General features: G+C 42.9%; 1 protein-coding gene across 1 annotated transcript; it reads right to left on the bottom strand.

The window, feature by feature from the left end:
- Positions 1-40,486: 40,486 nt before the first annotated feature.
- LOC124795307 (sodium-coupled monocarboxylate transporter 2-like) lies at positions 40,487-135,748 on the bottom strand. The gene is made up of 13 exons (XM_047259276.1): positions 135,628-135,748; positions 122,463-122,831; positions 117,596-117,755; positions 103,363-103,480; positions 97,975-98,042; positions 88,543-88,697; positions 81,661-81,801; positions 79,514-79,622; positions 74,303-74,412; positions 63,604-63,787; positions 53,327-53,413; positions 45,421-45,587; positions 40,487-40,992 (listed from the first exon to the last, which is right to left on the bottom strand). Exons 2-13 carry the CDS (start codon positions 122,672-122,674, stop codon positions 40,692-40,694), a joined length of 1,812 nt encoding a protein of 603 aa, XP_047115232.1. The 5' UTR covers positions 122,675-122,831; positions 135,628-135,748; the 3' UTR covers positions 40,487-40,691.
- Positions 135,749-144,179: the final 8,431 nt, after the last annotated feature.

Raw genomic sequence — 144,179 nt, 5'->3', positions numbered from 1 at the left:
CACTGGCGACAACATCGATGTACTGTGGAGACCTCACGCCCCACGTGTTGAGCAATTCGGCGGTACGTCCACCCGGCCTCCCGCATGCCCACTATACGCCCTCGCTCAAAGTCCGTCAACTGCACATACGGTTCACGTCCACGCTGTCGCGGCATGCTACCAGTGTTAAAGACTGCGATGGAGCTCCGTATGCCACGGCAAACTGGCTGACACTGACGGCGGCGGTGCACAAATGCTGCGCAGCTAGCGCCATTCGACGGCCAACACCGCGGTTCCTGGTGTGTCCGCTGTGCCGTGCGTGTGATCATTGCTTGTACAGCCCTCTCGCAGTGTCCGGAGCAAGTATGGTGGGTCTGACACACCGGTGTCAATGTGTTCTTTTTTCCATTTCCAGGAGTGTATGTAATTTTTTTTGTGACATTAGAAAAGGTTCTTGGAATGATGTAGCATGATGAAAGATAACAATACTACTCTCCCACAGTAACGCAAGAGATCCCAGGAACATTTTCCCTACTGTACCAAATGTGTGCGGCAAGAAACTCCCACAGTGCTATTTTCCCATTATTGTTGAGACTCGCCGGCCGGGGTTTGCCTAGTGGTTCTAGGCGCTACAGTCTGGAACCGCGCGACCGCTACGGTCGCTGGTTCGAATCCTGCCTCGGGCGTGGATGTGTGTGATGTCCTTAGATTAGTTAGGTTTAAGTAGTTCTAAGTTCTAGGGGACTGATGACCTCAGAAGTTAAGTCCCATAGTGGTCCGAGCCATTTGAAACATTTTTTGTTGAGACTCATCGCCAAATATTTACGTTCGAGAGAACTCTGTAAGCCGATGGCTGTTTGCGTTGTAGAAATGTCTGAAAACTGAAAACTGAACCTCACTCACCAAGTATGTGAGGCTAACACTTTAACCATTGTCAGGCGTTCGTTAGATGACTCCAGAAAAAAGAAAAGGAAAACAACTGTTATGACACAATATTTGTTCTAAATTAACGGTGCACACGTAAGTCTAATTTTTAACACACATGTTGGGATATGAGAGTACCTTGTGTGGATGTTTATTACAGGAGAGTAACAGATAGCAGTTCGAGATTTATGTGTATTAGCAAGTATTGTACGTACAATTTTGGTAATGCAAGACTGACAGTTTCCGATATGACCACTTCCGTTTTCTAACAGAAACGAGACAATCGATAAAATCTTGAAATCATGCAAATCACCAAGTGTAGATTTATTTAAGTCTGAAGCCATTTATTGGCTTCGACAATTAATTGCTGAAGGAATACTCATACAAGAAAATGTACAAATGTGTGTGACATCTTATGGGACTTAACTGCTAAGGTCATCAGTCCCCAAGGTTACACACTACTTAACCTAAATTATCCTAAGGACGAACATACACACCCATGCCCGAGGGAGGACTCGTACCTCCGCCGGGGCCAGCCGCACAGTCCTGACTGCAGCGCCCTAGACCGCTCGGCTAATCCCGCGCGGAAATACTCATACAGAGCAGATGTTAATTTTATAATGGTAATTTCAGAATTTGAAGGTTCAGGGCACCTTTGGTTGCCTTCAGAAGTGGGGTTATTATATTGAATATTATGTTGGGCAGGCGGGCTGTCAGTGACACTATTGTATTAGATATGTCATTTTGTGACAAAAAAAGATTACTGCTACGAAACTGGTAACTATAACTTAAAAATTATGTTGTACTGAACCAATCGTAGCACAAAAGTTGTAATGTCTAGAACACTAAATTTCAGCTGGAATATTTTGTTCCATAGGCTTGCTTCTTACGATGGCCACTGTGAAGCTCTATATAAGAGTAATGCGTCACGGTATTAATACATTGTGGTACTGAGTAACTTCCGAAATATTTTCGGAGAACAGCTTGGTATTTCATTTTCCATATCAGTGACAGAATAAGCTGTGCTGTGTTTTATTGTATTTTACAAACCGCATTCATATCTAGCACTAATATTATCGAGTATAGTGCGCTTATCAAGAGCTTTCGACAATTCGGGCCTCAATTTTATGAACCTGTTGAATACAATGGTGCAAAATCTGTCGAGCAGTGGAGTTCGTGCAAGCGGCTAAGTTAGAGGACTACATGATCGCACGTACTGCATTCGAGTCACGCCACTTCCATTTTTTCCTAGACTTCTATAAAATAATCCTATTGCGGGCAACGAATTATAAAAATAACGTTATCGAAACAATAATAATAACAAAATGGAATTATATGGTTCCAGAGATCTTTCCAATTATCAAATGTCTATGACGTACACACGCCGACTAAAAAAAACTCCTACCGCATTGGCCATGAAGGCCCAAACGTACCGACTGGCCACCGTGTCATCCTCAGCCCACAGGCGTCACTGGATACGGATATTGAGGGTCATGTGGTCAGCATACCGCACTCCCGGTCGTATGTCAGTTTCCGAGAAACGCAGCCGCTACTTCTCAATGAAATAGCTCCTCAGCTTGCCTCACAAGGGTTGAGTGCACGCAGCTTGCCAACAGCGCTCGGCAGACCGGATGGTCACCCATCCAAGTGCTAGTCAGCCCGACAGCGCTTAACTTCGGTGATCTGACAGGAACCGGTGTTTCCACTGCGGCGAGGCCTTTGGAATGCCGACTAAAGCCACGAATGAAAATTCATCCAAGGCCTGGATTCGAACCTGGGTCTTCTACTCACAGGCATGTGCACTAACAACTACGCCCCTTGTCTATCGAGGAGGTGACCAGAGTTCTAAAACCGGCCTTGGTACTAATTTTCATTCGCCGCTGATACGTGGTACTTACTGGAGTTACGGAAAACGTGGAAGGACCCACCAATATGACTCTTTTCTCATAACCTGTTTATTTGACAATATATAAACTGTGTTTTACAGATAATCGAAGCAGTTGATCATAAAACTTTCTTTAACAAAATGAATAAAATTGCAAAACTCTTTTGACCTTAAACCTTAAGCTGAATAAGCTTTCAATCTTTGCAAAAGGAAGATGAAGTGCTGTATTGCAAAATATGACAATGATTACAAGACGGTCGGATCTGCAGCCCGCCCGTTATCGTGTGAAACAGCGGTGTTTACGACCGCGCTGGACACAGTCTGTCTTATTAAATGCCCTTCTGCAACACATGAAAACTATATAGGCACCATTGAGGACAAGAGTAATTCAATTATTTAAAACAGATGACGTAACTTTTAATTTGAAAGCTGTATCTCGAAAGGTTCGGGTTTCAGATGCGCCCCTGTGCTTAAAGGCTAAACAGATTAGTAAACAATATGGCTTACTTAAAAGCAACCAACCTCTTATTTTCAATCGGCAACCCAGATGCGACTGGATCTCAAACCCTCCCTTCTGACAGTTGCCTAGAGCCCTGGTGACAGTTGGCTGTTAATATTTTCAAAGTTAAGCTGACTGTCAATTATTAAGACCGCTCTGAAGGAACGTCTTAAAATATTACTTGTGAACAGTTATTACAAGAGAACCCACTGGGCGGAACCACGAGATTCAGCTAAAACACACCAATAATGACCCAGTCTTCCAAACACAGCTTAGCACAAGAAGTTGTCACATTATAACTAATAACTGAGAAATGCAATTATAATCAGAGAATTGAACCGGTTAATAGCTAAATGTAACCACAAAGTCCCTCCTTTGTTTAATGGCAACCTGTGCCTGAGTACAATAATTTTTCTGGCTGTATTTACGACAAAGAGATGATTATTTAGAACATAATGATCGAATACAAACCAGACACGAAAGGAAATATAACAGTGGGAGAAATTTCCAAACGACAACTAGTGTCTTAGTGCAATACTTCTGCTTATATTTACGACCAAAGAGCCGACCGAGTAAAAATCTGAGGGTCGGGTACAAACCAGAAAATAATGAGGGCAGGTAGACAATGAAACAAATCACCACGAGTATTTCAGAATGTTACTCCCCTTTGCCACCATTCAGTTCCATGGAGCCACGGTGCGTCACAGCGGTTACCTAGTGGTGCTGATGAAAGCCAGGTAGAAGAGGGCAGCGAGGCCATGGGCGGTCGTCCGACACAAATGTTGCCAACCAGCCGACGGGATGTCGGCCTGCTGCTTATAGTCGACGCTGAACCGAGTGAAGTACTCCGTTGTCTTCGCTCCGCGCAGACCCTCATTGCGCAGCTTGTGGCTTAGGCCCCTCGGACCTCGTGAGCACCTCTTGTCGCGACCTACCGCCGATCCCCAAACTTCGTGCCCGAGAGGGTCTTTTTTTTTTTTTTTTACTTTATAGTGATTTCGTTCCCCTGCCCCATATGGGCAGGCGGGCTGTCAGTGGCAAAATCCGCCGCTCTTCAGCCGAGTGACATGACAACTAATACAAGAATAAAATGTCACATATAAGGTGAAAAAAGGGGGACATAAATCAGGGTAAGGGGAGATAATGGAGGTAAAAATACACTGATACTGAGACGTTCGTGGGAGGACAGTTAAAAAAGTCTACATAAAGTTAAAACACACAGCTGGCGATTCTTAAAACACAACGAAGACACTGAAGGTGCACGTACAGGTTAAAAGTCAGCCACAGTATTAAAAACACTCTATAACGACAGACTTTGAACCCATGATGAAGAATAAAATTACCGGGTCCCAAGAGGGCCAGCGAACCCCGTATATGTATCGGCAAGCAAAGATCTTCTAAGGACACAGCCCACAGATACCAACTCTTCCCCATAGATACTGGCAATTGGGGCACAAGAGGGATACTCGATACTACACCTGAGCAAGTGGCGCCAGACGAAACAGTCTACTAATTCAATGGCAGCACGGCACAGTCGCTTCATTCTGTATAGCCCAGTAATAATAGTAATAATGATAATTATTTACATATTAACAATAAACTCACGATCTGCTCGTATAGACTAACACGCAGCAGGCTGTTTTGCGATACAGGGAAGTATACCAGACACAGACCGTATCAGAATGGTGGATTGTCGTCGACTGTGGGCTGGTACATTGGCTAGCCAGAGAGTAGGCGAATGCTGGGTTTGGCCACAAATTCCGTGCTTGGCAAAATGACGCTATCCAAAACCAGCACTAATGCAAGTGTGGTGCACAACGGTCCATAGTTGAGAGGGGTGAATAACGGGTGCGGAGACCTGTACTGGCGAATAGACGTACAACTGTTGCGCAACTACTGACTGTGCGGAGACTCACGGGGCTACCAATAATGTCTTCTCAACTACCGTTCAGCGAATGTTGCTGCGTATTTGTCGCTGCAGCAAGCACAGGGTTCATGAACCTGTGCTCACTGCTGTTCATTGGCGATGAAGGCTGGAATTTGCACACCAGTGACGCAACTGGACGTCCACTGGGTGGCCTTACATGAATCACGTTTTTTGCTCCATCAGACACACGGCCATTGGCTTAAATGGCGCCGACCCTCTTAGAGGAAGCAAACAGGTAGTGTTATGGTCTGGGGAATGTTTTAGTTGCATTTCCTTGGTGATACCGTTTTTTTTTTTTTTTTTTTTTTTTGAAGTTGCAATGGATCAACACAGATACGCAGCTATCCTTGGCAGCCATGCACATCCCTACAAGCAGTTTGTTTTTCCTCGTCATACGGCATCTACCAGTAGGAAAAAGCAATGTGTCAAACAGCTCGCAGAGTACTTGGGTAGCCCCAGCAGCGTGAGAGCGAATTTGCCGTCCTCCCCCGGCTACCAAACTCCCCCATTTCAAACCATTCGGGAATCTACGGGACAACATCAATCGGACTGCTCACGCCATGGGTCCTCAATCATGAAGCCTGGGGCATCTGGCCATAGCGCTGGAGTCGGAGCGGTTCCACATCGCTATCGGTACCTTGCAGAACATCACTGACTCTCTTCCTAAACGTTTCGCAGCTGTCCGCGTTGCAAAAGTTGATTATTCAGTCGTTTGACAGGTGATCACATTAATATGAGAGAACAGTATTTTACCGCTGACATATGGAAAACCAAAAAAAAAAAAAAAACAAGATGAAATGACGTCTGCCGCATTTAGCCAGTGGCACTAATACCGATCGTCGACGGTTGGCACTCTCATTAACAGGCTCTTAAATCTTTGAATCTCTGTTTTTTGAAAATGCTGGAGAACAAGCATTTGTCACATTTAAGTGTGAACTACAGCCGTGTGAAAGATAAGCGAAATCGTGGATTCTTGTCTGCCGCCGCTGCAGTGCTGTTTGCTCTTTGTTCTTTTCGGACCCTGTTAATGGATGTCATCACAAAGCATGTTGCACAAAGCTGCTTCTGAATTCTTCTATCGAATGAACATAGGAAATTCAGCTTAGAAGTAATTTTATTTCTAACGAGAAAAAAATTAGTAATTTTCTTTGAGACCGAAGTACGTAGTCACTAGGAGTTATTTGCAATTTCTTCATCTTCAGAGTGTAAAAATTAGTCAAAATAGCCCTCAAAACGCGTCTGGTGACCCTTGTACACACAGTCTAAATTATGTATCATATGACTCACTTCTGCAACGGCAGTTTTAAGTTCAAGACAGTGCGAGCCGTGGCACAGGCGATAGCCGCAATCAAATGCTTTTCCTCACCTGGTATCCAGAGGAAAGTGACTTAATATCATTTACTTCGTTTGACTCATAAATTCGTTGATAGTAGTCGTATTGTTGTACAAATTGTACGATTAACAGGAATTAACGGTCGAAAAGTAATTTTCCACGGTAGTTATCCGAAGTCGCCAGACACATGAAGGTAGCGGCGTTTTAAGATCGGGTAAGACGCTGGCAACCAGAAACTAGCCATGTGAGTTTCTTAGTCCCTTCAGTCCCTTTTACACTTCACATGAACTAGTGAACGATCTGTTACAAGGCATGTTTATTGCATACCTGACACGTAAACTGTCTAATGAACGTTATACGTCCTTGAAAATCTGCTGAATGAACCAAAATTCCATCGACAAAGCTTCGGAATTAGTTCATTGTTGTTTTTTTTTTAATTTTGGTTAATGTAACCCTTTGTCAGGGTAGGCTCATTAGAGAGTAATTTCGTAAATGTGAGTTACTTGGTTTATTAACGGAACCACGTTACTACGTAAATACTCCACACTAGTGAAAAAACCGTTCTTATGCAATCACCATAGTGTACAACGCAAGACGCAGAGTTGCGCAACAACCCTCAGCTGCAAAAGTGCTGTGATGTGACTGCCGACGCTGCATGAACATTTCAAAAAATGGTTCAAATGGCTCTGAGCACTATGGGACTTAACATCTGTGTTCATCAGTCACTTAGAACTTAGAACTACTTAAACCTAACTAACCTAAGGATATCACACACCATCCATGCCAATGGCAGGATTCGAACCTGCGACCGTAGCGGTCGCGCGGTTCCAGACTGAAGCGCCTAGAACCGCTCGGTCACACCGGTCGGCTAACATTTCAACGTGGCTTCGTACTGCCGCCTTACAGGTGCATATAATAAAACCATACACGAAGTGCACATCGTCCAAGTGTCCATCAGTAAACGTACCATACTGAATTGTGTGAGTGTTAAGGTAACACAGATTGGTTGCTTCGTTGGTCTGAAGCAGGGGACCAAATAGAGAGATCATCGATCCCATCTGATTAGCGAAGGATGGGGAAGGAAGTCGGCCGTGCCCTTTCAAAGGAACCAGCCCGGCATTTACCTGAAGCGATTTAGGGAAATCACTGTGAACCTAAATCAGGATGGCCGGACACGGATCTGAACCGCAGTCCTCCAGAATTCGAGCCCAGTGTGCTAACCGCTGCGCCACCTCGCTCGGTTGGGTAATACCGACACACCTAGAATAACAAACCTGAAACAGGAACGTAAAGTATGCAACATTGATGATGAAGAGTGAACGGGCCATTACTGTTGTCAAAAACCATGATGGTTTGTAACAAATTTCTTTCCAAACAAGACATACACGAAGATTAACGTGGACTGTTGCCCTGCTGAGGGGAAATTTCCGGTGTAATACGGATGCATAGCTAAATGGGGTAAAAATCAAACTAAATCCTACTTGTCCGTAACGGACGACCAGATGACCGCCTCCTTTAATCTAAATTATCTGAAACCATCCCCCAAAAACCTCAGAAATATTGACGCCGAACTTGATTTTCACCCTCTATATAGTATCAGTTACTTTCTAGCATCCTCGCATCCCAGCTTCTGTCATTTTAACTGTATAAAAATCGTATCTAAGCTGTCTTTCCTGTATGGCCTCGCCATTCCCTGCTCTCCAGTTGTTTGTAATCCTTCTACGTCTTTTCTGCCCCCATGACTGTCTCCATGCTCCATATTCACATTATTTGAGGTTTTCTGTGACCATCCTTAGGTGTCAAACGCTCATAGTATTTTAAACATTTTCTTCAGGCAATTGTCAACAGCGCAAATATGTTTCACGAAATTCATAATATAAAATTATATTTCTTTGTTTTATTGTACTACCGGTCTCGGTTACAAAACATCATCTGGTACGTGCGTCATTGTAAATGAGATTGTAAATGAGGCATATGTAACTGCAATCACTTAAAAAATTCGAGCCGGCCGCGGTGGTCTTGCGGTTCTAGGCGCTTCAGTACGGAACCGTGCGCCTGCTACGACATATGTAACTGCAATCACTTAAAAAATTCGAGCCGGCCGCGGTGGTCTTGAGGTTCTAGGCGCTTCAGTACGGAACCGTGCGCCTGCTACGATCGCAGGTTCGAATCCTGCCTCGGGCATGGATGTGTGTGACGTCCTTCGGTTAGTAAGGTTTAAGTAGTTCTAAGTTCTATGGGCCTGATGGCCTTAGATATTAAGTCCCATAGTGCTCAGAGCCATTTGAACCATTTGAACCATTTAAAAAATTCGAGTCACAAATGTAAATGCAGTCACAAATATAAAATGTAAATGACAAGAGCATTATATTGCAATACTTAAGAAACTAGTGAAAGGTCTCTGTTGGATTCCTTTCATGTTAATTTCTTAAATCTGTTGTCATTTACGGCATAAATTCCCCTTCTAAATTTACTGTGGCGTTTCTGACTATCTGAGAGGAGACTGAGTAGTGGAACGTGTTACTTTTACACATAAAGAACAACGATCTGTCACACTACTACACTTTAAAACACAGTTTATATGTAATTCATGTCACACAGTCTCATACGGAATCTACATCCGCTTTCTTTTGTATGCTGTATGTGATAAGATACTGTCACCCCCCATCCCTCCTGTGTGAGAGGATGAATGAGCAAATGTATTTCTAGTTGCATGCTAGATGGTAGCAGACAAGCCTGTCTGCAAGAGAACAGTAGGACCAACGTCAGAACAGGTAGCTACGCTTTCTAAAAGCAAAGAGGTTTCTATCCTTATTATGGTCCTGTCCGTCCCTTGTCATGTTGTCATGTTGGTATAGGAAGTTGCCTCTCTGGTCACTTCCGTTTGTATTTGTGAGGCACCCCTCAGGAAGGGACCAGGTCAGTCTGTCCGCGGCGAGCGTCTGAAGTGGTAAGATCTCCGGCTAAGCGCGTGTCTGCTAAGTCTGTAGGACAATGGATTTCTTAAGATCAGCCTAACTGAAAATTTAATCACCTTTATTTCAGGTTTAGCTCTAAAATATCTAATGTTATCTTAAACTGCAACGCAGTGTAATTCGAGTGTGAAGTTCAGAATATATTCCGGTAGTTGCTTTGTCACTACTTTGTGAGTAAAGTGGAACCACGTGTTGATCAGTAACTCTAACTAAGATCATCAATCTTAAATGCGAATGTGCGTGAGAGTATAACGTCTCGTCTTGACAATATTTTTCAATATAGCAACTTTTCTTTATGTTCAACCCACATGGGGTGTACTTTGTGAGACCAGTACCACGTGCTTATACAATTGTTTGACCCATCAGGTTAAGAGTAAGACGATAGTAACCAGTTCAAGGTTTATCTTTTGTAAATTGCGTTTCGATGTAATTTATTTTAATTATCAAAATTATTGTGGAGTTACACTCCTTGTGTAAACCAAGTTGACCACGTGAAGCATGTGGTGTAAGCATCAAAGTAGCCCTCAGCTATTCTTCTCGGGAAGATTTCACAGAGAGTTAGTATGAGTTTAGTATACGAGTGTGTGGTAATTTCATGATGGACAGGATTGCGCTACGAACGTAACTTCTTTGGGTGAAAATTGAATCGGTTGGTTGTGGTTAATTTCCTCTTGCATATGTTTCAACGTTCTTCGTGTGTTATTTTAAGAATGCAGTGTTGTATGCAGTCTCCCAATCTTGGCTCCATATTTGATGTGTTCTGTAAGATTACAAACTCACATTTTCACAGTCCTAAATAAGGCACCAGCTTAGTTATGACTCACGTTTAATATGCTGAAATTTCAATGATCAATGTTAAAATAAATTTCCAAATAATAACTGATTTATTTCTTTTTATTTAAACTCTCTTATATATATAATCACCGGTTGTCGTATGACTACTACAAGATTATAATTAATGTTAGTCTGGTTGGGAATTTGGTAAGCTAGACTGGATACCTGGTGAAACAGTTGCTCAGTAATGCAAGGTTAACTTCCCCAGACAGCTCACAGCTTTTAATCCGCTTTTATTGTCCATCAGCACCGCTTTCATAGCAAATTAAAGCAACAACATTACACTAGAACAAAAACACCTTACATGTTACGAAAATGGAAATACAGAGACGCAGCTATTGACACATTCATTGACAAATATTCGTCATCTAGGATCAGATTGAGAAATACACTACAGGCTACTAAAATTGCTACACCAAGAAGAAATGCAGTATATAAACGGATATTCATTGGACAAATATATTATACTAGAATTGACATGTAATAACATTTTCACGCAATTTGGGTGCGTAGACCCCGAGAAATCAGTACCCAGAACAACCACCTCTGGCCGTAATAACGGTCTTGTTACACGTGGGCATTGAGTCAAACAGAGCTTGGATGGAGTGTACAGGTACAGCTGCCCAGGCAGCTTCAACACGATACTACAGTTCATCAAGAGTAGTGACTAGCGTATTGTGACGAGCCACTTGCTCGGCCACCATTGTCCAGACGTTTTCAGTTGGTGAGAGATCTGGAGAATGTGTTGGCCAGGGCAGCAGTCGAACACTTTCTGTATCCAGAAAGGCCCTACAGGACCTGCAACATGCGGTCGTGCATTATCCTGCTGAAATGTAGGGTTTCGCAGGAATCGAATGAAGGGTAGCGCCACGTGTCGTAATACATTTGAAATGTAACGTCCACTGTTCAAAGTGCCGTCAGTGCGAACAAGACGTGACCGAGACGTGTAACCTATGGCACCCCATACCATCGCGACTCGTGATACGCCAGTATGGCGATGAGGAATACACGCTTTCAGTGTGCGTTCACCGTGATGTCGCCAAACACGGATGCGACCATCATGATGCTGTAAACTGAACCTGGATTCATCCGAAAAAATTACGTTTTGCCATTCGTGCACCCAAGTTCGTCGTTGAGTACACCATCGCAGGCGCTCCTGTCCGTGATGCAGCGTCAAGGGTAACCGCCGCCATGGTCTTCGAGCTGATAGTCCATGCTGCTGCAAACGTCGTCGAACTGTGTGTGCAGATAGTTGTTGTCTTGCAGACGTCCGCATCTGTTGACTCTGGGATCGAGACGTGGCAGCACGATCCGTTATAGCCATGCGGATAAGACGCCTGTTATCTTGGCTGCTAGTGATACGAGGCTGTTGGGATCCATCACGGCGTTCCGTATTACCCTCCTGAACCCACCGATTCCATATTCTGCTAACAGTCGTTGGATATCGACCAACACCAGCAGCAATGTCGCGATACAATAAACCGTAACAGCTATAGGCTACAATCCTGCCTTTATCAAAGTCGGAAACGTGATGGTACGCATTTCTCCTCCTTACACGGGGCATCACAACAACGTTTCACGAGGCAACGCCCGTCAACTGTTTGTCTATGAGAAATCGGTTGGAAACGTTCCTCAGGTATGCACGTTGTAGGTGTTGCCGCCGGCGCCAACCTTGTGTGAATGCTCTGAAAAGCTAATCGTTTGCATATCACAGCATCTTCTTCGTGTCAGTTAAATTTCGCGTCTATAGCACGCCATCTTTGTGGTCTAGCAGTTTTAATGGCCAGTAGTGTAACTTTACGGGATATTATAAACTGACATACTTACAGGTGATGTATGAACAGGTCAACTGTATAGTAGAGTGAGCAAAGCCCACGTTATTCGAATATCCATAGCTTTAAGAGCTGTATCCAGGGCAGATAAGTTAATTCACAATTAGAACATGTGGTGTCACCGTCAGACACCACACTTGCTAGGTGGTAGCTTAAATCGGCCGCGGTCCATTTAGTACATGTCGGACCCGCGTGTCGCCACTGTGTGATCGCAGACCTAGCGCCACCACAAGGCAGGTCTCGAGATACGGACGAGCACTCGCCCCAGTTGTACGACAACATTGCTAGCTACAATACGGACGAAGCCTTCCTCTCATTTGCCGAGAGACAGAATAGCCTTCTGCTAAGTCCATGGCTACGACCTAGCAAGGCGCCATTAGCCTTACCTAGTTTGAGAGTTATAGTATAAATGTCTCCAGAAGAACGCTGTATTCATCAACGAATAAAAGTTAAGTATAAAGCAGCTACGTACTTTTCTTGCTACCATTCAATAGTTATCCTGTTCCAGACTTCACGCCAGTCGGCGTGTATGTACGCGTGCCTTTCTTTCGGCTCACCTCGCAATGTGGCGTAACTAGCTTGTTACGCCACAACAGAACAATGTATTAATATGGCAGCACGTACCTATACAATACCAACATCATTAGGGAGCTGCCAAAAAGTCTTCTTAGGTAAATCATGAAGAGAAATAATAGCCATAGAGGCATAGAGGCAACTGCAAACTGTTTTTTTTTATATATAAATACACAACTAGGTTTAAAAAATTCTACACTTTAAATTTCCATTTTTACTTAGTTTGGCTTTCACCGTTATGGTGGAGCTGCTTTCTACTGTACTCTTACTCAGATGTCTTGTTAGTATCGATCTCTGGACTGTGCGGCTCGCCCCGACGGAAGTTGGAGTCCTCCCTCGGGCATGGGTGTATGTGTTTGTCCTTAGGATAATTTAGGTGAAGTAGTGTGTAAGCTTAGGGACTGATGACCTTAGCAGTTAAGTCCCATAAGATTTCATACACATTTGAACATTTATCTCTACATTACACTGATTGCTCTTTGTATTCCATGTGCTTTGCTAAGACTTCCTCATAATTTACTTGTTTATACGTCACCTACACGTATGGAGTTATTCATGTCGGTTTCTAATATGCTGTAGAGTTATTTTTAAACCTGAACTTAATTGACGCTTATTTGTCAATGAATTTACAGCAGCAGCATTCCTTTGTTTCCATTTTCGTAATATGTAAGGTGTTTTTGTTGTAGTTACGTAAATACTACAGTGCTGCTGTTGTCGTTCACCTTTTATTTTTGACTCGTTCTCCAATTGCGATGATAAGGTTCCGGATGATGGTTTGAACCGAAATCGGTAGTACGATAAAAGGACCAAATACAGCTCTGTGTTATCAGTTGTGTGAAACACAATATTTTATTTGCCGTCTTTCTATCCACTGACCGACCATTCGTTTCATTTCCAGCTTAGACAAAAACTGTTGCAAGTTGACTTTCCTTTGTTCGTACGGTGTATATCGAGTACTTTAAGAGTAAGCAAACATCCTGACCAAACTCAGGATGCTTTTCGGAAGCCACATTCCCCTGTGTAAGGTAAGTAAATGAAGGGGAAATATTTGTGAATTGTTGTCAAATACAACCGTATTAAAAACTCTGCTAGGTTCCCAGTGCCTGAAAGATATTCGGTGAAACAACATAGGATACTCCGCAGAAAAATCACAAACTTGGGGCGGATTAGCGACGTCTGGCTGAGTACGCAAATCTACCGGAGGTACGCCTGGCAAACAAACAGCTGTTGACGCAGCGCCGAAGTTACCGCGGCTGCAGCCCTCTGTGGGCGCCCTCTGTATGTACACAGTGGCCGTCAGAGAGAGAGAGAGAGAGAGAGAGAGAGTGTGAGAGTGAGAGGGGTAGGGATGGGGATTAGACCGGTCGCGCGCCGCTGGCTCCGGATAGAGCGCAGCTAGCGCTGGTTGTGTTCGACGCGCTCCACAGCGGAGCCCGGAATCAGCTGCGGGAAGCGGACACCGTTCCCTATGCCAATGGCTGCCGCTGCGGCCACTGCAGGTGATGCACGGCTTTGTTCGCGCCCTCCTGCACACGACCCCACAGCGTGTCACACACGGACTGCGTGCAGCATTGCCGCCGTCCGTGGCACAAGTCATGACCATGTTATTTTTAGTTCCCCAACACACAGGGCGATTCTTGTTAACGTTTAAAAAACCCCGTTGCGACCTAGACGCTGAGACGAGTAATGTAATGAAAAGCCCCACGGTGCCACAAATGTCGATAAATGCCACAAAAGTGGATAGCAAATGTTGAAGATGTGACGCCACATTCAAAATACGGAAACTGTTTTCGAGTCCGTGCGTGAAGGGATGTTTCAGCGAAGCAATACTTGGGGTGAAAATTTCGAATACCTTTTGTAAATTTAATCTGCCGTAAATGTTGAAGTTGGAAAATTATGGTCCTCGCTGTAACCAACCATTAGCTGTTCTTATTTCGTGTTTCTTTCCTTTTCTCCTTTTTTTCCTTTTTTTCAGGCATTATTCACCAGAGAAAACGTAGGTCATTGATTGGCAATGCCGCGCGGGATTAGCCGAGCGGTATAAGGTGCTGCAATCATGGACTGTGCGGCTGTTCCCAGCGGAGGTTCAAGTCCTCCCTCGGGCATGGGTGTGTGTGTTTGTCCTTAGGATAGTTTAGGTTAAGTAGTGAGTAAGCTTAGGGACAGATGACCTTAGCAGTTAAGTCCCATAAGATTTCACACACATTTGATTTTTTTTATTGGCAATGAAGCAATTCGGAAGGTTATACTCATTTATTTGTGACACAACACAACAGTTTTTTGTTGCAAAAACCATCGGAGACTGCGAGACCGGTAAATAAATTAATATGTCAATGTAAACAGATAGTTGTCTCACGTACCGGGTTTCCGGGTTCGATTCCCGGCGGGGTCAGGAATTTTCTCTGCCTCGTGATGACTGGGTGTTGTGTGCTGTCCTTAGGTTCGTTAGGTTTAAGTAGTTCTGAGTTCTAGGGGACTGATGACCATAGATGTTAAGTCCCATAGTGCTCAGAGCCATTCGTCTCATGCAGTGAAAACAGTACTGCCTGCTACACCCGTGACACGAACCCTGTACCGTACGCGCTCAAGCCTCACACGTAGAGGCGAAGCCATACGGACGGGAATCCTTGGCTTTGGTTGGGATGATCAGGTGAGATAGACAGATAGGCTTAATCGCTGCATGTGCGGCAAGGTACGTCATCTGGTGACGTCACATGTTCAACGTTTGTCATCAACTTTTGAAATATTTCCCGACACATGCGGCCCCATGTACCTGACAGTAAGTTATTTGTCTCTTCGGACGTTTTTAAAAGTTAATAAGGTTCATCCTGTATATGATTTTTTTAGAACATGACTCCTCCAAAATTTCCGTTATCCACACAGTCATCTTCGATTAAAAAAGAAATTTTTATTTAGTCCATGCTGGATCTTTCTGAACTCTGTTGCTGTTACTCAGTTAAGTATTGCTGATGGGCGACACAGACGGCCACAAATACTATTAAAAATTTATGTCGCAGACGTGGCCGCTTTCGCTTTCTCATGCTCACCTTGAAGTGGCTACACTAGTTTTTGTGCGCTATTACATTTATAAGTAGCATGTCATATGTTCCTGTACTGTCTAAAGATAAGAGAGTATCTATGCTGTGTTCATTACTTGAGTAATACAGAAAGAAATTACTGATGAGAGCGCTGCTTTATATTTCATTCAAGTGTTCGACGCCGTGTATAAAGTACTGTAAATTACACACATGTTTCTTATACATTGCAGGACTGGAGGACATGTAAAAAATTTAATCTCTGTTACTACAAGAAGACAACTAGTTGTTAAAAGTTGTCACCAAAAGTCTCGAAAAGTACTTCACCAATTTTCTTCAAACTTTTACACTATGTTCTAGTAAGTATTCCGAGAGGCCGTATATGTTTATACCAATGGACCGATTTCTCAGATAATGCAATTGCAGAGCGAAATTTTCTAGATATACAGCGGTTCAAATACGTCTGAAATTTGTTAAATTCCAAGACGCTACTCCAAGCGGGTGTAAAAATGAATGTGCGCAATGGAAAATACTGAACACGAAAATGAAGGTTTGGCCCTGTCTGACTGCCGCCTGAAGCAGATCTTACTCTCCCTTAATGGTGATATTATTTCCTCCTTCATACTCTTTAATACTCGTATATAAATTACAACTTAAGATAGAAATCAATGATTAGTATGCTGTTGGCCGTCATTCATAAAAGTGGTGGCACAAACTGTTTTTCTTTCTTGTGGATCTGGCAGTTGTTAATTCTTACGTTATGTGGAAGCTACAGAAGACAGAAGCAGACCAGCGAACATTTAGATTGCACATAGCAAGGCAGCTTATATCTGGGTTCTCAAGTCGTAAGAGAAGAGGAAGGCCTGTTCATTTTCAAACACCAAAAAGGGGGGTGTCTGGAGTACCAGATGAAGTTTGTCTGGAGAAAGTTGGAACTCATTTCCCTACAAAAGGTACAACAAACAGAAGATGCCGCCAATGTAGCGCCAAGAACAAAGGAATGAGAACAAAATTAATGTGTAGCAACTGTCGTGTACCTTTGTGTGTAGCACCATACTTCTCTAAGTTCCATAGTACATCACCTTAGTGAACTCAAAGGACAGTATGAACTAATACAAATATAAATGTAATGTTTAACATGTTTTTGTACTAAAAAATAAAAGAAATACTTTTTTAAATTAGCGAGTGAAGTTACTCCAGAGTTCGGTGGGAACAATAGTTCCCACTAATTTTTTTTATACTCGTAGTCTAAACTCTCAAGATTTAAACTATGATTTTATGAACGGTTTCTTAGCCCAATAAAGTGTTCATAAAAAGTATACAACTTCCGGAAATAATTTGGTCACTAAAGGGTTAAGAAGGACCAATGCACCTGTGGCAGCTTTTCCACCCAGGGCCTGAGTTACGCCTGCCGTTTCGTTTCCACTGGAGTTGCAACCTCTGCTAGTATATGCAATCATTCATTACGCCGGTTTGATAATAAAGAAAATCCATCCCCTTTCATGCAATAAGCGCTAACAGCTATTTACAAGCTGTATGTGACAATATATACGATGTACAACCTATGAAATGATGCCTAATTCCGATTGTAGATCATGGCGAAGTATGTAGATGGCTCCTTCTAAGGTGCGAAATTATAGCCACCTTACAAAATATATCTAACATTGGTGTACATGTGCGAAGGCCTAAGTAAAAAGCTCATCCTAAACCCATGGGAAGAGGAAAGAGAGAGGAAAGAAGAGGACATGGGCAGAGATAATGGAAGAAAGAGACAGTCAGCGACAGAGGGAGGAGAAGATGAACAGAGGGGGAGGAGGAAATGGACACATAAAGGAAAGAGAACGAGGGACTGAGAAAACAGAAGAGAAGAAGATGCATAGATGAAGGAAAGTAGAGAAGAAAAACAGGGAAGGAGATGGCAAGAGAGAAAGTTGAGAGTTATAGTCCGAGTGGGGGAGGAGGAGAGGGGCAGACAGGAGGGAGAGGAGGAAATGGAATTAGACAGGGGAGGAGGACAGAAGGAGAAGGAGCAATTGCACAGAGGGGAAGAGCAGGTTCACAGAAAAGGGGTGAAGGAAGAGATGGAATATAAAAAGAAGTAAAGTTGTTTGCAAAAATCTCGAGAAGTTCTTGACCGACTTACTTCAAATTTTACACGATACTCTGATAAATGTTCATAAATAGGCCAAGTATTTTTTACATTTAATTGTTGTCTGAATGTTTACTAGAGTATAGTGTAAAAAGCTGAAGTAAATCGATAGCGAGCTTTTCGGTATTTTTACTAACTTCGTGCAGGCAAGAAAATGCTGTGCTGGGCAGTGAAACTGTGCGGTTTCGTTTTCTTTCTCACAGTCAGTTTCATCTACGATAGCAGGGTATGTAAACTGTTAGACGTACTGTTTCTCCCATATATTATTTCTCCATTTATATAATTTTGAGCATAGGTATACAGGGTGTTTCAAAATGAACATACCGGTGTTAAGGCGTTGTAGCATTTATTACGTTCAACTTACAATTGGAAATAATACACCAAATAGAAGAGCAACTCAAACAGTTTTATTTGTATACCTGTGCGCAATGGGAACTGTATGGAATGAACGAGAGTTACCTAAGAACGTGCTGAACGAGTGCGAGTCTTTCACGTTTAGCCCCAAGAAATATGACCGCGGAAAGTTTATCGGGCTTTCTTACAACTGTGACCGGAGCCTCAATGAGAAGAAGGTGAACAATACATCTTTATTAATGTATATGATGATGGTATCTGTTGTTTCGGACATGTCCGGCGATACAGTAGCTCAGCGTGTCCGGTCAGAGGGTTAGCTGCCCTCCGTAAAAAAAAAAAAAAAAAAAAAAACTGAGTTAACCGATTAACGACGAACTTAAACGGGTGTCTTATGACGTCCGCCCCTAACAGTTGAAACAAATGAAAGCGAACAAAATGAGATTTTAAAAAAAGTGATGGATAGAGCGTCTGCTATGTAAGCAGGAGATCCCGAGTTCGATTCCCGATCGGGGGACACATTTTCAACTGTCCTCGTTAACTTATATCAACCCCTGTATGCAGCTAAGGGTATTCATTTCCGTGTAATTACGTCTGTATTTGGTAGCAAGGTGGTGCGCCACCTCACTGGCGTAAGTCAGTATACGACTTAAAAGTACCAGTAAGTTTTGACTCTCATTATTTTCTCGTGGTGCAGTTTCGTGATCTGAGAGCCTGTCCGTACGTAACAGTAACTCTGTTCTACTGTTTCATAGTTGTTATTGTGCAATACATAGACCTCTCTGGCGGTCAGAGCTTGAAATTGTTTTTCGCGCGCTGCTGTGAAAACAGAAGATTGTATGTGCTTGTTTCCATGGTGTTGCCTGAATTTGTGCGCAATTTATTGAAACTTCCGTTGAGTTTTCCATTGTACGTACTTACCTTCTTTGTTTTTTATAACAGTTTGAAGCATTACGTTACAAGTGAATGAGATAAAGTGGAAAATATAAGACGGACTTATTAGTACCGTCAGGTCGTGCGAACACTTTATTGTAGCAACAACGCGTTACCTCTCACTAGTTGTTCTGTCCGCTTTTTCTCACACGGAAATCCGTAAATACATTTGCCTGTGGAACAATTAGGAAAAACAGGAAAGGTTTGCCAGGGAATTTACCTGAAGAAAAATGTCTAAATCAAATCACAGAGTGTCATCTTTAGACCTAACAGTATTTCAATGGAAGGAAAATAAAGTAGTGTATTTTGCGTCAAACTTCCATAGCACCGAACAGAGCGTAGTGACAAGAAAACAGAAAGATGCAACTAGTATGACTATACCATGTCCAGTTATTGTATGTGATTACAATAAAAACATGGGTGGTGTGGATCATGCAGACAGATTACATTCAACTTATGGTTTTGACAAGCGATCAAAGAAATGGTGGCACCGTCTTCTGGGGAGCAATAGAAGTTGTTTTTGTCAATGCTTACGTCATTTTCAGTGATCTACATGGGGCACTGCCACTGCTGGAATTCAGGCGTGCTGTGGCACTAGGGCTAATGAATGAACAGCAGGTACCAAATCTCAAAAAGAGAAACTCTGGTAAAGATGAAATAACTCTCCCAAAGAGAAGGAAGGATAACTTTTCTGTTCCGAAGGATGCACGTCTTGGGAACCGAGGAAACCATTTTGTAGTGTTCAGTTGTAAAAGAGGACGATGCGAAATGTGTGCAAAAAATAAAATTCAGTCGAGACCACATTCACAATGTAGTACATGTAAAGTGTATTTGTGCTGCAATGAGAAAAAGAACTGTTTCCTACAATTTCATGAGGTATCACTAAATATGTGATATGTGTATACTGTCAAAAATGTATAGCCAAGTTACTATGTATTGTGAAGTTGCTCTAGAATAAATTTATGCGAAATTTTAAAAAAAATTCAGAAATATCATATTTCTGTTACTTTTCTAATGTAAAAATATTTAATATTTATGTGGAATAAAGTACAAGTTATAAAAATTGGAGCATTTTTCTGCGCATGTTGTCATTCTGTCCATGGAGTCTGAGTACCAGGAGAGAAAAAAGTTGCAAAAAATAAAATAAAATTTTACAAAAAATCCTACCGTCATTTGTGGCCACAATAGCATGAATTCTGCAAAGAAAATGTTAAAAAGTAAAAATTTTCTTATGTCAGGAAACAAAGGGTTAAACGACGTTGTATCCGACCGGAGGACTGGGCACAAGGGGCCGGTTAACACAACATTCTATGCATGACCTCCACTTTCACACACGATCTGACGCGATCACGTGGAGGTGCCTCCGATACCAGCTGATCTGTCCGACTTTAGAAACAGTGTTATTGCAACAGTTACTCCTGACACATTGATCAAGGTTTCGGAACAACTCGCCTATCGGTTAGATGTGTGAGCGATGTTTACACCGCATAATTGTAATAATAACTGTTTGTGTTTCCCTTTCATTGGGAAAGCCTCAAAACCCGTAAATTCATTTTGAAACACCTTGTATATAAAGAAAACCAGAAGAATTGTGTTTATGCCTTATCTGGTTACGAATAGAATACTACAGATTCTGAATCGTCTTAAACTTCATAATCGCACCAATTCACAGATTTATACTATACAGAGTAATATCAAGCTGTTAGCCTCACAGATCCAACAACTGCAGAAATCTCTCTCGTACCCTGTATATAATTGGTCCAAACTGATTTACCCATTCGCTTTAAGTGACTGCATTTCCCAGTCAAGGTTTCGTTTCCAATAACATTGTTTTACAAGTTTAAATGTGAACCTAGTACATGAAAACTACTTTATGTGCAGTCCTTTCATTCGTCCTGTTTGTTGCAAATATGTAAGTTCAGATGTTGAGACCATTGGTACATTTATGTGTAGCCACTTAGGGTGCTAGTTATTTTTTCTCCGTGCCTAACAGTCTTTCTGCAAACAAGTCACATAATTTGCTGTCTGGTGTTTTTTGTACAGTCGTAACAGCACCTCTAAGAGTACTACCCATATCGGTACAGACCAACTGCTTGGAATCAACTCATCCACGTTTCAACATCTGACATACTACCCTGGGTAAAGTAAACGTTAACTGCTTGCTCTTGTCATATGTACATGCAAGTACTAACCAACCGAAAAACGTACTACTCTTAATACTTATAACTGTTGGTCTGCAAATGAAGTAAATACTGCGTAATATTGCTCAGTACACTGTCCTGAGTCGCCAATAAAAATATCTGAACTTATATCACTAAGACACTGTATGTAGTCACTGAGGATATTTCTACTCTTTGATGGAGAGACTGGCAGAGGAGATGAAAATTAGGAAAGTCTCATAAAAATCAGGACTCCTTTTGTTATTAAATTAGTGTTTGGAGCGAGAGGAAAACGATTGTTTTTATGTCAGAGTACGCGCCTAAATCTCTTTAACATATTCCTGTTATCCCTCCACAACATATACGATGGAGGTAAATACCGGCTCTTGAAATGTAGCCAACAGTCGCCTTTGTTCCATGCACTCTCATCAGATTACCAATAACGTTTCTATTACAATTTCTAATGATTTATTCCGACCCGTTTTAGTTTGAGGAGTGTATATTGATGTTTCGGTGTCTTTTATTATGCTTAATTAACAGTGACTCCTAATGCTGTCACAGTGCTAAAGATTAATCTATCCTCTTGTATCCCATTTCCTTTGCAGAGGGGACACACTTTCCTTCAAAATGGTTCAAATGGCTGTGAGCACTATGGGACTTAACTTCTGTGGTCATCAGTCCCCTAGAACTTAGAACTACTTAAACCTTACTAACGTGAGGACATCACACACATCCATGCCCGAGGCAGGATTCGAACCTGCGACCGTAGCAGTCGCGCGGTTCCGGACTGAGCGCCTTAACCGCGAGACCACCGCGGCCGGCACACTTTCCTTCAATCCTCTCCTTGAAAATAACTGTAAATCTTCCAATCGCATAGCTCGCTGCCTGTATTACGTGACCATCCCATTTCACTCCACATCATAAAATTTTAGAGATACGTGGGGCCCTGCTTCGAAATAGTGGATTGTATCACAAATTTTGTCCACTATTCCATTGATTTAGGTAGGGTTTATCAGACTGGTATCAGTATGACAAACCTTACCTGAATCAGTGGGCTAGTGGACAAAATTCCCTATACAAAGGAACTTATTTTATTACCATTAGCTGCAGCTGTGAGAAGTTGCTCTAGTACACTACCAACGATAGTCCACAGTGTGTAACAGCCGATAAAAAATGCTATTTCTATGATTTTGAAAATGTAATGGAAGAATCTATAAAATGACTTGCTGAGAAACCCTACATTGGCAAATAAAAAAAAAAAGTTCAAACGTGTGTGAAATCTTATGGGACTTAACTGCTAAGGTCATCAGTCCCTAAGCTTACACACTACTTAACCTAAATTATCCTAATGACAAACACACACACCCATGCTCGAGGGAGGACTCGAACCTCCGCTGGGATCAGCCGCACAGTCCACCTACATTGGCCTGGTATTTGTTAATAGCTTTTCCCGAGACTTCATATGTGAGGAATTTATTTGTGCATTACAAAGCCTTTTTGTGTATAACGTTTGCAGTAATAGGGTACATGGACAAAGAGTTTGTTCAGCCACGATGTGCTGGCCATGGGAGAAGCTACTGACAGTCAAGGCTATACCCACAACGTGCAGCGTCTGTCCTTGTACTTCATTTATGGTCATGGAATAACATACGCTCACCAGGAGTAGTACACGTTGAAATCGAAATGGGAAATTGTTAAGTATATGTGGGATTCAGTGTATAAAAACTCGCTCGCTTCTCCCAGTTTCAAAAAGTGTTTTGATTATGAATGAACACCGTTCAGTGGAAAGTTTAATATTTCAGGGGTAGTCTGAAAAAAATCAGTATGCACTTTTCCTCTCGAACAACTCATTCCAGCAGTTCCTTTTTGCCAATCCAGAGCCTCATTGAACATATTGTTTGCGACCATTCAACTATTTGAAGCAAGTGTGGCACAATCATTCGTAGAATAATTTGTAAATGCGCTTTTCCCTTTATCTTTACAAGGAAGTGCGGGATGTCCTGCAAGTATTTAAGATTTTTATGAGTTTTCAGTCAAAACTGAAATTCTATTTAGCGGGTGTCGGAGTTGATCAGCTTCTGCGCAAGCTTGGTCTTGTTCTTCTATTTATAGCTACCGTATTGAATCTGTTATTTCCCTTCCGCTCCTTGTAAAACTCTCAGTCTTGACGAGTGCACTTACAACAATTCCTAGCTAACTCTGAACGCCGCGGGTGTGGATCGTCGGTTTCAAGAAGTCTATCAATATTGTGACGCTCTCGATAATTACGTAAGCGCTGTGTGCACGTTACTGGGGTGCAAGATAATGAGAAGTACTTACGATCAGAATTACGTGGCGCCAGCCGTTGGTCACTGTTTTCCAGAGACCGTGGTGCAGCTGTGCGAATACGCTGAGACCTAAGGAGGGATTCTCTGCCGGTGAAAGTCGTCCGGGCACAAGACAATGCATTGCACTCGGTATCAGCGTTCAGTTGCACCTCTCTTCCGGTAAATGTTCCAGAGGACCGAGATAGCGTGTGGCTCTGACGATGAGTGCTCATTCGCACATCATGGTTTTTGCTGCTTTCAGGAGACTGACAGAGATTGTTGCGAACATGCTGAAAGCTTCAGTGGCTTATTACTTCAGTGAAGGTTTCTGAAGAGCGATGCAATGGATGACGCTCTTGATCAGACTTCCAATGGTGTTTCCAAGAGCGAGCTAAAGCCTAATGTCCTCGAGCCAAAGCACGTCTTGCCTCACTATGTCCCTGGATTATTGACATGCCGTAGACCTCAGTGTTTCGACTGTCGTAGAGTACTGAAGAAAGACTCAACCGATTTCTAGGCATATTCGTAAACAAAGTGTAATCAAAATGTAATAAGCAGGTAAAAAGTTCCATGGCAAACCCAATAAATTTTTCCAAGCCAAGAAGTCATTTATAAATAAAATTTGTTGAAATAAGAAAAGCAATTTCGTTAAGTTTTAATAGACAAAACGAAATCAGTAGTTTTATGTGTCATACCCACGTGAAATCATTGTTAGTTTGTGTTCATGAAGATAAGATTGTAGTACTTAACTGCGTCACTGACGTAACCTGCCGAAAATATTTCTGTCACTGAGGTAAAAAAACTAACAGTTCCTTGATATACTATGAAACTAACAGCGCCACCTATTGGTCTTTGCTGTACTATGCCGTGATGATCGTGTCGCTGAGGCAAACATCTGAATTACTAATCTGAGAAGACTTCTGAAACTTCAAATCAATTTACGATTTTTATGAAATACAGTCCATACGTTGGCACAAGCTATGCTCAGGTTAATTAGTGAAACCTGCACGAGAAATTGACCAGCAATTTTGGAGATTAGCGTGTTCAGAGAGGCAGACAAAGTTCTTGAAAATACTCTTACTATATTCTGTTACATTTTCAAGAACGGACATCACGGTCTTACAGTTTTGTTATTAGTATAGATATAGACACAGATTACAGCTTGTATTAGTCACATATATTAGTATGCTTTCTTATGGAAGCCAAGGGTTCCGATTTTAAAGTCTTTATAATTCATGGAAATTAGGAAGATGTATCCGCACCTTAAACATTGTATCAAATTCCTTGAAAATTAACACGAGGACTGGCCACATGAATCCACGATGAACATTTTGCCCCGCATTATGAGGTATACTTTCTTGTCTGATGTCTTGTCAAGCACACCAAGGCTAAAATTCTTCGCAAGTGGTGCTAGACAAGGAGCCGCGATACCTGGACACAGAGCTGAGAGTCAACGTAATGAAATGTAGTAGGAATTATATACCGAAACTTCAGTGCAAAACAGAGCCGGCTTGTCCTAGAGAGCATTCAGAAGAACCATGGTTGTATATAAAAAGACTTTTGCGTTTTTTTTGTTTTTTTTTTGCATCTTCCGCCAGTGCAACTGACAGAAAAAATAATACAACCTTCGAAGGAGTTGTAGCTTATCATTTGCATGCTTAACGGTTACTGAAGGAAGATGTTTTTGTTTTCAACAACTGTACAACCAAAAACAGTAGTTCATTACTATATTGTTTTACAGGGTCTGAATCGTACTTCGCGTAAGTATGTAATGTTTTGACCGTATATGGGAACCGAAAATGGTAATTTATCAGTACCACTGACACGATAAGTAAACGAGGTAATACAATCAAGGGTAACAATCACAAAATAAATGTTTTAAAGAAGGGAGAGTACTTTATGTAGCCCATTAAATAAACGAGGAAGTAATTAATGAAGAGCTTTATGTGGAATATACCCCTTTATATGTTAAAATGTGGATTTTGCGACGGAGAGAGACAAAAGGATTAGCAGCTTTCTTAACTGGAGTTTGGTGGAGAACGAAAGGTGAAACGAACAAAGTATCGAATGGCACTGTATTCCACAGGGTTAATAAGGAAAAACAAATGCTGAAGCAGTTACCAGGTGTATAATGAGAAAACTAGAACACTGGATGAGAAGAGATTGCATAACAAAGGATACACTAAAGTGAAAGAGAATAGGAAGTTACCAGGTAATTGACACCAGTAAGATCTGCGTCTCTTACGGAGCTACAAAAAGAATGGCAGATAACGACGAGAGGTTGGAGAATACTGAACTTGCAGTGACGGATCCGATTTAAGACAGAACTCTGCTTCATAGTCATCATCTTCATGATAACAGTAATACTCCTTTTGATAGTGAGTGAGCGTACAACACCACCACATTGCAGTAGATCAGTTACTCTCTATAGTAATCAGGCAGTTTTCATTTAAAACTACTCTTGAAACAGTGGTGATAATAAGTTCTGAAGGATATTATTTTGTCGAAATTTGGAACGCACTGTGCGTTCTTCCTGGTGTACTAAACTTTTGCTGTGTACATCTGCAGTATCATATGCAAATCTCTGTCATTTTTACCACAATATTGGGCAGAAATTTTAACATATCGTAAGTCGTGTTTACACTGAGACGTTAGGATAGTGACACGGCTGTAGAAGTACGTGAGGAATTTTTGTATGGAGACAGTTTAATAAGAAGTAGTTCATACAAGTGCCCACGTGTAAAGCTTTGTGTTCAGACCACTTCAATTTGAGCTTTCGAAGACAATCACAACTTCTTCGTTGCCTAGCGTTCAGGCATATCTTTGGTCAGGTAATGTCGCTTGGAGCTAAACCATTTTATTCAACCTATTTCTCTAGTTTAAGCTGTAGCTAGCTGCTTCACGCAGTAAATATAAAAATGTCGATACACGTTTCAACGGCTTCGTAACAAACACGAATACTTTGCTTCGCACTTCCATATTGACTGTAATTTTATCAAATAACGAGAAAGAGAAATGCTTTTTACTAGAGTACCATCAGTTAAATTAATAATAGCGAGATGTATTGCACTCCGAAGTTTAGATGATTTTATGTGAATAGGATTATATCAACTACTTTGAAAATTGCATACTGTGTAACATATTCAGTGTGATTTAAAGCGGCGAAGGTGCTCCTCAGCCGGCCGGGGTGGCCGATCGGTACTAGGCGCTACCGTCTGGAACAGCACTACCGCTACGGTCGCAGGTTCGAATCCTGCCTCGGGCATGGATGTGTGTGATGTCCTTAGGTTAGTCAGGTTTAAGTAGTTCTACGTTCTAGGGGACTGATGACCACAGATGTTAAGTCCCGTAATGCTCAGAGCCATTTGAACCATTATATTACTGGAAATAGGAGTACACATGCCTATGTAGGCTCCAAAGACAGTTTATTTCTTTGTATTTCATTATGTACAATGCACCTGTAAAAGGAAGTAATTATTTTGAAATTACATATCTATTGTAACACACATGTGATGGCCATAAAAGAATATTAGATGTTACGTAATGTAATAATCAATAACGAGATATTTACGTAGAACGGGTTGTAATAATTGATAAGTGGGTAGATTGTAATTTCAACTAGGAAATTTTAAGAAAATAGTTGTTATGGCATATACTGCTGAAATACATTTTTACTTTCAATGTATAGTGTAAAAGAACAAGATATATATTTAAAAAAAGTAAATAAGTAATAAAAAATATAAGATTAATTAATTATAGATGATGTTGTATAATATGACAATGATACGTAGTACCACTTGTATCTTCATTCCTTTCACGGAATTTATTAAAGAAATCGTTTTTGTTGATGTTATGCAGTGATCATAAAATACAAATACTCTTTTAATGAAAAAATAGTGCTGTTGAGTCTGTTGTGGGTATTCAGTAGTTAAATTAGGTGCGGTGTTAGTAACTATGAAAGGCTGACAGACAATTTAATCAGTAGTCATTATACGACTGCTGTGCCTTAAGGAGCTTTATGGGGACCTGGCAGTGAACAAAACCTTGGTGAGTCTTTGGGTCAGGCGTCTGTCATCGTCTCAACACGGTCGCTCAGATCTGTTCGATTTACCATGTGCCAACCGGCTTCACACAGCTGTGACTCCTGCAATGTTGAAACGTGTAGACTCTCTCATTCGAGGTGCTTGACGGATCACAATCCAACACCTCGCAGCGCATTTGGACGTCTCTGATGCTAGGGCTGCCACACTTGTGTCAAAGCCGCGTGGCCACTGGGTTTCTCGCTGCTTAGTGGATGTCCATAAAGAGTAACGAAGGATCATCTATGCGGAATTGCTTGCGTGTTACGAGGCTGACCGTGACAATATTTTGATGAACGTCGTCACAGGCGATGAAACATGGGTTGATCACGTCGAACTGAAAACAAAGCGACAACCCATGGAGTGGTGTCACGCCACCACTCCTCCGAAGAAAAAGTTCAAAGTCGCACCTTCAACCGGTAAAGTTATGGTGACGGTCTTCTGAGACAATGAGTGGGCTATTTTGTTTGATGTCATCCGTCGTGGTGCAACGATCAGCTCGGAAGCGAATTGTGCTACCCTCAGGAAATAGAAGAAACGACTTCAGCGTGTTCGTCATCATAATGCTGCAACAGTCCTTCTCCTTCTCCCGGACAACGCAAAGCCTCATCCAAATCTGTGCAACCGAGAGGAGCTTACAAAACTTCACTGGACTATTCTTCCTCACCCACTCAACAGCCCATATCTCGCACCTTCTGATTTCCACTTGTCAGGCCCAATGAAGGATGCACTGCGCCAGAAACAGTATGTGGATCCTGGAGAGGTTATTGACGCAGTAAGACGTTGGCTCCGACGTCGATTATTAGAGTGGTAATGGTACCATGTGGACATACTGGCTCTCCTAGTAAGGTAGCGTCAAGCGTCGCATTGACTCTACTGAAATATGGGGTTTTAAAGCTAGAAGAGTGGGGAATCATAAGGTATATTGAAATCCTGAATAAAACCAACCTACTTTCAGAAAAGAAATGTTGCATCATTTACTAAATGCCCTTCGTACCTAAAACGTAATATTCGGATCGAGAGCGCAAAGCTTGGAGCCAGAAACAATCATTCTAGTCGATTAGCATTGGCTTGGTAGAAAGTCAAGTGCATCACCCTTCGGTCAAATTTTTCCTAATTGGCTGACATATTTATTTATAAGCTCATGTTGTAGGAGGCAGACGGAAACGCACTCAGTGTTAAGCCAGGGCCAGGTTCTACCATTTACTCTTTACTTTTCCGCCGTGTAGCAGGTACACCATTGTCTTCTCATCGGGTTACGTTTACCGGGCCTTTACCTTCCGCCTAAAGGCGTATCCAATTTGTCTTTTCTCGTATCGGTTCTTTTCGAATATGTCCACGAGGTAAGAGCTCTGTTCCTATTTCTTCGTGAAATACTGCTCGGGCCTTGTAGAACAGTGTACAGAGCAAACCGTCAGGCTGTGAGGAATTATGGCAGCCAGAAGTATGCAGACATAAATCAGTGAGGCTGAATTTCCTGTACATGCGTGTCCCATACGAACGTGCTCTTCGTGTTTGGGCTGAACGTCCAAAAAAGAGTGAGCCGTTCTCTCCTTCTGCCTGGTAAATTTCATGCTAGGATGCAAGAGAGTTCAGATGTTGCAGGAACTACTGAACGGTGTTATACCTGGGTGGCCACGAAACAAAAGTGAACTTAACTGACGCATACGGGATTCAGTGCACCTTTTTCCAGACCTTTCTCTTCGAAAGTCTTCCAGAAGAAGTCATCAGACGTAACACAGTGTACCTCATTGCGACGCCTTTCGTTTACCATAGTAGACGGTAGAATCGAAGAGAGATTCAAAGAGGTTCGTAATTATGGCGGTGAACTTCTCCCTGATAGCTTGAGGAAATCTGAAAGTAGCGCCATGTTAAAGTACACAATAAAGCCCTAGTCGTTGCTGAGGTGCGTATTTATATCTTGCCAACTCATCTGTAAGGTATATACATTTCTGACGTTATACAAATATTCCAAAAGTGACACTACATCTTTATGTCTTTCCTTCAGTCGGCAATTGTAAAATTTACTGTTTTCCGTTGCTTAAAACTCGTATGCTGCTTGCAGTAACGGAGCTGGTAAATGATAAATTTAAATGCTGTTACAGACATTACAACTTGCCTTCTACGTTTGTTTATTTTACAATATCCCTTACTTTTTTTTAAGATATTCGGTACTTATAAACTAACGGCGCAATGTAGAGCTTAGAAGCAAAAAAGGTCAAATACAGAAATCCGATGAGCATAATTATATAGTCGTATTAGAGAACAGCATCAAGCTACTAAATTCCATCACAGTTTTCAAATTGTTTTTCTACACTGCTGGCCATTAAAATTGCTACACCAAGAAGAAATGCAGATGATAAACGGGTATTCATTGGACAAATTTATTATACCACAACTGAAAGATTACATTTTCACGCAATTTGGGTGCATAGATCCTGAGAAATCAGTACCCAGAACAACCACCTCTGGCCGTAATAACGGCCTTGATACGCCTGGGTATTGAGTCAGACAGAGCTTGGATGGCGTTTACAGGTACAGCTGCCCATGCAGCTTCAACACGATACCACAGTTCATCAAGAGTAGTGACTAGCGTATTGTGACGAGCCAGTTGCTCGGGCACCATTACCAGACGTTTTCGGTTGGTGAGAGATCTGGAGAATGTGCTGGCCAGGGCAGCAGTCGAACATTTTCTGTATCCAGAAAGGGCCGTACAGGACCTGCAAAATGCGGTCGTGCATTATCCTGCTGGAATGTACGGTTTCGCAGGGATCGAATGAAGGGTAGAACCACGGGTCGTAATACATCTGAAATGTAACGTCCACTGTTCAAAGTACCGTCAATGAGAACAAGAGGTGACCGAGACGTGTAACCAATGGCATCCCATACCATCACGCCGGGTGATACGCCAGTATGGCGATGACGAATACACGCTTCCAATGTCCATTCACCACTATGTCGCCAAACACGGATGCGAGCATCATGATGCTGTAAACAGAACCTGGATTCATCCGAAAAAATGAGATTTTGCCATTCGTGCACACAGGTTCGTCGTTGAGTACACCATCGCTGACGCTCCCGTCTGTGATGCAGCGTCAAGGGTAACCGCAGCCATAGTATCCCAGCTGAGAGTCCATGCTGCTGCAAACGGCGTTGAACTGTTCATGCAGATAGTTGTCGTCTTGCAAACGTCCCCATCTGTTGACTCAGGTATCGAGACGTGGCTGCACGATCCGTCACAGCCATGAAGATAAGATGGCTGTCATCTCTACTGCTAGTGATACGAGGCCGTTGGAATCCAGCACGGCGCTCCGTATTACCCTCGTGAACCCACCGATTCCACATTCTGCTAACAGTCATTGGATCGCGACCAACGGGAGCAGCAATGTCGCGATACGATAAACCGCAATCGCGATAGGCTACAATCTGACCTTTATCATAGTCGGAAACGTGATGATACGAATTTCTCCTCCTTGCACGAGGCATCACAACAACGTTTCACCAGGCAACGCCGGTCAACTGCTGTTTGTGTATGAGAAATCGGTAGGAATCTTTCGTCATGTCAGCACGTTGTAGGGGTCGCCACCGGCGCCAACCTTGTGTGAATGCTCTGAAAAGCTAATCATTTGCATATCACAGCATCTTCTTCCTGTCGGTTAAATTTCGCATCTGTAGCACGTCATCTTCGTGGTGTAGCAATTTTAGTGGCCAGTAGTGTATATTTTTATGTGATGCTGCATACAAGTATAGTTTTTTTCCGACGTTCTAGAACAGCGAAACATATTGTACTTTTCGGGAAGGCTTCTCGGTACAGCGCATTTCGCTGAATTTTGTAACTAGGAGGCAATAAATGCTGCAACACCCTGTCAACTGTAAAATCTGAAAGGACGAAACTAGACTGCTAGACTCCCAGTATTTCAGAATATTTCCACTTACGGTGGTAAGAGAACGTTGAATAGCAGAAGTAACAATGGTCTGAAAATAAGCTTTCAACCGTCGTCGGCTTACAGACACAGTAAACGGAACGTGAGATAACGGCCTGATGCTATCTCGGTGTCAGTAATTTATGGTCCCCTGGCTTGCTTATGTGCGGGATTCTTTAAACGTACCAGCTAGTTTCTGTTTACCGAAACTGAAAAGTGCTCGTAAAGCACGCGGTGAAACAATGGAAGCGGTGCTGATGACGACGACGTACATTAGTTACGAAAACGCCTTTTCCGCCTAAATGAAGGGCAAACCTGAATTCATTTTTCATTGCACGGACACAGCATCTCATTTGAAAGTTTCTATACAGTCGAGTATAGTATACAGGTTTAGACCTTTTATACACACATCAAGAAAAGTTTTGCATCACCTCGGTTCCGAGAGTTCCGCAACCTGTACAGAAAATCGGAATTGAGATCAACATAAACATCATTTCCACCCATTTTATTGCTCATGAAAACCACACATTACATGATGTACCAACATACAGCAAGACCTTCAGAGGTGGTGGTCTAGACTGCTGTACACATCGGTATCTCTGAAACTCAGTAGCACGTCCTCTTGCATTGATGCATGCCTGGCCGGCCGGAGTGGCCGAGCGGTTAAAGGCGCTACAGTCTGGAACCGCACGACCGCAACGGTCGCAGGTTCGAATCCTGCCTCGGGAATGGATGTGTGTGATGTCCTTAGGTTAGTTAGGTTTAAGTAGTTCTAAGTTCTAGGGGACTTATGACCACAGCAGTTGAGTCCCATAGTGCTCAGAGCCATTTGAACCATTTTTTGATGCATGCCTGTATTTGTCGTGGCATACCGTTCACAAGTTCATCAAGGCACTGTTGGTCCACATTGTCCCACTCCGCAACGGCGATTCGGCGTAGATCATTCAGAGTAGTTGGTTTGTCACGTCGTCCATAAACAGCCCTTTTCGATCTACTCCAGGCTTGTTCGATAGGGTTCATGTCTGCAGAACATTCTAGCCACTCTAGTCGAGCGATGTCGTTATCCTGAAGGAAGTCATTCACAAGATGTGCGCGATGTGGGCGCGAATTAGCGTCCATGAAGACGAATGCCTCGCCAATACGCTGCCGATATGGTTGCACTATCGGTCGGAGGATGGCATTCACGTATCGTACAGCCCTTTACGGTGCCTTCCATAACCACCAGTGGCGTACGTCAGCCCCACATAATGCCACCCCAAAACAGCTGGGAACCTCCACCTTGCTGCACTCGCTGACAGTGTGTCTAAGGCGTTCAGCCTGCAGGGTTGCCTCCAAACACGTCTCCGACGGTATTCTGGTTGAAGCATTCGCGACACTCATCGGCGAAGAGAAGGTGATGCCAATCCTGAGTGGTCCATTCGGTATGTTGAGCCCATCTGTACCTCGCTGCGTGGTGTCGTGGTTGCAAAGATGGACCTCGCTATGGACGTCGGGAGTGAAGCTGCTCATTATGCAGCGTATTGCGCACAGTTTGAGTCGTAGCACGACGTCCTGTTGTTGAACGAAAAGCATTATTCAAAATGGTGGCGTTGCTGTCAGGGTTCCTCCTAGCCATAATCCGTACGTAGCGGTCATCCACTGCAGTAGTTGCCCTTGGGCGGCCTGAGGCATGTCATCGACAGCTCCTGTCTCTCTGTATCTCCTCCATGTCCGAACAACATCGCTTTGGTTCACTCCGAGACGCCTGGACACTTCCCTTATTGAGAAACCTTCCTGACACAAAGTAACAATGCCGACGCGATTGAACCGCGGTATTGACCGTCTAGACATGATTGAACTACAGACAACACGAGCCTTGTACCTCCTTCCTGGTGGAATGACTGGAACTGATCGGCTGTCGGACCCCCTCCGTTAATAGGCGCTGCTCATGCATGGTTGTTTACGTCTTTGGGCGGGTTTAGTAACGTCTCTGAACAGTCAAATGGACACAATATCAACAGTCAACGTCTGTCCTCGGGAGTTCTGAAACCGGGGTGATGCAAAACTTTTTTTGATGTGTGTGTTATAGTTAGTAGCAAAAAAGTAGGGCAGTTTGGTACTGTTCCGAGGGTGATAGATCGATTGCGATCCTCTCTGCACATCACTGGCCCAACAGGCGCTGCAGTATCCGCCTAGAAGCCGTGGCGGTAGCGCGGCGAAGACGTCATGATTCCGTGCCGCCGCCGGCTACGCGGCTCTTCGCAGTCTCCGCCGGCAGTCAGTGACTTAAGACCGATATTCTGAGTGTCATCGTCTGCTTAATGGTGGTGTGTTAAAATGTCATGTCTGAGAGTTGCGCAGTGACGATTTTAATTTGTGTCGGTCCAAACCTGTGCAGATTATTTGACGATTTACGTAATGCGACTGAAGTCTAGCGGAGGGAATCGAGTTCCAGTCGGCGCAGGGTGTATCCGGCTCTCTGTGCAGCGATTTGAGGGAAGTTGCAATATGCAGTACACTGGGGCACTAATTTAAGCCTGTTGGAAAACTGACTCGGATGCACTCACAAAGTTGAGTATCACATGCGTTAAATGCACCGTTGCATTAACCGTATAACTAACGATTAATTTCTTAGGTGAACCGGATTCTACAAGATAAAATTGTCTTATGTTTTTTTAATGGTTATGTTTTTTTTCTTTTTTTCCTTGTCATCAGTAACATAACCATGATTTCTGTTGCAAGTGGTAATAAGTAATTAGGATTTAATATATACACTGTATTTCAGATTCACATTTCATATTTCTTCTACAGAATTATAATAGTTTTAACGGTTAAATGATTTAAGTTATTGGGTTTAAAAGGTTTACAGTTAGTTACATACTGATTGCAGCAGATGTATTACAATGAAATCAATGTTCTGCTTAGATAATTATATCGTTTTCAACTGACTATAGAGTATAAGATTTTCCATGTTGTAGTTGTTTTAGTGAACTGTATCTAATCATTTGAACATTTACGCCAATGAGTGTAGTTGAAGACTAAACTTGTAACCGATCCGCTATGGTGAAAGTTCAATTTTTAAGTTCAAATTTGTGCGAGAATTTAAATTAACGTGTACCTGTAATGCTTATACAGTTCATGTTTTCTAGAGAACTTAGTCAGTATGGTTATACGTGAGTTTGATGAAAGATAACAATTTTTACCATTACGATTGAAGTTTGTTAAATTAAGAATTGAAATATAAGTTTGTGATTTTTTTAAAATTAGTTTTCTGTTACCTGGTATCTTCCGGTCACCGAAATTCTGGCTAGCATATTCAAAAACTTAGAGGTGAAAGTAATCGTTAGTAGAAACATTTGGAGTAGGTGTTGTTGTACAGCTTTAATGCAGGTTAAAAGCTGCATACAGAAATACACAGCTGTAACAGCATTTTTTAAATTAAAGACGATCGATTTCAGTCTAGGCTCGGACCATCATCGAGTCTGCTGCACCAAAGGAGAAAAAGTACAAAAATAAGAAGTGGTTCTTTACAATACTTAACTATGATGTCAATAGACATCATATGTATCTCAGCACATGTCAAAATAAAGCAGCAATTAATTACACAACTGGAACAACAGTAATAAGTTGTAGACTCCTCCATTACAAAAATTAACTGTATGTACGTCACACATATTTTATGACAACAACAGAGACATTTGTGTGTGCTTGCTTATCATACATTGAACTGAACAGGTTGAAGACATTCAACGCCACTTGAACCCAGATATTAAGTCCGAATACTGAAATGGTTCAAAAGCCTCTGAGCACTACGGGACTTAGCATGTGAGGTCATCAGCCCCCTACTACTTAAATCTAACTAACCTAAGGACATCACACACATCCAAGCCCGAGGCAGGCTGTTCCAACCACTACAAGTCTCTTTATCTGCTTCAGTACTGCCGCCAACATTCTCTTGAACCAGTGTAATGTATTTTAGCCTTCGTGTCCCTGTATAATTATTACCCTCCACAGTTCCTTCTAGTACCAAACTGACGATCAGTCAATACCCCTGGATATTGTACTGTCAAACGTTTACTTAGTCGGTAACTCAAGTTGTGCGATAAATTGCTAATTTTACCGAGTGAGATTCAGCACCTCCAAATTCATTATTTCAGTTTTAATCGGTAGTTCACAAACAAGAAATCAGAATCAACGTCTGCCACTGGGAATGTTTTGCAGTTTAAAATCTTATTTCAAAATCTCTGTCTTACCATTATGCAATGTATTTAAAACAAGTCGGTGTTTCCAGGCCTCTTCCGCGTATACAGCGTCCCTTCATGGCTCTAGAAGTGACTAAGTTATGCTATGTGCAAAATTCTACTAGGCATCTTTCCTCTTCATTGCTGTGCCTGATTTCATGTTTTCACACATTTTTTTCCCTTTTCTGTTCTTCCATCCGTAGAATTCTAATCCCACACATTAAACATTCGTCTCCGTTGACCTTCTGAATAGTTTATTTTATCTGAGCTCACATTCTTTCTGTATTTTCATCACATACGCGCTAGTGGGTATATAGGGTGTTTAGAAACAGTGTGAAAAGCTCGTAAGGGTGTTGCAGTGCAGGATGCGCTGAGAAATAATTGTGAGGAAAAATATTCGGTACGTTGCGCCGATTCCAAGTTAGCACTGACGTTATCCAACCAGGCCGTTTCGGGCGAAAATTCAAGCTACCGGCCACAGACATTATTGCCAAACGTGTTTTTCGGTTGGTTTCCTAAAACAGAACAACAGAGCGATGCAAAAGTGGACATGGGACAGTAGTAAATATCTAACCCGAGCCAAAGGCTGAGCTGTCTCGTACGCTGTCATCTACGTCATGAGCACAACTGACACTATTTGTAGCTGGAGGGCCGCACGAACTTAGGAGTGCAACATCCGGATTAGCTAACTTCAATGCTAGTTAGTCCAAATACTGCGAAGTGTACTACTGTCCTACTGTGGTGGGTGGCCGTTTTGTATCCGTCTTGCCTAAGGTAATGTTTTAACTATGCTCTTTATTTTATCTCACTCGCATACCTACTTTCTTACGCATTGCTCTCGCTACTCCTGCATTACCCCTACTTGAATTTGTATATATAACTCTCTACTCAGCTGATCAGACGTGCTATTTCTCCTACATCGCACTACTGTAATTTCCCCTCTATCCAACTACAACGTGTTCATTTCTCTTTATAAATTCTCTTGCAAAACTACTGATTAAGGGGCTTAATTTTCCTTGTTCCGATCCGCAACATGTCGATTTCAATTTACCTAATGAGGACATCCTCCAGAGTAGTCTCCTCCCAGAGACCCGAATGGTGAACTATTTTACTTCTATAATACCTTACCTAAGATGTTGCCATCGTCGTTTAACCATATGGTGGAGCTGCGCGCCCTGAGAAAAATAACTATTGCAGTTTCCTCTTGCTTTCAGCCATTGGCAGTACCAAAATAGCAACACCATGTTGGCTGCATGTTGCCCTTCTTCAGGAAACACAGGTTAATCTGGCCTCTCCACAGATGCCCCTTCGTTGAGGTTGCACCTTCGGTAGGACTACATGTATAGTTGAGGAACGCACTAACACTACCTCGGCAATATTCAGGGATACGAGGCAGAGAAGGACTAAGTTCACGAACATTCTTATCAAAAAGTATTTGATAAGAAAGCGTTTATTGTCTTCGTTTGTATAATATTCGTTGGCACCTCTAATTAATGAGGCTTGGCACCAACTTGTAAGTAAACAAATGAAACCGCGTAGGAGACCACAGACACGTTCCTGACCAAGTGACACATGTACTTACAGGCGAGCATTAAAAACAATTACGATCATTTTCCGGTATTATTTAGTTTAGACCACTCCCACAAGCCAACGGCCTTGCATAAGTTGTAACACCGGTTCCTGTCAGATCACCGAAGTTAAGCAGTGTCCGGCTTCAATAGAACTTGGATGGGTCACCGTCCAGGTCTGTCGAGTACTGTTGGCAAGCGGTGTGCACTCAGCCTTGTGAAGCCAATTGTGGAGCTACTTCATTGAGAAGCGGCGACACCAGTCACAAAAGCTGACAACGGCCGGGAGAGCGGTGTGCTGACCACATGCCCCTCCGTATCCGCATCCGATGACGTCCAGTGACAGGATGACACGGCGGCCGGTCGGTACCATTGGGCCTTCAAGGCCAGTTCGGAAGGCGTTTGTGAGCACTCCCTCGAGGCAAAAACTTAGCCTGGAAAATGCTCGTCCTATTGTATTTCCTCTACATATTCGCAGTGAGAAGTCATCGATACTGTTCAACGTTGATACCTTACAGTATTCTTGGAATGGACAGTTTCCACATTCCGACCTTACTTCACACTACATCTATCCTACGAGCCTACTTCACGTGCACATCGATTCAAAGATTTTTGCAAGGAACACGTGAAGTGCAAGAGGACGCTTTTTTATTAGTGGCGGCTCTAAATCTTCACTGCGGGAATTTGATGAAAGACTTAAAAAATAGAAAAGAGAGAGAGAAGACAGATGTTTAATATGTCCAGTACGTTATTCCTGCTACTGTCATTTCTTCAAAAATGAATACACTATAAATTTTATGTGGGAATATGGTGCTAACAAATGAATCTTTAGAAACATGGTCGAAAGCTTTGATTCATAGGAGATACACTGTTGTACTCCCTATACAAATCACGACACACAGTTGAACTATGATTGTTGAAAAGGAGAGGGTAAAACTTCTTTGTCGTTCTCCTGTCACCATCTCGACACGACGCCCATCGCACAACAGACGAGCCAGAGAGTTAAGAAAACCAATTCGACTCCTATGGCACTGATAGCAACTAGCAATTTACAGCTGGTGCAAAGGTAAATTCTGCAAAGTTTTAGTTTCGATGCGTAAGTCTTCTGTCAGCACCATTGCTCCAACCCAAAAATAGTTTGTCAGTTTCCCTCTGTTAAACGCTGATGCAAATGCTCCACTTTGTTCCCAATGACACTTTTAATTTCTCAGTCAATCGCACCAATTTCTTTTCTTCGTCTCTGTTACGTACGTTTTTTTTCGCATTCCTCTTGCAGTGTTCATGTCATATTACTTTATAAATGTTGTATTCTACACAGAGGAGACAGACGTCATGGTGATGATGATTATGATGATGATGATTGGTTTGTGGGGTGCTCAGCTGCGCGGTCATCAGCGGCTGTACAAAGTCCCAGGTTTTTTTTTTTTTCACACAGTTCAGTTTTTTGCACAGTCGAGTCTAGCCACTGTCACGATTGATGATGATGAAATGATGAGGACAACACAAACACCCAGTCCCCGGGCAGAGAAAATCCCCAACCCGACAGGGAATCGAACCTGGGACCCCATTATCCAGAGGCAATAACGCTGTGGATCATATGTCATGAAAAAGATATATGCACATATACACATGGCGGTAGTATAACGTACACAAGGTACAAACGGGCAGTGTATTAGCGGAGCTGTGATTTCAACTTAGATGATTCCTGTGGAAATGTTTCCGACTTTATTATGGCCGTACGACAAGAATCAATAGACTCTGAACGCGGAATGGTAGTTGGTGCTATATGAATGCGACGTTCCATTTCCAAATCATTGCGGAATTTAATACGTCTGCAATGACAGTTTCAAGAGTGTGCAGAGAATACCAAATTTCAGGCATGACTTCTCACTACGGACAATGCAGTGTCCGACAGCCTTCACTTAACGACCGGGAGCAGCGTCATTTGCGTAGAGCTGCCAGAGATAATAGACAAGCGGCACTGCATGAAATAACCACAGAAATCGATGTGGGATGTCGACGAAGTGTCCGTTAGAACTGTGCAGCGAAATTTGACGTTAATGGGCTGTGGCAGCAGACGGCAGACGCGAGTGCCTTTGCGCCATATCGCCTGCAATGCCTCTCCTGGGCTCGTGAACATATCGGTTGGACGCAACATAACTGGAAAATAGTCGCCTGGTCAGATGACTTCTGATTTCAGTTGATAAAAGCTGTCGGTAGCGTTCCAGACACAAAGCCCTGGACACAAGTTGTCAACAAAGCACTGTGCAAGCTGGTCGTGGCTCAATAATGGTGAGGATTGTTTTTGAGTGGAATTTACTGGGACCTCTAGTCCAGCTGAACCGATTGTTGACGGAAATGGTTGTGTTCGGCTACTTGCTCCCAAACAACGATGGAATTTTTATGGATGACAGTGCGCCTTGTCACTGAACCACAATTGTCCAGAATGAGGTTGAAAAACATGCTGGACAATCTGAGCGAATGATTTGGCCACCCGCATCTCCCGACATGAATCACATCGAACATACTTGGTGCATAATCGAGAGGACAGTTTCTGCACAAAATCCAAAACCGGCAACACTTTCGCAGCTATGGACGGCAAAAGAGGCAGCAAGCCTCAGTGTTTCTGAGGAGAACTTGTGTCCATGCCAGGTCGAGTTGTTACACCAACGGGGAAAAGGATGTCCGACGGGGTATTAAGAGGAGTCCCATCACTGTTGTCATCTCAGTGTAATTTCTAAATGTTGTACCCTACATTGCGTGTAATTTACAATACCCCTGTCCTAATGAATGTCAGATTAATTTTGAGTGAGTGCCTGATGTCTCACATGTGGCAAGATTCTACTGATCTCATGTTTCTAGCTTCACTGATGTAGAAGTTGCAGTATTGTAAAATCAGATGAATTGTTATGCAGCATCCTGTAGAGTTATTCCTAGTAAACTCACTTCAGCACTACCTCCTTATAGCTCTCAAAGGAAACTGGAAACGTAAGACAATAACAGCACATGAAAAAGGATTTATTTCTGAGTATTTAGTCTGTACCGTTCAGTAAGTACATAATACGTTTCAAAGACATTCCAAATACGGAATTTAGTTTAAGGCTCATCGGTGGAGTGCAGTCCGTGGTTCAGGTACGGTACGGCTCCGCAGAGCACGTTTCGTGAAAGTGGCTGCCGCAGCGCGGGCAGGAACTCCGGCCCACAGGGTCAGCCGGCGCCGGAGCCGCGGCGGCCGCGGCTGTGCTTTCTGCCTGCTGCGGGGGCGGTGTGCGGCGCCAACAGCTCCACAGCCGCCGCGGCGTCGCCGCCGGTGTAGTGCCGGGGCGGCCGGCAGAGGAAGCGCACGGGCGGCGACAGCAGCGCCGGGTCCACGTCTGAGGGGCGGCGCGCGCCCGTGCAGAAGCTGACCGCCAGCCCCACCGCGATGGCGGCGATCGCGCCCAACAGCGTGTAGTACATGTACGAGATCTGGAACAGCAGCGGCGCCTCTGCCGGCGCCGTCTCCGGCCTGCAACAGGTGTTTGGCTGTCAGCGGCGCAGTTATGGGAGGATATCGTCGGGCAATACGGGAATGTGCACAACTTAAGTTGGCCCGAAACTGCGCTGACGGCGCGAAAGGGTGGAGGGGACAATGGCAGTACGGGCAGAGCTCTTTGTGAGCAGCCACCGCGTCCTACGGGGTGCAGTTCGAAGCCTCTGCACAAATGTATATCTCGCTTACATCTCCATGACTTCTCCACAAGTGTGTGACAGAGGGTTGAAAGGACCTCATTCAGACTATTTATCGAATATCTTGAATTCTGATTTTACTTATTATATTACGATGGTCTGTTCTACCTATGTAGATGGGAGTCAACGAAATGTCTGAGCATTTGGAGGAGTAATTTGGTGACCAAAAAACCTCTTGCCACAACGATAAACGCCGTTTTTTCAATGGTTGCCACCCTAACTCGCTAACACATTCATGATCTCTCTCATTAGGCACTAGGCTGCCCTTCTTCGAACGTTTTCGATATCCTAAATCAATCCTGTGTGGTAAGGATCCTGTACAGCATCCTGCACAGTTATACCTAATAATCTCACTTCAGTACTACCTCTTTATAGCTGTCAATGGGAAAAGTAGACGTAAGAAAATAACAGCACATGAAAAAGGATATGTTTATTCACGGGGACACTGAGCGCAGTCTCTTTAGTAGACTTGTAGCACCTTTAAGAGATCAGTCAATTAACTGCTCACATTAGACACATACACTGCATACGTATCCTCCTGTACCCCCATGCCTCGTGATGACTGGGTGTTGTGTGATGTCCATAGGTTAGTTAGGTTTAAGTAGTTCTAAGTTCTAGGGGACTGATGACCATAGATGTTAAGTCCCATAGCGCTCAGAGCCATTTGAACCATTTTGAACTGTACCCCCATCTCTGACTGCCAATCTCCTTCTCCCACCCTCTCTCTGTCCAGCCTCTCCTCCGTAGCCTCTGTCACTGCCCCCCCCCCTACCTTACCTCTCTGTCCATCCCCTTCTCAACTCTCTCTGTCAATCACCTCTCCTCTTTCTTTCTGTCTACTCCAGCCTCGACCCATTTTGTTCACTTCTTCCCTCTTTCTCTGTCAATATATTTCTGCCACCTTCTCTCCATCCATCTCCTCCTGACACCCCCCCCCCCCTATCTGTCCATTTCCTCTTGCTCCCTGTCATCTACTCCTCCCTAATTTTCACGATTCATTCCCTGCCCCTTTTCCCTGTCCATCTTCTCCTGACCCCTCTCAGCAACCACCTCTCCATCTCCATCCTTTCTGCTCATCTACTTCTCATTCCACCTCTTTCTTCTTCTCTACCTCTCAGCCTATCTACTCCTCCACCTCAATCTATCTGCTCCTCCCCCTCTCTGTCCATCTCCTGTTCCCCATATCGATTTCGCCCTGCCAATCTTTTTGCCTACCTCCTCCTTCCCCTTTCACTGTTCATCTCCTGCTCCCCACCTCTCTGTGCCAAACTGATCCGGCATCCTCTGACCAAATTCACTCCATCCTACCCCTCTCTCTGTTTATCCTCTCCTATGGTCATGTCAACCTACCCCAGCCATGAAAAAATGGTTCAAATGGCTCTGAGCACTATGGGACTCAACTGCTGTGGTCATAAGTCCCCTAGAACTTAGAACTACTTAAACCTAACTAACCTAAGGACATCACACACATCCATGCCCGAGGCAGGATTCGAACCTGCGACCGTAGCGGTCGTGCGGTTCCAGACTGAAGCGCCTTTAACCGCGCGGCCACTCCGGCCGGCCCCAGCCATGACCATCCACATTTGTGGCCCCTGAAAAACAAGTTGATAAACCAGGCCAATATTATTTCCACAACACACTTGTTGCACAGGGCATCGTACACTGTTCTTTGTGCATATCTCAACTTGTAGGACAGGAAGGACTTTCAAATTTATGCCGTGCTGCTACTCGGGAAGCGTGCAGTTTCGTTGAAAAATTTGTTTGAATTCGATCCATAAGTTTGGGAGGAGATGCTGGACTCACATGCGCGAGCGCGCGCACACACACGTATAAATGCACACAAACATACAGAGTGTTCAAAAAAGCATCGAATACTTTGATAGGTGGTAGTACCTATTGAAACAAGAAAAATAAGTTCGCCGGCCGTTTGACCGTGCGATTAAAGGCGCTGCAGTCTGGAACCGCAAGACCGCTACGGTCGCAGGTTCGAATCCAGCCTCGGGCATGGATGTTTGTGATGTCCTCACGTTAGTTAGGTTTAACTAGTTCTAAGTTCTAGGGGACTAATGACCTCAGCAGTTGAGTCCCATAGTGCTCAGAGCCATTTGAACCATAGCCAAAAATAAGTTCGGTAAACATGGGTCCAGAAAGGCATACTCTCCGTGACAAACACGTGTTTAGAGGAGGTGTTCAACGTGGCGTCCATTCATGACAGTCCACCCCTCAGCCCTTCGGCGTACGGAATGACGCTCCCTTTGAAGTACACCCGGTTGTTGTACCTCCTGGCATCCATTGAAGACACGACACTGTAGTGTCCGTACATCGTTGATTGGCGTGTGTAGACCAGTTATTTCAAATGTCTAGGTGACTGAGGTCTGGAGAACGAGCAGGGCAAGGTGTGGGCCCCCTCTGATCAACCCAGCGGTCCTCAAATGTCTGCATGAGATGTCCGTGTACACTTGCACGAAAGTGTGCTGGTGTGCCATCATGCGTGAACAACATTTGTATTCGTTGTTGCAATGGCACAGCCTACAACAAGGTAGGCAATACATTAATGAAGAAGACCAAATAATGCGCCCCAGTTAATCTTTGTAGGAGCACATATCGCTATATTAATATATCGCCAAGTACGTGTTGATTCCTTCTTTCCCGAACTGCTAGAGGATTTACATCGGCCCATACATGCTGATTATGGAAATTCACGACACCATCTCGTGTGGACCCTGCCTCAACGGTAAATCAAATCTTGGATGTGAACAGTGGACCTGCGGTACACTTCTGCAACAGCCACAAAACGGGTGCCTACCATGATGATCCTGCTGCCATAGGGCCTGAAAGCGCTGTAGATGATAAGGGTACAGCAATTTTTTATGAAGTATCCCCCAGATAACAGTGTGAGACGCGCCTTCTCCTGCTGCTAATCGCTTCAAGGGTCTCAAGGGTTTCTTCCACTGACGTAGCACGCGCTCCTCTATGGCAGGCGTGTGGCCTGCGTGGGGCCTTTCAGTGTCAGTCTTCCGATGTGCAAAGGTACCTGTGTCCCTCACACGTTGGAAAAACCCACCGAACAGCTTATCAGAGGGCACTCTGCGCTGTCGACATTTTTTCAGCGTAGGAGTCTCGGGCTCACAACGTACGTCAATTTTCTAAACCATAGCAGAATATCATATCCGGCGTGCCATTTCTAACAAACGGTGATAGAGAAAATGCAAATTACTGCACCATTTGTACGTACAAATAGTGCACTAACAGTAAACACTTAACTGAATCCGCGTTTGGAAGAAGGTAGAACACCATCATACATGCCAAGGGTGGACGGCCTGTACAATAGAGCACACAAATACAATGAAAACTAGCGTACAAAATGGTTCAAATGGCTTTGAGCACTATGGGGCTTAACATCTGAGCTCATCAGTCCCCTAGAACTTAGAACTACTTAAACGTAACCAACCTAAGGGCATCACACACATCCACGCCCGAGGCAGGATTCGAACCTGCGACCGTAGCGGTCGTGCTGTTCCAGACTGAAGCTCCTAGAACCGCTCTGCCGAAAACTAACGTAGACTGAAACACGACTTGAACTGCACAACTGACTGCAGACCTTCTAATGGCAGATAGTGTGCTGTGAAAAAGACCCTGCCGACACATTTGTGAGAGCACCAATGCAATGACTGTGCTAATGTACTAATGTCCGCAACCAAATGTCGCGCAACCCTTCCTATAAACACTTGTTTATCTCGATAAGCGTCTCCGGATCCATATTGGACTTATTTTTCTTATTTTCCTCAGTACTACCACCTTTCAAAGCACTCGACGATTATTTTTGAACGCCTGGGACAGCTGATTATTGCTAAAATGAACCTCAATAAATTGAATTACTCGATAGAGAAAAATAGTGGCCAGATCTGTTCAAGGAACCTAAATGAAGTGAAGAAGAGACGAGTTTCCTACTTTTCTTCAAAACACAATTGGGGTTCACATTTGTTTGGCGGCTAGGTATAGGCCCAAAACTTCGTGTTGTGAAACACTGAATGGAAAGACAATACCTAAATATCTCCTCCCACAGGACATGAGACCAGACCATAGTCACCAAAACACGTAATTCATGTTACTGTATCAAAAGTCTCTGTGCAGACCACTCATCTTATGACTTGGTTATGAAGCGAAGTATCTAGCAGCACTGAACGCTGTAATGTGGGATGTTTACCTTGCGGTTGTGCTGGTGAACAAACCAGCTGTGACGTTGGCCGCACAGCCGTCTGTAGTGGTGGGCAGCCATGGGTAGACTATGGTGCCAGTGGCCATAGCGTTCTGCGCTCCCACCAGGATCACCGACACCAGCGCCATGCTAGCCAGGCCTCCGGCGATAGCGCCCTGTACACCCATGTCGTACTTAGAATGTGAACGGCACGTTTGGTGCGTAGTAGAGTAACAGTGTGACACGTAGACGGCTCAACATAGTACTAACATTATTTTGTCGATTGAAACACTTTTCAATTTCAATAGTTGTTCGTAACTACCTACATGACCATGTTGTAGCTTGAAACACGTTTCCACATTTGGAAAAACTGTAATTTGCTGGATTGATTTCTGTAAATTCAAAAAAAAAAGACTGCAACAAATGAAAAGTGAATGTCATCTCTTAAAATAAAATTAAATGATTTGTTAAACTCTTATTACAGAACTGCATAGAGGTGAAAGTTTGGATACAATAATCTCTCCTACTCCACTAAAACTGTCAAGTTACAGATATTTGGAGGGACGTATAAATCTATACATAACAAAAAGAAATAATGTTTGGTTCGGTTTACGAAAAACGCTTCGCTGTTTGCCCTGTTCGTATAATTAGTCTCACTTGTTATGAAGAATAGTGACTACAGCCATAAAACTTTGGATCTAATGGTAGCACATGCATTCTTTCTGGTGACAACGAAAACAGTACGTCAAGTATCAGAACAATCCGCAAAAATGCGTTGTCTCGGGTACTGCAATGGCCACTCAAGGAGTTTCTATCCGGAATGCATTACCGGCAGCTATAAAATATTAATGAGGCTAGTGTGTTCTAGTATTAATGACCGGAGTGAAACATAACCAGAAAATCACTTATTTGAAACATATCTTCAGCTATTATGTCCGCCCCGATAGCTGAGTGGTCAGCGTAACTGATTGCCGTCCTACGGGCCCGGGTTCCATTCCCAGTTTTGTCGGGGATTTTCTCCGCTGAGGACTGGGTGTTGTGTTTTCTTGTCTTCATCATTATTTCATCCCCATCGGGCGCGCAGGTCGCCCAATGTGGCGTCGAATGTAATGAGACCTGTACCGAGGCAGCCGGACCTGCCCCGCAAGGGGCCTCCCGGCCATTGACGCCAAACGCTCGTTTCCATTTCCGCCAGCTATTACCAATTATTACATTTATAATAATTATAGAATATATTTAATACGAAAAATTCGTGATCTCAGTAGGTGTATGACAGTGAACGTTTTTCTTACGTCAAAATATATGCGCCACTGGTTTGCGTTCTTCTGTCGACACAGGAATATTGCAGAAGTTAAACATAGTCTGAAAGACCCTGTAAAACATCAATGTACAGCAACTACACGTTAGGCCCTCAAGGTACTGTGGAACAGAGTGCTAATAAGAAATCATGGATAAAAATATGTAAATGTATTATGCTGTAACAAGTCAAGACAAAAGCTCGGTAGTGCAGGTTCTTAGTCTGGGTTATGAGGGCATGCCAACCAATAAATTAGAGCTAGCTTGTCCTGTTTAACACGAAACTTGGAAAGAACAGAGCAGCAGTAGAAACAGAAGACTTCTCCTGTCTAGGGAAGAACATTGTACAGATGGTGCCGAAGGAATGGAGGTATCAACTGTAGACTGACGCTAGCGAAGACGTCTTTCCTCAATAAAATCGCTCTACTGCTACCAGATTAAAAGTTATGTGTGGAGCATCATAAATGGAGATTCAATGAAAGTTCAAATGGTTCAAATGGCTCTGAGCACTATGCGACTTAACTTCTGAGGTCATCAGTCGCCTAGAACTTAGAACTAATTAAACCTAACTAACCTAAGGACATCACACACATCCATGCCCGAGGCAGGATTCGAACCTGCGACCGCAGCGGTCACGCGGTTCCAGATTGAAGCGCCTTTAACCGCACGGTCACACCGGCCGGCTTCAATGAAAGCATCTGAAATTTAGTGCTATCGTACATTCTCTAAAACAGATCTATTGGTGTATAGTAGCAAGCACCACGCTAGCTTACGAGACAGGGATGTGGGCTACACCTGGACCATTGAATCCGTAAAGCGTATTATTGACCGTGGGATAGTGCACTGGCTAGCTTGAGTGTGGTTTTTAGACGATTTACAACGTTCGTTTAGCCACACGCCGTGTTAGTCCCAAAGTTCTACCTTTAGGGAATACGATACACAGACGGTTAAAATACGATAACACAAGACAATTTTTCCACGGTTCACGCGGCTTAACTGTCTTAGATACACTATGTGATCAAAAGTATCCGGACACCCCCCAAAACATACGTTCTTCATATCAGGTGCATTGTGCTGCCACCTGCAGTCAGGTACTCTATATCAGCGACCTCAGTAGTCATTAGACATCATGAGAGAGCAGAATGGGGCGCTCCGCCGAACTCACGGGTCGGGTGATTGGGTGTCACTTTTGTTATACGCCTGTACGCGAGATTTCCACGCTCCTAAAGATCCCTAGGTCCTCTGTTTTCGATATGATAGTGAAGTGGAAACGCGAAAGGACACGTACAGCATAAAAGCGTACAGGCCGACCTCGTCTGTTGACTGACAGAGACCGCCGGCACTTGAAGAGGGTCATAATGTGTAATAGGCAGACATTTATCCAGACCATCACACAGGAATTCCAAACTGCATCAGGATCCACTGCAAGTACTATGACAGTTAGGTGGGAGGTGAGAAAACTTGGATTTCATGGTCGAGCAGCTGCTCATAAGCCACAAATCTCTCCGGTAAATGCCAAACGACGCCTCACTTGGTATAAGTAGTGTAAACATGGGACGATGGAAGGTGAACGTCATCTGCCAGCGTGTGTAGTGTCAACAGTAAAATTCGGAGGCGGTGGTGTTATGATGTGGTCGTGTTTTTCATGGAGGAGGCTTGCGTCCCTTGTTGTTTTGCGTGGCACTATCACAGCACAGGCTCACATTGATGTTTAAGCACCTTCTTGCTTCCCACTGTTGAAGAGAAAATCGGGGATGGCGAGTGCATCTTTCAACACGATCGAGCACCGGTTCATAATGCAAGGTCTTTGGCGAAGTGGTTACACGACAATAACATCCCTGTATTAGACTGGTCTTTGCAGAATCCTGACCTGAGTCGTATAGAACACTGTTGAGATATTTTGGAACGCCGATTTCGTGCCAGGCCTCAGCGACCGACATCGGACCTCTCCTCAGTGAACCACTTCGTGAAGAATGGGCTGCCATTCCCCAAGAAACCTTCCAGCACCTGATTGAACGTATGCTTGCGAGAGTGGAAGCAGTCATCGATGTTAAGTGTGAACCATCACCACATTGAACTCCAGCTTTACCGATGGAGGGCGACACGAAATTGTAAGTCATTTTCAGCCAGGCGTCCATATACTTTTGATCACATAATGTATTTGGACGACAGTGACATGAGCAAAGGGACGGGGCAAAATGTTAATAAAACAAAATTTGTCAAATTCAGAAAGTAGATTGTACATTAGCCGGGATAGACTGTGGGGTAAAGGAAAATGAACGAAAGAAGATTGTTAAAAATTAAGAGAAGAGGTAAGGTGCAAACTGAGGAACTAGAAAGAGTAAGTGGAGGATGAATTCAATGAGAGACCCCTACAGCCAAAAGTGACAGGTAGGTAGGACATCTGCTGTTTGCTACGACACCCAGGAGCAAATAACTTTGTGGCATAAGACGTAGGACATCGGCAGCGTAAAAGGGCAAGTCAGAGTGTTGAACACGCAAAATATATTATAGAGAATTTCGTGCATATTCGTGGTAATTAAGAAGAGATGAAAATATGAACCCAAGGTAGGAAAAAATGGTGGCTTAGGGTTGAGTTAGAAGTAGTAAAGAGCCACCGAGAATTATTATTCCGTCCTCCAGCAACGAACACTGCAGCTATCGGTAGCATTTTCATAGAGCTCTCGCACCTACGAAACCATTCTGTGACCAAACATATCGCTCGTATTTGAATTTTCTCTATCTCTTAACTCTACTGAGGATCCCGAGCTAAAGTGCAATACTGAACAATCGTTCGAATAAGGGAAAAAAAAATTCTTTCGGGGATGAACCACATTTCCTTAAGATTCTCACAGTGAATCTTGTTGTGGTGTCAGCATTAGCTAATATTTGTTTTAAGTGGTCGTTCTACCTTAGGTAGCTCCTGATGATTACTTTAAACTATTTAAGGTAGTTACTGTTAGTTTCGTGCTCCAAGGATCACTTGGACAATAAATCCTAGCGATGTTAAACGAGTCACTTTGTATTTATATCAAAATTTATTTTGTGAATAAGATCACACATATTACAGTGATAGAAATACTTCTACGGAACAGAATCGGTCTTTGAGGAGAAGGTTTTTCACTGTTTTCAGATTCTACATTTTACGTTATGTAACACTGGTTAAGTGATGAAAATTTTGGTGGCAGCATTGTGGATCCCATTTTGTGCTTAAGAGAACGATATGTGTCATGATAAATGTCATTTATTCATCTGGTATTGTAACTATGTATATCATATTCCTTTTGAATTGTATTGAATTATTTACAACCAACGTCGTGAGGGAATAACTATACTGTGGAATAGTATTCAAAATCCCTAACTCCTTAAACACATGTCTGCCATGTCGTTGTGGGTGAGTACCAAATATTAATCTCACAGAACGTTTCTGAATAATGAATACTTTCTTTCATCATCGTGAGCTACCCCAAAATATTATCCGATATGACACTGTTGAACATTAAAAATATGTTACCTTACTGATTCGTCTCTTTCCAAGATTTGCTGTGACTTTAAGTATAAATGTGGCTGAACTAAGTTTTCTTTAGGCGTTTCAAAATGTACTTTTTCCAGTTTAAATTCTCATCAACATGGATACTAAAAATTTTTAAAGTTTCCAACCCATTTACTAAATTTTAAAATTAAGGTTGAGACCGTTATTCTTTATCATTTCTTCTGTTGCAGTGTGTATGCGTGGATTGATTCCAATACTAAGGAAAGTTACTATGCTTGCTGTATTAAATGGAAGATTGTAACATATATGAGGAACAATAGTTCACCTATGGCTGAGCCTTGGGGAACCCCATATGTGATTTCTCCCCAGTCATAATAATGTCCTCTAAACACATTAGTTCAGCTACTAAGTATATCTTCCTCTGTTCTTTTGGTTAGACATACCGTTATCCATTGGTTGGCTTTACCGTCAATCCCACAAACCATCTATTTCTCTAGTAGAATACTGTGATTCACACAGTCAAAAGCTTTAGATATTGCGCAGAAAATACCAACCATCTCTATTTTTATTATTTGGTGCTTGTAATATTTGGTAAATGAGCATGTAAGTGACATTCTCAGTAGATAAGTTACTATACTAGAATATGTCCTCTCAAAAAATTTTAAAAACATCAATAGTGAAACATGTTGGTAGTTACAGACATCTCTCCTATCCTCTTTCTTACGATGTAGCTTAACAACGGCACATAGTCATCTCTCTAAACAAAATAATAATGCCTAACATTGCAATATGAAATGAGGTGATGGGGTGGCCCCAACTACGAACTCACAAACTCAGAGTTGAAATATTGAATGCTTGGGCTGGTTTCGTTGTCTAGGGGCAGGAATGCGTAGTTGCCGCATTACAAGTCAAATACTGCTCAGTCTCCAGTAAGCAATATGAATATACTCATGAATCAAATGTTCGAAGCTTTCTATCACTCGGAAATTGCGAATTATGAATGTAACATATAAATTTATAAATGAAAGATAGAAATTAAGTAAAATCTGCAGGTACTATCTTAACGACTTTAAATGATGAGTACGACAGTAGAAGTACTTTTGAGAAAGCAGTATATTTTTGCAAAACACTTATTGGTGTCGATGGTCCAGCCATTACATAAAATATAAGTTGAATGACAGCGAAACAACAGATTCCTACTGCACATAATTAGTTATGAACATAGTTACAACATAGCTCGCGAGATGTTCACTTCTAAACGCATACTATGTGTTCACTGTAGAAACCTCGGAAATCTCACAAGTTCGCACTCCGAAGTATTTCTATCTCTCGCGACCACGCGCAAACCGCTCCAAACTCCAAGTCTCTCTCGCGACCGTGCGTCCCTCGCACCGCAATGTTCCCCGATTCTCCCGTGTCCTCTCCCAAACTCCCTTGTCCTCTCTCGAAACAATGCTCTTCTCCCATTTCCAATCCAGTCTCCCCATTCACGAGCGCTGTGATTGGCTGGAGAAACCCCTCCATGTCTCAAAGCCGACGCGTACTCACAAACGTATTAAAACACATTCGAAATACTGGATTTACATTAAATGAGTTGAAATTAAATAAATATTCCTACGGCTGTACCATAAACAAGCTCTAACACACATTATTAAATACATAAACAAATTAAATAAAATTATATCAAGGGAATAGCAACAAAAGGTAGGCCAGTAGCTTAATATCTCTGTGCTTCCTAAAAAACAATAAATATTTAACCAATTTCTTCATGAACAGTATAGACTACTGAATTACAATACGGAATCACAAAAATATGGTAGTGAAAGTTATTAATTTGTCTTTTATGTAAAAATTTTGGAAGCAGCAATAGTATTGTGTCAACGATGTTCGAGCTGTTTGTTGTGTTGTGGATTTCGCATTGTTTAGATGTTGTCAGGAAATAAACTTACAAACAGTATGTAGAAAACTGAAAAAGTGCCTTTTCTTAAATGTGCAGAGATGTATAGCGAACCCTGAAATCGATTTTGCCCGAAACGAGACAATATTAACTTGAGGACAAACAGAATAATGTAAAACAACATTTATAAGGCGTTTAACTTAAATTCATGACCAATGTAGCCTTTTTCTTTTATTTATTATCAAGGAAATAATAAAATATGTCAGAAACTAAATAACAGAATGTTGCTGTGGGGGTTTTGAACCAAAAATAGCGTTTGCTAATCCTAATTTTTATCAAAGTAAAATAGGAGTAAAGTAAGAAGCGTTTCGGTGATGCTCAAACTGCACCCGTTGAAACGCTGCAAGAGAAACGTTTTGCATCAGAGATAGGTTTACTGTTTAAATTCAGAGCACAGATTATCCAAAAGCAGTCGCGCAATATTATACTTACCCCAACACGTATCTCGCTATATCAGATAAGCAGGAAGTCGTTCGTTGGTTAATTGTCAGGCCAGACCAGTAATAAACATCTGAGTTACTGTACGTCTCCTAAAAGTGACATTTTTTATAAGTTTTTCATTCTGCAACTCGATTTGTTCTTTATATAAAGTTATGAAATATTTTCGGAACATGGTGCACCAAAGTTGCAGTATGTTTTGTAAAAGACATAGCTACCATCATTTGCTCTCAAAGACTTCATAATCTTGCTACTAGTGCGGTCTATACATAAACCATCTTCTGTTACTGGTCAGAAAATCCGTTATTGCAGTTTACTTTCTGGCGCATTACGTATAGTTGCCTTAATACTGAATAGCCGAACAGCAACGTCGTTATTACACGTCTCTTTTTGCGAGCGTTAAATGGGCAAGTCACAAAAAAACACAGGTTAATAAATAAATATACTGCAACTATCCGTAATTTTTTCACGTTCCTTCAAAATGCTAGACTTACCACTATTGCGAATTGAAATACGTGAATAAGTTCGTAACGTAGACACTGCTAAGTATTTTCGTTACTTGTGTCCTTGCGTCCGATCCCATTACAATAGTAAATAAAGATATCACCTTGTGGAATGGCATGTTACCTAGAGCAGCAGCGAACTAGGTTGCGATTCAACGACAGGGAGCATGTAGTTACACTGGGGAAAGCAGGAGGGAGTGTTCTAAACGATGTGTGCCAGAGACTCACCTTTCCGTTGGCCCAGGGGAACAGCATACCCAGCGTGAAGACCCCGAGGAGTGCACCGGAAGTCACGCCTGCGATGCTATAGCCCAGCTGCAACACAGAGTAGAGTCGTGAAGTACCCGTATCGGACAAGTAGACTGTCTGGTGGCCATAGAAGCTTACTGCAATTCTGGGTGGATAATAAATTATGTAGCTAGTTCTACACTGGCTATATAGCAGATGAAATGTCGTGTGGCTAAGGCCTCCCGTTGGGTAGACCGTTCGCCTGGTGCAGGTCTTTCGATTTGACGCCACTTCGGCGACCTGCGCGTCGATGGGGATGAAATGATGATGATTAGGACAACACAACACCCAGTCCCTGAGGCGGAGAAAATCTCCGACCAGCCGGGAATCGAACCCGGGACCTTAGGATTGACATTCCGTCACGCTGACCACTCAGCTACCGGGGCCGGACTATATAGCAGATGAGCTTAGAGGATCAAAAAGAAGGGTTTATAGTATCAAGTGCGGCTGTTCACAGCAGGCCGTCCTCATCTTGAGTCAGCCGTTAGTGTACTTACAGGTCATTCTGCTAAATTAGTTTTCGTCGTATATAGAGTGAGGCAGCTATGACAGGTCATCAAAAATATATACGCAACGATTAAATATATCGTAGTATATATCGTAGTATGTATTGTTAAGTTACTGCAGACAATGCGGCGACTTTCCTGTCGTATGTAAGAAATTTTTATCGTTTATAGCTGACGAATTACTGCAATAGCTGTATATTTATTTGTGTAGTTTTAAAATGAGTTTTCTAACAACGTAACTTGTGTGGAACTTAAATAGTAGCAGATTAACAGTGACACTCTGTCACTATTATGGAAAGAGTTTCCAGACCCATCTTTCCTACAATACGAAATGTAAGAACAGGAACTACGGTAGTACTGTTTTCCCGCATTACCGTGACTTCTCGTAAACTGTTTACGTTTCATGGAATTCTGTAACCCGGTAATGGTTTCCTTTTCCGTGTATATATGTTTAAATATTTGGACAAAAACTGTAAAATATTTTGAAAAATGGTTTTTCCTAAAGTAAGAAATTAAATAGATTAGAAAACATTCATGCCCGTTTAAATGATACTCGAAATCATTTACAGCAGCTCAGACGCTACTGCGTGATATTCCACCAGACAACTATGCTCTAGTACTCTTGAAAAGATTCTAAGTCAAGTATAGAAGTTTAAATTTTCAGTCGACGCCTCATTTGTTGTGCATGATAAAGTTCGTTTTCATTTCCAAGATTTGTTCACAAAGCTTCAAATACAACATATAGAGTGATTAACCTGCCCCTGCAACCCCCAACGCTTATAAATACAAGGTTTTCACATATTTCCCCACAAAGTATTGGTCGTACAGAAGAAATAAAGGAATATTTAACATTGTTAAATGTTTTGTTGGCATGCGTTTTAGCTAGATGCTGTTGTTTTCGAATTATTAAAGAAAAAGATACAGAAGTGACCTTTTTTTTCACTGTGGCTGTATATGACTGCTGTTCGCCACTAAGAAAACATCCCGTCTGAAGTCTATTTCTTGCCACACTCAATTCGGAATATCTAGCGTCACTTCTGGAATTTCATATTGTATGGCTTCAAGTGCAATCATTTCCGTAATGCTCTCCAAACAGTTGACTGAAGAACTCCAAGCTCTTGCGAGACACGATATGTTGATTTCCTGGAGACTGCGAATAAAACTCTCTCGATGACAGTCTCAGAAACTGGTGAGCGACCTGCAGATTTGATACTATGCATTCTACAACTAGTTTGAAAGAAATTCTGGTGCCCGAAGTAAATTGTAGGCCACTGGTGTTTCCTCAAGGAACCCTGTACGAAACTGTTACTAACTTGTTTCAAAAACAGACGCAGCCAGCATTTCCAGGTCTTGTGAAGTCTACCATTTTGATTTACAACTTTCTGTCGCTAGTAGTGGCGTCTGAGAGCTCTAATGTAAGGAATGTTTACTTGCCTTATGATAGACGGATGTTGTTGATGTAAAATAAAAATGTAAATGTCGTGTGACTAGGTCCTCCCGTCGGGTAGACCGTTCGCCGGGTGCATGTCCTTCGATTTGTTGCCACTTCGGCGATTTGCGAGTCGATGGGAACGAAATGATGATGATTAGTACAACACAACACCCAGTCCCTGAGCGGAGAAAATCTCCAACCCAGCCGGGAATCGAACGCGGGCCCTTAGGATTGACATTCTGTCGCGCTGACCAATTTTTTTTGTTTTTGTTTTTTTTTTTTTGTTTCGTCGTTGATTATTGTGTTTGGTCGATGCGGATGTCACATGACATCCGTTAAAGTTCGTTTCTTGATCCTTCCACTCAGTTTTTTATTACAGAGGCCTACCAGCTCTCTGACTGAACACGCTGAGGTACCGTGCGGCAACACTCAGCTACCGGGGGCGGACGATTGTTGATGTATTAGGCATGGCTATTGTTCGTTTTGTTGTATACTACGTTTCGTAACACGGAACAGCTAACTATTACAGAACTGCTAACTATCACGCAAAAAATGCAAAGCTAAAGAAACAACCTTAGCACAACACTAACACTCGATACAGGAACTGGCTTGTTGTATCTACTGCTGTAAAACCCTATACACAGTTACACAATACTAGTGCTTTAATTGGAGTAAGTAGTGACCCATCACTCATCCCTTCCAAAGGGATACGAAATATGCTACACTGCCTACTGGTAACGAAGGTGGATACAACAGAGCATCTTCCCTGATACTCGGTTCGAGGAGTTTTCAGTTAAAACTGTACTAGCATTGTGTGTGCTTCAAAGAATTGGACTAGGTCGCTAATTTTGTCAGTGATTCATCAGTAGAACTACACTCCTGGAAATGGAAAAAAGAACACATTGACACCGGTGCTGTTCCAACAGGACAACGCACGTCCGCATGTATCCCGTGCCATCCAACGTGCTCTAGAAGGTGTAAGTCAACTACCCTGGCCAGCAAGATCTCCGGATCTGTCCCCCATTGAGCATGTTTGGGACTGGATGAAGCGTCGTCTCACGCGGTCTGCACGTCCAGCACGAACGCTGGACCAACTGAGGCGCCAGGTGGAAATGGCATGGCAAGCCGTTCCACAGGACTACATCCAGCATCTCTACGATCATCTCCATGGGAGAATAGCAGCCTGCATTGCTGCGAAAGGTGGATATACACTGTACTAGTGCCGACATTGTGCATGCTCTGTTGCCTGTGTCTATGTGCCTGTGGTTCTGTCAGTGTGATCATGTGATGTATCCGACCCCAGGAATGTGTCAATAAAGTTTCCCCTTCTTGGGACAATGAATTCACGGTGTTCTTATTTCAATTTCCAGGAGTGTATTAGAATATTTGCACAGCAGTCAATAGGAATGTACATACGGGAAGGAAATGATGAACACTTATTTTGTCCATCCACCGTAACTCTATTTATGTGGTAAATTTGTGGTGAGGTCTTATCGGACCAAACTGCTGAGGTCATCGGTCCCTAAGCTTACACACTACTAAATCTAGCTTAAACTAACGTAAGCTAAGGACGGCACACATACCCATGCCCGAGGGAGGATTCGAACCTCCGACTGGGGATCTATTTATGTGTACAGTACTCCAAGGCAGTCGTTCCAAACTAAAGAATCGAATGGACACTATCAGCTTACAACACTAGATGAAAAAGTTTGAATCCTGTCACATCGTTTATCTGCCCACATCCACAGTCCACTCACGATAATGGGACCAGCGCCTATGTTCGACGTCAGCATGCACTTATCAGTCACAGCAAGCAGGTGACAGGACTAGCAGTGAAGGAATACAAAGTGTGTCGGGGGGAGGGGGATGCGGAAAACAGTGCAGTCGTTGTCCTATTGCGGAAACGAATCAATTTATCTGACTTCCAAAAGGCTACGATCATTGGCTTTCAGGCCAAGGGTGGTAGCATCTACGTAATGGCTTAGTATGTAAGGTCTTAGTGTGTCGCCGTGGTTCAAGTATACCGTGCGTGGCAGAAGGGCGCTATCCAAAAGCGAGTCAACTGTGGTGCACCACAGGCCACGGATGACAAGGCTGAATGGCGGCTGCGGAGATATGCACGTGCGAGTACAAGTGCAACAGCTGAGTAACTGACTTCTCTTATCACTAACACGATAATACGCGGTGCATTTTACTTTCTTTTCAATTTTTAGTGATTTCTAGTACATATACAAGTCCCATTTCGCTTCATGTGCTGGTGTCTTCGTTTTGTTTACTACACCCATGCAGCAGTGATACAAAGCAAGTGTTCACCCAATGAGTCACCAGATTTACTCATCTCGAACGATTATAGTACATATTTAACTGTAGCGAATACTATTCAAGTACGAGAGTAACAATAACAACAGCGATAATAAAATAAAAATTAATGGTACAAGACGTGGTTGTATAATGCAACACGCAACACGCTCGCTTGAAAGACAGTGAATTGAACCAGGCCGGTATCGAACGCTCGTGACGGTTTACCGACCATGGGCTGGTACACCAGCTTGCCTGAATGTGGTTTCTAGATGGTTTACCAAGCTCATTTGGACAAATGCTGGGCTGGTCCCCAAATACTGCTTCAGAGATGTCTCTACCCTATGCAACATCTCGTCATCATAATCGCGCCGCATCCTGTGTAAACAGATAGCGGAGCATTTTGACCCCTGACCATCTGTTTACAATGGCACAAATTCTTGGTCAGTGAGCAACACCATTGCTGAAACTCGGCTTGCTTCGGCAAAATCATGGCAAATGGAATATGCGGCATCTGGGATGTCTGCTCATCAACAAGCTCACCATGACGCGTATAAATGCTGACTGTCCATCCGACGAGTGACGAAGTGGCATCGAATCAGTAACTAATGCGGAGCCGGTTACATGGGGCATGACGCTCATCCTATCCCCTATACCAATTTGCTGGAGCAATTACATCAGTTCGTCCGTCACCCTACTGGAGAGGATACCCGAGAATCAAGATGCTGCGCCAATGGGCAGACTGTCGAACTGAGGCCCTACCAACGCCGATTCACTCAGCATCCACCGACGCCAGACGTAACCAGTTAGATGAGAGATCCGTTCATACTGGGCTACTCCCAATCTCAACGCATATCACGGAGATCACCAGTACTCCTTTCTAGCGGGCCGCTACGCCAGAAGTTTCAGCAGGGAGGAGGAGTATGCGAAATGGAATGACATCTGGATCCCGACGCTGAAGAAGTCTTCCACACGGGGTGACAGGAAGAGCGGACAACGTCAATCGACAACGGACAATTGCGCTAGGGTATTCGAAGCATGAGACGTCACTGCACAGGAGCACGCGGAAGCGTAATTTTACTGCCGCAGACAGTGGCAGGCTAGGGTGTGAATCGAATACTCGAAGAAGCTACGATCCCCCTTGAAAATGTCCAGATGGGAACGAAACAGGGTAATAGCCAGGAACTTTTGATTGATTGCGACATTTCTGGCTATGAAAGTTTATATTTTATTGACTGGATTTGCCTACAGTGAATACAATACACGTACAGTTACAATAGGATAAAACACAGAAACTTTACACGATTCATAGGCAGATGGCGCATACGAAGCTTTTCTCTCAAGTTACCTCGACGACTGTACCTTTACGACGAGCATCCGGTCATGAATACACCCGCCACGAGTAACATAAAATCTGCCAAATCCTAACAACGGAACCCTATACTATAAGGGATAAACGCTAGGGAAAGACAGATTAAGAGCATATTCGTGGCTAGATATAACAGACAAAATCAAGTGAACAAATCTTAATTTCACTGAAAGAACATTTATCTTCTTTGACTTTACTTCGTCACGAATTTTCTTACATGATTGCCATTATAATTATCTTTTTCTGAAGAGAAATTTTTCTAAGTAAAGATAAGAATTCTCTGAGCCCTAAAAATAAGTGACAATGTCGTCTGCCGCGTTAACAGTTTTGCTAACATTGCTGCTCGACGATTGGCACTCGAAAGTGGTATTCAGAAAAATCGTAAAAACTTAGAATCTCTGTACATCGAAAACGCTGCCCAAGTAGTATTTGCTACATCTAACTATGGATTAGAGCCGTGGGAAAAATGAGCAAAAGCGCTGACGTGTCAGGAATATAGTTCCTCGCCAGTCGCCACTGGAGTACTTTTTACTCTTCCTTCTTTTTTGACCCTGTTAACACATGTCGTCAGATCAAATTCTGCCCGAGATTACATCAGTATCGTTCTATAGAATGATCACTTGAAACTTCACTTTATTAATCACTTCGTTCCCAGCGAGGAAAAGATACCATGGTTTCCGTTGACACGAGGCACCACATGAAATACGTAATAAGCAGTATTTGTCCGACCTAACCCATTATTCACAGTATAAAAAGGAAATTGCAGATGTCAGCGGAAATATCAGTGGAACCGCACCTGGCGACCCGTAGCAGAGACACCCCATTGTATGGGATACTCCATACTTTCAAATAGTTTGGCTCTCATCCTCAATGCCAAAGAACTATAAGGCAGTCGTGGCTATGTAAGAGGATCAAAAGCCTCCAACTATTAGAATTTCTTTATTTAGTATCAGAGAAAAGTATGTTATTGTTACACACGTTTTTAGAATCGTAAATTTACTACAAGTAACCTCGCCAATGTCCATCTAATGGACTCCTCTCTCAAGCGGCGTAGTAAACAGCGGCTGGCACTGAGAAGGTCATTTAAAATGACAGTCAAATTCGCTACACCAGTATAGTTTCTTTTTAAAATAGGATAAGATTATGGAAACTCGGATCTTAAGTGCCTTCAGTTATTTTTACACAGCACATGAATTAGTGACTGGTAAGGTTAGACAGCATGTGAACCGCTTACATCGCGCTGAAACATTCGAATCAGAATATAGTGATAAGACTTTGCAGATCTACAGGGGGAACCACAACTCCACAGACACAAAGTGGGGCAGTTGGGGTCTACTTATGATTTTGTCATAGGGTACACGCAGGCATCGTTGGTTCATTACAGAGTATGCTGTAGATATGATTCACTCTGATTATTACCAAAAACACTGTTGTTTCTTTGAAAATACCTTAGTAATAGTCAAATAAACTATAATATTCAATCACCAGAACATACGACTAAAAACCCAGTGTTATGCAACAATTAATCGATACAAAAATACTGTGATGTGCCTGCCGTCCCTGCAATTTAACCTAGCGGCTTAGTGCCGCACTTGCAGTACATTTAATGAATCCATGTACGAAATGCATATTGGCCAACTCTTCATCGGTAAACAAACTCCTGCCGCCTTCTATCAGTGCAAGCGTTCTACTAACACTGCTGGAAAAACAAACACGACACAGAACCGCGCACTACGTAAAGCCAGTTTGTGAGTGAAATGGCACTATGGTGATCTATTTCATTGTTTGGTCACTACTTCAAGCCTCGGATGTGTAGCGGAGTGTGCTCTGATATGAAACTTCCTGGGAGATTAAAATTGTGTGCCGGACGGAGATTCGAACTCTGGAAGTTTCTTTGGAGATGTTTCTACACTTTGATAAAGAAAGTCACACAAGAGACGAAAAACACGCAGGAGAAAAATATCAGAAATTTTTTTCTATTACATTTGCGTATAGAGCGAGAGAAAACCGACTGTCTCTACGCCACGCTACGCGCCATTAAAATTGCTACACCAAGAAGAAATGCAGATGATAATCGGGTATGCGTTGGACAAATATATTATAATAGAACTGATATGTGAATACATTTTCACCCAATTTGGGTGCATAGATCCTGAGAAATCAGTACCCAGGACAACAACCTCTGGCCGTAGTAACAGCCTTGATACGCCTAGGCATTGAGTCAAACAGAGATTGGATGGCGTGTACAGGTACAGCTGCCCGTGCAGCTTCAACACGATACCACAGTTCATCAAGAGTGGTGACACGTATTGTGACGAGCCAGTTGGTCGGCCACCATTGACCAGACGTTTTCAGTTGGTGAGAGATCTAGAGAATGTGCCGACCAGGGCAGCTGTCGAACATTTTCTGTATCCAGAAAGGCCTGTACAGGACCTGCAACATGCGCTCGTGCATTATCCTGCTGAAATGTAGGCTTTCGCAGGAACCGAATAAAGGGTTCAAATGGCTCTGAGCACTATGGGACTCAACTTCTGAGGTCATTAGTCTTCTAGAACTTAGAACTAGTTAAACCTAACTAACCTAAGGACATGTCACACATCCATGCCCGAGGCTGGATTCGAACCTGCGACCGTAGCGGTCTCGCGGTTCCATTTTGCGCCTATAACCGCACGGCCACTACGGCCGGCCGAATGAAGGGTAAAGCCCCGGGTCGTAACATATATGAAATGTAACGTCCACTGGTCAAAGTGCCGTCAATGCGAAGAAGAGGTGACCGAGACGTGTAACCAATGGAACCCCATACCATCACGCCGGGTGGTACGCCAATATGGCGATGACAAATACACGCTTCCAATGTGCGTTCACCGCGATGTCACCAAAAACTGATGCGACCATCATGATGCTGTAAACAGAACCTGGATTCATCCGAAAAAATGACGTTTTGCCATTCGTGCACCCAGGTTCGTCGTAGAGTATACCATCACAGGCGCTCCTGTCTGTGAAGCAGCGTCAAGGGTAACCGCAGCCATGGTCTCCGAGCTGATAGCCCATGATGCGGCAAACGTCGTCGAGACGTGGCTGCACGATCCGTTACTGCTACGCAGACAAGATGCCTATCGTCTCGACTGCTAGTGATACGAGGCCGTTGAGATCCAGCACGGCGTTCCGTATTACCCTCCTAGACCCAACGACTCCATATTCTGCTAACAGTCATTGGATCTCGGCCAACGCGAGCAGCAATGTCTCCATACGATAAACCACAATGGCGATAGGCTACAATCCGACCTTTATCAAAGTCGGAAACGTGATGGTACGCATTTCTTCTACTTACACGAGGCATAACAACAACGTTTCACCAGGCAACACCGGTCAACTGCTGTTTGTGTATGAGAAATCGGTTGGAAACTTCCCTCATGTCAGCACGTTGTAGGTGTCGCCACCGGCGCCAACCTTGTGTGAATGCTCTGAAAATCTAATCATTTGCATATCACGGCATCTTCTTTCTGTCGGTTAAATTTCGCGTCTGTAGCACGTCATCTTCATGGACTAGCAATTTTAATGGCCAGTAGTGTATATAATCTTTCTCAAATACTGATTCTATATATTTACATTATAGTCTTTCGCCCCAACAATGTCGCCTTTTTCCCAGGTACTCTCATCAGATTTCCAAAAGCATTTCTGTTTCACTTTCTCAAGGTCATTTCTTACCTATTATGATTATAAGAGTACATACTGATGTGTCGATGTCTGTTACTGTGCGTACTTAACAAGGATGTAAACTGTGTCCCGCTTCTCAACAATTAGCATTACTACCATCTTGTATAGGATTTCCGCTGTCCACATGCCTTCCATATGCGCATCCAGATACGACTGTGGGCTGAGGATGACACGGCGGCCGATCGGTACCGTTAGGCCTTCATGGTCTTTTCTGGAGGAGTTTAGTTTTAGTTTGAGACACGCTTTCCTTCAGTCCGATCCATAAACGTAACTGTAAGTCTTCCGACCGCGCTGACCTCTACCTACACTTTATGGTCAAACAGTTTATATCATTTTGTAAAAATTAATTTTAATGTTTACTGGTGTGACGGGTTCTGTAACTGCATGTGTCTAGTAGAAAGCAAAACTAAGATGAACCCTACCTGCCTCAGTGAGCTATTACGCTAATTGTGTGATAGAAAGGAAAATAATGGCCATTAGTTGTACCCGCGAAATTCTGCTTCGTGTCCTACCAATGATATTTTATACTGTGTAACAGCCGGCAAAGATTGCTACCACTATGATTTTGAAAATATAATGGTCGAATTTAAGAAATAAGTACAACTTCCATTATTCAAACATATTGATATGTTTACTAATGCAAAGTTTCTGAATTTTAGTAGGTTTAGCCGGTCGGAATGGCCGAGCGGTTCTACGCGCTTCAGTCTTGGGACCGCGCGACCGCTGCAGTCGCAGGTTCGAATCCTGCCTCGGCCATGGATGTGTGTGATGTCCTTAGCTTAGTTAGGTTTAAGTAGTTCTATGTTCTAGGGGACTGATGACCTCAGCAGTTAAGTCCCATAGTGCTCAGAGCCTTTAACTAGGTTTGTAATTGGTGGAATATAGAAAGATTTACCTCGAGCACTGTTCCAAGCTTCTCGACGACGAACACGAGTGCCACGCATATGACGCCCACTGCCAGCACTATGCCCTGCATGATGAAGTTCACCTTCTCGTCTGATATTTTGTCAGACACACGCGGCAGCACGAAGTCTTCGTAAATGGTACCGGACAGGGAGTTGAGAGACCCAGACATGGAGCTGGAACAGATAAAGAACTGAAACAGTCAACCCAGTCAAGCTTATTAGAACTTACACTTGTCAGAGACAGTGCCAAATAAAGTATGGCCTTACCTACAAGCAGTCAGAAAAATGTCGAATAGTTAAAAAAAAAACATGTTCTGCCTTTTCTACATCTTGTGTCAGTGCATAAATAGAACCATTGAAACATTATAATAATAAAAATATTATAGTTTTTGAAGGACTTGTACCGCATCATTTACTATATTAACGAAGGAAGGCGTTTATTGTATGTAATAAGCTTTAGAACCCAAACCATTAATTTGCTATCATTTTGATCTATAGAGGCTAATTCGTATTTGGCAAAAGCATATAACGCTATGACTACACAAAGGCGCCAAAAGTGAATAGGAATTACGAACCGAATATTTTACAGAAGGAAAAGTATTTTCTGTGGTCTATTAATTAAAAAAAGGAATCGATTAACAAAGAAGTTTGTACTGTATGTTGCTCTGTATGGTGCCGAAATGTGGACACTGTGCTGGAGAGAAGAGAAAAGTGTACAATTTTTCGAGATTTGGGGAAGAATGGAAGATATGAAATGAACATAAAAAACAGGGAAAGACATTCTGTTACACGGGATGAGAGAGAAAAAACAAATATTGTATCAGTTAATAGAAATAGCCGGCCGGAGTGGCCATGCGGTTCTAGGTGCTGCAGTCTGGAGCCGAGCGACCGCTACTGTCGCAGGTTCGAATCCTGCCTCGGGCATGGATGTGTGTGATGTCCTTAGGTTAGTTATGTTTAATTAGTTCTAAGTTCTAGGCGACTGATCACCTCAGAAGTTAAGTCGCATAGTGCTCAGAGCCAGAGCCAATAGAAACAAAAAGAACTGTCCGGCAATGGGTGAGAAGAGGATACATAATAAAGGATGTTCGAAATGGAATGATGGCTGCGGAAGAAGATCCAGCAGCAAGAAAGGATTACCATACTTAGTTACGGAAAGAATGGCGGATAACTGGAGAATTGGAGAATACTGAACTTTCATTGATGCACCTGAGTATGGACAGAACAAATCACCATCACTAACAGTAATATTCCTTCTTACAGTAACTCAGAAAACTAAATATATCAGTTGCGTTATCTGCTACAGTAATCATTAAATGTCACCCATTTCTTCCTGGTTCGACCGCTATACAGCACCAAGTTTAACTTCAAAAACAGAAACAAAATTAGCTTATACAAACTCATCATACATTTCTTGATGAACATTCACAAGCTCTCTTTCAGTTTTTTTATTGTTTTTTTCTTTTTTTACAAATAGTCTGACACTTCCTGAAAAAAGTAAATTACTGAAGACTTTGTGTTGCGAGTACGCACCACTGGGAAGAAATGGCTAAATCCAGTCCTTTTCATGCAAGAAATTATAATATATTTTTGAACCAGAAGTGACGGTATCATTTTCGGAGCTCTGTGATAAGATAATTGAAACCAATTTTCCTTGTCAAACATCTCATTTGGTATCAGGAAACTGAAACATTCCCTAGCATAAGTTGACGTTAGATTTCGTAAATTAACCTCGAAGAATTTATGTGTTTATTACAGATGTCTGTCGTATCTGCACTCATTTCTGCAGCTGTGTGCATATTATTGATTTAAAATCACTGTTCCACATTACAGATAGTGAATCCTAATAATCTGTGCGCGGAATGTCGCATTTAGGAAAAACCGATAGAGTGAATGAAGTTTCATCTTTGATGTAGGTATCTCAAATTCTGTCGGAGATCTAATCTATTTCTGAACTTGTCTCTCGGTTTCTTGTAGCTACTGATCAAATATGAGACTCGAGTCACGTTGGTGTTTTAGCTCCACTGCCACTAAAAAAAAAAGAACTGTTAAATGACAATACTAAAAATATGTTCTGAACGATAATATTTCGTTAAAAAATTGATTGGCACTGATCCTGTTCTTCCCGCAGTAATAATTTACCGTGTATGTCTCTAACGACATACGTAAATCGTTGTAATTTTTTGCCATAATTTTCGTCAGGGATTTTAATCTTTCACAAGTTGTGTTTACGGTGAAACGTTAGGATGATGAAAGGACCGGAGAAATATCTGAGGAATTCTTTTAGTGCAGATAATTTTTTGGGTAAATGTTGACGTAATTCTGTCAGGAAATGTTCTCGATGTTCAGACTGCATCGGCTCCAGCTTTTGAAGACGTGCAGCAACTTCTTCGTCAGAAGATGGCTGTGTGTTTGGAGAAATGTCTGCCTCCTATATACAGGCGTTTAGATTTTTCGTTGGTCGTGTCATGTCCCGTGAGTTCAGACTTCTATTGACATGCTGACATCACCTGCTGGGCATGTCAATTGCATTTCTTGTAATTAGTTAATCTGGTAAAATACGACTAACATCTCAAAGAACGAACTGAGTGCTCAACCCTTAAGAATCCGAAATTTTAGTGGGAAGTGGAAACTGACAGAGGCCAATTCCAGATTTTAAAATGGGAATATGGAAAAAAGCAAGGGTTGTTGATTGTTTTTCCCGAAGGCGATCTTGCTTTTATCGAAAAGCTGACTCAATGATATAGCCGTTAAAAATAACTTTATTGTATTCGGGAGAAAGGTATTCTGACGAATCGAATTTTCAAATATGTATTGGTGTTTCTGATCGGACAGTAGAAAAATTTATGATATTTAAAACAAAACTAATCATCCAGTTTATTAACTATTGTTAAGTACACTATTGCAGAACTGATAGATGCTTAAAATGCTTTCCGGCCATTTCGAAGCACTGCGACAATTTTCATACCCCGTAACTCCAATAATTCGAGACTGGGTTAGCTAAAAATAGAGAAACGTTAATATTGTGGTTTTAACAATTGAGTTGTCTACGTAGTTTCCTCCCCACATAAACATATAAAACAGAACGTTCATACAACTGTGCGAAACTGTTATAAAAGCCCTTCTTTGGGATAGCAAGTGTGTTTGCGTGGTCATCCTTTGCAGCAAGCGCAGAAATACCTGCTTTGTAAATAAAACCGTCGTTTTTTGCTGCAACTGAATTTATTTTTCCCTGACACGTTTCTCCTTTTGCGTGCTCTAAGGCATCTTAAGTGAGACAGTTTGCTGTGATCTTCATTTCCTGCCACCTGGAGCCGGCCAGAGTGGCCGAGCGGTTCTAAGCGCTTCAGTCTGGAACCGCACGACCGCAACGGTCGCAGGTTCGAATCCTGCCTCGGGCATGGATGGTGTGATGTCCTTAGGTTAGTTAGGTTTAAGTAGTTCTAAGTTCAAGGGGACTGATGACCTCAGATGTTAAGTCCCATAGTGCTCAGAGCCATTTTAACCATTTGAACCCATCTGGTTCGGAGCTCGCACTACTACTTTACCGTTATTTCCGAAACATAAGCACAATTTTGTATTGCGAACTTTTTCACACTGTTCACCGTGTTTCTCCTTCTTTTTTGTGTGGTGTACTATTACTCTTTTGCCACTAGATATAGCTATTTGTTCGAACACTGTGCTCTTAACAACGTAAATATTGTAACTTCATTATGTGTAACAGTACACCACACAAAAAAGAAGGAGAAACATGGTGAACAGTGTGAAAAAGTTCGCAGTACAAAGTTGTGCTTATGTTTCGGAGATAAAGTAGAAGTGCGACCTTCGGCCCAGATTGGAGGAAACGCAGATCACAGCAAACTGTCCCACTGAAGATTCCTTAGAGCAAGAAAAAGGAGAAACGCAATGGGGAGAAATAAATTCAGTTGCAGCAAGAAAAGGGGGTTTTATTTACAAAACAAGTAATTCTTTGGGATGTTTCTCAAGTTGAGTATCTGTAATGTCATCAATACTTTTCATCCGAATTTATGCCGTTTGAGGTTTGTGGTCGGTTCGTACTGACAACGCCATGTCTCTTCACCCCTTATGCTATTTTCCAGAAATAATTGTCTACGTTTTGCATTTCAATGAAGCTGCAGTAGACATCCACGCGTCCTTGTTTTTTTTCGGGCATCAAGGTATGCGGGACAAACTTTGCACACAGTTCTCTCTTCTTCGAAATATTGATTTAGAGATGTCGCTAAATTGCGGATGTGACATAGTGAATGCAACATAATGCCGTCGCACGTCCACTACCTGACACTTCATGCTCACAACTGACAGGTCACATGCGCACCTGTTACTTACAGTTGTTGATTCGAATTAGTTAAAGTCACTTATGTCCCAGGAATAAAATCAGTCGTGGCACTTATTGGATGGATGGCGTAAACTTGAGTACTCCAGAAACATCTCTCTTGCTTGCATCCAGCGGCTCAGTTCTTAGATCCAGCGGCGTCCGGAGTGGCCGAGCGGTTCTAGGCGCTTCAGTCTTGAACCGCGCTGCTGCTACGATCGCAGGTTCGAATCCTGCCTCGGGTATGGATGTGTGTGATGTCCTTAGGTTAGTTAGGTTTAAGTAGGTCTAAGTTCTAGGGGACTGATGACCTCAGAAGTTAAGTCCCATAATGCTCAGAGCCATTTGAACCATTTTTAGATCCAGCATTCCACATCAGATCAAGCAGTAAAATAATTTTTGTGCGTATCTTCTTTAAAGAATTTCCCGCTGCCTGCCCCTAGGATTAAGAAAAGCAAATCAGGAGTAGGAAAGTCAGTCATGGTGACCGTCTTTTCTAATCCACGAAAGAGGAAAATTTTGATTTCAAGCCTCTGATCATTACGCGCCACTGATTCTGGACACCCTGATTGAGACATAATGAAAGCAGTTGTATCACTGCAATATGTATTATCTTGGTCGGTACATGTTGCTGAATAACCTAAAATTAATTGGAATAAAACTGCAATAAAAAATTCTCCCTCTGCCCACAATATTAAACAGTTGTATTAAAAAAACCTCCATTAAGCTTACAAAATGCAGTGTCTCTTCTTAATTGTTGTTCGGTCCATTAATTCAAGGACTTTTTTTAAATCGTCATATCGAGGAATACGAGACCAAAAACTTGCAGACAGAAGTGTTTTGCGTAATTCTATCTATTTTCAAATCTGAAAAATTTCGATTTTGCCTCGTCCAGTTTTCGTTAAATTACAGAAAACTAAGAGTTTACTGTTGAGTTCGCCCTTAGATGTTTGGGTGCAACAGACTATACTTGAAAAATATCGGGCGCACTGTTTTCGAACATAAGTGTACTAAACGCACACCATCGCGATGTTTGAATTAGTTTCGCAATTACTATAGTAGCTTACGTGCTTTGAGATTATATAAATTTACCTTTTAAAGTATAATAATCTCCTCTAAACGAACGTATATTTATCCATTCACAGTTCTAAAAGTTATGTTTCCTAAAAGCTTCGACATTTGAGTAACAAAATTTACTCACCTTGCACAAAAGCACGTTCACTCAGCTAGTAGAACAAAGTTATTGTGAGTCCTCAGTAGATGGCAGTACTCAGCCTCCGCTCTAGCAAGAATGGTTTCCGAGAAACGTGCTCTGCGGCAACGTGGACCGTGCTTCAACATGACCTGGTGTCCCCTACTGATCAGTGAATTTTATTGGAAGCGTTTATTGCCAGACTCGTCTTCCATTGCCGGATCGATGCAGATAAGAGTCGACAGCCTCTCTTTATCCTGTGAGACCGCGTTAAACTTCACAGTTGAAAAATGAGTAATGAGTAGCTTCGTAGGTATCCATCCACACTGCACAACAGTATAATATGGTCACTTTTCTGAAACCCCGTCACTTTCACCCAAACAATGTTGAACTTCTAAATCTGACTGGAAGGTACCGGCGCTCTGTAAATGCGCATGAAAGTGGCGCCCTGCAACGTCATCTGCTGGTTGGGTCACACTTCAGGCTGTCGACATGTGCCAAAATGAGGCCGGAGCTCAGAAGTCCATGTGAGGTTAACTTTATCACACTGGCACCACATTTCACCATAACTCTGGCAAACGCCATCGTGGTCTTGTCATACGTTGAGAAGGTCGTTACAACTCCCCTTATCCACATCTCACTCCTCCTCTTGATGCCCAGTCGACGGAAGTCTAAACCGTGAGGCCCAGCGTTGCAAATCACTCGGCTTTTTTATGGGTGGGAAACGGTACAGACACATTTTCCCTCGGAATCAACACGAAAAGGCCTGACGAATTGCATAAAGTGCGCCAATGAAACCACCCCTTCCATTGGGCTTTCATTTTCACACGTTTCGCTGACAAAAACATTTTTTATCCGAATCCAATTAGGACGTTTATGCTTTTACATCCCTTCCTTTTACACCTCTCCTCTTGTTTGTGCACGAGTGGGTACGACACCGACACATGCATAAATCAAACAGCGAAAGGCCCGTCTAATACCTCTAGTTCATCACTATCCTCAGCGCTAATTGTGCATCTTTCTTGGAGACTTCAAAAATAACTCTCTGCAGAGACATCCATCACCGATCACTATCCACCAGCAGGAGGCACCCTTTGGACATTCCTCACATCTCTCTTCCGGTTAGCAGGCGCTATTGTTGAAAGGGTGCCCGTCGCGCCAACGGGCAGGAATGGCGTATGGGTGATGTTATTAAAGTGCCCAACAAACATGCTCAGATGGTATCGAGGATTTCGCCGAATTTGAGCACGTTAGACGTACCCTTTGTCGCGTTATTCACGTGGGGGAGGGGGGCAGAAGAGGGATGAAAATCGTCAACACCCTTTTCGGTTTCGGATCCGTTCATTTTTCGTCAATGGGCTTTAATGGATCCATCCGGTACACCATTGCATAAATTGCGGCCACGCTAAAATCCCAAAGGGTGAGATTAAGTTTAATAGGCTTGAAGTCACACGATGTATTTACGGAAGGGCTGATTGCTCCAGGAGGTATCGGCAGTGTCAAAGGTTGTCAAGAACGTCGTCCTGTTGTATATCAGACAGCAAACTGTCTTTTAGAACGAGAAATTTGGAAATCAACACCTGAAGGAAAGGCGTGGTTTCATTCGTGACCTTTGTGACATCTTCTAATGTCTGATTCTGAACAGCGGTATGTCCGAAATATTTTCCTTAACCACTCGTTAGAATACCACATGATTACAATGCTGGACATGTGTAGCAGAGGTATCAGGAGGACTGGTGGTGCGACGACGTTTCCATGATGTGACACGTCTGCGATGGCGCAGGGTAAACCTATGGTGAAATATAGTCCCAAATTTATGTCGTTATCTCTCCTTACACCTCAGATGAACCGAGCGCCGACCTTATCTTGGCACATATCGACACGTAGATGTTCGAAGCATCGCCGAGCCCGGGAGTGATGTCATAATGTGCCACGCTCTTGCCCCTCTACTGACGATTTTTGAGCCAAATTTCGAACTTTTGCTTTGAAGTGGGACTAAACGACAGGTTTTCAAAAAAGTGACCTTTCTCGCGCAGGTTAATTTTCAGGAAAATCCCATTGTCCGACCAGTATAATTGGATATGGACATCGCTCACAGTGCAACTGACCACATTCAACTGACTTTTAGCAACTGCCTCCGATTATTGCACAAACAAAACAGGAATACAGTTACAAGCCAATATGAGAGGGAAGCACATAAAATATAAGTCTCCAGTTTTCATGGACACAAATGAAGTTTATTGGAACGAAACAAGCCTAGACAAATCCGTCATTTCTATTTAATGCCACCGCAACCTAGTCAGGGCGTCGAGCTCTAGGTCTCTCTCTTTTCGTGACAAGTCCACGCTCACGAATCATCCAGACACGCCGAGAAAAACACTAAAATGCTAGATAGCGTTGCACACCTGTACCAAGGAACTCACTTCGGATTCTCTCTGTCTTTCGCACTGCACTACGTCATTTGAATGATCACGAAGGGTCAGCTATTCCGGACTTCTTATGCACAATGAAGACATCACCTCAACCCCAGAAGGCATACAATTCCTCAATCACACAAGGACTGCTAGTCAACCTTTCCCTTCGGTGGCCTCAGACTGGTCTATAAAATTACTCGATATATGAGCATCACATGTGTTAGGTATGGATATGCCACCTATTAGTGATATGTGGATACATGTGCCACAGCGGGACTCGAAGCCGTATTTTCTGCATATCGTGAACGGTCGCATTAAGCATTTCGGCTATGCATGCCTGCCTCCTGGACCTACCTAAACTTCCATATATCACGCTGTTTACATCCCTATTCCTTAGTGCGACATACAGAAGTCTACATCCCAATATCGAAGCGGAAGTTTGTGTCGCCCCGGAAGGCATGCAGGTATAGCCGAAATGCTTAAAGCGACCATTCGTGATAAGTAGGAAATCCGGTTTGCTATGTCACTAATAGGCGGTACATTTAATCCTAAAGCAGCTGATGCAAAGATATTCCCATTCAGCAAATTAATTTCTGACTGCTGTCAATCGTCATTACTGTCTGTTCATACAAACATTCAACTAAACATTCATATAAAGCTTTCAACCAATCAGAATCGGGTGCAGAATGTAAGCATTCTCATTGGCCATTTTCTGTTGCCTCGCGGCAGGACATTAAGCTCTTTTTCTATAATGAACAGCCGGCCGGTGTGGCCGTGCGGTTCTAGGCGCTACAGTCTGGAGCCGGGCGACCACTACGGTCGCAAGTTCGAATCCTGCCTCGGGCATGGATGTGTGTGATGTCCTTCGTTAGGTTTAATTAGTTCTGAGTTGAAGGCGACTGAAGACTTCAGAAGTCGCATAGTGCTCAGAGCCATTTGAATCTATAATGGATACTGGAAACAACGACCGTCACTGGGGAAATAATCACCCTTCACATTCACCTTGTAGACCAGTCTCTTTAGTGAAAAACTAGGCCCAGCAACTCCAGACTGAAGCAAGCATCCTTTCACCAGGAACACGAGCCAGTTGTAATTAACAGGCATGGTCTGAAAATGAGATGTTACAATAGTTGTCGACTGTCGTCACTGGTCTGTCATTTGAGGTTTTTCAGCATATTCGTGATGCTCTCCATTGGATGAAGCAATCCTATAACCATTAATGCTGTCATTATTTGTATACGCTCAAGATACCGTACTGGCAATATTCGCTATGCGACCCACACACTTGAGCTATATTCTAGTGCTGGTCGAATGTTGCAGACTACTGAGACTGTGTTAGAGCCAAGATGAAAATTTGAATTTTGCTTCAATGTATTTTCCCAGTTTCCTATTATGAGCCAGTTTTCCACTTGCCTTACCTGTAGCAGAGCCTAGGTCATCATTTCATTTCACACCCTCACTAATTATTACACTCATGTGTTTGTATGAGTTGACTCGATTTGGGACGCACTGAGATTCTAATCATAATGTAATACTAATACATTTGTTTGCGTGGCCATCTTCCGAAGCAGCTGTTAAAATCTATTACTGTAGGTTATCCGTCTAGAGCTGGCAGCAGTTTCATTAAAAAGAATTACAGCAGACGCGTTTCGCTTTTATTTATATAGCATCTTCCGTGGTTAATGGTGTTTCTTTACACATAGTCCTCCTTGCCTCATTGCCAGCAGCGCTTAGTGACGAAAGGCTTCATTTCACATTTGCACTTGGCAGTTTCTGGCATTCTGCAGTATTTCCTGCGCTGTGCTATTTACACTTCACTTTCTCAAACTGTTGATAATTCCCCACTGCCACACCTTTTTTTTTTTTAGTTCCAGTGCGAATGAAACACTCACATGCGCTAAAGCATGTAAAATCGTAAGTTTCTTTGCTGATCACTCTGGAAAATGAAACTTCCTGGCGGATTAAAACTGTATGCCGGACCGAGACTCTAACTCTACCATCTGAGCTACCCAAGCACACAACTTTACTTCTGCCAGTATCTCGTCTCCTACCTTCCAAACTTTACAGAAGCTGTCCTGCGAATCTTGCAGAACTAGCACTCCTGAAAGAAAGGATATAGCGGAGACATGGCTTAGCCACAGCCTGGGGGATGTTTCCAGAATGAGATTTTCACTCTGCAGCAGTGTGCGCGCTGATATGAAACTTCCTGGAAGATTAAAACTGAGTGCCGGACCGAGACTCGAACTCAGGACCTTTATCTTTCGCGGGCAAGTGCTCTACCATATGAGGCCCCGAGTTCGAGTCTCGGTCCGGCACACAGTTTTAATCTGACAGGAAGTTTCATATGAGCGCACACTCCACTGCAGAGTGAAAATCTCATTCTGGCGCTCTGCTAAATGTTTAAACCATACATATTTTTAATCCAGTCTAACTGGACAGACTATCGCTTTCCCTGGACGACGAGTCGTGCACGTCGACGTGCCATTCGTAAGCAAGTATCAGAGTGTGGTATACAGAAGGTGAGATACGGAAAGGTAGCACTGAGTAGCTTTGGCAGTTCCGCCCTGGGACGGGTCTGGTACGCGATTACTGTTAATACTGTCTGCCGTGTCATTAATAAACAGCACGATCAGTAACCAACACAACTCGACGACTGTCCCTCCAAGATAACTTTCTGCGTCCTCACTACTAAGAAAACCGCAATTTGTATGCTACCATATGTGATGAAATGATACATAACAGATTCTTACCTTAGGGCTGCGCTGAAAATACCAGCGACGAAGAGACCGGGCAGTCCAGGCACAGCCGTGGAGACCTGCATCACGTAGTAGGGCAGCAGCTGGTCCGGCCTCGATATCGCCTGCAGCACCAAGGCACACACTCCAGTCTAGACCGATGTTTTCAGAAATACATGATATGACTGAGGCCCAATAAACAAACCAACTAAATCTTTACAGCCACTCCTAATAGCGTATGCGTCAGTGAAGCCTTAGGTACAACGGAGGCAACTGTTTTGTAATAGTGGTTGTACTGTATAAGCTCAAGACCGAACGGGCTCTCGATATATATTTTGGTAGTTACTTCCTAGTCTGTGTGTGATACAAGCAGTACAAGGGTAGCTCTCATTTCTTTCTAAACATTTGACATTGAATGCTGCTGTAGAATCTTACCATAAATCATATCATAAAAATATGTGTGTTGTGGTCTTAAATCCTGAGACTGGTTTGATGCAGCTCTCCATGCTACTCTATCCTCTACAAGCTTCATCTCACAGTACTTACTGAAACGTACATCCTTCATCTCTTGTTCTCCCTCTACGGTTTTTACCGTCCACGCTGCCCTTCAACGCTAAATTTGTGATCCCTTGCTGCCTCAGAACATGTCCTACCAACCAGTCCCTTCTTCTTGTCAAGTTGTGCCACAAACTCCTCTTCTTCCCAATTCTATTCAATACCTCCCCATTAGTTTCGTGATCTACCCATCTAATCATCAGCATTCTTCTGTAGCACCACATTCCAAAAGTTTCTATTCTCTTCTTGTCCAAACAATTTATCTTCCTTGTTTCACTTCCATACTTGGCTACACTCCAAACAAATACTTTCAGAAACATGTTCCTGACAGTTAAATCTATACTCGATGTTAACAAATTTCTCTTCTTCAGAAACGCTTTCCTTGCCATTGCCAGTCTGCGTTTTATATCTTCTGTACTTCGATCATTATCAGTTATTTTGCTCCCCAAATAGCAAAACTCCTTTACCGCTTTAAGTGTCTCATTTCCTAATATAATTCCCTCAGCATCACCCGACTTAATTCGACTACATTCGATTATCCTCGTTTTGCTTTTGTTGATGTTCATCTTATATCCACCTTTCAAGACACTGTCCATTCATTCAACTGCACTTCCAAGTCCTCTGCTGTCTCTGACAGAATTACAATGTCATCGGCGAACCTCAAAGTTTTTATTTCTTCTCCATGGATTTCAATACCTACTGCGAATTTTTCTTTTGTTTTCTTTACTGCTTGTTCAATATACAGAATGAATAACATCGGAGATAGGCTACAACCCTGTCTCACTCCCTTCCCAACCACTGATTCCCTTTCATGTCCCTCGACACTTATAGCTGCCATCTGGTTTCTCTACAAATTGTAAACAGCCTTTCGCTCCCCGTATTTTACCCCTGCCACCTTTAGAATTTGAAAGAGAGTATTCCAGTCAACATTGTCAAAAGCTTTCTATAAGTCTACAAATGCTAGAAACGTAGGTTTGCCTTTCCTTAATCTTTCTTCTAAGATAATTCGTAAGGTCAGTATTGCCTCACGTGATCCAATATTTCTACGGAATCCAAACTGATCTTCCCCGAGGTCGGCTTCTACCAGTTTTTCCATCCGTCTGTAAAGAGTTCGCGTGAGTATTTTGCAGCTGTGACTGATAGTTCGGTAATTTTCACATATGTGAAAATCTTATCATAAAAATGGATTACAAACAGTAGCCACTGTAGACACGTTTATTTCGATGCTAACCGGTTTCGGCCATTACTTGACCATTCTCAGATCCTCTGACTACGATGGTAGGCTGTGGAGGTGAATGGAGCGGGTGCTGTTAACTCCACAAATTCCAAGCGATATGAGGGTCTGAGGATAGTCAAATACTGACCGAAACCCGTTACCATCGAAATAAATGTCTTTTTTGAGGTCGCCACTATTTGTAATTCACTTTTAAAGTACTTTTTGCCAGACAGCTATTTATCGAGGACAAATGTTCTCAAAAATTACTAATATTATCGTACAGTGCAGGATTCACGGCCGGTGTATGGGCATTACGTGGTGATCCGAGTCATATTTCTGTCCCTAATGTTTTATCATCATTTTTAAAATTTTTTTTTTAGGTCATCAGTCTACTGACTGGTTTGATGCGGCCCGCCACGAATTCCTTTCCTGTGCTAACCTCTTCATCTCAGAGTAGCACTTGCAACCTACGTCCTCAGCTATTTGCTTGACGTATTCCAGTCTCTGTCTTCCTCTACAGTTTTTGCCCTCTACAGCTCCCTCTAGTACCATGGAAGTCATTCCCTCATGTCTTAGCAGATGCCCTATCATCCTGTCCCTTCTCCTTATCAGTGTTTTCCACATACTCCTTTCCTCTCCGATTCTGCATAGAACCTCCTCATTCCTTACCTTATCAGTCCACCTAATTTTCAACATTCGTCTATAGCACCACATCTCAAATGCTTCGATTCTCTTCTGTTCCGGTTTTCCCACAGTCCATGTTTCACTACCATACAATGCTGTACTCCAGACGTACATCCTCAGAAATTTCTTCCTCAAATTAAGGCCGGTATTTGATATTAGTAGACTTCTCTTGGCCAGATATGCCTTTTTTGCCATAACGAGTCTGCTTTTGATGTCCTCCTTGCTCCGTCCGTCATTGGTTATTTTACTGCCTAGGTAGCAGAATTCCTTAACTTCATTGACTTCGTGACCATCAATCCTGATGTTAAGTTTCTCGCTGTTCTCATTTCTATTACTTCTCATTACCTTCGTCTTTCTCCGATTTACTCTCAAACCATACTGTGTACTCATTAGACTGTTCATTCCGTTCAGCAGATCATTTAATTCTTCTTCACTTTCACTCACGATAGCAATGTCATCAGCGAATCGCATCATTGATATCCTTTCACCTTGTATTTTAATTCCACTCCTGAACCTTTCTTCAATTACAGAAGACATTCTCAGAGACTATGACGTGCTAGTTAGTTAAAACACAAACGTGAACTTATTTAGCAAGCCGAAAAAACCATTCCTAGAGTTCCTAATGACGTTTACGTTTAAAAATTAACTTCTCTATGACCCTCTGAGGAGGTCTTCCGTTGTCTGAAATAAAACGTTGGGCACATAAATATGTGTTAGACCACAGCCTGATGACCAGAAAATGAATAAGATGAAGCTATTGTGGACAGGATGCTTTCCCTTTTGGCCGACGATATGACGTCTCTGGTACCTGTGCTGTGCCGGGCTATCTGTTAAATGCTCGACCACTCATGGCCATAGTGTTAGTCTTCAGTTACGTCCTGACGTAATTTCGCCGAGCCGTCCCGGACTGCGCCACTGCCATGACCTTCCGCATTAGCCGTGGAATGCGACTATGTAATCTATGAGGTTGTAACAGACAGTACATGCTTCTGAGTCAATTACTAAATTCCGCCGGGTAGACCGTTCGCCTGGTGCAAGTCTTTCGATTTGACGCCACTTCGGTGACTTGCGTGTCGATGGGTATGAAATAATGATGATAAGAACAACACAACACCCAGTCCCTGAGCGGAAAATGTCTCCAACCCAGCCGGGAATCGAATCCTGACCGGTAGGTATGACATTCCATCGCGCTGACCACTCAGCTGCTACAGGCGGATAGTCTGAAGATGATCCAAAGAGATTAAAACACTTTATGCAATAAAAAATGTACAACTGCGAGTGAAGAATAAATGAGAATCGTTTTACATAATACAGCGCACTATGAACCTGCGGATGATGGACAGAAAAAAGAACAGCCATTTGCTGTGCAATAAATGTATTACACAATTCCCTCGTTTACAAACCAAGCTTAGAGAAGCATATTACCAAGAGTCACAATTTGCAACGAATAGAAAAGTTACTGATGCTAAATATTGGCACAAAATTAAAACTATATATCGCCAGCAATGAGAATGTAAGTGAATAGGGAGCGCAGGAAAAATGGGTAAGAAGCAAACTTAAAAAATTAACAGGTAAATTGCGAATGGAAGAGTAGAGCTTGATTGTCAAATCTGTGAGAGTTACATTCTGAAGATAATTGAACTTGTAACCTGTTACACATACATAACGGCGTCGTCGTCGTCTTGCTGAAACAAAGCTTTAAAAAACTTGTTACTGTTTTAGGAGTTGAAGAAGTCATCCAACAGTATGAAAGGGAGCAGTACTTTATAGCTTGCAATGAGAAATACAGTTCTTGAATGTTCCTAACGCTCGTATACTGTTTGTAATTGTGTAACTGTTGCAAATATAAAAGGTCGCACTCAATTGAATCTCCTGGTTACCCCTATGTACAGATCCCGTTCAGGAAAGATGTAATCCATTTTACAATCAGTGTCGCTTACGTACAAATCAATAAGTATTGGTGCCACACTGGAACACTAAGATAATAAAAAGTACATAGCAGACGAACATAAGCTCGATGCGTGGCACAATATACAGTACTGAGCGGAAAGAGAAAGGCCTAAAGATATTTCAGCATTACGCGAAGTAATAAACAACAAATTGTAGGAGTATGTGGCAAGAATGGACAGCACCAGAATGATGAGGACACTGTTTAACTGCTAACCGAAACACAGTGAAACGATACATAGATGACTGAAGAAGTAGGTCTGAAACAAGATACTCGGGGACTGAATAAGCCGGAAGTGCTTTAATCCTTAGCTTAGAAACATTTAGTGTAATAGAACTGTCATCACTGAATCCTCTATTTCGTGACCAAGCAATGAGCCTTCAGTGGATAAAATTCATGTCCTGCGTCTTTCATTCTCAGTCGCCTAGTGGACGCTGTGTTTTGAACTCACTGTTCTCATTGCAGCACTCTGTGTTTTTCGTTGAAGACTCCAGTACTACAGTGCGAGACGAAAATTCTTTACTTTAAAATGTCGTCACATCGCCTGGGAATCCACATAATGAAATGTCTGATATAGGTATGTAATACAAAATTTAAAAAAGAGAACATAGTGAGCCCTAGTAATTGGCTTCACATTATTTTTTGTGAATTTTTATTACGCTTCGTTTTATGCAACATTTCTGTAAGTTGCAATTGCAGGTATTATCGGAAGATGGAAAATCCCATATTCTTTGACACGCATCTCCACGCATAGTTACCATATCACAACTACCGAACTGTTATGTTTAAAATCATAATGAGAAATTCGTAATTAGCTACTTACCTTCGCCGATATAGGGTCACAGTTGTGGTACGTTGCATATATTAGCAGGCCAGTGAACACGCTGATCGCTTTCATTGTGATTATGCCTCCACCGAAACCAAACAAGCAGCTGAAACATAAGACATTTAATAACGGAGATGATCGAAAATCAGCACAGGAAATAAAGTATATCACAGCATGGAAAAGGCTTTTCTCTACGCGATCATCCTACAAATAACTTGTTGTTGATGTGAAGAAGCTCTTATTTAATAAACCTCTTTGCAACAATTTCCAGCGATCTGTTGAAAATAAATCGCATTTTGATTCCTTAGGATTACATGTCTTATACACTGAAGAGCCACAGAAACTGGTACACCTGCCTAATAGCGTATAGGGCTCCCGCGAGCATGCAGAAGTGCTACAACACGACGTGGCATGGAGTCGAATAATGTCTGAAGTAGTGCTGGAGGAAACTGACACCATGAATCCTTCAGGACAGACCATAAATCCGGAAGAGAAAAAGGGGGTGGAGATCACTTCTTAACAGCACGTTGCAAAGAATCCCAGATATGTTCATTAATGTTAATGTTTGAGGAGTTTGGTGGCCAGCGGAAATGTTTAATCTCAGAAGAGTGTTCCTGTAGCCATTCTGGAGCCATTCTGGACGTATGGCGTGTCGCATTGTACTGCTCGAATTACCGAAGTCCGTCGGAATGCACAATGGACAGGTGATCAGATAGGACGATTGCTTACATGTCACCTGTCAGAGTCGTTTCTAGTCGTAGCATGGGTCCCATATCACAACCTCACACGCCCGACACCATTACAGACCCTCCACCAGCTTGGACAGTCCCCTGCTGACATGCAGGCTCCATTGATTCATAAGCTTGTCTCTATATTCGTACATGTCCATCCGCTCGATACAATTGGAGTCGAGGCTCGTCCAACCAGGCAACATGTTTCCAGTCATCAACAGTCCAGTGTCGGATGTTTACGAGCCCAGGTGAGGCATAAAGTTTTGTGTTGTGCGGTCATCAAGGGTACAAGAGTATAAATGGTTTTTCGTCGAGTGGTTCGCACTCCGACACTTGTTGATGGCCCAGCATTGAAATCTGTAGCAATTTACGGAGGGGTTGCACTTCTGTCACTTTGAATGATTCTCTTCAGTCGTAGTTAGTTGGTCGTGTTACTGCAGGATTTTTTTCCAGCAGCGCAGATGTTGCAGATCTGATGTTTTACATGATGCGTGATATTCACGGAACACTCGTGAAATGGTCGTACGGGAAAAGCCCCACTTCATCTCTATCTCGGAGATGCTGAGTCCCATAGCTAGTTCGCCTATTGTAGCAGTTAAATATTGATAACCTGCCATTGTACCAGCAGTATCTGATCTAAAACTGCGCCAGACACTTGTATTATAGGCATTGCCACCCGCAGCGTCGTATTCGGCCTGTTTACATGTCCCTGTATTTGAATAGTATGCCTATACCAGCTTCTTTGGCGCTTCAGTGTACACAGCTCCGAAGTGTTTTCAGTTCAAAATTCCTTAAAAAATCCAAGCACCTCAAGAGCATTCCACAGTAATCACGACAGCTCTCTAATTCATTCTTACTGAGATGTTACCTTCATTATTTACTCAACTTGTTCAAAAATATTTTGGAAAATTTTGGTAAGGACTGTGGGACCAAACTGCTCAGATCATCGGTCCCTAGGTTTACGCACTACTTAATCTAACTTAAATTAACTTACGCTAAGGACAACACACACACCCATGCCCGAGGGAAGACTCGATCCTCCGACGAGGGGAGCCGCGCGAATCGTGACAAGACGGCTCAGATGGCACGGCTACCCCGTGCGGCTTCAAAAATATGAGTGAGCTAATGAAGACAAAGGAGTTGCTATTAGTCGAAGTGTATAGGTAGTTAACAGATCTCGGTTCACAATGTTGTTGACTGGTTGGCATTATTTATTCTGTGAAACGAAACTAGTGTTCATCATTTTTAAATAATTTCGGTTGTTGTAACTTCTATTTTACAACCGTTTTCCTACAAATCAACGATTACCTACAGTGAAAGTAGTGTGATGTATGGATACAGAGAAGGTACTACATTTTCTAAGTCTGTCAATAATTGAATTGCTGAGTCATTAATTTAGAGGGGAGTACTTACATCCTGGCGCTACGCAGATTGGGCACCGACAGGAACTTCTGCATGGAGCCCTGGTTAATGGCGCAGACTGTCAACCAATTTGCTGTCGTTCCGAGGACAATGGTCCAGAAGGAGTTCCGTACAAATGGGCTTGGATTCATTCTGTAAGGAGAGAAGAGAGATTAAGTTTTCATATACTTGTTTTTGTGCGATATTAGCCATCCTTCAGTATATATAGTAAGCTTTATAGTTCTTAATTTAAAATTACAGTGACATAAGGATGTTTCCAATTTGCGGAAGATTGATTCATGCAATACATAAACATTAATAAACGATAAGCTTGACAGAACAAAAAGTATGCGTGTTTTGGTGGTGTACGACGACGGTTCTGTGTTGCATCGTTTCATAATACCATAGTTTATAGAGAAACGCGATTCGAAATTTTGAGTAAGTTAAGAGACAATATGCACATTATGCTGTGAGTAAGAAGCAGAGCTATGTTAATAACAAAATTTTAGTTTCGTAACTATAAACAAAATATTGTTAACAAGTGAGGATCTATATGACTGCAAAATACGTTGGTACTTTCTTTAATTTTATGTTTGACTGTGGATACAGACAGTTCTTATAAAACTTTCTAATTCGTGAAGCAGTCCTTGCAGAGTTTCATTGGAATTTCATCAACCTCTCTGAATAGAAATTCTTGTATTTTGAGAGTAATGAAAAAAATTAAACACTGTATGAAATTCCTAGTAGAAACACTTGTATCGTGCCGAAACACACAACCAGTCTCTAACACTCCATGATTATCGACATAGTACAAAAATAGCGACAAAGCCATTTAGTTTATAACCTCATTACTTTCAAAACGTCTGCAGAATTTTGTCCATTTTCTAGCTTTCCACAAGTGTCAGAGGCGAAATGGAAGGCTTCCCACGGGGAAAAAATCTTTTCTTCTCCGCTGTGGATACTTTGGGTCCACATTATTTTGTTATGGACTGTAATTCACTAAGACGACTTGTAGTCAATACTGTTCCTACACACGAGATCAGGTTAATCATATTATTAAAATTCAAAAGGTAAAAATGTTTTAATATCAAATTAAGCGGCCTGAACGTGTCTACCATTATTTTTGAAGTTATTCTAGATAATAGGGCATTTCACGATGTTTTAAAGATTTAAAATTTTAATAACGCGCTCTAGAAACAGGGCAACGTCCTTGCCGAAATGGATATACCGGTTCCCGTGAGATCACCGAAGTTAAGCGCTGTTGGGCGTGGCCGGCACTTGGATGGGTGACCATCCAGCCACCATGCGGTGTTGCCATTTTTCGAGGTGCACTCAGCCTCGTGATGCCAACTGAGGAGCTACTCGACCGAATAGTAGCGGCTTCGGTCAAGAATACCATCATAACGACCGGGATAGCGGTGTGCTGACCCCACGCCCCTCCTATCCGCATCCTCCGCTGAGGATGACATGGCGGTCGGATGGTCCCTGTAGGCCACTCGTGGCCTGAAGACGGAGTGCTTGAGAAACAAGATATAGCGACAGTGGCACCGTCTATTAGTGGTGAGGAGTGTCAAGTTTCGTCCCATATACAGGTCAGTAATCGTGTCACACTGGTTGAAGCGACATCGTGCTTACGTTGTGGAGCGCTCCGGCGAATGTGCCGAGCGCGTACGACGTGCCTTTCGTAAGCATTTCAAGTTTCAGCCGCGATTTCCAATTCTTGCTCGTGGAGCAATAGTGAGCTAGGTAAGAAACTTCCGTGCAACTGCTAGTGCATCGAATCGAAAGTCAACCGGCTCTTGGAAAGCCATACAAACTACCGAAAACATCGAATGTATGCTTAGCAGTATGAAGACACGCCCTTGTCGTTCGTTACGAAAACCTGGTTCAAACAAGAAAGCGCAACATGCCGAATATCCAATAAGACCTTCCAAGTGGTCCGTGTAACGGTTGGTATCTGCATATTGTCGAATGGCCGCCTCACTCGCCTTATTTAAAGGAACCAGACTTTCACCTATATCAATGTTTGAATGCAAGAATGTACTATCGGCCGAGGAGTTTGAAACAGTTAAAAGATCAATTCACCGTTAAATTTCCAGAATTGCTCAAGCAGCTACAAAGATGTGTTCAAAAACTGGATGGAACGCATAGAGTATTGTGTAGCCGAGAACGTTCTTCGTTTAACCGATGTACAGGGTGTGATTCAAAAGTTTCTAGACTTAACTCAGAACTAGAAATTTATTGGACATTTATGTACAGCGCACTAAAATTCTTCAAAATATGATCCTTCAGCATGAACACAGCGCTGCCAGCGCCTCTTCCACTGTTCGTAGCCCTTCTGTAAGGCCACGGGCGTCATGCTGTCAAGGGCTCTCGTCGAAGCCTGCTGGATGGCGTCGATAGAGTCGAATCGCTTCCATTTTAGGCCTGTCTTCATTCGGAGGAAAAGGAAAAAGTCACTTGGAGCCAAGTCGGGGCTGTAGGGTGGCTGCGGGAGTATTGTCACGTTGAACTGGGCCAAAACTTTGGCGGCGGCACGCGACGTGTGAGCGGGAGCGTTGTCGTGGAGGAGAATCCAATAGCGCTTGATCGCCGGGCGGACACGGCGGATTTGATCCCTCAAGCGGCGGAGCACTCACACAAAGATGAAGGTCATTGTCTAAAAGTTCCGTCACTCTCTCCACATTTTGATCCGTTCGGCTTGATGATGGCCTCCCAGAGCGGTCATTGTCTTCAACATTCCCATGGCCATATCTGAAACATTTGTGCCACATAAAAAACCGTTGCACGGGATATGGCTTCTTCCTTAAAGGCCTCTTGAATCACGCCGAGAGTCTCCGTGGAGGTTTTGTTCAGTCGCACACAAAACTTAATGGCATAACGCTGCTCCAAGTGCTGCTCCATTTCCACCTCTCCAACTATTCGACCGAAGTCAATGACACGCACTCACGCTGCAAGCGATGCGCCCTCTCCAGGGTTCCGGAGGCAACTACCGTAGCGTCAGTTCGTTCCCTGAGACCCCCATTAATTCCCTCACCCGGCGGAACTAGTCCGCGCGCGTTCCCCTTCTCAGAAATTAATCGGTATTGAAACTTCTGAATCACACCTTGTAATTGTTGTACCTTGTCTAAAATGTCCAACATTGCTTCACGAGCAGTTCGTGTGTTATGTAAATATGAAATCGTCAAAACATTGTGAAAGAACCTGTAGTATGATATTCGCAACTAGCGTGGCATGGCTGTCTCACTCCCTTTTCTTTTATCGTTGTTCCAACAATTAGCAGTTTCCCACTCTGCCCAGCAGTTGCGCCATCATTGCCCATGTTTTCTTGATGCTCCAGAGGGCACGCATGTAGGCTACTCTCCGATTGCTTTACCACGGCGAGGCAAGAAGTCTCGTGTTGTCAGAGCGAGGTGCAGTCTGGCGTACAGAGCTGAAGCGGTCATAACTTGGTGGCAGCACTGGACCACTGTGGGCAGTAACTGACAAGGCTTCAGTGCATCACCAGCGCCATGGAAGGCACGACGGCCAGGCCTCTTTCAGTATCGGCAAGGCTCGCACAAAAAGTGCTTCCGTGTAGGTGGAGGATAGGTGACATCTGTCGCCATGGGGTAGCGATCGAGGCTCAAGAGAAAGACAAGTCGCGGTGCGGTTACAGTGTGGCTATGAAAAGTATGTCATGGATTATGTTCACAAAATCATTTTATTTATTCAGAACAACCTCCCCCTGAATAAAAACACAGCTGAAATTGTTTTAAAAGATTTTTCAAACAGTCACTGCAATCTTCTTTTGGAACTGCATTTTGTACTGCTGTACCATTTTCTTCAATCCCCTTAACAGCATCGTAACGGTGTCTTTCATTACCATTATCAATTTGGGGAACGTCTAGAAATCAGCTGGAGCAAAATCCAGCGAATATAGCGGCTAATCCACGACTATGATTCGTTTGCTGGCCAAAAGCTCGTGCGCAATCATTACCTTGCAGGCTGGGCGTTGTCGTGGAGAACCGGCTAGGAATCTGCCTGCCGATGCAGAGGTCGAATTCTGAGGGTTCTCTCCTGTAAACACAAATGTTAACACAACATTTGATGTTGCGTCGCTGCTACACTGCCAATTTTCGACGAGTGTCAGACACGTACTTACATTCGCGGCAGCCATACTAGCTCTTTGACCTGCTACGCAACTATTATTGAAACTTAAGTGATAGTAACGCCGCAGTTCGGCACGAGATTGCATTCTAGTTTGGAATTTCAGACAAGCAGTCTTAACGGAACTGACACACTGTGTACGTCACTGCGCGTGACAACACCGGTATTACGCGCTGTAGCGACTGCCTCCATCAGAAAACGAGTTAATATTTGAGACCGCTTCAATATTTCGTAGCTGCGCGTTTAGATATTCTCACGCTCTCGATAACATATGACGAAGTTAAAGGCTTTATTGGGTGCCTTTCCATTGACATACTTACCCCCCCCCCCCAAATTCTATAAGTCCCTCCAGATCCTTGAGCGTCATGCACTCCGCCTCGCCTTCCGTATACGCCTCCCGTCCCCCACGCGGATCCTCTATGATCTCATTCCTTTCTCCCATCTGCTCCTATTCCTCGAACATATCCGCATCCTCTACACCTCCCGCCGTCTTGAACCCCCTCACCCCCTGGTTGCTCCTCTCCTCTCCAATCCCCGCCCCCTGCCACGTCTTCACCGTTGTGTCCCCCCTACCCTCCACCCTCCATCTCTACACCCTACATCTCCTTTCCCAAGGTGGCTTCCATCAACTCCCCCTCCCAGATGATGCCCTCTCTCCCTCCATTTACCCCTCCTATCAACTCTGATCCTCACTCCCCCTCCTTTCCTCTGTCCTTTTCCCGGGCTCCCTCTCCCCCCCTTCCATCCTCTTTCTTCCTCACCTCCCCTCTCTTTGTCCCCTTCTCTCCCCCACGTCCTTTTCCATTTCCCTCCTCTGCCTCCTCTCATTCCCTCTTGCGTCTGCCCTTCTCACCCTTTATTAGTCCTCTCCCTCCTTGGTTCCCCCCTTTTCGTATTTTCCTCTCCTCCCTCCTTGTTTTTCCCCCTCCTTCAGGTCCCCCCCCCCCCCATCTACCTTTGGCTCGGGAGTGTCGTCTTTGTGCTGCCACGTTCCTGCAGTGTTCTACAGTGAGTGTTCTACAGTGCGTGTTTTACAGTGAGTGTTCCGTGTTGTATTTTTTGGGACTTGTTGCGAACGGCCATCATACTGTCGCTGGGTGTGCCTTTTATCTCTTGCGAACAGAAACCAGACTGTCGCCGTGTTTTTTAATTGTGTGTCTACTATGTTACTTGTCTGATTCCTGTGTCTTTTATCTACATTGCCAACCCCTTTTGCTTTCTGTTTTAACTTTCCGCATTTTACGCCATTTTACACTTTAAATCACCATTTTATCGCCTGTTTTTCCTTGTTTCTTTCTTCTTCCTTTGTTTAGAAAAAGTCTGTAGGCTGTAGAGAGTGTAGTAAGCTGCTGCCAGCACGCCCCCTTCGGGGGGAATTGAAACTCAATAAAGGAAAAAAAAATTGACATACTTATTTCTTGCCTGGTCCCAGACGTAGCCGAGCGTTCGCTATGTATGTCGGACAAGGCGACTAGTGTGAAGTCACAAGTCCGTTGCGGTATTTCCCGTGTGCTTAGGCTGCGAGGCAGTTGGAATCGACAGTGTAAATAGAAACAGCCAGTAAGTTGGAGCTCGAAGCTACCGCTGGAGGAGGAGCTGTAAGTATGAGAAAGCAGCAAGGCAACTGGGCCGATTGATGGCCATGGTTTCTTGTGAACACGAGGCATCATTCCAGCTGGAGTAGCGGATGATGTTTGCCTTCGAACACCACGGGACGTGATGTGCTAGCTGAAACCTGGTTTCCATTGTAAGTGGGAGGAATTTTGTAGTAGTGACCTGTGTTTTCTTGGCTCGTAAGCCGTTGATCCTGTATTACCATACTCAAGTAACCAAAGACTTACGTTGTTCAAACACGCCGAGGTCACTGTTAGACCCGGAAATTATAGAGTAGTGCCTTAACTGATTGAATATTAGGAAACTGTTCCCCTGTAACTGACGTTGCTTTTGTTTGTACATTTTTTTGTACATTTGGCCAAAGTTTTAACCTACACTGTGTCTGTGTTGTCTGTAGCTTGCTTGCTTAAACTGTCGGTCTTAACTGGGTGCATTTTATGGTTAGGTTGTGGAACAAAATCCTTGGTTGGCACTCATGGTGTTCTCCTGTGGTGTCACGTGATAATTCTTGTTCACTTTTTACTACAAAATTATTGCTCTCATTGCGACGAAATATTGAATTATTAATATTTGATACTGTCTGTATAGATAAGAACTTCTTATTTTGCATGTTTGCTTGTGCCCTTTTGGTGAAGATGATTATTCCCGTTGGGAAAGGTTTTATGGTCATTTGATAAACTGAGCGCTATTTCTTGGTTTGTTCTTTCTTATGCATGCACTCTGATTTATTATATGGTTCACATTCTTTAATAAAATCGATTTTCTTTTGGATAAGACCTACACAACCTCCGGGCACTTTGTCATTCAGCGTCTCACCATCATCAGGAATTATCAAATGAGAGTGATTCGTACGGCTTTTCATTTCATTATTACTGTTACTTATGTTTTAGTTTAGTCATTTGCAACTCCTTCATTTATTAATCTGATTTAAGAAAAAAGCTATGTTATGACACTTTGACAGCATACTCTACAGCCCAGTGACACATACGTCACCAACCGAATAACAATGAAACTAAATTAGAGTCGGCTACAGTGCTCTTTCATCAGCAGTGTGACTCTGATTCGAACTTGATATGTAGGTCATACTAAAAATAAAATGTCATATAAGCTGATACCCGTGTTGTCACTCACTCGAAGATACGTATGCGGCCGCCCTCGTCGGAAATGTTCCACACTTGCACCGGGGAACCCACCAGCTGGCAACCTAGGATGATAACTGCAAAGCAGGCCGCGATCATCACCAGGCCTTGCAGGAAGTCCGTCCAGACGACCGCTTTCAGACCACCCTGCAATAGACGGTATCAGCTCCCAAACCGGGATCCACCAAGGAACAAGACACTGAAGTGTTACAAGGCATGAGGCAACAGCATTACCTAATACGGTAAACACAAATCCAGTCAATGTACACACACGAAGGTGATATGGGGAACTCTTGTTGGTGGCTCACAGAGATGTGTAGTCGTCATACTAGTGGTGGCTGTCCATCACGCCGGTAGGACATGGCCCAGATTTTGAGCAAGTTGATGCATAAAATCCATAGTTATGACTTACGTCGCAGAACGTGCTTTATGATACCATTTCCATTTGTAGTTACGGTGCTTTATTCTGTCTCGATTTTAAATGTTTAAAAAAATAATATGTTATATTTTGGTAATTCACTGAGACCATTTCCCTTACTGACGGCCATTCTCCTTATGTATTCGTACACCTTGGAGATTGTTAAACAACTTATACCAGTTATCTATTTCTTTTATATTGCTAGCGAGAGAAATAAATTGATAGTGAAACGCATTAATTATCAGCATGCTGCGTCATTTTCTCCGTACGTCATATACTACACATTGAGATAGCTAACCTCATTTTATATTCCAAATCCCTTCAGTCCGGACAATCAATCTTACACACTTTCCAAGGCCCCACGACCACTTCGTTGTAGTAGATCTGCAGTTCGTATATTCGAAAACTATGATGCATGAAGATTTTTAACGCAGACAATACCAACACCAAAATAATTATATAATACTTAAAGGAATCAAAAGGATAAAATTATCACCAAGAATGAAATATAAGAAGAGAAACATGACATAAAAATAGCATTGATACAGTTTCAGTACGATGGATTCAATTTAACGAAGTATATTTAACCTTTTCCTCACCACCATCAGTAATGGAAACAAATTTCAGCGATAGCCCGAACTCCTTCAGCTAAGTAGGCAATTTCTGAACTCTGGTATTCAGTTCTTTATTAGTACATTCACTCATACACCACAATGCGATACAGTATTCTCTATTCAGTCACACACATCTAGTTATTTTGAAATAGCACAACGTCCTACAGTTTCGTCGGACAGACGGTTGCTTCCCAAGTCTGAGTTCGGTCACAGACGCCTCCAAGCCATCTGTCACCACCCACACCCATGCAGGGTCACTGTCACTTTCAGCTTCTCGAGTCCAACCATGTGACTTGCCACCCCCGTCTCCCCCCTCCCAATTGTTTTTTCCCGTTGTGAACAATAAAAAGAGACCCTGCCGACTGGTGTTGTGTAACTGTTGATAAGAATCTTCTGGGACTGAAGGTAAAGGGAACACTAGCTATGGGCTATGCTTTTGCTTGGGTATTCTCAACTATCAATGTTTCATTGGGGAGAACAAATCACTTGGAGGCGCTGATATATTGGCCTAGCTACCTGATGTAGCATCTCGTTAAACCACACAACTATGATGGCGGCAGTATCAACAAACACTCGAGCCCAGATAATGTGCAAGTTTCTTGAGATGCTCTAATAACAGGAGCGACCAACAGAAAATATCCTTTCTAACTCGTTTTCATTTGTCTTTAACGTTATCTCGTGAATTCCGCAGCAACAATAATACCTCTTCCCTTCAAGAACATTAGGTATTACGTTATTTTGAAATTTGGTGATACGTGGATGAGTACAGTAAAATACTACGGACATGCTAATCGGGTGTTGTGCATTCTTTCAGTGTTCTTATGTCACCACCGTCTCGACAGTGACAAAAAAGGACTGTATTAGATGAAGAGACCGTGTCAGATGGATGATATCAGGTAGATTGTTTAACATTAAAAGAGAAATTTAAAATTCACTACAACAAAACACTATACAGAGCCTAATCGTCTATTGCGAACTCATTCTGCATACCTAAGTCATCACTGCCTTTAAAATAGTGAAGGAGGTTCGTATACGTTGCGAAGTCCGGGACATGCGGGACATACCGGACGAAATCAGAGAGTTCACCGGCCACGGTGGCCGAGCGGTTCTAGGCGCTTCAGTCTGGAACCGCGCGACTACTACGGTCTCAGGTTCGAATCCTGCCTCGGGCATGGATGTGTGTGATGTCCTTAGGTTAGTTAGGTTTAAGTAGTTCTAAGTTCTAGGGGACTGATGACCTCAGATGTTAATTCCCATAGTGCTCAGAGCCATTTGAACCATTTGAAATCAGAGAAATTATATAATCTTAGGAGAGAAATTTAGAAACCACTGTAACAAAACACTTCAGGCGCTCTAATAGTGTGATTTTCACTCTTTCAGTATTCCTCAGCGACCACTCTCTTGAGAATGATGAAAGACGATCGTATACGGTGAAAAAACTTGGTCAGGCTGGACTATTTATGTACTATATAGTATTGACACATCTGTATAGTATTGACTCATTAATTTGGAAATCACAACAGCAAAACACAAACTAATAGTGTGTTCGCCATTATTTCGGTTTTCCTAGAAACCCCTGCCTGTAGAGTGCTGAACGAGCGCCGTTTACGTTATCGTGACCTAGACACAACTGATGATACCAGATATACTGCGTAATATTGAGAGAGAAACTTATAAATCATGATTGTAACTGTAAACCATCTCCAGGATCAAATGTGGATTCTGGCCATAATATGTTCGTTACTAAATTCTGATTTTAGTGAATAAATCACAAAAATGGAGGAATAGCTTGGGACGTGACAAGTAGAGTTTGTTGATGGTTTCAGACGAATCATTGGGCAACGACTGAATTAGTTAAAGGAGTTATAAAATGCAGCATAGCTACAACAAAATGTACCTTACTGCACAGATCATATATTTTATTTGCTGGAATATAAATTTGATAGAAATTCTTTACTGAAAATAATTCTTAATGGATAGTGTGTGAAAATAAAGTGTGGATGATGAACATTACAGGCAAGAAGAGAGTAGGAACTACTGGACTTTGATGATATGGAATATTGCTGAAGACATTACGAGTAACTCGGTCGTGTAATAAAAGGTTAAGAATCTCATTTTTTTTTTTTTTTTTTTTTTTTTTTGGTCATCAGTCTACTGACTGGTCTGATGTGGCCCACCACGAATTCCTTTCCTGTGCTAACCTCTTCATCTCAGAGTAGCACTTGTAACCTACGTCCTCAATTATTTGCTTGACGTATTCCAATCTCTGTCTTCCTCTACAGTTTTTGCCCTCTACAGCTCCCTCTAGTACGATGGAAGTCATTCCCTCATGTCTTAGCAGATGTCCTATCATCCTGTCCCTTCTCCTTATCAGTGTTTTCCACATATTCCTTACCTCTCCGATTCTGCGTAGAACCTCCTCATTCCTTACCTTATCAGTCCACCTAATTTTCAACATTTGTCTATAGCACCACATCTCAAATGCTTCGATTCTCTTCTGTTCCGGTTTTCCCACAGTCCATGTTTCACTACCATACAATGCTGTACTCCAGACGTACATCCTCAGAAATTTCTTCCTCAAATTAAGGCCGGTATTTGATATTAGTAGACTTCTCTTGGCCAGAAATGTCTTTTTTGCCATAGCGAGTCTGCTTTTGATGTCCTCCTTGCTCCATCCGTCATTGGTTATTTTACTGCCTAGGTAGCAGAATTCCTTAACTTCGTGACCATCAATCCTGATGTTAAGTTTCTCGCTGTTCTCATTTCTACTACTTCTCATTACCTTCGTCTTTCTCCGATTTACTCTCAAACCATACTGTGTACTTATTAGACTGTTCATTCCATTCAGTAGATCATTTAATTCTTCTTCACTTTCACTCAGGATAGCAATGTCATCAGCGAATCGTATCATTGATATCCTTTCACCTTGTATTTTAATTCCACTCCTGAACCTTTCTTTTATTTCCATCATTGCTTCCTCGATGTACAGATTGAAGAGTAGGGGCGAAAGGCTACAGCCTTGTCTTACACCTTTCTTAATACGAGCACTTCATTCTTGATCGTCCACTCTTATTATTCCCTCTTGGTTGTTGTACATGTTGTATATGACCCGTCTCTCCCTATAGCTTACCCCTACGTTTTTTCAGAATCTCGGATAGCTTGCACCATTTTATATTGTCGAACGCTTTTTCCAGGTCGACAAATCCTATGAACATGTCTTGATTTTTCTTTAGCCTTGCTTCCATTATTAGCCGTAACGTCAGAATTGCCTCTCTCGTCCCTTTACTTTTCCTAAAGCCAAACTGATCGTCACCTAGAGCATTCTCAATTTTCTTTTCCATTCTTCTGTATATTACTCTTGTAAGCAGCTTCGATGCATGAGCTGTTCAGCTGATTGTGCGATAATTCTCGCACTTTTCAACTCTTGCCGTCTTCGGAGTTGTGTGGATGATGCTTTTCCGAAAGTCGCCAGACTCATATATTCTACACACCAACGTGAATAGTCGTTTTGTTGCCACTTCCACCAATGATTTTAGAAATTCTGATGGAATGTTATCTATCCCTTCTGCCTTATTTGACCGTAAGTCCTCCAAAGCTCTTTTAAATTCCGATTCTAATACTGGATCCCCTATCTCTTCTAAATCGACTGCTGTTTCTTCTTCTATCACATGAGACAAATCTTCACCCTCATAGAGGCTTTCAATGTATTCTTTCCACCTATCTGCTCTCTCCTCTGCATTTAACAGTGGAATTCCCGTTGCACTCTTAATGTTACCACCGTTGCTTTTAATGTCACCAAAGGTTGTTTTGAATTTCCTGTATGCTGAGTCTGTCCTTCCGACAATCATATGTTTTTCGATGTCTTCACATTTTTCCCGCAGCCATTTCGTCTTAGCTTCCCTGCACTTCCTATTTATTTCATTCCTCAGCGACTTGTATTTCTGTATTCCTGATTTTCCCGGAACATGTTTGTACTCCTTCCTTTCATCAATCAACTGAAGTATTTTTTCTGTTACCCATGGTTTCTTCGCAGCTACCTTCTTTTTACCTATGTTTTCCTTCCCAACTTCTGTGATGGCCCTTTTTAGAGATGTCCATTCCTCTTCAACTGTACTGCCTACTGCGCTATTCCTTATTGCTGTATCTATAGCGTTAGAGAACTTCAAACGTATCTCGTCATTCCTTAGTACTTCCGTATCCCACTTCTTTGCGTATTGATTCTTCCTGACTAATGTCTTGAACTCCAGCCTACTCTTCATCACTACTATATTGTGATCTGAGTCTATATCTGCTCTTGGGTACGCCTTACAATCCAGTATCTGATTTCGGAATCTCTGTCTGACCATGATGTAATCTAATTGAAATCTTCCCGTATCTCCCGGCCTTTTCCAAGTATACCTCCTCCTCTTGTGATTCTTGAACAGGGTATTCGCTGTTACTAGCTGAAACTTGTTACAGAACTCAATTAGTCTTTCTGCTCTTTCATTCCTTGTCCCAAGCCCATATTCTCCTATAACCTTTTCTTCTATTCCTTCCCCTACAACTGCATTCCAGTCGCCCATGACTATTAGATTTTCGTCCCCCTTCACATACTGCATTACCCTTTCAATATCCTCATACACTTTCTCTATCTGTTCATCTTCAGCTTGCGACGTCGGCATGTATACCTGAACTATCGTTGTAGGTGTTGGTCTGCTGTCGATTCTGATTAGAACAACCCGGTCACTGAACTGTTCACAGTAACACACCCTCTGCCCTACCTTCCTATTCATAACGAATCTTACACCTGTTATACCATTTTCTGCTGCTGTTGATATTACCCGATACTCATCTGACCAGAAATCCTTGTCTTCCTTCCACTTCACTTCACTGACCCCTACTATATCTAGATTGAGCATTTGCATTTCCCTTTTCAGATTTTCTAATTTCCCTACTACCTTCAAGCTTCTAAAATTCCACGCCCCGTCTCGTAGAACGTTATCCTTTCGTTGATTATTCAATCTTTTTCTCATGGTAACCTCCCCCTTGGCAGTCCCCTCCCGGAGATCCGAATGGGGGACTATTCCGGAATCTTTTGCCAATGGAGAGATCATCATGACACTTCTTCAATTACAGGCCACATGTCCTGTGGATACACGTTACGTGTCTTCAATGCAGTGGTTTCCATTGCCTTCTGCATCCTCATGTCGTTGATCATTGCTGATTCTTCCGCCTTTAGGGGCAATTTCCCACCCCTAGGACAAGAGAGTGCCCTGAACCTCTATCCGCTCCTGCGCCCTGTTTGACAAGGCCGTTGGCAGAATGAGGCTGACTTCTTATGCCGGAAGTCTTCGGCCGCCAGTGCTGATTATTTATCGAAATTTAGGCAGTGGCGGGGATCGAACCCGGGAGCGAAGACGTTTTTGATTATGAATCAAAGACACTACCCGTAGACCACGGGAATCTAACCGGAGAGAATGGAGATTCTGCGCAAAATTTGACTTAGGCGACAAGCTGCAAGGACATACGCTGAGGTACCAAGGAACAGCTAATGTGTTAGTGATGCGAAGGTTGGAAATTAAAATTTTATAGGCATACCAAGGTCATAAGCACGTTCAAACGGATGCAGGCTGAAGTAACCTGAGCTATCAATAAACAGATAATCTGTTCCCGATGCAAAGTGTGGTGAAATTATACAAGGAGACAAAAGTAATAAGCACGTTCAAATGGATGTAGGTTGACGAAATCTGAGATATTAAGGAATAGATAATCTGTTCCTAACGCGAAGCGTGGAGGGTGAAATTGTAAAGGAAGACAAAATAAATAAGCACGTTCAAATGGATGTAGGTTGGAGGAATTATGTAGACACGAAAAGACTTTCGGAGGATACAATAGCATGGATAGCTACATCAAGCAAGCCTTCACACAGGAGCCTTCGGTGAGATCAATACAGAGATATTGTTTATTACTTCACTGGGGGCAGCAGACAGTCGCCGAATGCTTTCTCCAGAACACGAGAAAATCTTAAATACGTCTATAATGCAGACGACGAAAATCTAGCTTAATCTGATGCTTCACGATTTCATATTTAGAGACAAATAAGAAATTGTCGAGCGAGTTGCCACATGTTTGAGAAAATTGTAAGCACCATTCTTACACACTTAAGATATGCTGGTGCCTGTAAATAACTTCAGGAAAATGGGTCATCCAGTACCATTCTCCACCCCGGCTTGGTTTTAAGTGATCATTCTTTAATAGGATATATATCGACGACATTTTAGGCTACACAATTTCGTGGGTAAACATTTATTTCCTGTGCAATGTAGTAACAAAATAGTTCGAAAATATGGCCGCTTTCAACAAGTAACAGGAAACAATGTATACGAAAAACTATGTATACATTTTTACGTGCTGCGCTACACACGCTTTTTTCCGTGTACAGTTCTTACACAGTAATGAGTTTTTAACAGATATTGAGTTGACTGTAGGAAAATAAATGAATGTTCAGTAACAGACAATCTTGTTTTTGTCGGCTTAATGTTCTTCGTGGAAGAATTTTGTTAAAGTGCAGAAATGAAGGTAGTCAAGGAGGAACATTGTTACTGCATGTAAAACATGGTCTGTGATACGCTTTTTTCATATTGTTTGATAATAAAACGATAATCCAAGATATGACAGCTCTAGCTCTAATTTCACTAATGGCAAGTTTCTCAGGGTGTGTGCATGTAAACAGTAGAAGAGCTAAAATTTGGGCTGCCAGTGCTGGTAACCTGTGCAGTGTGCAAACCAGGAAAATGCTTTTGAGGGACTATTTGCACACACACGAAGATGATATGGATAACTTCTAATCTGATGAAGAACCTGAATAAGTTCCTGAACCCAAATAATCTTCGAAAGTTGTTGCTAATCAGATACACGTGAATGATTATTTAAGGAAGCAAACAACGTAAACTGTTTCCCTCACAACAGCTTACGGGAAGTTAAGATGCAGTGTGATGACAGACATCTTAATGGTCATCCTTAATATTGTTTACGGGCTGCAGTAAGGTAACAATAAATTTAATCTTGTATTGTGCTATATCAGATAATAATTTTTGAGGTAGGTACACTTGGTTATTACAGAAAATGCTAATGCAAATTTTAGTGTCATAACTTTGGCGATGCAGAACTCTGAAACGTTTTAGCGAAATGTTTCGATAACTCGCCCAGCCAGTAAACAGTGGCTGACCCATGTTAGGTGAACTCAGTTCGGAAGTAAACAACGAATTATCCGTTGACGCAGTTTTAAGAATAAAGTTATGAATATAATTTTGGATTTTAAAAATATTTGTAAACAATGATTTATTTGAATAGAAAAATCACGATCTATGTGGTTGAAACACTTATAAGATTCCACCCAAACCTTAGTGTGAAGTGTCTCAAACCAGTAAACTTGTACCTTAACACTGTTTACAGCTGTGGTCTTCAGTTCAACCACGGCGTGTCATTGAAGCAGCCTTTTTAAACGACTGATGCAGACTATATTACTTCGAACATTTGCATCGTATATTTTTGGTTAAAAAGCTATAAATGGTTGAACGGGATGAATAGCTGATCTTCCCGTAACCTAATTTTGTGTAATGGCATACACCTGCACCGCATTTGAAGACTATACGCTTAACATATTTCCAGTGAGGACAAACGGTTATCGCCGCCAGCCCATAATAAGGTGCGTATTGCAGAGTGACATAATCATCCTTCATAAGCCTCGGAATTTGAAGGAATATTACTTTGGGTGGGAAAATAATTTCGTAAATAAGATTTAATGAGCTTTTTTCACAAAAACTGTAGAAAATTCACTCTTCTCATGCTCTCCACGATTTGTTGGCTGTGGGACTGATGACCTCAGAAGTTAAGTCCCATAATGCTCAGAGCCATTTGTTGGCTTTGGAAAACACTAACTCACGAAAAATTATTTTTCAATGTTAAAATGCTACATGATGCAGTCTTAAGCCTTTTTGAGCTCTCCGTAAGATAAAACATCGCGATTGGGAACGATCCAAAACAAAATCTCCAGTATTCTCTTAATTCCTTGAATGACGATGAAGACTACGGTTTGTAGCCAAGATAAAACGATCACCGGTGATGACAGGTCAAAGACGAAACAGTATAGTCGGAATAACTATTCATTTACCCGTTCGTACATATTCAAGCATACATACCCAGGTTTCGTTTCGTTGATCAAGAATAACACATATCATTTACTTAACCATTCTATTACATATTTTAGAAAAAAAAGGTCGTCTGCATTAAAATGTGAACATATAAAGGTTACTTCCATCAGCTTAAAAAGACTGTATATCCATTGAGATCATAGTTTAAAAGCCTTTTAAAGGCGCTTATATAATGCAGAGTCGGCAGAAATCGTACATACCAGCATGGTGTAGAAAATGCAAACTATGCACACTACGGGCGTTATAAGATGTACGCTGACGCCAGACACTGAAACAGATAGACAGGAAGGGTCACAAAGATAATTAGAAATGTCACTAATGGAGGTGGAGTTGTATGGCGTTAATGAATGAACAGAGCTGCAGTATGAAATACACAGTTGTATCACTATATTTTATGAGACAATCGATGTCGGTCTAACATCAGACAGTCATCAGGTCCAAAAAGCACCTCAGCATCACAGAAACTCATAGTTGCGATGTTTCCGGACCCGATGATGGTCTGATCATAGACCGTAATCGATTGTCTCTAATAATACAATGATATATCTGTGTATTGTCTAATGCAGTTCTTAACACAAAAATTATTACATTATCTATTAAAATTGCGATCGTAGTTTCGCTGAATTTCTTCATAAAGAGACACGAAACGCATGAAAATTTTCTAGGTGGACGAATATTTGGTTAAGCACTAATGTAAATATATGGAATGTCCTATTTCAGGAATTATATTCTCTTTTCGGAGATTAATTCTTCCTTGTCACAGATGTCTGGAATTATTTAGTCTCTGAATATATTTACGTACCTGTGAGCGAATGCAGTCTAAAAATAACCAGAGAATATATTGCTTACGATAGATGTGGGCTGCCGCAGGAGAAAGTACGTATTGTAGGTCGGGAATGGAAGTTCACTGAATTTTACCTTCCGAAAAATACTTTTGGATCGTTAGGTCTAATTGCAACAATTTATCACGGTAACAGTACTATGCTAGTTTTATCTACTTTAAAGGCGGGAGTCATCACAGTGCACTAAAAAAATGTCGTGTGACTAAGGCCTCCCGTCGGGTAGACCGTTCGCCGGCTGCAAGTTTCTCGATTTGACGCCACTTCGGCGTCTTGCGTGTCTATGGGTATGAAATGATGATGATTAGGACAACACAACACTCAGTCCCTGAGCGGAGAAAATCTCCGGTCCAGCCGGGAATCGAACCCGAGCCCTTAGGATTGACATTCTGACGCGCTTTTTCTTCTTTTTTTTTTTAATATCATTTTGATCGGTTTTGTTCGTTGCATCTGCTCGGGGCGGACGTCGTAAGACATCCGTTTAAGTTCGTTGTTGATCGAGTAACTCAGTCTTTTTTTATTACAGAGGGCAGCTAACCCTCTAACCCTCTGACCGAACACGCTGAGCTACCGTGCCGGCTAACGCGCTGATCACTCAGCTACCGGGGCCGGACATCACAGTGCACTCAACATGGAATTGTAGAAGAATGGGCAGTAGTTGGTGGCAGATAAGTTTGAAATAAACATCATTGTTCATGTTCATGGTAACCTGAAGTCATGCTGTAGAAGATCAGTAGCTTCGCAGAACCACTTCCAACGTGATCAACACACTCTATATTGCTGGTTACAGGCCTCACTGGACCGTAGGCACACTCGACACGTCACATAATTTGAAAAGAGCCACGATTGTGACTCGTTCGACCACTTTAGCCTACACTGTATTTTACACTGATCAGCCAGGACATTATGACCACTTACCTAATAGCCAGTACGTCCTCCTTCGGCACGGATAAAAGCGGCAACGCATTGTGGCATGGGAGCAATGGGGCCTTGGTAAGCCGGTGTAGGGAGTTGCCACCACATCTGCTCACACACTCCACCGTCCCGTAAATTCCGGGGGGGGGGGGGGGGGGGGGGCGAAGGGGGCGATGAGCTCTGATGCAACATTCAATCACATGCCAGATATATTCGATCGGATTCAGATCTTTCAAGTTGGGAAGTGGGGTGGCCAGTACATGAATTATATTTCGCCAATGTGTTCCTCGAACCACTCCAGCAAGCTCCTGCCCCTGTGACGTACCGTATTATCTTGTTGAAAAATGCCACTATCGTCGGGAAACATGCTCGTCATGAAGAGGTGTTCGTGGTTTGCAACCTGTGTACGATACTCCCTGGCAATCATGGTGCCTTGCACGAGCTTCACTGGAGCCTTAGATGTCCATGTGAATGTTCTCCAGAGGATAATGGACCCGCCGCCATTTTGTCTCCGTCCCGCAGTACAGGTTTCAAGAAGCTGTTCCCTTGGGAGACGAAGGATTAGATCCCTCCCACCAGCAAGATGCAGAAGATATCGGGTTTCATCAGACCATGCTTCACTCTGCCACTGCGTTAACTTTCATTATCGATGGTCACGTGCCAGTTTCAGCCGTGGTCTTAACGTTGGTACGTGCGTGGATCGTCGGGTGCGGAGGGCCATTGTAGGGAGTGTTCGGAGCACAAACACACTTGTACTCTGTACTCTTGTACTCTGTCCAGGATTAAAGTGTGATGTTAGTTCCACCACAGCTCGCTGCTTGTCCTGTTTTACGAGCCTGCCCAGCTTACGACGTCCCACATCTGTAATGAGGGTGCCCCCCTTACCTGACGACGTCTGAACGTGGTTTGACCTCGATTTCTCTGTGTTGAAGACACTCATCACAGAACTCGTCGAACACCCGACAAGTCGAGCAGTTTCCGAAATGATCGTACCGAGCCTCCGGACCATCAAAATCTGCCCTGGGTCAAACTCAGAAAGATCGTGGGCCTTCCCCATTCTACACGTGGACAGCACGCCTGATATAAAATGCAACGTAAGTGTGTCTGACCAGCAGTCTTTGCTCGTCGCTTGATGTTGCTATCGTCTGGACGGGTTTATACCGATAGTAGGTCGGCGGTCATAGTGTTCTAGCTGTTCAGTGTACGTGTCACAGTAAGTGCCTTTTGCATGTTACCTGATTCCAAAAGTCCACTGCGGACAGTTCCCTCCACAATGTTCGTTTGGAAAATGGTTGAGAAAATGGAGGTTATAGTACATTTCTTGAAACATTGTAATGGAGAAAAGAAGAGAGTAATTCTGAAGTTTGTTGACAAAATAGTATTTCGTAAATAGCAGATCACAGCTTCAGTATTCTTTACTTAGACGTTGTCGTTTTCATGAACAAATATATTTTTATTATTATTCACAAGAAGATGCTCTTCAGTAGATAGGTGGGACTCAAAATTAGAAAAAATCATTAACAGTTTTTTTTCACGAGCATTCTAGCACTTTTCGGATATAATACTCAAATCAGCGGAGGCATAAAGATTATAGGATGCCGAGCATGAAAGAGGATGAGAAATTTTTTGAAGGAAATTTCCACCAGTCGATTGTTACTTGTTCATGTATTTTACCCAGTCATGATTTCGACTTTATAGCCACTCTGAAGCTCATGTTTAAATTTAAAAAAAATTCTGACCTGTCTGTGGTATGTCATCGTCGAAATAACGTATTTCTGGTACTCGTAGCCCGTAATACAAAAAATGGTCTATAAGACTATAAACATGTATTTTCAACGATGACCTACCACAGTTTAACGTATTTCAACATGGAGTTTGGAATGACTATATAGCCGAAATAATGACTGTGTAAAGTAAATGAACAATTGACAGGCAAATGGCAGAAATTTCTATCAAGAAATTCTCTGTGACTGTGGTCCCCACAAAGGAAAGAAGAAGAATTTGGGTTTTCAAGCGTACGACACATTTACGTCACGCAGTTAACATAATACGTTCATTTCGATCCATGATACGGATTATTTTTATATTTTTATTAGCCGCATGATGACATAGAACTGTAGACAACTATTTACGACGAATATGAGCAGTCCTATACGGCTACACACAATCTCACGTTCGTAATTGCTTCATAGCTCTAAGCCCACGGTCGGAAGCCAGTCAGAACTTTCTGCAGAAAAATTTTGAAGGTCTTCCAGTGTCCGTTTGAATACTCTGAGGGAAGATTCAGATGTTATGTGGATTTACAGTTTACTGTTGTTTACCGCAGTCACATTCAGGAAAGGACTTCAGTCCCCATTGGTGCAGCAGGGCTCTGCATCTGCCCTGGTCAATTCTGATTCGATTCTTTATGCATCACTGTCGTCAGGGGCAGATAAAACCTGTTGGTATCTGCCAGGGAACTTTGGTTTGTTGACCACATTTCATGGAAGATTGTTCCTCCCATGTTGAAGTTACTGTCCTGACGGCTCACAGCAGAGAGCCACGGTGGCTTTCTAGAACTCAGTCGCTGAGGCCCTAATAGTGCAGTTCCTAAGTGAATTGGTAATTCTGTTTCTTTTATTCTTGACCACACCTTCATCAATGACTAAGATCTTCTTGTGGCTGCTAATGAAATATTGCTAAGTACCGACAGACAAGGCGTGTTTGTGGGATAAAGACACCCTGTGATTGGGCGTAGTGCTTCATTGAGCTGTGTAACAATTATTTTGCTGTGAGCGCTGTTTAGTCACGTTTAATAGCGGTATTCTGCGACTGAGCGTCAAAGAGTTAGACCGGATGATCTGAGGACTGTTGCAGTGATACCCAGACGGTTCCTGTTATCTTCCTGAGTATCCGTTTCCTACTTTTCGTTTATAAAAGACATCCTCTTCATAGTTGGAATTTTAGCCATAAATTTATTAAATGTATGTGGCATTTTTCACGTTGGCTGTATTTATTTAGGCCTCTTCTTCGTTTCACATTTAGTTTCGTCTTTTTAAATCTTTACCGAGTGTTTAGCTGTACAAAAGGAAACTTTATCACGAATATGAAACTGGAACACAATATTGCAAAAGCAACATAACGGAATGAACAAGTTGCCACACGCGTGGAGACAGCAGCGTTCCAGCACGATGTGCTACCGTTTATGTTGGCTAATAAGCTGTACTGTTTTTGATGGTTTGACAGATGTTCTGTGTACTTAAGGAAAGAAAATTGTGTAATGATGAAAAGTTTAGTAAAGAACAAAAGCTGAGGACAGATTAACTATTTCAGAGATTTATGCACGAACATTTATTCTTATACCTAAATAGTTAATAAAAACTAAAAACAGAATATTAAAGTCAGATGAAGTCACTGGCATTGAATTTTCAGTGTCAGTTTTCGTCTACCATATATTCATGAGCAAAGCAGCGGTTAGCCAATATAGCATGCCTCTCTAGTTATGTATAACGTGATGATGTAACATGTGTGTTAGTTACATTCACAGCGTTTCAGCATCTTCAAAGCTGTCCTAAATTAGGAGTCTCTTAGCATAGCTACTCCAGGCAACTACTTGAGAGGAACGCAAAAAAAAGAAACTGTAGTGTAAGCAAGCACAGTAAGTTCACAACATTCTTTTTATTCGGATAAAAATTCGATAGTAGCTTGAAAGAAGAAATTCCTTTGTAACGAAAAAGAGGTTAAATAAATAGAACTGAAGTGAAGAGATGCCGAACTTACGTGCCAAAAATCTATTAATCTTAACATATATGGATATTGCCTGAAACAGTTCAGTGTCGTAGCAGCGTAGCTAACCTTGGTTGAAGGCGAGAGCCGGCACGTAGACGAAGAGCGGAATGGTGAGCACCTGCTGCAGGGTGAACAGGAAGGACGCGAGCAGACGTGTCTCTCTGTTGAAGCGCCGCTCCAGGTACTGCAACAAAGTAAACACCTCCGTCTATCCGGCGCCTGGGATACAATCGAGCAGCATCACCGGCACTGATTTTCCAGTGCCAGTTTTCTTCTACCCGCTGTTCATGACAAGACAACTAGTATCTTAAATCAGAATGCTTGCTCTTCTATGCTTAAAGTTAGGGTATTACATGCGCACAGGATGATTTTGTTGCATAGCAACAAAAGCAAGGGAACAATGCCTGGTAGGATAATGAACAAAACTGGTCATATGGCGTTATGGCCAGAAATGCATAGCGTCTATGTAAAAGAGTACTTATTAATTCATCATGTCTTTACGGTACAATACAAGTTGCGACGAGACCACGTTAGATGAAGTGTTCAAAGTGACCAGCACGGGCCTCAGAGTATGCGAATACGACGCAACGGTGACTGGAGCACGTATATGCTCATAGCTATCAGCTGACAACCGAATGCGGCCATTGGCATTATGCGCGTGTAGTCCCAGTGCCTGCACGTCCGTGATGTCCTCCACATACACAACTTTTCCTAGGTCCTCCCGTAGGTTGAGGTCCGAAACTGAGTGGGCCATATGACTGGACCACCTCATCCGATTCACCGACTGGGTTACTGTACAGAAATGCGGAAGTGAGCTGGAGCACCGTCATGTACTAGCTGTGTCACCGATCGTAACATCAAGGCATTTCTTCCTGCAGGGGAGGTAGTGTCACCCACTGAAGTGCAGATATGCCTCACCTGTCAGGCATTGTGAAAGGATGACTGAACACAAAAAGCTGTAGTCGATAACCTCACACCTTGAAACTGAACCGGTGATGATGGTTCCCATTCATCCTGCTGTGGGGACTCACGGTGACCAAGACGTGAGTGCTGCTGTATTCAGACACTGTTGGACATGAAATGACAAGCAGATGACTGATGTGATTGCCCCACATTAGGAGCAAACAATTAATTGACATCAATAATTAAATGACAACAGAAAGGTTACAAAACTGAAGTATTCATGTATGAACATAAAAGATTGCTTATATGATCAAACCATGAAAGAAAAGTCTTTATTTTCGTGTGTTTACACACAAGAAAACAAAATTATAAATCTCAGGGTCGATTTGACTGAGCGTAGATACGACTCAGTTATTAAGGGGTAGAAGGAGGGAAAGAATCGTTCCACCATTCTTCGTTATCATTCGTCGTGTAATGCTGTCGGAGGCAGGTGCTGCGTCGGTACGGCGCTGTCGCCTCAGATCCGTGCTGCGAATGTCGGCTGCCCTCATCAGCAACCGCGGCGTTGCGGCGGATCCCAGGTACGATCTCTGCGTTGTCTGCCCGTTGTCGGCTGCGTGGCCGAAGCTGTGCTATCACGGTGTCGGAAGGCGGATGTTCTCGATGGGTAGAGGAGTGCCCATGTTTTCGCGCTTCCGCGGTGTCTCCACGACTCCCCTTCCTCGCTTCTCATCCATCTCTCAGCTCAACTCCTCTTCGAAATACATTTCCTTTCGATGTTGTCTTTGGCGGACGAAATTTTTATTGCAGCCCCATGACGGATCGCAGTTTCATCACCACGCCTCTCCGTGCGGGATGGAAAGTTCTTGACTGGCGTGAGCTGGCGTATGCCTCGTGAAATGGTATCTTTCCCACGATTTCACATTCTTAACATGTTTACCTACATGTCGAGGCTGTTGGGAGAGCAGCTACACAGCACTACTTTATAACCGCTCTCGCTGATTTAGCCCTGGACTGACTCATGTTTGGCCTCCGCCTCAAAATCTGCAGGCGTCCGTGATTTATAAGAAACGTCCTCACTGTCGAGGAAAACATCTTAAGAATGCTGTCTTCTTCCACACCCCTTCCTGCGCCAATTGCCCGCGATTTTTGCATGCTCCTCCCTGTGCCCGTGGGGTGCTGGAATTGTCGGCACATCCCCGCTTTCTAAGGCAGGTATAATGACTGCCGCACGGCCAGAAGAAACTCAGATACTTTCGCGCGTACATTCTTGGCGTTCCGTGCTGGGTGCAGATGTCAATCAGTTCTCGGCACGCTTCTCGTTGTCAGACAGGCCCTTTGCATTGTGTCCCTCCTTGAGTGAGGCAAGGAGGTCAGCCCAGCTTTCCGCTGTGTGCTTCTTGCAGAATGACTGCAGTCTCCCTCTTCTTGGGGCTCGCCCCAAGGAGTCCGACCCTTTTCTCCTCCATGGCCGCTCGCGGCGACTTGGCGAAAGTGGCTGTGGTCCTATGTATTACAACACGAAGTCCACAAACATAACAGGCCAGCCAGTGGGTTATAACCAAAGTGTGGGACTGCTGGTTACGCGTCTTTGAGAATCAAGCACAAACAGTCCCAAATGACAACAGCAACACCAGCTTGTTTTCGGGGCAACTCTAGTAGATGGTGCTGCGATCATCGGTGTTTTTCCTTTGCCAACAGATGGCGTCAAGATCACAAGTAAGAGGCACAGCACTAACAGCACTACTTGCGTCTCCGATGTCACGTTCCCACAAGTAGGCCATCTCGTATTCCTCCACCTACAAAGTATTTAGCCCGCCATATGGCCACAGCAAGGAAATTCGGCCGAAATCTTCAATCAACTGTCTCTGTCAAGGGACCTACCCATCCGCTTGGAAACATGCGAACTAGCAGCCATTCTGAACACAAAGATCCTTAGCTGGTACAAACTACTGGGGCATCAGCTTCTTCCCGCCCCTCTAGAAGGTTTTCGAGAGACTATACGTGAAGTGACTGTTGCTGCGCATCCTCCAAGAACACCTAATAGCAACCGAGCAGGTTGTCCGTAGGTGTGGCCGCGCCACCGCTCGTCAGCAGTTGAGGATATAAAAGCTCTCCATTAGGCCTCTGGAGACGGGGAGTACTTTGGGGCAGTTGTGGACGTTTCTAGGGCCTTTGACTCATACATAAACTCTTCGTGCACAGGATCCTGACGTCACATGGAGTCGTCCTGCGGCAATACTTTTCATGTGATGGCGGACCAAGGGATGTCGACCGAAAGACAGAAATAATACGTCTTAGGTTAAGCGCCGTTTGTTTATTAACTGTTTCGCTTTAATCATCTATCTATATTAGTGTTACTTCGTCTAATGAACCGCATTCAGCTGGATCATGTTAATCTTTCATTTCGCTCCTAGCATCGCTATGCCTACGTTTTAGAATTTTTATGATTGTTTCTATACTGACAGGCCTACATTTTAGGTACATCACTTGAGCCCATGATGTATCCTAAATCTATGATGACTCACTTGATATAGTTTACTTTACCCTTACTTTTTATCATGGCTTTCACTGTATGATCCCCTCTTCGTTCATTTGGCCTATCTACCATCGCCTTGTTGCCTATTACAGCACTTATTTTTACAAGCCTGTGACGGTGAGGCTTATTTTTCTCCCATTCGTTTAGTTGTTTCGCCTCAGTCATTTTTCCATTTCATTATTGCTTTGTATAATGTACGGCACCCAGACTGACCATTTATTTTTCTTACATTGTTATTTACATTACTACACTCATATTAGAGATTTGTGATGGTTGTGTATATTTTACTTATTTTTCGCCACTCGAGGCCATAATGTATCACACATCTGACTCTTTACTTAGTATGGTCTGTGTTGACAATAATTTTTATCTCTGTTGTTATTGTTTTTGTCCCTTTTTCTTTCATTTTACCCATGTACCGGTACCATTGCCTTGTGGCCTGAAAATGCCGCATATTGTCTCATCGTTGTTAGTTGTTTAGTCTACTGGCATATCAAAGACCGTTCATATTCTATTGTGTACTTAAATGAAGTATTGTAAGCGATCTGGGCTGTCAGTCCTGATTTTCTATACCTTCACTAATAACTTACTTGTACACGTCAGCGCTTAAGCCACGGTGCGCCTCCAGACCTCCACCGTCGACCTCCACACAGTCTATTTTGGCGTTGATACCGTGCAGCTACCCGGCTCGGGAAGTGTGAATACAGCTCTCGGTTTCTGTTTCCTTCATACCACTGACCAGGACGTTATATTTTTATGTCAGATTAGATGTCAGGTCCTCGCCTTTTTTTCTACTTCCGTAAACCTTGAATTTTTGGAGCTCTTGCACTGACTGGCCCGACTGCACGTTATGTCTTACCAACTACAATAAGTAACTCGCCTTGTTCCGATATACTGCTTATTTGGCTTTTTCAGGTATGTTGCATTCTCCTCTCCTTTGTATGTTACAGTCTCATACATCTCCAAGTCGGGCCTTAAAAGTCCCGAAACCGGCCGTGATTTGAATAAATGATTATACTGAAACGGAGCTTCCTAAATAAATTATCTTGGTGTGGGGTCCGCCGCTGACTCACAAGTTGCTGCCCTGCAGAGGATGCAAAATCTGGCGCCTGAACTAGCGCTGCACCTTACCACGCTGTATTGTACCCGCCAACACCATGAAGATATGGGCAATGCGCTGTTGCAGGATCGATTTCGCCAGTCGGCCTATGTGTTTTATGAAAAGGCGGGACACTCCCACAGCCTGCTAGTTAGTGGTTTGGCCAACAACAACAACAACGGCCGAGAAAGCGTTGGCCGGACCTGTCGCGGGAGTAATAATCCTCGCATTGGCATGGGAAAATTACACCTCACGAAACCAGAGGCCAATTCACTAAGAAAGGGCACAACACCCAAACCCGTTAGAAAAAAAAAAAAACAAGAACAGCGCTGAGGCTTTTATCCAGAAACAGGCCGAGTTACGTTTCTTCATCCATAAACGCGAGGAAGACGAGAGCGAGTTAGTTGAAATCAACGCACCACCCTGGACGTGCTCTACTTCGAAGCCGTCTACGAACTGCCAGCAACATGCTACGAGCTACACCCACCGAACTCGGCCTCCCAGGACTCTGGCGCCAGGACTTGGCATCTACCGGTCCCCAGACTTTTAGTGAGGGTCATTTTTGGACAGTCGTTTTGTTATTCAGGTAAAATTTACAGTCATAGTAATCCATTAGGAACCCTCCTTCGGTCAACGGGCAGCGCGAAGAAGTGGACAGAAATTCGAGGCGCAGTCTTACCCTTGGGGTGGGAAACTGCCACTGAAAGCAGGGAGAATCAGCAATGATTAATGGCTTGAGGAAGCAGAAGGCAATGGTAACCACTGCGGCAAAGACACAAAATCTATATGCCTATATGATATGCAGCCTGTAATGTTGGAAAAGGGTCATTACGCTTCTCTCCATTAGCAAAAAGAGTACGGAATAGTTCCTCAATCTGATCTGCGGGAGGGGACTCCTAATGGAGAGCTGACCATAACTAAAAGATAAAACATTCAATGAACGGATAATATTCTACGAGTTGAAGCCTGGCATGTCAAAAATTTGAGCGTAGTAGAAAAAGTAAATATCTGGAAAAAGGAATGAGAAAGCTCAATCTAGATATGCTGCGAGTTAGTGAATTGAAATGGAAAGAGAATGAGGATTTCGGGTCAGACGAATATAGGGCAATATCAATAATAGCATAAAATTATATGATGGGAAAAGGATTTTTTATGACTAGGAAAGCAGGGTAGAAAGTTACTGTGAACAGTTCATTGATATTCTCAACAGATTCGACAGCACATCAATGCTGACAACTATAGCTGAGGTTCACATGCCTACATCACAAGCTGAAGAAGAACATATACAGGACGTTTTCAAGGATAATGAACGAGGAGCTCGATCTCTAAATGGAAATGAAAATATGAAACTCATGCGGGTTGGAATGCTGTTATGATGCAAGGAAGAGAAGAAACGATTGCAGAGGAAAATGAGATTGGTCATAGGAGGAGGAAGAGGATGAGATTAGTGTTTAACTTACCCGTCAACATCGTTGGCAGTAGGAATGATAGAAAAAGACAAGCAGAGTTCTGCAGTAATTTTCGGGTGGTAATGGCGAAGACGCTCTTCCAGAATAAGAAGAGCAGGTGGTACACTCGGGAAAGACCCAGAGACTCGAAAAGATTTCTGCGACATTACGTCGTGGTCAGACAGAGATATCGAAATCAGATATTAGATTGTACGGCGTAAGGAGGAGCAGATTTAGATTCTGATCATACTTAAGTAATGGTGGAAAGAAGGCTGTAGTTTAACAGAACCGTCCGGAAGAATCAGTATGGGATGAAGTGGAACACTGAACTACCGAGCAAAAGTGAGACGCGCTTGAACCTGGCTAAGGATGTCATATTGCGATAAGGAATGCCAGAGTAGGCAGTTAAGGTTAAAGACGAGTGGATGTCTCTAAAACAGGCATTCACAGATGTTGGACAGACAAACACAGGCACAGTGAGAGATATCGTCGAGGCCAAGATTTTAGTTGCTAAATCTCTTTTGGAGATACAATGCTCAGCTATGGCTGACATACTGGGCTGCCAAAGGCGGGTGCGGCGATAATGCTCAACGGACCTTTCCCGTACTGTGCGCCTTATCTGTAGGCTTTGCAACACTGGCAAAGTGTTCTGTAGATTGCAGCACTCCGCAGTCCCAGATCGCCATTTGCCGAACTGAGAAGAGCACAAGTCTTCGTCGGTCGGTGGAAGATAACTTTGACACAATGTTTCCCTAAGTTTCTACCTAATTTTGACGAAATATTACGTATGTATGGGAGGAGCACGCTGGACTTGAAGTGCAATCGCTCCTTCTCCTCTTAATCTTGTGGCTGGTCACGTTTCTTCTTACTTAAAATTACGATGATCTGATGTTGAGCACAGATTTTAGGTGTTCCAGCTCTTTGCTAGGTTGCGTTCATTAGACGCAACATGCGCTCAGTGGACCAATGTCCAAAGGACGCCCAGGTTTGTGATAAGTGGTGGCAACTAGACGTCTGAAAATTCAGGTCTGTATGTGTGGACATACTGTAAACGCAATGCCCCAATGATCAGAACGTCGGAAATATTTCGTCGGAATTAGGCAAAATCTTAAGGAAGCCTGATGTCGAAGTGCTACTCCCCCAGTTACAAAGACTTGTGCTCTTCTCAGTTCGGCAAAGGACGATCCGGTATTGCGGAGGGCTGCAATCTAAAGAATACCTTGCGAATGTAGCGTAGCGTACATTGGCCAGAGAACACGCACAGTACATGAAAGATGCGTTGAACACGGTCGCCCCACTCAGCTTTCGCAGCTCAACAAGTGAGCCACAGTCGAGCACTGCATCTCCACAGGACATTTCTTAGATTATTTGGCTGCACTCCCGAACTTCATGGAATACTCTGTAAGGTAGTAAAATTTCAGGAACTACATTAGTAACGGTTCTGTCACACTCCCTGGGTGTACTCCGGAAATTCTTTGTATCTGTCGATTTTGTTCCATTAAGAGCGATGTGTTGAATTCTGTCTGCAAAATCAGCCGGGTACTCGATACGCTCGTTATTTTTTTTTTCACTAAACGGCAGTGCGATATGGTGTCAAAATGCCTTCCTGAAGTCAAAGAACAATGCATCAACTTGAGCGGCGTTATCTGCAGCGCTATGAATCTCATGGAGGGAAAGAGCGAGCTGAGCTTCGCAGGTTCTCTGTTGCTGAATCCATGTTGATTTTTATAGAGGTTATTATCCTTCCCAAAACTCATTATAATTCTTGAGTGTAAAACATGTTCCACAATTCTTCAACAGATGGACATATTATAACTATGAGTACCTGCCATACGACCATTCTGGGAAGACCTGCGCTTTCTCTTCAGCCGCTCGGTAACTTTCGTTGCCTCAATGAACTACGACAGACTGCTGCTAGAAGCGGAGCAAGTTCTTTCGCATAATCCTTTCACAGTCTTACAGTACCTCGTCTGGGCCCTGTTGGATTTTCGCTACTAAGCGATTCAAGTTGCTTTTCTATTCTGCGATCTGTTATCCCAAAATTGCCGTTTCGCCGTTCGTACTATGACTGAAAGGAGGGGTCGTACTATGATCTTGTGCGATAAAACAATTTCGTAAACCCGAATTCAGTACTTTGGCCTTCTCTCTGTTTTTATCAATTGCAGTGCCGATATGGTCACTGAGTGACTCGATCGATGGTTTCGAACTGCTTACTAGTTTTATACAAGATAAGAAGTTATAGTCAGATAAGTTGACAAAATTTTACTTCCAGAGCCATTGAACCCTTCTGGCATTTTTCTTATGTCATCTTCGCTTCGTTCAGCTTTCGTTTGTCAGCTAGATTTTGAATTCCCTAGAATCTGTGACGAAGCCCCTCTTTGTTTATGTAACAGTTTTCTAACAGGGTTATTAAACTGTGGTGGATCTTTCCCATCCATTAAGTCGTTGCTCGGAATAACTGGTCTAGGGCTTATTGAACGACGCTTTCGAATTTCAAATATTCGTGCTCCGCATCTTAGTTTTCAACGCCGTATGTTTGATGCTGATTAGTTTGTAGCCTGTCACTCCTACCAAACAAATATAATTTCCCATCTGTCTTAACAATGCTTGTAACCCATGTATTTACGGATGCCATCACAGCCTTATGATAGCAGCCTTTTTTTGACTGAAAGCTTCCTCTGTGTTGACTGATTCGATAAGTTCAGGTCTTCTGTTTCCTACTAGAAAATCTAAGACGTCACCTTCACGAATTGGTTCTCTAATTTTCTGCTCTGAGTAATTTTCGGACAAGACATCCAGAATAAAGTCTTATGAATCCCTGTCTCTGGTACAGGTCTAAACCTGACAGGTTGAAGTCACCCCCAGATGTAATCGTATGATCACGAAAGCATTAACGATATTCTGCAAGTTAAGTTTTGAGCGCCCTATCCCTGCAGCTCCTGACTCAGGCGGTCAATAAAAGCTTCTGATTACCCTTGTGACAGACGTACGATGCTTAACTTCACCGAGATTGACTGACATTCGGAATCCATTATACCTCCCTAGATATTAGCGACTTCTCGACAGCAATAAATACGCCGCTGGAAGTGGCGACAAACTTATCCTTTCGTAACCGTTCGCTTCCGGTTTTTCAACCAACCTGATGTTCCTAAAACAATATCGACATTATATCATCCACGCAATTCCGGAGACAGCGATGGCACATAAGTACGAGAACTACTGCACAATCAGAATAACAGCTCATACATCCTAGCTACAGAAAAAAATTGCATACAGAAGAATGGAAAAGAAAATTGAAAGTCATTTCGATGGCGGTAAATTCTGAAAGGTAAAATCAACAGAAAGGCAGTTCTGAAACAGCAGTTGATAATGGCTGGAGTACTGAAGAAAAATCAAGACACACTCACTGGATTTACAACATAAAATGGTGCACAATATACACTTACCAAAAACAGTTTTGCATCACCCCAGTTCCCAGATCTCCTGGAGATAGACACTGACTGTGGATACTGTAACACAGATACAGTTCCTTTGACTGTCCAGACGTCTCGGAGTGAAGCAAAGCGAAGTTGTTCGGCCATGTAGCAGATACAGAGAGACAGGAACTGTTGACGACATGCCACGCTCAGGCCTCCCAAGGGCTACTTCTGTAGTGGATGACCGCTACCTACGGATTATGGCTTGGAGGAACACTGACAGCAACGCCAGCATGTTGAATAATGCATTTCGTGCAGCCACAGAACGTCGTGTTACGACTCAAACTGTGAACAATAGGCTGCAAATGCGCAACTTCACTCCCGATGTCCCTGACGAGGTCCATCTTTGCAACCACGACACCACGCAGTGCAGTACAGATGGGTCCAACAACATACCGAATGGACCGCTTAGGATTGGCATCACGTTCTGTTCACCGATGAGTGTCGTATATGCCTTCAACCAGACAATCGTCGTAGACGTGTTTGGAAGCAACCCGGCCAGGCTGAACGCCTTAGACACACTGCCCAGCGAGAGCAGCAAGGTGGAGGTTCCCGGCTGTTTTGGGGCGGCATTATGTAGGGCCGACGTACGCCGCTGGTGGTCTTGGAAGGCACCGCAACGGCTGTACGATACGCGAATGTCATCCTCTGACCAATAGTGCACCCATATCCGCAGAATATTGGCGAGGTATTCGTCTTCATGGACGACAAATCACGCCCCATAATGCACATCTTGTTATGACTTCCTTTAGGATAACGAAATCGCCAGGATAACGACACAGCCAGAATGTTCTCCAGACATGAACCCTATCAAACATGCCTAGAATAGATTGAAAAGGGCTATTTATGGACGACGTGACCCACCGACCCCTCTGAGGGACCTACACCGAATTGCCGTTGAAGAGTGGGACGATCTGGACCAACAGTGCCTTGATGAACTTGTGGATATATGCCACGACGAATACAGGCAAGCATCAATGCAAGAGGACGTGCTACTGGTTATAGAGGTACCGGTGTGTACAGCAATCTGGACAACCACCTCTGAATGTCTAACTTATGGTGGTACCATATGCAATGTGTGGCTTTCGTGAGAAATTAAAAGGGCGGAAATGATGTTTATGTTGATCTCTGTACAGGTTCCGGAACTCTCGGTACCGAGGTGATGCAAAACTCTTTTTGATGTGTGTAAAATGGTGCAAGATGTTAAAATTTCAGAGAAAAACAGAAGATAAAGGCAAAGACGGATGATGTATAATACATATATAAGAACAAAGAGGACACAATAACACTGGGAGACCAAGAAAGAAGTAGTCGATTAAAATAGATGTAAGGTGGGCATGCATCCTTTTGCCTGTACTATTGAACCTGTGCATCGAAGGTGCAATGAGGGAAATAAAAGGGAATGGGATTAAAATTCACGATCAAAGGATATGAGTGATAAGATTGGCTTATGAATTTGCTAGCCTCAGTGAAAGTGAAGAACAGTTACGGATCTGTTGAATGGAATGAATAGGCTAAGCGTACAGAATACGGTTTGAGAATAAACTGAAAATACGGACGAAGCGAAGAGGATATAAAAAGCATGCTATTACTGCCAAACAATGCATTCCTGACCCAAAGAAGTGCACTGGTATGAAACATAGGCCTTAATATGGGGTAGAAATATCTGAGAATGTACTTTGGAGCACAGTGTTGCATGATTCCAGTGATCATCTACAATGGGAAAACCTGAACAGAAAAGAATCAAAGCATTTGATATGTGGTCTTACAGAATAATTTTGAATGTCGAGTGGCATGATAAGAGGAATAGTGAGCGGATTCTCCGGGGAACAGGAGAAGTAAAGAACACATGGAAAACACTGACAAGCACCGGTTCAAATGGTTCTAAGCACTATGGGACTTAACATCTGAGGTCATCAGTCCCCTAGACTTAGAACTACTTAAACCTTACTAACCTAAGGGTGCTGTGTGCTGTCCTTAGGTTAGTTAGGTTTAAGTAGGTCTCAGTTCTAGGGGACTGATGACCATAGATGTTAAGTCACATAGTGCTCAGAGCCGTTTTTTTGAATAATTCAGTCAACAAACAATAGAGGACGTAGGGTGCAGTTGCTACTCTGAAAAAAATGGTTCAAATGGCACTGAGCACTATGGGACTTAACATCTGTGGTCATCAGTCCCCTAGAACTTAGAACTACTTAAACCTAACTAACCTAAGGACATCACACACATCCATGCCCGAGGCAGGATTCGAACCTGCGACCGTAGCGGTCACGCGGTTCCAGACTGAAGCGCCTAGAACCGCACGGCCACACCGGCCGGCTGCTATTCTGAGATGGAAGGTCGGCTACATGAGATGAATTCGTGGTGGGAGCCATCAAACCAGTTACAAGACCGGTTTTTGTAGTGAATTTATAACGAAGGCATTATGAACTGATGAGAAAGTTTGTTATACCAAATAAAGTGTTTCCTGTTTTATATCTGCCTGGGAGCTTCGTCTTGCATGGAGAGACCTTTCCAGGCCACTTCATGTGTTGTGGAAGTTGATGATACCGGCGTCGTAAATGTAGTCCCATATGTGACTAGGATGGATGACAGAATTATCAGCACCATGATGAGCTGTAAGGCGGACCACGACAAAACCGTCGCCGCTGTGGCAAATCCGTAGTTGATAAAGTCTCCACGTGTTGTAAGCGAAACTCACAAAGTCAGATGTGGAGAGCGTTCCAAACGATCGTCTGATTTTCTGGGTTACCCCTTGGAGGCGGGTCACCTGCCTGGTGCTGACACCGGCGAGGTGTTCATGTTCTACATTTGTTCTTACAACGTCTGTGTACATGGCTAACCATCCCATTCTGTCAAGATTAGAGCACAATTCATTGCAGATTGAAAATTCATTCCGATTACTATGCGGCCTGGCCAGTTGTCTACAGTTGGTCCCACAAGGTATGCAGGAGAGCTGCTGCTAATTTATAATGTACGAGGGAATTACTGGCAGGAGTCAGATGGTGAGGGTGGATAGTCAGTAGAGCACTCGGCCGTGAAGGCGAAGGTTTGAATCCTGGTGTGGCACGCAATTTTAATCTACCAGGAAGATTTAACGATTCATGTTTGGAACCACTGTGTGTCTGATCTACTGCCAGGCCTTTTGAAATATTTTACTGGAGTGGAACCACTGCGCAGATAAGTGATGTGACGATTCCAAAGCGGTCTTACCCCGGTTCTGAACTGCCGACACTTCCCATGAAGAGCCCTACTAGGGACAGGAGGTATATAAAGAAAATAAAATACGTCTCGACGCCGACTCATTGTTATTACGAGGGACTCCAATAAGTAATTCAACACTTTTTTCAAAAATGGTTCAAATGGCTCTGAGCACTATGGGACTTAACATCTATGGTCATCAGTCCCCTAGAACTTAGAACTACTTAAACCTAACTAACCTGAGGACAGCACACAACACCCAGCCATCACGAGGCAGAGAAAATCCCTGACCCCGCCGGGAATCGAACCCGGGCGTGGGATGCGAGGACGCTACCGCACGACCACGAGATGCGGGCAACACTTTTTTGTTTTATTTTTTCAGAAAGCAGGTTCGTTTTATTCTGGACTCCAGTCTCCAATACAATATACTGTTCCCCATTCTTTCGGCTAAAAAATCCTATTTTTCCAAATAATCTCTTTCCCATGTGACGGCCTTACCTTACTGACCGAACCAGTATGCCCGCGTGGTACCACTGGCCGACGTCGGAGCCAACATCTTGCTGCATCAGTAACCTCCCCATCATCCACGTACTGGTTCCCGCGGAGTGCATCCTTCATTCGGCCTAAAAGATGGAGGTTGGAAGGTGTGAGACCTGGGCTTCATGGTACATGAGGAACAACAGTCCAAAGAAGTTTTGCGAGCGCCTCTCAGGTGTCCAGACTCGTGTGATGTCCAGCTGAGCAGCGGTGTGTTTGATTCTGATCCGCCGTTCACCTCGGATGAGAGTGTCCGCACGTTCCATCTCTGCAGGAGTAACAATTGTGTGCGGCCTGCCGGCACCTGGGAGATCGAACAGGTTCCCGCAGCCATGTTGTGATGACGACAGACGCCTCGCCAACCACTCACCGTGATTTAATTTACTTCCAAGTCTGTGAAAACATTGTGCAAGTGCCTATGAAGATCTGCGACAAACTGGATTTTCATCGAGAGAAAATGACTGCTCTCTTCTTAGAATGCAACTCCATTACAGACGCTATTCTTAGGACAAAATTTAGCGTCACCACTACCGGAACTTAATGAAAAGACTTGACATAGCAAATTCCGAATGTTTTCAACTGAAACTGGCCATCAAAAAAGTGTTGCATTACTTATTAAATGCCCTACGCATAGCACGCAATGAATGAGGGAGCCTGTAACGTAAGCATACAGCTTGAACTATTGTAAAGGGATTTTCTCTGCCTCGTGATGGCTGGGTGTTGTGTGCTGTCCTTAGGTTAGTTAGGTTTAAGTAGTTCTAAGTTCTAGGGGACTTATGACCACAGCAGTTGAGTCCCATAGTGCTCAGAGCCATTTGAACTATTGTAAAATTCTAGAGGAGATTTTACTGTATTAATCACCTGAAATTTGAAGCAGGTACGTTGGCACTACATTAGATACCATTTTTACAGTATAAGGGGGTATATAATCTGTCATATGTCAAGAAAACCGAAACGCAAAGGAAAATTATTATTTTATTCATATGTTTGTATTCCACTCCCATCTATCACACATACGTGCGCGTGCACACACACACACACACACACACACACACACACACACACACACACACACGCACATAGGTTAATAGCATACCTCATATGTAGACGTGAGCTGCAAGCCGAAAAAGACAGGCAGGTACAACCAGTTGACAATAAGGCAGGTGAGTACGGTAGAAATAACCACCAGGCCGTATAGTGTCCCGTACAGGTAGATCTCAGAAGGTACTCCCATCAGAGTTATTCCAGATATGTGGCTGGAACATTAGCATACAGAGATACGTGTGATTCACTACATTTCACTATATGCTCGATTACAGCAAAGATTGTTTGACCTTAAGTTGAACAAGTAACTGAACGTAAAATGCGTGCCTGCCGTCACTTGCAAGATTTTGTTTCGTGTTCGTGAGTAGCAGTAGATAGCTGGTTCTGGAAGCTACGTGCTTACTCTATTCACACACAACTGTTGCAGATCTTACAGTAGCTTAATAGATTAACTAATTCTTCCTACAAGGAAGAAGCATTGTGCTAACATCTAAAAGCATATGAAAATGATTTTAAAATACACATCTACGAGTACGTTTTTTCTACGGTAGATAAAGTACTGTGAGGTGAAGGGACAAACATTTATTTTCTACGATGTATGTTATCATATGAGCACATATGTCAATGAAGCGAAGTGAAACAGCTCATGGCAGACATCTGCAGCAAGTTTTTGAAATTAATCTACTGTAGAGTAGATATGCTGAAACTGAGGTGTGATGTCCATATGTTACTTGCACCAAAATGTATACTGTTCTACATTGCGGTGTTTTAACAACAAATTCAGTAGTTAAAGTTCAGGCAAAGGAAAGAATGTATAACAACACAGAAACTTCTATTTTTAGAGCTATGGCTCTGTAAGTACTGCACGTGTTAACACGTATTTTATCTAGGTGATGTTTAGCATCTAGCCACATAATATCTCATTTACGATTCTACCAATGTAGGAAATACTGCAACAGTACACGAGTTCTGCACACACAATACACGAGTTCTTTAGAAACGACTTATCCTACCGTTACCAGACTCAGGCCTGAGCCCAACATAAGACTCTGGTGTTTATTACATTTTTGTCTTAATATATAACGAAGTTTTTGTGATTACATAGTTTAAAATATGTTTTAAGAGCGTTGCCCAGAAAGTAATGCATTGCATTTCCTTTTCTCAGCCGAAAACAATACTACGAATGCGAAACGTTACTTGCGTGCCACTTGAAGTCTCATGAGTGAAATTTCCGTCACTTCCGACAGAGAGCGTAGCTGGAAGACAATTTCAAAATGACGTCTGTAGGTGATGTACGTTACAAGCAACGTGCAGTCATTTCATTTCTCACTGTAGAGAAAGAAATTATGAGGAATATTCACAAACGCTTGTGCAAAGTGTATGGAGTATCTGCTGTCGACAGAAGTACAGTTAGCCGCTGGGTTTCGATGATGAGGTCATCAGATGGCGGTTCGGCGAAGTTCCACGATTTTCAGCGGTTGGGGAGACCACCCACTGCTGTCATACCTGTCATGTTGCAGCGAGCTGATGTCATTCGGGAGGAGAGACGCATTACAACGCGGCAGTAGTTGCTACATCTGTCAATCAGCAAAGGAAATGTGGATGCAATTATCCACATTCTTGGATATTCAAAAGCGTGCGTACCGACAGGGTATACACGCCCTTGTTTCGCACTGGAGGAAGGCCACAGAACGGTATGGAGGTTACCTGGAAAAATAGGGTGTGTAGATAAAACACCTTTCTTTCATGCTTGTAATTCTCATTATGTTCAATAAGGAATTGTTGAAGAAAAAATGCGATGCATTACTTTATGGCCAACCCTCGTACATTATATGTAAACTCTATACAATGTACATGCTTCATGAAAATCTCTTCCTTACATATTAAAAAAGAGCAGTTTGAATATCTTTTCTGATCCATGCTGATCCATGAACTGAACTAAGTACAAGATGATGGATAGATTTGTTTACATCGGCTGTTGATTTGATGTCCCACAGAACATGATAGGTGCGCAGATATGGACACTTCTGAAGCCACTGCAGAGATACTTCTTCGTAGTGTTGATCATTTTAAAGCTGTACTTTAAATTATTTAGGTTTAAAAGCTGCTGGTACTGACGAATGAAGAATATTCTGTCAGATGTTATTTCCATCATTTCAAATTAAAAGCACTGTATGAAATTTTTGGAGGTTGATGATTCTATTAAGTGACTGAATCAGGCTAATGGAGTTACGATACTGGACTCCAATAGGAAATTAGCTTCCCATGATTTATTGTAACTATAAGACTACTGTTAGATGTTTTATGGATCTGGAGTGTTAAAATATATTTTGTAGTTCGATGCCTCACGGTCTTCAACAAGGACCATTGTTTAACAGTTGCTGTATTTACAGAAGTTAATTGTGCTGGCTTACGACACACAGGCAAGCAAATAACAGCTATGTAACAAAATAAGTTAGTTCATATCAAGAGACATTAGCCCTGTAATATCCTTGTAAGAAACTATAGAAAGAGAAATTTGTTGCGTTACTAACATACCAACGTTTGAAATTTTTTACCAGTTCCTACTGTGTTTTAGCTGTAGAATTTGTAGAATCTGTGAGACTGGGTGCATGCCAACAGACTTTGGGAGACATATCATCCACACAAACCCCAATTAGATGGGCAAATAAGGACTGAAACTGATGTACAATCTGTGTAACTGCTCACCTACAAACGTTTCTAACAAGTATAGAAGAATGGAAAAGACAGCTGAGAACCTCTTACATGACGATCAGTTTATCTTTTTAAGGGTGAAAACACCAGTTCTCCAGCGAAACTTGCGGTACTAGCACTCCTGGAAGAAAAGGTATTGCGGAGATATGGCGTAGCCACATCCTGCGGAACGATTTCAGAATTAATTTCTCACTGTGCAGCCAAGTGTGCGCTGATGTGAAAGTTCCTGGCAGATTAAAACTGTGTGCCCTGCCGAGACTCGAGCTCAGGAACTTTGCCTTTCGTGGACAAGCATTCTACCAACCCAGCTACCCAAGCTCTTCTATGATATTTGGAAGGTAGGAGTTGACGTATTGGCGGAAGTGAAGCTGTGAGGATGCGTCGTGTTTAGTGCTTGGGTATTTCAGTTGGTAGAGAACTTACCAAATGTTCAAATGTGTGTGAAATCTTATGGGACTTAACTGCTAAGGCCATCAGTCCCTAAGCTTACACACTACTTAACCTAAATTATCCAAAGGACAAACACACACACCCATGCCCGAGGGAGGACTCGAACCTCCGCCGGGACCAGCCGCAGAGTCCGTGACTGCTGCGCCTTACACCGCTCGCCTAATCCCGCGTGGCGAGAACTTACCGGCAGAAGGAAAAGGTCCCGATTTCGAATCTAGATCCGGCACACGGTTTAAACTGCCAGTAAATTACAACTTTCATGGTATTAGAGGGAGATGCAGGGGGTAAAATCGGTAGGGAAAGACAGAGATTGGAACGCATGCAGGAAATAACTTCCGTGGCAGCAGAGGGCAAAAGCTGAAGAGGAATACCTCTGCGTGGACAATGTGTAATATATAATTGAAGAAGCTGTCTGCAAGTGCTTCACTGAGATGCAAAGATTATTACAGGAGAGATATTCTTGGTGGTGATCCGCATCAAACCTGCGCACTGCCGCCTGATAAACAAAGTAAGAGCATACGGAATATCAGACCGGCTGTGTGGCTGAATTGAAGAGTTTTTAGCAAACAGAACATAGCATGTTGTTATCAATGGAGAGACGTCTACATACGTTAAGCTAACCTCTGGCGTGCCACAGGGGAGTGTTATGGGACCATTGTTTTTCACAATATGTGTAAATGATCTAGTAGATAGTGTCGGAAGCTCCATGCGGCTTTTCGCGGATGATGCCGTAGTATACAGAGAAGTTGCAGCATCAGAAAATTGCAGCGAAATGCAGGAAGATCTGCAACGGATAGGCACTTGGTGCAGGGAGTGGCAACTGACCCTTAACATAGACAAATGTAATGTATTGCGAATACATAGAAAGAAAGATCATTTATTGTACGATTATATGATAGCGGAATAAACACTGGTAGCAGTTACTTCTGTAAAATATCTGGGAGTATGCGTACGGAATGATTTGAAGTGGAATGATCATATAAAATTAATTGTTGGTAAGGCGGGTGTGAGGTTGAGATTCATTGGGAGAGTCCTTAGAAAATGTAGTCCATCAACAAAGGAGGTGGCTTACAAAACACTCGTTCGACCTATACTTGAGTATTGCTCATCGGTGTGGGATCGGTACCAGGTCGGGTTGACAGAGGAGATAGAGAAGATCCAAAGAAGAGCGGCCCGTTTCGTCACAGGGTTGTCTGGTAAGTGTGATAACGTTACGGAGATGTTTAGCAAACTCAAGTGGCAGACTCTGCAAGAGAGGCGCTCTGCATCGCGGTGTAGCTTGCTGTCCAGGTTTCGAGAGGGTGCGTTTCTGGATGAGGTATCGAATATATTGCTTCCCCCTACTTATACCTCCCGGGGAGATCATGAATGTAAAATTAGAGAGATTCGAGTGCGCACGGAGCCTTCCCGGCAGTCGTTCTTCCCGCGAATCATACGCGAGTGGAACAGGAAAGTGAGGTAATGACAGTGACACGTAAAGAGCCCTCCGCCACACACCGTTGGTGGGTGGCTTGCGGAGTATAAATGTAGATGGATATGTAGATGAGACTGATGAAAATAAAATAAAAAATAAAGAAAGAGTGTGTCGTGGTCGAATGAACATACTGAGAAGGATGTTCAAGAATTCCATTCGGCTATATGTCAATGGCTCTAGAAAATTTTAGTAGTTTGTTGAGTCAGTTAACGTTTCGCAAACGTCCGTACTGCTTCACTGGCCATTTCCCAGTCTTAATGTGACGTTACAGCCCACGTACCTGGCCACCAGCGACACGGCCACCGGCAGGACGCTCATACTCTTGCCGCCGTGCAGGTAATCCACTTTGGCGGTGTTCTTGGCCCGGCCGCACACGCCGAAGTAGACGCCAACGACCAGGGAGACTGCCAGCATGAGTCCGAACACCATGTGGTCCAGCCAGCCGAAGCGCAGTCCGGGCAGCATGAGTCCCGCAGCGGCGTCCTCAGCCATGGCAGCGACTCTTTAAGACAGGACTGTGCGGGCTCGGGCGGCGAGCAGCGGCGGCCGACTGAACTGTCTCCTCACGTGGCGGAGGGGCAGGGCAGGTCGTGAAGCCGACCGCGCGCTGCCAACAGCGCTCCGCGCTGACCTCGTGCAACTGCGACCTCTGCGAACAGCCAGCGGCAAATCACACTCCGACGTCTCCCTGTTTAGTGTCCAGTCTGTCATCGCCTATAGCAAGACGAAACAGCTACCTGAAAAGTAAAATGTAAATGTCGTGTGACTAGGGCCTCCCGTCGGGTAGACCGTTCGCCGGGAGCAAGTCTTTCCATCTGACGCCACTTCGGCGACTTGCGCGTCGATGGCGATGAAATGATGATAATTAGGCCAATACAACACCCAGTCCGTGAGCGGAGAAAATCTCCGACCCTGCTGGGAGTCGATCCCGGGCCCTTAGGATTGACATTTTGTCGCGCTGACCACTCAGCTACCGGGGGCCTACACCTGAAATTCAATATGGCGTGCGATGGGCGTTCTATAAATAATGCATCATATCTTGTAGATTAAAACTGAAGAAACTGCAAAAAGGTGGGAATTTAAGGAGATGGGACCTGGATAAACTGACTAAACCAGAGGTTGTACAGAGTTTCAGACAGAGCATAAGGGAACAATTAGCAGGTATGGGGGAAAGAAATACAGTAGAAGAAGAATGAATAGCTTTGAGAGATGAAGTAGTGAAGGCATCAGAGGGCCTAGTAGGTAAAAATACGAGGGCTAGTAGAAATCCTTGGCTAACAGAAGAAATACTGAATTTCATTGATGAAAGGAGAAAATATAAAAATGCAGTAAATGAAGCAGGCAAAAAGAAATACAAACGTCTCAAAAACGAGATCGACAGACAGTGCAAAATGGCTAAGCAGGGAAGGCTAGAGGACAAATGTAAGGATGTAGAGGGTTATCTCACTAGGGGTAAGATAGATACTGCCTACAGGAAAATTAAAGAGAACTATGGAGATAAGAGAACCACTTGTATGAATATCAAGAGCTCAGACGGAAACCCAGTTCTAAGCAAAGAAGGAAAGCAGAAAGGTGGATGCAGTATATAGAGGGTCTATACAAGGGAAATGTACTTAAGGACAATATTATGGAAATGGAAGAAGATGTAGATGAAGATGAAACGGGAGAGGATGTTCATGAAGATGAAATGGGAGATACGATACTGTGTGAAGAGTTTGACAGAGCACTGAAAGCCCTGAGTCGAAACAAGGCCCCGGGAGTAAACAACATTCCATTAGAACTATTGACGGCCTTGGGAGAGCCAGTCCTGACAAAACTCTACCATCTGGCGAGCAAGATGTATGAGACAGGAGAAATACCCCCAGACTTCAAGAAGAATATAATAATTCCAATCCCAAAGAAAGCAGGTGTTGACAGATGTGAAAATTACCGAACTATCAATTTAATAAGTCACAGCTTTAAAAAACTAACGCGAATTCTTCACAGACGAATGTAAAAACTGGTAGAAGCCAACCTTGGCGAAGATCAGTTTGGATTCCGTAGATATATTGGAACACGTGACTAATACTGACCCTACGACTTATCTTAGAAGCTAGATTAAGGAAAGGCAAACCTACGTTTCTACCATTTGTAGACTTAGAGAAAGCTTTTGACAGTGTCGACTGGAATACTCTCTTTCAAATTCTGGAGGTGGCAGGGGGAAAATACAGGGAGCGAAAGGCTATTTACAATTTATACAGAAAGCAGATGCAGTTACAAGAGTCGAGGGGCATGAAAAGGAAGCAGTGGTTGGGAAGGGAGTGAGATAGGGTTGTAGCCTGTCCCCGATGTTGTTCATTCTGTATATTCAGCAAGCAGTAAAGGAAAGAAAAGAAAAATTCGGAGTAGGTATTAAAGTCCATGGAGAAGAAATAAAAACGTTGAGGTTCGCCGATGAAATTGTAATTCTGTCAGAGACAGCAAAGGACTTGGAAGAGCAGTTGAACGGAATGGACAGTGTCTTGAAAGGAGGATATAAGATGAACATCAACAAAAGCAAAACGAGGATAATGGAATGTAGTCGAATTAAGTCGGATGATGCTGAGGGAATTATATTAGGAAATGAGACACTTAAAGTAGTAAAGGAGTTTTGCTATTTGGTGAGCAAAATAACTGATGATGGTCGAAGTAGAGAGGATATAAAATGTAGACTGGCAATGGCAAGGAAAGCCTTTCTGAAGATGAGAAATTTGTTAACATCGAGTATAGATTTAAGTGTCAGGAACATGTTTCTGAAAGTATTTGTATGGAGTGTAGCCATGTATGGAAGTGAAACATGAAATAGTTTAGACAAGAAGAGAATAGAAGCTTTCGAAATGTGTTGCTACAGAAGAATGCTGAAGATTAGATGGGTAGAGCACATAACTAATAAGGAGGTATTGAATATAATTGGGGAGAAGAGGAGTTTGTGGCACAACTTGACAAGAAGACGGGACCGTTTGGTAGGACATGTTCTGAGGCATCAAGGGATCACCAATTTAGCATTGGAGGGGATCGTGGAGGGTAAAAATTGTAGAGGGAGACCAAGAGATGAATACACTAAGCAGATTCAGAAGGATGTAGGTTGCAGTAAGTACTGGGAGATGAAGAAGCTTGCACAGGGTAGAGTAGCGTGGAGAGCTGCATCAAACCAGTCTCAGGACTGAAGACAACAACTGCAACAGGGCCTCCCGTCGGGTAGACCGTTCGCCGGAGCAAGTCATTCGATCTGACGCCACTTCGGCTACTTGCGCGTCGATGGGGATAAAATGATAATAACAACACCCAGTCCCTGAGCGGTGAAAATCTCCGAGCCTGCTGGGAATCGATCCCGGGCCCTTAGGAATGACATTTTGTCGCGCTGACCATTCAGCTACCGGGGGCCTACACCTGAAGTTCAATATGGCGTACGATGTGCGTTCTATAAATAATGCATCATATCTTTTCCCTCTCAGTCTTAGTTGAAAGAATGCGAAATTTGTTTTGGAACATCGTGGAATATGCCCGCTTCATCCGCTGTAGTTTCATAAAGTTCCGCTTGGTGCCTGTAAAGGAGCTGCGTTCCAACAGGAAAGAAAAAAGATTGTGTTTAACGTACTTTCGACATCGAGGTCACTAGAGACGAAACACAAACTTGAATTGTGTCGAGGATAGGGAAGGAAATCGGCCGTGGCCTTTCAAAGGAACAGTCTCGGCATTTGCCTGGAGTAATTTAGATAAATCAATGGAAACCAAAATGCGCGTGGCCGGACGCGGGTTTGAACAATCGTCCTCCCGAATGCTAGTCCAGTGTGCCAACCAATGCGCCACCACGCTCTGTTCAGGTGCGCTCCGGGCGGAGAGCTGCCACTGAGTTTCTGTTAGGGGAAAACCAGGCATCGAAGATATTCATATGCACTCACAGAATGTCGACGGAGACATGGAAACATGGCACCAAACAGGTGTAGTTACAAAGGAAAATGGAGAAACTTGTAACACCTCGGTTCAGTTTACAGTGATAAAAGCTATAGAAAGAATAATTTAAAATTAAGAATAGAATTTTGAGAGGGGAAAATAGTGTAGAATCAGAGTTCGGTAATTGCAGATCAAAATTATAGTATATCAGCAAGTAGTTTAACGTCTAAATACAGCAAAGCCACGGAAGCTCCGTCATGGAGAAGGCAGTGACTTTAAACTCTTGCGATGAAAAACTTATAAAAAGGCCTGATCGTCTTTATTGCCGCCTTTTTTCCTTGATCGTTTCGTTAAAGGGCGGGAAACCCGTGTCAGTCAGCGAGACAATAATTAGAATGGACTTTATCGTGTTAAGATTCACGATAAACTGTTAGAATATTACGGAGATTAAAAGTGATGTAGTGTACAATCTCTGACTGTTGGTAGCAACGGAGTATTAAGGGGATTTTAGGACTTTTGTGCTAGATTGGAACTTTACAGACATAAAAACGACAGAAACTCAAATTATCTGCTGATACGAGTGAATTCAGAGGTGCCGGTATTGAGATATTAACGTGTGGACTTTCGAAAGTGTCGTGTGCCGTTAGTTGCGAATCTGGACGTATTGCGTGTGCATATCGGCATTTGCGGACTATTTAGATTCCTCCAGGCTAGGAACCTTTTAAATAGACCATCATCCGTCACCATCTTAATCCTTGAATATAGAGTGAAAGTGAAATACAAGAGTGTTGTACTTATTTCATTTACCTAGTACTAATCAGTGAAGGTTTTACGGAACCAAAGCTATTCAACGGTAAGTCAGCACCATCTAGCGGAAAGCGTAAGCATTAACTAACACGCTACTGAAGTGAACGTTTACGTGTTTTACGGACTGCTTAATATGAACTTTTGTGACACTTTGACTTCCCTATTTCCTCAGAAAGGTGGCGCCGGCTGTCTTAATCACAAAAGGGGAGAATTTTAGCCGGGCAAATTACTAAATAAAAGCGATATTTACAAGACTCGCAGTAACAGCAAAACACAAGGCCTGCATCTCATCGGAGAGTCGTCGTTGTCACGTCGGGAATTAAAGCCGGAAAAACTATCGACGATACGTATCTACGAGCAGACGTCGACGTGGAGTACCTAAAAAGGGAACCACAAGAGAGTTGAGGGTGCTCCAAACTGGATAGGTTGAATAGGGTGAAGGGTGGTGGGGAATGGGTACTGACAGTTGGCAAGAAGGCAGCTAGGAAGAGGAGGTATTCAGACAGTTATAATTGGTGTACATGCAATAGATTTGACCAACTGTCAGAGTTGAGCGGAGAGGAGCCTATTGTAGCTGTAGATGTAGGAAACATGCAGCAATCCTCAGCAGTTAGGAGGCCTAGGTCAGTTGCAAAGTCTAACAGAAAAAACAAGGTTCTGCTGCTAGATAGTTCGCATGGTAGACATGTGCGTCAGCAGTTACAGTAAGTGATGGAGAGTGAGTACCAGGTCACAAGCATTGTAAAGCCAAGTGCAGGATTGGCTCAGGTGACTGACATCATAGGGGAGTTATGTAGGAATTTTACGAGGGAGGGTCAGGTAGTGATAGTGGGTGGAGCAGCGAACAGTCTTGATAGGGATAGGGAATATCATGTAGTTGGTGACCTGGTAAAGATATCTGCTCAAAGTGGTGAGTGTGCATTTAGTGCAACTGTTTCAACGTCATGATCGGCCTCATCTTAATGCAGCTGTTAGGCGCGTTAACATGTGCCTGGATAGGGCGCTGATAGCAGAGGGCATGGGTCATATTTCAGTGGTGCTAGTTGGGTCCATCAGTATATCGGGTTTCACTAGGCATGGCCTGCACATCAATAGGTATGTGTAGGGGAGGCTGTCAACTTACAGTGTAGTGGGTGGTGGTGGCACCACTCATGGAAAAATTTCACAGCATCCTCACAAAATCGGTTACGAACAAAAAGTGGCAGCTGACAATGAACAACAAAAAGTATGAGATCCCCTTATGAGTTGGAGAGAATATTGTATACAGAGAAAAGTATACCGCGAAACTGTAGTCTAATGTAATTTCTTAGACTAATTTTAAGGATCACAGGAAGAAATGCTCACTAGAGACTGCGTTATTGAGTTGTCACCTACATTTTACAGTCTTTGTAATAGTTGGGCTTCAGATTTTGGTTTGCGCAGCATTTGTAAACACTTCACGTTCTACTCATTTAAACACTCTATAATATATTCATGTAATATGGAATATAGTGTTAATTCTTCAGGTAGAGAATTTTATGTTGAGTAAAATGCTGTATATTTTTAGAACTTTTTATGTAACACTTGGACAACTGAACCATACTTCGTCGGTCGTCTACAATTTTAGACCTTTAAAGAGTAGAACGTCTTTTACGGTGGAATATATGATATTTGCAAAGTAACTAAATTTCTTGAACGGCTGAAAAATTTTACCTGTATTGAAAATGAAAATTTATATTATCTGATGTAGGTTCCGCCTTTTATGCAAAAACACTGTCTTTTTATCGTTATCCAAATGTGTTCAGGCACCTCTGTGCCATAATAGTGGGTTTTGTTAATTGTAAACGTGATTTTACATTATATGGCTTTGCAGGTCCTTCTGTATGATGTCCTGCACTACCAGCTTGTCATGTTTTGTTCCGAATGATCCTTTTTCTTTCGCGTTCTGAGGGCATTGCGCTCGCACACGCACACACACACACACACACACACACACACACACACACATATTAATGTACTTCATGTAATTTCGTTTTTACAAATGCCTTTTCACTTCGCAAAACGCGGTAAGCACTTTGTTCGGGTAGCAAGAAAAAACAGTGTTTTTGCATAAAAGTGGAACCTACATCCAAAATTTAACTGAGAACATGGACAGAAAGACAGGAGCTCCAGACCCCAAACATGAATATAGGAAATTAATATGTTTCTAATAGCTTTTGTTTCAAAATGTATTAAACTTCTTAATGGTTTTTGATAATATTGTTGCTTAATTTGATTGCACTTACTGATTGTCGCAGAGCAATAATGCAACAGATGGACAAAAGTACAGTATTGAGAAGATTCTTTCGATTTGCAGTCCTCTTAAATTCCAGTCGAATATTTGTTCATAGGTACATCATCACGTCTTACCTTTGAACAACTTTTCACATTCGGAAAAAACCTGAATTTTCCAGGAGTATATTCTAATTTCAGAAGAGACTGCAGCATTTAAGAAGTGAATGCCGTCTTTTAAAAAAGGAATATGGAAGTATATTAAATAGCCATTACAGCGCGAAAGCCTGAAAATTCTAACAATGTACGATAAACTTCCCTACTAAAAAACAAAATAAATCCTTTAAATTTCGGTTACAGGATACATAACATTAATAATACTGTAGGTTCAACTAAGTAACTAGCGACTTCAATCAGATGAACCATTTGCATGGAAAATGTTACAGGGAAGGCGAACCAAAGAATGCGTTTTATTGGTGCAACACTTACAAGAGGCAACAAAGCTGCTAAAGACACAGCTTACACTACGCTTTTCGTTCCCCTTCTGGATCGTAGCTAAGGAGTATGGGGTCCATACAATATAGGATTGCACATCGAAATAGTTCAAAAAAGGGTACTTCGCTTTGTATTACTGCGAAACAAAGCGAGATGAGGGAGACATTTACTGTTGTGGTGAGATCTTTTCACGAAATTTAAATCACTAGCTTTTTCCTCCGAATTCGAAAATATTTTGTTAACTCTCGCCCACATGGTGAGAAATAACATATGTAATAAAACAAGACAAATCAGAGCTAGCACATAAAGATTTAGGTGTTCACTTTTTCCACGTACTCTTGGTACGAGGGAGATATACTCTTAAAGTGGTTCCTTGAACGCCCTGCCAGAAGTAAATTGCAGCGTTGTCTGGTAGATACTGTCATGAGTGCCCTAACCGTTACTGGGTAGTCACTACTATTGACGCACTCTGGTGTAAAGATGAAGCAGCATCAGGGCCGACGAGAAATACGGGCCCCTCAACGTACTTGTGACGTCACACTAGTCGTCTGCCACACTTCACGAACGCTGGGCTCCATACAGGACTCACATGAAATTAGTATGTAATTGGAAAGCTACCCACTGAAGGTCTTCACTTTGCCGTATGCTGTCGAGATCTTGCATGCATTTCAATGTGCGAATAAGGATTATTAAAATAGTCCAAAACATTACTCGTTATGCACCGGAGGCGGCTGCCGGTACTCGTAAGACTTGCAGCGTCACGTGCTGTGATGTACGTCCTGAGCCCTGTCTTTCTCGTGGGCCTCGAGCATTATTTAATGATGTCACATAGGATGAGTTCGACTAGACGACAAGCAAGTCAGAGCCACAGCCACTGCGAGACATGGCAGCTCTTTGTATTCCTGTATACCCTCAAATCACCGGCAAATAAAATAATGTATTCTGCCACATACTATGTAAAATTTCATAATTAGTCATCGATCCATCTTGGTGATACAATTGTAATGGAGAGCGATGTACTTACTGCATCCAACATTCCCAACAACCCTCTTCTCTATTTCCCCTCTGTCTTTAAAATTATCTTTTACTGTTATGTCCAGTTATTAAGTATTTTGCAAACGTTAGCTTTTTTTATTATCTTTCCATAGATAGCATTCACAATCTCCTTTTCTTAAGAAATTCATTGCAGCCGTCGACTGTTAAAATTATTTTTTTATTCAGGGATATGATAGCAACGATCATTCACAGCAAAATAGTCTAGGAACTATGAGCTTTAAAATGGATGCCGTAAGAGCTACAAGCACTTCTGCGTATTCGATACCGTGAAACACATCTCTTCTTCTTCATAAGTGCTCATAACATAGCATAGGTATGCATTTTGGAGCACATATTTACTAGGGTTTCTTCCTTTTTTTTCGTGTCGTTTCTTCCCAAAATGTGGAAAACAAAGAGCTTGCAATAGAAGAGATTTCTTCCACAATATCGAAGACGATAGGGAGTGTTCATAGATACTGAGTCTTCCTTCTGGGAGACCCTGTATAGGCAGTGTTCGGAACTTCCGCCTTTCGCTCTTTTTCAAATGGAGAAACACATCGCAGTTTTGAATATGTCCGACAGTTTTAAGCGACGTATTTCAAAATTAACATGTAATTACTGCCTCACTTTTAAAATAAATATAATAAAGTAAACATACGTTTAAATTTTGGTAGAAAATGCTCCAGACCTTCAATCCTGTGAGCTGTCTGTTACACTGGGGGAGGCAGCGAAGTTTTTCACCTGAAACAACTTTCGACTCGTTAAGGAAACTTGTAATCTCTTCTCAGCGAGAAGAACAGTAACGAGGGGCCCATGAAACAAAGACCGAAGCGTTTCGATAACTTCTTTAATTACCGAAATACAGGCATCATTTTTTTTAGAGTACAACGGTAGTTTATTTCTTGTGTCCGAATAGCAGATCTGTATGAGATAAATTCACTCAAGAAGCTCTTTTGCAGAGCTCAAATTATGGAGTAAAAATGCATTGGGGATGGAGATGTATCTGCTGTTGTTGCCACCGTCTGAATGGTGTGCTGTGCGAAGTGTAGGCTGCTCTCTGCGGAACTAACAGCGCAAAAGCGAGCTACAGGTGACGTTATGTAATTTTTCACGAATAATAAACATGCTACAGCGCCGCTATAGTTTGTTAGTCGACCACGATATTATTGCACCTGGGTGTGAGGGCACTTCGGTCGGCTTATCGCCAGTTTTTACGACGATGTTTCACGAGGACACGCTGACCCACGTATACTATAAGCACAACTGTCTCAAAATCATGCACAATGCCATGCGATTCCGATAGTCACCATTGTACGTTGAAAATAATTATGACAGTCTAAATCGCTAGGCACTACTATTAAAAGGTGACCAGTTTCGGTTATCACTTGATCATCTTCAGACCTACAACCATACTGATTGACAGTGGCTGTGCTTGGAACAGGAACCACTGAATGATGATAGTCATAACCACTTGGCTATCGTCGTTCAGCGGTTCCTACTCCATGCATAGCCTTTGTCCATCAATGTGGCTGTAGGTATGAAGATGATCATGTGAAGATCGCTCACCTTTTAATTAATGTGTCTTCCGATCTACACTGGCATAATTATTTTCAAAGATTATGTTTTGATCGCTGATATCTTCACTAACATTTTCAAGAACCACTGTACGGTCGCGCGGGGTAGACGCGCGTTCTGAAACGTCTTGTCACGGTCCGTGCGTCTCGCGGCTCCCCCCGTCTGAGGTTCGAGTCCTCCCTCGGGCATTGGCGTGTATGTTGTCCATAGCGTAAGTTAGTTTAGGTTAGATTAAGTAGTCTGTAGGCTTAGGGACCGATGACCTCAGAAGTTTGGTCCCTTAGGTTAGTTTAAGTAGTCTGTAGGCTTAGGGACCGATGACATCAGAAGTTTGGTCCCATAAGACCTTACCACAAATTTCCAAATTATTCCATTGCACGTGTTTAATCTAAAGTGACCGCGTGTTTCCGATAACGACCACGGGAAGCCAAGTGGGGTAGTAGTTCTAAGATGCAAGCATTCAGGGTTGTGTATGTTATTACTGAAAAAGGGGTCGCAGCGGTCAAATAATGAACTGTCATTCGGTAAAGCGGTAGTTCAAATCCCCGTCAGGCCTTCCATTTTAACGTCTTCTATGGTTTCCGTTAAACCAAATGCTGGGATACTTTCTTTGCCAGACATCTACGTTCTCTTCAGTCTGGAGGTATCATTATCCTTGACAGTTAAAAATTTTTGTGTATGTCGCAAATATCCTGAAAAGCCAATAAAGTTTTATAAATCACGTGCAGCAATAACTTAGCGTGAACGAAATTACACTAAGTGAGATCGCTAACGGACGCTGGAAAGGAGGTTCAAAAATGGTTCAAATGGCTCTGAGCACTATGGGACTTAACGCCGGAGGTCATCAGTCCCCTAGAACTTAGAGCTACTTAAACTTAACTAACCTAAAGACATCACACACATCCATGTCCGAGGCATGATTTGAACCTGCGACCGTAGCAACAGCGCGGTTCCAAACTGAAGCGCCTAGAACCGCGACTTCTATGTATTAAGATGTTCGATTTGAATCTGTGATTGAGAAATAAGACGTAATTTATTAGAGTACAATTAGTCTCGTTTAACGTCATCACGATTTATAGTGCAAATGATCCATTGAACGTGACACTAAGCAATTAATTTAACTGGATGTTTTACCACTTATAAAATAGGTTTCTATATTTTAATCTTACACGGTTCAAAAAAAATTTTTTTCGTGGTTAGTTTCCTACAGTTATCACTACCACCACACTACTATTATTTGCTCTTCGTCTCATTTCAACGTATAATCCCTAATAGAAGCATTCATTTCTCCAAAATTCTGGTTACCGACTCTAAACCATGTTGCACCACATTCTCTCCAAATGTGAGAGACTTCAACCCTCTGTAACAGTATCACGAGGGTAACAGCGAGCATCGAACAGTTTCTTATGCTCCAGATTGCTTCAGAAATTTTTTTACTTCTTCAGTTTTATGTCCTATCCAGATTAGAAAGAGGGAAAAAATATTATCCGAAGAAAGTGAAGTTGGTGTTCGTTCACCAACAGCAAATTTGAGGAGATTGTAAGATGTATCTGTCACATTTAAATTAGTTTTCTATACTGCGAAAATATTTTTTTGACACCGACCTACTAAGGGAGAACCGATGAACGCAGTAAAATACGGGAAATCAGAGCTCGTACGGCAAGATATAGGTGTTCGTTCTTTCCGCGCACTATACGAGATTGGAATAATAGAGAATTGTGAAGGTGGTTCGATGTGAACCCTCTTCCAGGCACTTAAATGTGATTTGCAGAATATCAATGTAGACGTAGTTGTAGCTGTCGCCTGACTATAAGAATCAAAAAGTGTGGCGGTGTTTCAACAAGTATCGTCTGCATAAAAGCGCAACCTGCTCAACGGCCACAGAAAATCTCTCTAGTCTCCATCTCCTATAAAAAAAAAACCTCGTAAAATCCCCTTAATTGATGTTTGGTGTAAATCTCTAGAGCATCCATAAGATTGTCGAAAATCTGTTCTTAATTTTAAATATGGCTGGAGAATGTTAATCTTTTTTATTTTCCATTTTTTTAATTTATTTTTTTAATGATGAAACTTCCTCGTCTGTGAAACAGCTGAAACTTATCAAGCAATATCTTGAAAAATCTTACTTATTAAAATGTCCACACTACAACTGGGCTTCCGCCGTTTTGCAATAGATGGCTTGTGGTGGTGCTGGTGATAGGTCGTAAGTTTCATACAGTAAGCTTAGGAATTTGTAAAAATGGAGGCATCAGAATATTAGTGGATATGCGATTGCATCAGAAAGTTATTGCCGACTGAATATTATCAATTACTTTCTGGAAGTTTTAATTTTATGCTTTAAGATGAAGAAATCTGAGGCCGAGGCTCATAAAATTCTGGGTAAGACCTGTGTTAAGGCAACTGTCAGTAAAAGGAAGTGCAGATAATGGTTTCCACACTTGCAAAACGGTAGTTTTGATGTGGAAGACAGGCATAGCGGTGGAAGAGAGAACGTTTTGGAAGCTACTGAAATCGACGGAAATGATCACATGTAATCGTTATCGAAAGCAACTGGTGCGTTTGAGCCGGACACTGAAGGACAAACGGCCACAATAGAGTGACAAACATGGAAAGGCGATTTTACAACACGACAATGCTCTACCCCATGTCGCAAAATGCATCAAAACCTACCTGGAAACGTTAAAACGGGAAGTCCTATTCTGTCCGCCGTATTCTCCCGACATTGCTCCCTTTGACTAGCTCTCGTTTCTGATACGTGGCACACCACCGGCCTAACCAGCGCTGCCAGTCATATGAACAAGCGCAAAACTAGATCGATTCATGTGTATCCTCAGAAGACGCCCAGTTCATCCGCCACGGGATTCGTGTGCTGCCCGGAAGATGGGAGAAAGCAGTGGCCAGCGATGACCAATTACTTTGAATCGTAAACATTTTGCAAGCTTTTCCGAAAAGTCGAGCTTCGAGGAAAAAACATCTCATTATGAATGCGATATATAAGCTTCGAAAACTGCTTTTGGGAAATTTTGTCACATTTTTAATCGTAAGAAGTATAAAAATTCAAATATTTATCTCGTGCAAAAATGTATAACTCAAGTATGGTGTATAAAATCTACAACCATGTGAAATACCTGTTTCATTTTAATTAGGGCGGGAATTATGTTTTCGTTTTTGCTTGAAGTAGGCGACAATTTAGTCTGTGGAAAAATTTCTTACTTGAGAACTGACAGTCGAAATGTTTGTACAGCAGAGGTGGTAGCCGACAATATCAGATTCCTAGTGGTGCATTGTTGGCGGTTGTGCACCTACCTTGTCGCTTTCAAATGCCAACTAGTTTAAATATTCCTGAACTCCCTGTGCTGGTGACTACTTACGTTTCACTGGGTTGATGTTTGAGATCTCGGTACGACACCTGTATCGTAGCAGAAGCTTCTGGGTAGGGATTGCTGCGCCGGTGTCGCATCCCTTATAAATACGGTGTGGAGGTGAGAAGACATACGTAAAATGTGCGGAAATGCCAGACAGCTCTTGACAACAGGAGTGGTTAAAGAAGAAAGTACAGAGTCGCGCCTTCTGCCTCTGATCACGTGAGGCACACTCGTGCTGTCTCGAAGAGGTCGTAAATCGCGTGAACGCGCTGCGGCGCTTTATTGTAGTCGTAAATAAAAACTCCAGAGCGTGAGTTAGCGCCACGTCGGAGGCGACGGGTCGGTAACCGGATGAAATCGGTTATCTCTTCTTGTGGACAGCGAACGGCTGCCGTGGTAATTTCCATCTGCGAAGGTCGGGGTCTGGCCATTACGCCACAATGAGGAAATGGCCGTGGCGGTTGGTCGTCTGGGTAAGTGGACAAAACGTCGAGGCGTGCCTGTCAACTGCCACGAGGTCCTTCATTGCTTTAGGAGCGCCCGCAGCTTTTGGCACGTGCGAGTAGACGTAGCTTCAAGACGGTTACACGCTTCAGATTCTAATATTGTTCGACGGTTATTTTGCTTAGTTATAAATAATAAATAGAGTTGTAAACGAAATGTGATCAAAAACTGTTATTATGCTGATGTATTTAAATAACTGTTTGTCTTAACCTTAGATTACTAAATCCTCGCAAGATTTACAATTGCAGTAGTGTATAAAACAGGACACTTTGTACTTAATTTCGTGGGTAACGTACCATTGGAGATCTAATAATTAAATATGTTGTGGTCTTCAGTCCAAAGACTGATTTGATGCAGCTCTCCATGCTACTCTGTCCTGTGCAAGCCTCTTCGTCTCTGAGTAACTACTGCAACCTACATCCTTCTAAATCTGCTTAGTGTATTCATCTCTTGGCCTCCCTCTACGATTTTCACCGTCCAGGCTTACGTGCAATATTACATTGGTGATCCCTTGATGCCTCAGAAAGTGTCCTACCTACCAATCCCTTCTTCTAGTCAAGTTGTACCACAAATTCCTCTTCTCCCCAATTCTTTTCAGTAGATCATCATTAGTTACGTGATCTAGCCATCTAATCTTCAGTATTCTTCTGTAGCACCACATTTCAAAAGCTTCTATTCTCTTCTTGTTTAACCTGTTTATCGTTCATGTTTCACTATCATACATGGCCACATTCCATACAATTACTGTCAGAAAGGACTTCCTGGTACCTAAATCTAAACTGGATGTTAATAAATTTCTCTTCTTCAGAAACGCTTTCCTTGTTATCGCCAATATACCTTTTATATCATCTCTGCTATTAACTGTAACTAATGCATAACCTGTAAATTATGACTTTCTTTGAGTAAAATGTGGAGCAGAAAGCTTTGCAATGGTTTAGTTCAAAATGGTTCAAATGGTTCTGAGCACTATGGGACTTAACATCTTAGGTCACCAGTCCCCTAGAACTTAGAACTACTTAAACCTAACTAACCTAAGGAAATCACACACATCCATGCCCGAGGCAGGATTCGAACCTGCGACCGTAGCAGTCGCACGGTTCCGGACTGAAAATGGTTTAGTAGCGTTGTAACATTTCCTCCGTTTAGTGTTCAAGGGCCGATTGAAACTTGTATTTCAATTGCTGTATTTTCGAAATAATTATGGTTTTATATGCATTTACTAACGGCCTAGTGTTTTAAAAATAAAAAAATGTGACAATACTATTGCTTAACAATCAAAATAATTTTCATCCGACTACACCATTCTACAAAAGTTATTGAAGGCAATATTACGCAACATAGTTTATTATGTTCGTTACAATCTGCAGGCACCCACCCTTTATGCCTCAAACCACATTCGATTTTCGGTAAAGGAAATTGCACTCATATGGCTTAAATACGAGGAATATGACACAGTATCAAGCCCACTCCAACTGTTTAATGAAAGATAGTGGCTGGTTATAGTATCTCATTCTACTTTTCAGTGCGTAAAATGACAGCTACACTGAAAAGATGTGATCTCTCACACTTCTTGCTCCCGTAATGCTGGAAGAGATGTAGACGTCAGCTTCTCTACTCATACTTTGGAGAGTGAAAGTTGTTTATACTCTTTTATTTCTTTTTACGACCGAACAACTGTATGTATTGATTTTTACTATTTGCGATGGATTTCAGAGCAACGAAAACAATTTATTAATCACATAGAGCCGGCCGCTGTGACCGAGCGGTTTTAGGCGCTTCAGTCCGGAACCGCACTGCTGCTACGGTTGCAGGTTCGAATCCGGCCTCGGGCATTGATGTGTGTGATGTGCTTAGATTAGTTAGGTTTAAGTAGTCTAGGGGACTGATGACCACAGATGTAAGTCCCATAGTGCTTAGAGCCATTTGAACCCTTTGAATCACCTAGAACGGTAATCGATACACTTGACGTATGAAACTGTGCAGCTCTGCTTCAGTAGAACCATCTGTCAAGGCCACGCCATAACTGAGAAGTTAAGTTTTTGACTTGGAGTGTAGCTACGCTGTTCACCAGACTTCCACAGGGCTACTTCCAAACATTCGTGTGTCACACCATATACCTGACTCATCACTTTTGTTTCACAGACCCAGAAGTTATTCTAATTAGAATAACGTAGAATTATTGTTGATGCTGCCTATTCTTCCTTCAGATCATTTGGTTTTCTTCTGCAGTCGAGAACAAAAGTCGAGGCTTACTGTCTGTCGAAGAATCACTCTGTTACTAATTTCTGAACGAGAAATCTATCTGACGATTGCTTTGTTCAAAGCAACTTAATATACGGTCGTATTAACTGTTGGTTTTTGGCTGTTTTAGTGAAAATGCCATATTTTTTGTTCACCTTCGATTCTGTAAGATATTTGTAGAGGCTCATATTCCCAGCAAAATTGTTCTTGATGGGTTTTTCTGGAAATTTTCCGTGGTTAAGCGGTAGCGTCTTTCAGTAGCAATCAAAGCATTATGGATCACGAGGCCAGTGAATGATTTAATTTTGAATACAAGATGTGTACAGTGAGAAGTTTGGAGAATGAGCACCTGGATGGACTTAAAAGTGTAATGTTGTTCACGACGTCGTTGCAGTCAACAAATGCATGGATTTACAGTTACCATGAAGAGCGTGGCCAGAGATGTGCAGCACTATCGAAGACTAAAAGCTTCCTAGTTGTTACTGTCATAGGTTCGTATATTGTTTTACCACGACAGTCTTCTCCAAAAACAATTTTGAAATGTCTGTAATGGTTCTTTTTGTGAAATTCTTGTATGTCACATGTAAACCTAGTTCCTAGTAAATATTCGAGTGCGGGTTTCTGAATTGCTTATATAAAGAAGGGTTATTTGGTATACCTATTAGCAACACTTTTACAGCTGTGTAACAGATATAAATATGAAATGTGTAAGTGAAAATGATCCAAACATTACGTTCTTTATTGTAAAGTAATGTTAGATTATTACCTGCCTCAAACTTAATCTCAGAGATAGCGCTTCATGCGTAGTAACTGTTTTATGTTATATTTTATCACTGCAGTGTTTTCAGCTTTTATTCACAATGTCTGTTTAAAATGTTAAACACATATTCATTTAATCCATTAGTCTTATTACAAAATTCAACATGGTTTGGTAGCAGTGTAAACCTGCAGGGGACAGCTTATGTCTTTTATAATTTTATTTGAATTCAAATTCTGTTCTTTGCTTTTCTGCATTTATATACATTCATTGTGTAGTTTTCATATCCCATATATATTATATTTTAAGGTCCATTTAACGGTTCTGGTCTTCAACAAAATTAACCTACAACTTCTTGTACGTATACTCCAGTAGACGGCTCCGCAGCTCAAGTGGCGCATATTCTTGCTGTCTGCACTGGTTGCAAGGTAGGGCTTGAATTTTGTTTCTGCCCTGTATATGCTAGCATCAACTGTCACAGGATTGTACTCTGACATCATTGTGGCTATATGACCGTTCTGATAGTTGTATGTTATCGCTGTGTTCCGATTTCTGTGGATTCGTTTAACTGCAGTATACACAGATTTTGAATCTGTTTTTGTTCTTACTGTTTTTGCTTTTAGCACCGATGACGACTATGTAATATGCTATTCGTCTTTACTTTTGAATCTTTCACATTTGTCTAACATGAATAAAACGTTCTCAGAATTTTATTTCACCCTACGTTCAGTGTAATTCTGTGCTGCTCAATTGAAGGTAATATTGAGCGATTTTATGGCCGATGTGTCTTACTCTGACAGCCGGCAGGGACGTTTGATTAGCATTCTATGTCCACCTGAGTTAGTAATGGGGTTGTCTTTGGAGCTTGCAAGACGTAAGGTATGTTCTTGCTGCTACAATCACTTCAACTCTTGGGGAATCTCTGTTTCCTGTATTTCAAAGTTGAATTGTTTCCCATTTTATTCTTTGAGTAACAACCACATCAGTTCCTACCTCGATTTGGGGGTAATACTTTCTCGTGAATCGGTCGACCTGAATAATATTTTAATGCTGGATATGACAACTGATTTCTAATATGACGGCTTCCCTTCTGTGATGTAATAGTTTCGTCTGCCCTAAAGAAAGATCGTAGAACCTACAGTCTTGCTTTTCAAAAAGCAACAGTCAGGTGTAGCGCTTCAGTTGGTTCCAGACCAGAGGTGCCCAATCAGTCCTTCCAATAATGTAGTGAATCGACATTGTGCTCACATCCGAGGAGTGAGGGTGGATTTCGTCACAACCTGCGCCATTCTCTGGAAGGAACTAAGAACGGTGATAGATCATAACAAGAGCTGAAGTTGATGCCAACGTTAATCCTTTCTCACAACTGTAGATATATTTTTTTGAAGTTATAGAACTTCTTAGAAGGAAAAGAAGGAAGCTTAGTGATAAGTATTCCGTGGCACTTAGTGTTGGTCTACTATGAGGTCATCATGGAGTGCAGGCCCTGGGTGTGGAAGGATAGTATGTAAAAGTCGGAGCCATCTCATCAGTATTTGCCTTGTTTAGAGAAACCTCTCTCTCTCTCTCTTTCTTCATTATTTGCATATAATGATCAAAACTGTACGTTAGTTGGAGAGAAAACGTAGAAGAAACATGGAACATAGGTCCACGAAAAACCCGTTTTTGAGATTACTGCAAATATATGTGATTAGGAGCCACTATGAACTTCAGCATGAAATACACTCCTGGAAATTGAAATAAGAACACCGTGAATTCATTGTCCCAGGAAGGGGAAACTTTATTGACACATTCCTGGGGTCATATACATCACATGATCACACTGACAGAACCACAGGCACATAGACACAGGCAACAGAGCATGCACAATGTCGGCACTAGTACAGTGTATATCCACCTTTCGCAGCAATGCAGGCTGCTATTCTCCCATGGAGACGATCGTAGAGATGCTCGATGTAGTCCTGTGGAACGGCTTGCCATGCCATTTCCACCTGGCGCCTCAGTTGGACCAGCGTTCGTGCTGGACGTGCAGACCGCGTGAGACGACGCTTCATCCAGTCCCAAACATGCTCAATGGGGGACAGATCCGGAGATCTTGCTGGCCAGGGTAGTTGACTTACACCTTCTAGAGCACGTTGGGTGGCACGGGATACATGCGGACGTGCACTGTCCTGTTGGAACAGCAAGTTCCCTTGCCGGTCTAGGAATGGTAGAACGATGGGTTCGATGACGGTTTGGATGTACCGTGCACTATTCAGTGTCCCCTCGACGATCACCAGTGGTGTACGGCCAGTGTAGGAGATCGCTCCCCACACCATGATGCCGGGTGTTCGCCCTGTGTGCCTCGGTCGTTTGCAGTCCTGATTGTGGCGCTCACCTGCACGGCGCCAAACACGCATACGACCATCATTGGCACCAAGGCAGAAGCGACTCTCATCGCTGAAGACGACACGTCTCCATTCGTCCCTCCATTCACGCCTGTCGCGACACCACTGGAGGTGGGCTGCACGATGTTGGGGCGTGAGCGGAAGACGGCCTAACGGTGTGCGGGACCGTAGCCCAGCTTCATGGAGACGGTTGCGAATGGTCCTCGCCGATACCCCAGGAGCAACAGTGTCCCTAATTTGCTGGGAAGTGGCGGTGCGGTCCCCTACGGCACTGCGTAGGATCCTACGGTCTTGGCGTGCATCCGTGCGTCGCTGCGGTCCGGTCCCAGGTCGACGGGCACGTGCACCTTCCGCCGACCACTGGCGACAACATCGATGTACTGTGGAGACCTCACGCCCCACATGTTGAGCAATTCGGCGGAACGTCCACCCGGCCTCCCGCATGCCCACTATACGCCCTCGCTCAAAGTCCGTCAACTGCACATACGGTTCACGTCCACGCTGTCGCGGCATGCTACCAGTGTTAAAGACTGCGATGGAGCTCCGTATGCCACGGCAAACTGGCTGACACTGACGGCGGCGGTGCACAAATGCTGCGCAGCTAGCGCCATTCGACGGCCAACACCGCGGTTCCTGGTGTGTCCGCTGTGCCGTGCGTGTGATCATTGCTTGTACAGCCCTCTCGCAGTGTCCGGAGCAAGTATAGTGGGTCTGACACACCGGTGTCAATGTGTTCTTTTTTCCATTTCCAGGAGTGTACGTTGCTAGTTGGTAGAACTTTATTTCAAGTGTAAAATTTTAGGTTTAGTCTCCACCTAAATATGTTCGTCTGATAAAATATGTTGCTGGAAAGTTCTTGCTTACGTTGACGAATATTTTCACTAGTTTAATTTCCTGCTTTTAATTATGATACTACCCGTAAATATCACTCTAAGTTCCAAAGCTGTTTACCATACGCAACAGGTTAGAAGATTTCCACTTTTCAGATGAGATCTGTGTGCGTGATAACGAAAATGAAGTTAGGTTTGCACTTGGATTTCACCTAAACACAGCAAAGGCGTTTTCGTCGCCACCAGAAACGTTTCTGTTATTTCACCACCATTTACGACAACTTTTCAGTTTCTGTAAATAGAAATTATCTCGCACGTTTCAAGGTTCCCCGCGGAAGAACACCAGGATTCCATAAATTACTGATAGTGAAGTAGCAACGGTCTGTTGACAGACGTTTCATTTACTGTAAACCAGAGAGTCTTGAAAGCTTATTTGCAAACTACTGTTTCTTCTGCTATTCAACGCCCTCTTACCACCGTCAGTGGAAGTTTTCGAAATACACGTAACAGTCTGGCAATGTGGATGGACCATCGCTGTATTTTTGTTCAAGCGATACCAGTTGCCATCTAGCTATACAGAACAGATTTAAAAGTTGACAAACATGCCACCGCATTAGTTTGAAAGTCATTGGTTACAATGGAGACCTGATTTAAATACATTAAGAAAACTGTATTGTTTGATGGCACTCGTGGTCTAGGGGTAGCGTCTTTGATTCATAATAATCAAAAACGTCTTCGGTCCCGGGTTCGATCCCCGCCACTGCCTAGATTTTGATAAATAATCAGCATTGGCGGCCGAAGACTTCCGGCATAAGAAGTCAGCCTCATTCTGCCAACGGCCTTGTCAAAGAGGGCGGAGGAACGGATAGAGGTTCAGGGCACTCTCTTGTCCTAGGGGTGGTAAATTGCCCCTAAAGGCGGAAGAATCAGCAGTGATCAACGACATGAGGATGCAGAAGGCAATGGAAACCACTGCGTTAAAGACACGTAACGTGTATCCACAGGACATGTGGCCTGTAATTGAAGAAGTGTCATGATGATCTCTCCATTGGCAGAAGATTCCGGAATAGTCCCCCATTCGGATCTCTGGGAGGGGACTGCCAAGGGGGAGGTTACCATGAGAAAAAGATTGAATAATCTACGAAAGGATAACGTTCTACGAGTCGGGGCGTGGAATGTCAGAAGGTTGAATGTAGTAGGGAAACTAGAAAATCTGAAAAGGGAAATGCAAAGGCTCAGTCTAGATATAGTAGGGGTCAGTGAAGTGAAGTGGAAGGAAGACAAGGATTTCTGGTCAGATGAGTATGGGGTAATATCAACAGCAGCAGAAAATGGTATAACAGGTGTAGGATTCGTTATGAATAGGAAGGTAGGGCAGAGGGTGTGTTACTGTGAACAGTTCAGTGACCGGGTTGTTCTAATCAGAATAGAGAGCAGACCAACACCGCCAACGATAGTTCGGGTATACATGCCGACGTCGCAAGCAGAAGATGAACAGATAGAGAAAGAGTATGAGGATATTGAAAAGATAATGCAGTATGGAAAGGGGCACGAAAATCTAATAGTCCTGGGCGACTGGAATGCAGTTGTAGGGGAAGGAGTTGAAGAAAAGGTTACAGGAGAATATGGGGTTGGGACTAGGAATGAAAGAGGAGAAAGATTAATTGAGTTCTGTAACAAGTTTCAGCTAGTAATAGCGAATACCCTGTTCAAGAATCACAAGAGGAGGAGGTATACTTGGAAAAGGCCGGGAGATACGGGAAGATTTCAATTAGATTACATCATGGTCAGACAGAGATTCCGAAATCAGATACTGGATTGTAAGGCGTACCCAGGAGC

Source organism: Schistocerca piceifrons, chromosome 4 (genome assembly GCF_021461385.2).
Source record: "Schistocerca piceifrons isolate TAMUIC-IGC-003096 chromosome 4, iqSchPice1.1, whole genome shotgun sequence".
Lineage (NCBI taxonomy): Eukaryota > Metazoa > Arthropoda > Insecta > Orthoptera > Acrididae > Schistocerca > Schistocerca piceifrons.
This window is presented reverse-complemented; position numbering and strand designations above follow the sequence as displayed.

Excerpts from the sequence above, each read along its gene's own strand:
- LOC124795307 (XM_047259276.1), bottom strand. The coding sequence starts at position 122,674 with ATGGCTGAGGACGCCGCTGCGGGACTCATGCTGCCCGGACTGCGCTTC. Across the intron at positions 103,481-117,595 it reads AGCTCACGTCTACATATGAG|TACCTGGAGCGGCGCTTCAA; the intron begins GTATGCTATTAA and ends ACTTTGTTGCAG. Across the intron at positions 81,802-88,542 it reads GGCCGCATACGTATCTTCGA|AATGAATCCAAGCCCATTTG; the intron begins GTGAGTGACAAC and ends CTCTCCTTACAG.